General features: G+C 41.0%; 3 protein-coding genes across 7 annotated transcripts in view; all 3 read left to right on the forward strand.

Moving 5' to 3' along the window:
- Positions 1–255: 255 nt before the first annotated feature.
- Positions 256–84485, forward strand: si:zfos-2326c3.2 (mitogen-activated protein kinase kinase kinase kinase 4). Its single transcript, XM_042340822.1, has 31 exons — positions 256–351; positions 1190–1255; positions 24319–24375; positions 32466–32591; positions 35301–35411; positions 36161–36251; positions 37380–37510; positions 41060–41114; positions 41853–41931; positions 44368–44543; positions 45439–45511; positions 47044–47251; positions 50689–50865; positions 51751–51831; positions 54772–54930; positions 58120–58254; positions 59573–59649; positions 62898–63016; positions 65156–65250; positions 65884–66026; positions 68185–68284; positions 70447–70620; positions 71421–71547; positions 71671–71826; positions 73584–73727; positions 75211–75345; positions 75781–75881; positions 78715–78864; positions 80943–81102; positions 83384–83523; positions 84174–84485. The coding sequence occupies exons 1-31, from the start codon at positions 295–297 to the stop codon at positions 84255–84257; spliced, it is 3687 nt and encodes a 1228-aa protein (XP_042196756.1). The 5' UTR covers positions 256–294; the 3' UTR covers positions 84258–84485.
- Positions 84486–92122: 7637 nt separating this feature from the next.
- On the forward strand, positions 92123–108994 carry radx (RPA1 related single stranded DNA binding protein). Of its 5 annotated transcripts, none has more exons than XM_042340793.1 (17): positions 92123–92136; positions 93031–93689; positions 95203–95345; positions 95730–95922; positions 96303–96411; positions 97344–97435; positions 97552–97674; positions 98544–98651; positions 99030–99197; positions 100066–100223; positions 100719–100912; positions 101271–101336; positions 101439–101528; positions 103308–103405; positions 106062–106352; positions 107876–108058; positions 108642–108994. In XM_042340793.1, exons 2-17 carry the CDS (start codon positions 93035–93037, stop codon positions 108773–108775), a joined length of 2805 nt encoding a protein of 934 aa, XP_042196727.1. In that variant the 5' UTR covers positions 92123–92136; positions 93031–93034; the 3' UTR covers positions 108776–108994. The 5 variants fall into 5 exon arrangements, with proteins under 5 accessions (XP_042196727.1, XP_042196724.1, XP_042196726.1 ...); XM_042340790.1 differs by lacking the exon at positions 92123–92136 and adding an exon at positions 92202–92269 and having other exon boundaries at positions 92940–93689; XM_042340792.1 differs by lacking the exon at positions 92123–92136 and adding an exon at positions 92207–92269.
- A 6385-nt stretch (positions 108995–115379) lies between these two features.
- Positions 115380–144179, forward strand: part of LOC103178330 (ring finger protein 128) — a 32111-nt gene continuing 3311 nt past the window's right edge. The window contains exons 1-5 of the mRNA XM_007893014.2: positions 115380–115969; positions 124822–125148; positions 134703–134950; positions 142183–142254; positions 143621–143703. Of these exons, the coding sequence (XP_007891205.1) occupies positions 115558–115969; positions 124822–125148; positions 134703–134950; positions 142183–142254; positions 143621–143703 (1142 nt within the window). The 5' untranslated portion in view covers positions 115380–115557. The remainder of the gene's footprint in view (positions 115970–124821; positions 125149–134702; positions 134951–142182; positions 142255–143620; positions 143704–144179) is intronic.

Genomic DNA, 144179 nt, shown 5'->3' on the forward strand with positions numbered 1-144179 from the left:
TTACTCACAGACTCCCTCTCCTTCTCCTCCTCCTCCCTCTCTCCCTCTCCCTCTCTCTCTCTCTCTCCCTCTCCCCTGATGACAGCACCAGCCATGATCCCAAATCTCTTTAACTAGTTTTTTTTTAAGGAGAAAAAAAGAAAGAAGATTTTCAAGTCGTTTGGAATTTGAAGCCACATTTCTTTTATACATAATCATCATAGAAAAAAAAAGTGGCTTCACTCACTCACTCACTCACTCTCTCTCACTCACTCACTCACTCAGACTCACACAACACAACACAAACACTAAAAGATGGCAAAAGACTTTCCGACTAAAAGTTTGGACAAGATTGATCTTTCTTGTTTGCGGGTGAGTTGTCTTTTTTTTTCTTTGACCCAGACGAGCATTTCTAGTTTGCACAGTGCAGTCAGTATATACTGTTGGACAGTTATTTTTAGGGTAGTCTGGAAACTCGATGCTGACTGGTTTTGTGTCTCGAATTCGTAAAAGTTTCTGGTGGTGGTTTTTTTTTCTCTCTCTCTCTCTCTCTCTGTCTCTCTCTTACAGTGAAATCTTAGCAGCTGCAGTGGCTGAACAGTTGTGAATGGGTCAGGATTTTGAGCCAGTGAATGGTAGAGAGAGAGAGAGAGAGAGTTGGTCTATCTACAATAAAGTACAGGCACAGGATGGCAATAGCCTTGTCCAGAGAGAGCAGACCAGAAGTTTACTTAACTTACTTACTTACTTACTTACTACTTACTTCTCTACAATGTACACTCTCAAACTCTTTCCCAAGCGAGATGCATTTTTAAGCCGGTAGAGGGTCTAATCTCAGCCTTAATTCTTAAGGGTCAAGTGGTCAAATTATTAAACGCTTCACAATATTTAGCCAACCAAAAAAACAATTCGAGCGAAAGTTGCCGCAAGGAAGAAATAGTTAGGTTAATGTTTTTAGAGGCGCAGTTGTAATGAGGTCAAGGACGCCAATATTTGCAGCTAAGGTTCAACCACATGGCATTAGGAAGTGTATTAACACTGAATTTAAAGGGACTTGTTTGCTTTTGATGTATGTTTGTGGGGCGGGTGGGGGGTGGGTTGTTTACCATATGGGGATGTGTGTGTGTGGGGGGGGGCGGGGGGTCTTTGTTATGAAATGTGAATTAACACATTGTTTCATTATTTCTTAATGGCAATTTCCTATCTTCAGGATCCCGCTGGTATTTTCGATTTAGTTGAAGTGGTCGGTAATGGAACGTACGGTCAAGTCTATAAGGTTAGATCTTGTTTACCTTTCCTGGATCAAGCGGGCACTGATAAATACTTATCACCGCGTCGTATTGATTTAACCCGGGCAACTGTGCTAAAATCAATATTCATAAGCTATCGTCCATTTCTTTTAATTCGGGTTTAACTTGCAGTATTTCTTAACTATAGTCCTTAATAATGAACCGATGCACATAAATGTGTGTGTGTGTGGGGGGTATTTTCCTGTAACTGGAAATGCATCTCACCTATAGTGAAAATTCTGTTTGCAATGATGTATTTCTGGAGCAAAGTTGGGTTGATGGAAATTCTAGCAGGATTCCTTAAATAGCACAAATTTCACCCTAACAATGCTTTCATTTAGTTCTATATGTAATGTTCGGCTTTTAATAAGTGTAAAGGTTGAAATTGCACGAGAGGACTGGATAGTTGGTCAATGTTTTCTGGGACCTGAAGTTTACAGATCTTCTCCTCGGTCTGTCAGTGATCACTATTATATATGGAACAAGTCTGGGCATATTCAGGTTACTTCCTAGTTGGTATAGGCCCACAATACAGAATTGCTCCTGATTGGTAATCTCACTCAGTGACACCTCACAGATTGTCTGAAATGGAATTTGTCACCATGATACAGTGGGGATGTTCTTCGGAGTTTGATTCAATCAAAGGTTCAAGTGGGTCATTCTGTCCTGTGTGATTCAGAAAGCGAATTTGTCGATTCTCACTAACTGCTATCTTACCACCACTGATAAGGTTTGCAAATTTGTCCCAGTGTGCTTCGAAATGGCTGCAGGATAATTTTAACTTTCATTATGAATGTGGAATTAAAAGCTACATGTAAAACCATGGTTAATTTCACTGCAGGTATTTCTTAGTGCACAGGGAGAAGTTAAAAAAAAGGAACAAACTGAGCAGAGTAGCAAGTGGCCTACCTCAACTAATTCTCTGTGTTAAGCACCCAGAATAGAGGGTGCTTTACTCTGGTCATGACCTGGTGGTGCTCATTGCTGATATCATTGGTGTTTGTGTCCATTACCTTGATGAGCACAGAGGTTAAGTGCTCTGAGATGCTGGCTCGCATGAAGGGTGCTGTATAAATGCAAGTTGTTGTTATTGTTGTTCACCAAAGAGACTGAAAATATGCTGAGATTACAGTAAGGATATTTCTTTCTAGTTTCATCCACAAAAATATACACACGTGGTCTCACAGAAACTTCAAAAGTGTCATTTTTGCTTACATTATTTTCATTTATAAAACAAGTCACTTATTACAAAATCATAAATTCGCCAAATTATGTTGCTACATAATCCATACACTGTCTGGACAATGTGATTAAATAAATATTTAATAATGGTGCAGTGCGAATAGTGTGAGACTGCATGTTCAATATTTTTATGCCGTATGATTGTATTAATGGATGTTTGTGCTGTGATGCAAAGCTACAGCAAGAGTTTGATGAAGCTGTGTTTTATTCAGTGTTTTGAAACTATTTGGTAGTTTATTAAACCTGAAAACTGAATGCTGTGACCAGGAGAGAAGCATGAATTCAATTCAAAGTGAGACTTTACCCATTAATTTCGGAGAATCAGAAATTCTCCAGTTTAAATTAATTGGGCTTCAGGTTCCTTGTTCTTCACTCAAGCAATGTTTTATTTTATTCATTTTAATTTTATTTATTTTCACCCACAATATATACAGTGAATTAACTTGATAATAATAATAATAATAATCCTTGCATTTGATATAGCGCTTTTCACGTCGGGAGGACGTCCCAAAGCGCTTCACAGAACACACTGTAAAGTGAATTGACTGTATATTTGTGGGCGAACGCGGCAGCCAATTGCGCACAGCAATGTCCCACAAACAGTCATAGATTGAAAATGACCAATTTATTATTGTTTTGGGTTTTGGAGGGATTATTATTAGGCGTGTGGAGTAAGGAAACTTGCCCAAGGTTTCGCCCTGCCTGGAATTGAACTCAGGTCTCTAACTTGCAAAGCGAATGCTCTAACCACTGAGCTGCAGGACTCTGTACCACTAAGCTACAGGACTTCTGTCAGTTTAAACTGATGGAATTGTGGCTCAGTACATTAGACATATAGAAATTACTTAGAAAAGCAAATTCCAATCTATTTACATATGTGTGTGTGAGTGTATATTGATATTCTGTGAAGCGCTTTGAGATGCCTCGAAGATGTGATGAGACGCTATATCAAATGCAAGGATTATTGATATTATTATTATTGAACGTTCTGATCATCCACAGCACAATTTAGGCTTTCAACCTATTGGAAATAAATGGCCAGGAAGGAGAAAACCAGACTTTCTGCTCCTCAACACTGTATAGAAACAATGCGGGAAAGTGTGCATGTGTGGATGTGAGATAAGAACAGGATTAAGCTCTGGTTTACCCCTCGCCCCCAGTCAAACAGCCTGCTGACACTTACTGTCAATGCTCACACATGAACAATGACAGTAGTGAGGTCCTGGAGGGGATGTGGCGGCTGTGGAACTGTACCTCAACATGACTCACATCCTTCAGAAGAGGGGAAAAGGGGGAAAACCAAGACTGAAATCTTGTGAATTGTCATACAAAAATCCAAATGTATTATATCAATTCAATATCCCTGTTACCAAATGTAGTCACCACCTTGGAGAATTTCAGCAGATTTTTGTAGCATGACCTATTGCTATTAAAATCATGTTGATTTTCCCTGACTGTATCCTTTAAGTCATGTTGAGCATTCTTCATATTACGGATATCAGGCAAATTGATGTTTAAATCCCCGTCTCTTTTAAAAGAAAACCTACATTAAATACCTGGATTATACAAGCCATGTGCAGAACTCTGACACAAACACTGTATTGATGGGGGCGGAGTGGGGTGTTGACAATTTTAGCCACTGCTTCGACTTTTTACACAATGATTCTTATCAAACATTCTGCCATGTTTAATGCAACAGAGTTTATGTTGGGTGATGTGATGATTTGTATTGGCACGTGTGCTGGTGTCCTCACCAATTCATTCTGCGTAAAGGTAGCGCTGATCTCCTTTGAAAAGGCCCATTCTCCCTATTTCAGCATGCTTGGCAAAGTTCGCAGTGATCGTAAAGCAGGAAATAAGAGGTTAAACGTTGGTCACCAGAGTGGTTGCTGAAACAGAAGGGTGTGAAACCTGATTGTAGCCAGATGTTTGGGAGGCAGGTCATGAGATGGTTAGATGAGTTTTACAACATCTTATTCTAATTTGATCTTGCGGACAATGTTGTTGACCTTGCAGTACACTGAATGCAAATAGAGTTTGTTAACAGAATCAGCCAACCTCATGTTGGATACACTGGCTCTTGGATGTGTACTCAGTTGTACTTCAGAGGCCAAAGTAACACCAATGCTAGTGAGTTGAGCGAACAGAGTAGTTATACTCAATATCGCACAGCACTGAGCAGGTATTTTGCTAAAACTCATGATACAGTGTGTGATACATTGTGTGGAAGATTCCAATGCCTCACTTGTAGTTATTGTTGAAGCAGAAGCTCTGTGCAACCTCAGCAGCACATCTTGTTCCATTGCTTGTCCTTAAGCTGGTAAATCGCATTGGGTTGATGTAATATCTGCAGCGTGATGAGCTCTTTAAATATGAATAATTAGTATATATTAATCCTTAAATCCGATGTTGCGCCTTTAACATTCAAAACATCTCCCCAAGTTTCACGTGGAATTCCTGGCCTTTTTGTAGCAAACATACAGCCAAATGTGCACAGAATAGAGACCCACAACAGCCACAAAGTGAACAGCCAATATATCTGGAGGCTTGTTGGCCGGGATACCAAGAGAAACTCCCTTCTCAGTATTCAAACAGTATATTATATAACAAAACATTATTCCTTTTCAGTAATCAAGGAACTTAAACATTTTTAAACAAAAGCGTTATTTATTTGAGACAATATCTGGCAGGAGTAGACTGTTAACTTGCCCACGGAGTCGAGAGCAGTTGCGGCCATGGTTTAAATGGTCTTTCTGGATTCGCTGGCCACTTGCGGGTAGAACTATCGGTTCCATCTGCCAAGGCCAGTAATGCGCTTTTGGCATCGCTGCCCTCTATCAACCTTCCCCCAGAGAGAGGTGAAGGTCTGAGAGCAGAAAAGTCAAGTCACGATTCATAATTTGTAAAGTACTGTGAATGGACGCGTTTACGAGTGCGCAGTTGTTTTATGTCACAGCGATACTTTGGATTCCGCTCTACAGACTAAGCCATCAGCCTTGGGGAACTTCAGCGATGCTTCTATTTGAAGCTCTCTCTCCTTGGCTACTGTTCCATTTCTCTAAGTGAGAGATCATTGTCGTGACGATGCCCTTTCACTCAAGTGGTACAACTGTTTTTTAAAAAAATATTCCTTTGGAATTGAAAACCAAGCTCGTAAAACACTGTTTGCAGGTGTTAACATGGTGTGTGGGTCACTGCAAGAGAGAGACCTGGGTTCGATTCTCGGCAGGGTGAAATGTTGGACAAGTTTCCTTACTCCACACGCCTCTGTTTACCTGGCAGGAAGTAGGAACCCGGTTGTTAGTTGATTGGCGGATCGCTTTTCCGGGGGTAATAATTCCTTCACAAAAAATAATAATAATAAATAATAATAAAAATGACTCAATCCACGACTGTTTGCGGGATACTGCTGTGCACAATTGGCTGTTGCGTTTCACCACAAAATTTACAGTCAATTCACTTTACGGTATATTCTAGGAAGCGCTTTGGAAGACGCGATAAGGTGCTATATGAAATGTAAGGATTATTTTTATTATTATTGGTCCAAATAATGAGATACTAGAGTAGGTTTTGGAGCAGGCTAGTCTCTAGTTGCATGCACATTAGGGATTTGCTAATTGCATCTCTACTCATGTAAGCATGAGCAATAGGGTGTGTACTCCTGAGAGGACCCGACACTGGTTACGAGAAGCGATATCTTTCGATTCTACATACTCAAAATAACTTTGGGTGGGGCTGACTGAGCAAGCCACAAAGTGGCAGAATAGACGTTCAGAATTGCAGCAATTGAAACTGTTGGGTATTGCTCAGCATTACTTGGCCTTTAGGTAAATCTTTTGTTTGTTTAGTATTCATTACACAAATGCTTACTACCAGGTGTATAAAATGAAGGGATTAATGGAGAGAAATTCCTCCCAGCTTTAGAGAATCCAGAAGTTGGCAAATCATCTTATATAAACCTTTTTAAGACCGACAGAAGACCAATTTCAGAGTTAAGATTGAATTGGACAATCTTCCAAGTTCTGGATGCTCTGAAATGCTACATGAATAGTTAATATCTACTCCCAAGTGGCATTTCTCCCTATAAACATTTAACAAGAAGACTATTCGCTCAGCTCACTAGCTCGGCTATTCTGATCTATATGCAAAACCCACTTACAACAGTTTTACTTCCCTCTTTTTTTTCACCAAGCCAGTATCTGTTGTATATTATTGATTATGCATGCCTTTGTTACATGTTTTAACGCGGAACAAGTTTCCATTCACTCAGTGGCAGTCTTTTCCCACAATTTAATGCTAATAGAGTATTCATTACATTGGTATTCAATTTATGCATAATTCCTTAAATTACACTTAACTTGTGGGATTGTTTTTAAGATTGCCTCGTTCCAATCTACTTCAGTCCAACTCTACCAACCCTTCATAGCATTAAAATCGGAACCATGACGGTTTCCTTAACTTTCTTTGTTTTACAATGAGGGAAGTATTAACTCCCTAAACCAAATGTTAGCGCTCACTGAACCAAGACTTAGTGCCACTCCCTGTTGCCCAGCTTTTAACCCCTCCCCTTTTCACTTTTTTTTTGCTATGAGGAAAACTGGATATAGTAGTAATACTTGTTAGCCTGACATGGTTGCCTCCAAGTCAGAAGGCTGTTGGTTCAAGCCCCATATCAGGACTGTGAACTCCCTTAGAAATGTGAACTCCTCTGTGAAATGCGAAAGTCGCTAAGTCAAAAGCAAGAACTATTATTCTTAATTTTGTAAGGTATTAGCGTTGTTCATGCTTTTATTCTGTATGGGAGCAAATGCACCACAACACGCTAAATAGTATTTGTTTTGCATTTGGTGTTATGTAATATAACAACAGATACATAATTCGGTCAATGGGGAGACCCCTGTACATTTGAGCAGTTCAGGAATTAAAATGTTTTCAATCAATTCCTTTGTTTTTTTTTGTTCCATGGAATAATTTATGAATGTGTATCTTTTGTGTTTCTGGTTTCAGCCATTGCTTTCTGTAATTGAAACTGTCTTTGATGGTGAAATTATTTTAATTTTTTCCAGTTCCCCAATTTTATTTGTACAAAGGCAACTTCACACGGACTCTGTAATTTCAAAGAGGTGGATCATGTTCGTTTGCAGCATTTCATTGTTGTGCCTCCACACTGGCAAATGCTTCCCATACAATTTAGTTTCTATAGAATAGTTCAGCATCATGTTCTATTGCTGTTAGTCCATTGCAGCTACTTTGTTGTCTACAACAACAACAACAACAAGATTACATTTGTATAGTGCCTTTCACGTCGGGAGGACGTCCCAAGGATGTTTAAGTGTGAGACCACAAGGTTTGGATAAAGACAGTCTCTTCTGCCCATTTGGTCTCAGATTTCCAGAATACCCCATGGTACTGTTTACTCAGTGCAGTCATCCAGCTGTTTCTTAACTGTGTCCCAAGTCCTGGCCTCAACTATCCTTCCTAATAACCTTTTCCAGCTGTTAATTATCCTTTGTGCAAAGAAGTACTTCCTGGTATCTGTCTTAAAAAAATTGCCCTTCATAGCCCCGAACATGTGTTCTCCTGTCCTGCTGCCTTGGCATATCTGAAACTTTTGAAAGTTTCTCATTCCCACCATTTAGCATCTGCTGCACAACACTATGTTAGCTGAGAGTGTGTTTGTGTGGTCTGTGTTTGTAAAATATGTGGCTTCAGAACACAGTCAGTCGGTAGGCGGATAAGCAGATGAGACCAACTATTCTCAGTGACTTCATCTCTAGCAAAACTGCCTCAGGTTCAGTGCTACTTTAAAAACTAAAAGGAAACCAAAATGATTTTCCACCCCTGCCAAATGCTGCCTAAACGTTACACAGGTTAGATCTGAGAATGTAAAAGCTCTGCATGGAAAATAATAGCAATACTGATGGCTCGATAAAAATGTATTGTGCACCTGTTACTAATTTCTTGGAAGTGTCTGTCTGCTTCTGTCCGACTGGGAAATGATTCCTATGGACTGCTTGATTTACACTTCATAGGGGGAGCTATTGAGTCTGTCTGAGGAAAATGCTTCACACTGAGGCAAAGCAATGCAGTGTTCCACTTCTATGTAATAAAAGGCAGGCTTCTGCATATTTGTTGCTCTCTGGATTCAATTTATTCCAAGGAAGGGGTCTGAGTGCTACAAGGTGGGAAACATGTCGAATGAAGGCCTCTCTTATGTTAAAGAAAAACGCTGTTACAAATCTTCTTTTCGCAAAGTGATGGACGGAGCCATCTGCAACTGTTGTCTTTAATGTATAAATACTATATATAAATTTTTAAAGTAATATTTTTGTTGGTTTGCTGATATCACTTAGGCAAAGGGATACCAGTCCTTGAGAATTGAACTTGTTTTCTTGTTCTTTCCTATTCTTAGCAGATACTTTTTCAAGCACCGGCAAATCTAGAGTATACGTCTCTCTCTGTCCCTTCTGCCCAACAGTGCACCATATAATAATAATCCTTGCATTTGATATAACGCCTCATCACGCCTTAAAGTTGTTCCAAAGCGCTTCACAGAATATACTGTGAACTGAATTGACTGTATATTTTGTGGGTGAAACACGGCAGCCAATTGCATGCAGCAGTGTCCCACAAACCGTTGTGGATTGAAGTGACCAATTTATTGTTTGAAATCTTACCTCCAATTTTTCAGAGAGCGCAGCTCTAAGCCATTTTGGCTGAATTGCTGGCAGTTTCCTGCTTTGGACCTATGACACTGTGAGAAATTGGGTGGAAATCATGCAAACTCAACTCACTGAAAGCTAGTAGAAAGAGGAAGTTTTCAGTCTGGGCTGTATTGTAGCTCAGGCCGCTGCATTTTAAGGGCTCTGTGCTTACTTACTGCACCACACACACACACTCTGAGTTACATTTTATGCCCGTAGCACTGGTGTAGAACACTGTTAGCACCTTGTACACATTGCTGCAGCTATTTTGGTGAGGAGTGAAATGCCGCCGTGTTTTTGTCGCTCACGTAAGAGTTGGCACAGACTGTACTGTTCTTGAATGTTGAGTAGCGATGGAGAAAACACTCTCTGATGTGGTGATGTGAACCTTGCCAATTTAACATTTTTTCCAGCAACAATTTTGACATGAAAGGTAATAGAGCATCATTGAATGGTCAATTTAAAAACATTGCACTTCCTTGCTGAGTTGGCTGATCTTAGCCAAGGCAGCAGTTGGGGACCCTAGAAACTGGCCTCAATCAATGTCCCTTGGGATAGGGGAGGGGGAAATTAGCGATAGTTTCTATTACAGAGGCCCCAAACCCACTCCGTCTTAGCCATTTTCTCTTAAAGTTTTAGCTTGCTTGGAAATGTGCGAACTCCCAACAATTGTAGGGATTAATTTAGTATTCATTTAGGAAGACAGTTTTAGTTAGCTGCAGTTTGAAACAGAACCAGCTTCCAAATGAATATTGAATTTAAAAGGTTTCAGTAATTCAACAACTTATTTATATAGGCATGTAAGGCAGCATCTTGGAACACTAATTTTGCACGATTTTAAATCTTTTACACAAACTTGCCTAGCAGGCTAAGACTAGGAGATCTTACCAGCCTCTAAATTCTGTCCGGTGACAACCTTATCGGAAAGTACACATATAATACTAATAATTCTTACATTTGATATAGCACCTTACGAATTATTCAGTCGTCTCAAGGATTTTATTGTGAAGTGCAGAGACTGAACACTGGTAGGCAAACATAGCAGCCAATTTACACATGGCAGAGTCCCGCAAAGCAGCCACAAAGTAAAGTAGATGTCAGTGAGAAGGTTTGGCTTTGATGACTTTCACGGTTGATCAAAGTAGGGGCACATACTGTGTGGCCTGGAGTGAAAAAATGAAGAATTGCACAAGACAGCAGAGGACATCTGGCACCCATGGAACCATCCAACAGCGTGGGAGAGGAGAGGTTTTAGAGGAAGGGTCTGTTAAAATTAAACTGGTTTAAAAAAAGAAAAGAAAATTACATTTTCTGACAAAGGATCTGATTTCCCGATAACCTTCAGGCTGTCTGACGAACAATTTGCTTTTTGAACAATTTTCAAAGTGTCTGTCAGTGTGATCGGCTGTTCCAGCCAGCAGCTTTGTTTGTGGCACAGTGTGTCATCGATATAACAGGCAGAAGTGAATTTGAGTCTGTTTTTGACTATTCAGTCAGTATCAGTCCCACTGCTTCACATCACTAACTAAGTATTTTTATAGCATCCTGGTGTTCTGAATGGGGCTTAGTGACAGAAGCAGCTCTGAGGTACATTATGGAAATAAAATCTTGGCTTGTATGGCATGTTATTAAGTTTGAAATTGATGAGCAATAATGAGCCTGTGTAATTTCGAAAATCTAACTGAAGAAGACCATCATTGCCTTATATACAAAGAGCGTGGGAATGGTGATTGTTGCTAATCAGTGTAAGGTTATTTATTATCATTGTTTTCTCTCTCAGTTAACTCGCAAGTAATAATACTTGCATTTGATATAGCGCCTTATCACGCAGTCGAGACATCTCAAAGCGCTTCACAGGACATGCTGTGAAGCAGTGTGACTGTGTATGGTTTTTGTGAGCAAATGCGACAGCCAATTTGCGCAATGTCCCACAGGCAACCATGGAATGAATATCTAATTTTATTTGCAAGATTGTTTGCCAGGACACTGGGATAAGCTCCCTTCTCTTTTCAAATAGTACCATGGGATTGTTTTTAGAACAGGCAGGCGGGACCTTGGTAATAATGTTTCATCTGAAGAACGGCTCCTCTGTCAATGCAGCACACCCCACCGGAACTGCGTTGGAGTATATACTGCATCGTCTATGTGGGTTCCAATTCCTGAGCATGTGTTTACCAGTCTATTATATCGCTATAAATCACGGGAGAAAATAGTCAGAGCACTTATTACCATTGTAGTGGTGTTTGCCTGTTGAATCCCTTTGGTTAGAAATGGTTGAGAGCTTCTCGTTTGAGCACAAGTCTGCTGGTTATTTTTATCCATGTGTGTCCATTTGAAGGGGAATATTAATGAGAGGAAACAGACTTGTTGTTTGTCTAAAGCGGGTTTCATCCTGCAATGCTAGGAAATAACTCAATTGAAGTGAATTGATGTCTAATCCAGTCTGGGAGCCAGAATTGCAGTAACTTTGCTGTATATCATTTTGTCTTGTGTATAATGTTGGTGAATTCTAAAGCGGCAGTTCTGGGAATTAATTTTTTCTCACGAAGCTAATGAAGTCAGCCTTTCGTCACAGAGCATGCCTTACCTCATCTGGTTTAAAGTTTATGTTTCTGAAGCAGAAGTGAATCTCAGCAGTGCTTGGTTGCTACGCTCTTGTCAGTGATTTCTACACTCTTTGCCCTTAATTCCTGCTAATAAGAGTTTGGGAGTAAAAGAAGGTAAAACAGCCAAGTGCTTGCCATTGATGTCAATTATCACCCCACAAATTTCCTTTTAAACAATGGGCATCATTTCATTCTAGAGCGAGTGTGAGGTACAATCTATATTTCTGAGCTGTGTTCTAATTATTACTGTATTCAATGCTCACAACTTCAGAAGCCAAGGCATGCTGTGACTGAAATACAGTTAGTCTGTCAGGCAGCCAAATATACTTTGATGTGAAGCAGCCTATGGGGAGTGCCAGCTCATAGATCAGCATTGAGGCAATTTTTGTAGTGAAAGCCACAGCGTGCATTTTGTGGTAAATATACAAAATACAATATCTGCGCACACATGCGCGCACATACACATACATATATATACAGACACAGGATCATTGTTTAGGTTGGAATAATAATGGCATTGAAGTCAGAGGAGCATGCAATGTGTTTTGCTCAAAATGCCCAGCATTAAACAGAATTTATGGTGCTTATATTTCTGTTTTAATAGATTGTTAGGGATAAACATTGCAGTGTGAGAAATGTGTGTTTACTGTGGAGCACTCAATCTAGTTTCCAGGAGCCTTCTGGTTTGAATTTTCAACATCACACCACAGGAATTCCTCAAGAACTGAGGGAGGCCAACCCTTGATCCAAAATAAAACCATAAATCTAACTGGAATTGTTTAAGGAGTCAACTTGGCTGTCGAACATGGGATCCGTGGGTATAATTTACTTGGATTTTCAGATGCCATTTGATAAGGTTCCACATTTGAGAATTTAAACACAGGGTTAACCGTTTAATTTGTGGTAAATGAGTTACTTGGGTTGAAATCAAGTCTGTGGTTACAAAGCAAGTGTCAGCACTCGTCAGACATACTGACACCTGCTGACATGATCGATAGATGGAGAGAAAGAGAGAGCTGGGATAATGATTTATCTGAGGGGGAAGACGAGCAGAGTTATGAGGGAGATGGTTCTCACTGTTCCCACTATTATTTAATGAAGTGCTGGAACTCGCTTATAATATAAACTTTGATGATGTTGATATTAAACATATTAACACGTGCCTAGTTTAAGGAAGATCAATGGCGTTCAACATGTTCTGGACCAAACGTATGGGCTAAGAAGTGACAGATGGACTTTTTAAAGCAGATAGGTGTAAGCTGAAGCTTATGAATGAATCAGAATGAGTGAACAGAATAGCAGAACTGGAGAAGGTAAAGGATTTGGGTTTGGCGAGTGGCCCTTCACTGAAGGGTTCATGTCCGAAGCTGTTATCGAAACAAATGTTACTCAATTTCTAGGTTGCATCTCGGGAGTATTTGAACATAAATCAACAGAAGTTGTTCTGACTTTGCATAGGTGACTGACTTGTGAGGGCACGTTCAGAATAGTTGTACAGATTTGGGCACCATACTTTAAAAAAGACATTGATACTTTGGAGAAGATTCAGAAAATGGAGATCCAAATGATGTAGAGACACGTTATGAGCAGAGGTTTGCAGAACCGAATTCAGACTCAGTTGTGGGCGAGCCTGATCTCCCTGTGCTCCTCACTACTTTCTTGACGCTCAGTTGGCTGGACTAAATGACTTGGCATGAACATTGAATGGGAGACTTTCGTACTGGGATGTGACTTGCTGGAGTAACAAGTACATCCAGTGGGGGTTTCTTTTATGCAAGTACAGACATTTCCTTTTTGTTCTCCCTTCTTTTTGCCACACAAACTATACACCCAACTAAAAGGCAGTCCTCCGTAGTCCATTATTTGCTCATTGATTTTGTGTCTGAAAGTGAGACACTTACTCTTGCGTGACTTGTGTTCTTCCCACGGCCAATGTAAGCGCCTGCTCATTTGCAGTGAATTTCAGAGAGAGGTGATGTGCACGGTTGATGCAGGTGAAATGGCAACGCTATTGATTTTTTTGGATAATCTATTCTTGATATAAAATAAGAGTGGTAGGATTGCACCACTGAATTGAACTTCAGAATCACCAGAAAGCCCCTTGTAACAAGAAATGAAAACTCAAAAATTTGATTGGTCTTGAGTGCAGAGCATATGATCAACCTTCCTGTGCCTTGAGCTCTAACTCTCGATGAACAGAGCTGCTTGTGTTGCACATTAAAAGTGCTTTGCATTCTCTGGACTTTCAGGAAAAATGATGGTGCATGACACTCAATGAGCACTTAAGCTATCCTAGAAAATGCCTTTATTGTTAGTCACTGGCAGGACTGCAAACATTGATCATGTGAAAGTTAATCATGAACGATTGCTTCTTGAACAAACCCCCCTCTCGTTTGTGACCTAACTTTGAAATCATTGTTGAGTAAAATTGTTCAATTCTTGCTTGCTTTAAATACATTAGGGTTTGTCAATGCTCTGCTTAAGAACAAGCTATTTGATGATCACTTACATGTATCGCTCAGTATGTAGTTCTCATCACTGAGTGCTCTGTTTTGTTTATAGGCTAGGCACAGAAAAATCAGGCCACTATGCATATCAGTAAGGGAATGAGTGAACAAGCCTCAAGTAACCCTTTTCAGGACTAATTGACTCTGATTTCAAAAGCTGTGTCTTTTGCTTCATTCAACATTCCTAGCGTTGATGCATATCAGTACATTCTAAAGGTAAAATGTGCAAAGCCAAAAAGCATCCATTCACTCATAGTAAGGTTGAATTAAAAAGACACATACTGGATGTATTTTTGATGCAGACTGCAAGTGCATTCCTCAACAGAATGATGTTAACCCGTCCTAACCTTTCTGAAAACTTGTGAGCTGGATGCACACTGCTTTTCGTTTTCATAGAAATTAAGGATATTTTCTGTTAAAAGACAAAAACACACACACTAACTCACACACAACATAGCCAGCGCCACAATCCAACAGAGTGATGCTGCAGTTCCACCATGTTTAAAAATAAGGCAAAGCTGACCCAAGTCTGAACTGTGCAAAATTGAGTTTCACGTTGTGGTGGGCCAAAGTAATCTGTACATTTTCGAGGTTTTAGAATCAACTGGCTAAAGGGTTGCTTTTCAAAATCTCTTGAGTTTCAAACTGTGTCACTGATTCGTTGATTTCAGATTCATTTTTACATCACATATTATAACAATCACAGTCTAAAGGAATACACTCCCAGGCATCGATTGTCCATCGATACCTATTGTTTTGCCGTCTTGATTTGTAAAATATATTCAGGGTTTAGTTTCTTTGAGTAAACCTACCAATGGCTTCATTAGGAAGGCCACAATATTACAACATGCATAATTTAAAGTGCCTACACGCACATGAACAATTACACTTGCAGCTGTAATCATTTTGCAATCAATTAAAAAGGGAGGCTGAAGATGCACCGAAATGTTTCTACTGCAGACTATGGGCCGAAATTTGCTCCATGTTTAAGAGCAGATGAGGCTTTTTGTATCGAATCAAAGGACATCAGTTCTCACTAATGGCTAATGTTGTGCTGACGCATTGCATTGCACATGTACTGCACATCACTCAAACATCTGTTTGAATGAGGCAATGAACTTCTCACCAGACCATGAATGTGACCATGGAATTTCTGCCCCTTTCTTTGACCAGATTTGCTAAAAGGACTGGAAAACCTCACTGAACGTTGGGAATGGTTGATTGAATCAACAACAACAACAACAACAAGATTCCATTTATTGAGCGCCTTTCACGTCGGGAGGACGTCCCAAGGCGCTGTACAGTTGGGTCAGGACCCAAGCAAGGGGGAAATGGTCAGGGTGAGGGGAGGGAAGGGAGGGAGCGAGGAGGGGGTAGAGAGTCGAGAGGGGAGCTGAAGGCACGGTCAAAGAGAAAGGTCTTGAGACCGGCCTTGAAGAGGAAAGGGAGGAGGCAAGGCGAAGGCACTGGGGGATGGAGTTCCAGAGCCTAGGGGCTGAGAGGCTGAAGGCCCGGCCACCGATGGTAGGGCGGTTGGGGCGGGGATGTGGAGCAGACCGGAGCCAGAGGAACGGAGGGTACGGGTAGGTAGGTAGGGGGATAGTAGGTCGGAGAGGTAGGAGGGAGCAAGGCCGTGAATGGCCTTGTAGGTGAGGGTGAGGATCTTGAATTTGAGAATTGAATCGTTAACATTGCTGGTTTAGCCAAATCTAACCTTGTTTTTGTGGCATCGTAACACTATTGAGCAGTGCTGAGATATGTTCAGATCCTGAAACAGCCTGGTCTGTACTCTGTATTTAAGCAACACATTGGCTAATGAGAAAATGTGTCCAGCTGCAGATGCAGCTTTTGCAATGCAATATTTGCAAGGTTATGTCAGTGTTTTCTTCATGGACAGAAACTTTTTTTTTGAAACAGGCATCCTGATGAATCCCGATGAGTGTGATATCCATGCCTTTCCTTTAAAGTTTTTTTTAAAAAAAAGGCCTTAGAGCAGAATACCTCTCTTGTTATTCCCATAGGGTTGGTGTTCTGAACCCAAGCAGACTGAGTTTCTCTCATCCACTTGCAGACTGAGTTTCTCTCATCCACTTGCAGACTGAGTTTCTCTCATCCACTTGCGGACTGAGTTTCGCTCATCCACTTGCAGACTTACCCTTTCTTCCAGCCAACGTGTGGTAGAATGGTAACAGGACAATCATGTCGAGAAGGATGTTGTAGGGCTTGATCATTGATAACTAGATAATCCAGCCTACTCAGGTCAACAGGAGTAAACCAAGGATATCGCACAGAGTACAATCAAATCTGATTATTCTGAGCTCTAAGTTGAAAGGCTGTTCCTCCCAACATGTGAATCAAACATTTGCTTTAACAATTATGTGCAATTAAAATGTTGTTATGTTTCAGCATTGAGGAGAGATTAGCTCAGAGTACTGTACACATACCAGGGCAATGATAAAGTCTTGGAATTAAAGTTCTGTTTGCTGGTGGTTTGTTTCCCATCCAGCCCTCATTCCACTTCTCAGTGTCGTGGCTCAGTGTTACCCCAGCTCACCTCTCTGGTCCCGGATTCTTGTTGTGACTTTAATGGATTTCTACAGAGTGGCTGAAACATCTTTGCCAAAACTCCAGCTTTTTTACATCAATAGTAAGTCTCTTAAGAGACACAGTCGTATGCTTTCAAGCTCATGAAACAAAGGGAGCTGTGGGCAGGGCAGTGGTGGGGGGGGTTGGTTGGGAGAAGACAAAAATGCCTCATCGGCAATTTGACATCGGATTGGAGTATGGAGAATGCAATAAAAGGGTCAAAATTCAAACATCGCACATTGCAACTCTTGCTCTCTCTCACGAACTTCTGCCTATGACCATCTGCTAATGTACGGCAGCTTTCCCTTGAGTTACATTTTTACTGCATCAAAAATTTACTGCAGTCTATTTTTCAGCATTGGGTAAATGTGTAGCCCTCTCTACTCTACTCTCTCGTGAACTAATGTTCCCAACGCATTATAGGGCAGCATGATAGTGACTTCCCCAAAAAACATCTTATTGATAGGGATCATCAGACATAAAGCTTTGTTCCTCGTGGTTCCTTAAATCAGTGGGTATTTAGTCTCATAGTTCCACACAAGGACCAACATTCTTATTATGGAAGGAAATCGCATATTTAGCAGATTTCCTGGTTCTCTGTTAGATTGTATTCAAATGATGGGATGTTTCCTCACTCTTACTCTGTTTCAGTGCTTTCTGAATGGAAAATATGNTTTTTTTTCTTTTCAGATGTAAAAGGTCTTTTTTTCTTTGAAAAAAAATGTGATTTAAGCAATACATAGGAGGGGAACTATGGAAGGAAATTATACCTTTGACCCTTTTATGTCGTGGTTGTTGCCACGGATATTTTAATCTGCTTTGTATTTCAATTTTTTCCTTATTCTATTTCGGGACATTTCACTCACTGTGTGCAGGAAAGAAGCACGAATGAAAAGCCTACATCTACATGATATATTGTTGTTATCTTAGATTGATAGCCCGTTGGATTCATTGTTTATCTGCCCTGTAGGCATTTAGCAGTATGTCACTGCATCTGAAATAACTTCACATATCTTGTGCATTAACTACAAGATTAAGTTCAAACTTACCGCTGAGTGGGTTGTGTTTACAATTTCAACTTGATTTTCGGGGCTCAAGAGACATATCTCAGTGCTTGTGACAGAAAGTAAATGTTTCAATCAATGAAAAATAATCTTGTTGCATTTTGTGTGACAAGATAAAGCTGCCTGGGTGGGGAATACTTTGCAGGGAAGGTAACAACAGAGATGTATTTGTTTTTGGTGATCTTACCCCAAGGGCAGAAGATTTTTAAAAATCCTTACATTTGATACAGTGCCTTTCACTTCAGCGAGATTCTCAAAGCACTTCACAGGATGTGTTGTGCTGTAAAGTATAGTGGCCACATATTTTGTAGGAGGACGCAGCAGCCAAGCTTTTTTTGAACAAATTCTCTTTATAGTACAACCATCTTAACCAAAAGATGTTTGCGCATTATAAGAAAGTTTGTGCTATAAGGCATGCCCTATTAAGAGTCAGGTGATAAGATTCAATACACTGATGAAGAAGCATGTGCTGTAATGATGTTTTATTAATAGTACTCACTGAGTTGTCTTTAGAATTTTATACACCGGTATCTATGTGCTGTCGCAATGGCTCATTGAGTTGATTCAATGAAGAGCTGAATCCTACAAAGCTGGACTGCACTGAATTAGCTGATTTCAGCTAGAATGGAGTCAGAGCCATTACCTTTAGCTGTGGCTCAACATCTGAGCCAGCATTCCAGATTCTGGTTGCCTTCCAGTAACCCCTGCTGGAGGTGCGGATGTCTAGATACAGGATGAGCACAGGATCAGGCTCGGCTATAATGCCTCCAAAGTTGAATTGCCTGCTGACTAGAAGCAGCCATGGCTCGTGCATGAATAATGGCAACTTGGATGAGGCTTGAGAAGGAAATTGAAGTCTATGTAATGGCTTCTCAGTAGGAGAAAGTAACCTGCAGTTACACATGTGGAGTGTGAGAAAAAAGTAATTGTTTTAGGTCTTGTTGGGCTCTTGAGTTTCTTGCACTTCCCTAAACACCAGACTAAAAGATTGAATTGGTGAAAGTCCAAAAAGCAGGTCTCCAAACTTCTTGTGCTGGTCAGAGATCAGGATGTAGCATGGAGAGGAGAGGGCTCTACATGGTGAAAAGTAAGTGGAAGAAAAAAAAAGTAAATCACAGAAAAAACTAGATTTTGAAAGCAACAAAAACATGCATAATAATAACAGTGAAAATGTGCTGCGCTATTCCTAATTTTCCCCTTATCATTCATGTCCTTTTAATGAGCATCTCTCTTCTGATTCATTTCCTCCCCCCCACTACCCTTAACACATTTCCTTTATGGAACAAGATGGGTGTGAGTCCTGCAGATTAACCCTGGACAAGATCAGAGAGCCACCCGAAACATATTGAGGGTCTAACATATGGCAATTTTCACAAGTTGAGAAATCCCATAGAATTTCTAGCAGCCCACTGGAGCTTTGGGAGTAGATTGTTTTGGCGTAGATTTCCCATTTGGCAGTGTGCCCTACTTCTGGTTACCAGCAGGAAATCCATTCCCCTTTAAGAAATCTCATTGCAGACCATGCATTTAGAACCAAAAATAAATACTCTGGAAAAATAAACAATGAAAGTAATTACTGTAAACTGTGGTTTCATCATGTTCAGAGGACCAAGAAGCTTGCTACAGACATGACTTGTGCACACAGGGGTTTACACTACAAAGCTCATATATATATATATTATATATGTAGTGTTGTGCTCTTTGGGCTACAGAGTTTGATCTAAATTCAAAAGTAGATGGATCAAATGCAGCTGTAACGCAAAAACAGTTTTATTCTTGCGCATGTACGTTGTACTGTTCTTGATTTGAAGCAACCCATTGGATTCCTGTTGCCTCCTATTGTTAATTACCAACAATGGTCCATACGCAACCTCATGCCCATCGATTCATCAGTAAGTCTCCATGCACAGAAATTAGCTTGGTTTGGTGCATTTGACCATCTGTGATCTACCACACCACAGATTAATAATTGATCCTAGAACGATAATAATAATAATAATCCTTGCATTTGATATAGCGCTTTTCACATTGGGAGGACGTCCCAAAGCACTTCACAGAACACACTGTAAAGTGAATTGACTGTATATTTGTGGGCAAACGCAGCAACCAATTGCGCACAGCAATGTCCCACAAACAGTCGTAGATTGAAAATGACCAATTTATTATTGTTTGGGGTTTTTGGAGGGATTATTATTAGGCTCTGTGTGGAGTAAGGAAACTTGCCCAAGGTTTCGCCCTCTGCCGGGAATTGAACTCAGGTCTCTCGCTTGCAAAGCGAGTGCTCTAACCATTGAGCTACAGGACTCCACTGTATAAGACCTTCCTGAATCATGATCCCAACAGTGGGATTCTTCTCTCTACTGGGACCCTTGCATTGCCCATTCATGCCTCCAATGGGCTTCAGCCTCCAATGCTGGTCTATGGTTTCACAGGGTTGGCTGATTCGCTGGCCTCCGAATATCAAGAAAAAGCTCTCGGTTACTTTCACAGCTGCCATTTCAACATCTATTTTACTGATCATTTTTGCTGAAGTCAGCATGCCTTGCTGACAGAATTATCCACTTTCGGACACTGATATTGAGTTATCAACCTGCCCACCCCAACACTTTCCCCACTGATCCTAAAGAAAGTGATCTTTAAAGATTAGAAGGAAAGTCTCCAGGTTGCCCGGGACATCTTGACCCTTCTGTCACTATACTGATATATATTGACAATATAACCCCCTTTGTTTGCTGTGTGTGTTTCCATACTTAGAGGCTGAGATCAGCAAAATTAACCAAGCTCTGTGCACTGCAGTCTCCAACATGTTGCACTTCCCTCTAATTACCTTTGAATTATTTAATTTTTCCAAATGTTCTTTATTCTAGGGAACGTTTCCAAAAGGAAATGCAAAATTGTGGGAACATGCCGTTTTAATACTGATTGATTCCCTCAGGAATTGCAAGTAAGAATGTATTAAATACGAAGATTAGCACTGAAGTTCCCCAGCAAACCATTGAATTAAATATTATTTATCGCAATGCCTTAGTACTGATTATTCTAAAATCTGTCACAATAATGAGCTAAAAAGGATTGTAGCTCACATCAATTATCCTGTTGAGTGATTCTGAGGTGTTTGGAGATGTGTTGAGATGTTTATCATGATATACCTAGCAATCAGTGGTGTTTATCAATGACAAAGATTTACTCAGACTATATTTGAACTTTGTTGAGTCAGAACCCAAAGCAGGACATGGGTTTTGACTGAGGAGAGGCTGGATAGACTCACACGAATGCCTTTAAACTCAGTTATCTCTTTCCGTGCTCACACACCCAGGAGAACACCTGGTTCGCTGGGGAACTTCAGTGCTAATCTTTGTATGACTGGATTGCACGTGAATTTGCTCTAATCCTCTCAAGACCACCTAGAAACGTGCGTCCAGACCCACACACTAGACTTATCACGGAGTTGACAGCAAACATAAAAATGTTCCAAAAACAGATTTGTTTTGATTGACTTCCCCAAGACAGTATAATCCTAGTGCGATCCTTCAAAGCAAATGCAAAAGCAACAGTGGAATCTATTCAAAAAATTGGGGGAAGCTTGAGCCTTTTTTCAAGAAAAAAACCCAAGCGCTGATGTCAGGATTGATCAGAGGTCTCAGTTGCAAGTTACTGTCTGCCTTCGGGAATGCTGATTTAGAGACTTTTGGGGGGGGAAATTGTACAGGATTGGCAGGTTGTAAATAAGGAAATGCTGGCACATTGGGATGCTGCAACATAAATATTTTGTAAAGTGAAGATGGCACTTGGTGTTTCAGAAGTGCCGTTGGAAACACTTTTATTTTTGATCATATCATCTTTTCCTGAACTGAAGCTGCCTGAGAAATCTGTCATGACATTCATTAAGAACAGACTTGATACGCGATTGCTCTCTGCATTAGTTGACATGTTGATCAAAAGATAGCAATTGAACAGTCACTGGCATGCAGTCATTATTCTTGTGCAAGTATTTTTGTACACAAATCATCTCATGATCACAATCGGAAGAAAAGAGAACTGTTAAGTGTCCAGTGGTAACTGGATTCCTTTACGTGATTGCTGTAGCAGAGTGTATTTTTTTTAAAATGTGGTGCATTTTTGTGCTTTAAATAGTAAATGAGGCAGTTTGTGAGGACTGCACCTTTTCATCTGTGAAGAACTACTTCCTCTGGTGATTTTTATTTCCACTGTATTTATTGCTGTTTGTGAAAAAAATCTTAAATATTTGCTATAGACCGCCTGCCAACTTGTCATTTGGAGGATTGGCTTACCAACCAGTGAGGCACAAGTTCAGATTCCTCTTTTGGCTGATGTTGAGATTTGGCTACCTTCATTGACACATTTCATCATTTTTTTTTGTAGGGGCAGATTCCAGGGTGGAACATATTTCCTGGCTTGAATGGGTTGGGAAGAGGGAAACAGAGACTATCCGTTATTAGTATATCTTCAGTTAGCCAGCTATGGAGAATGTGCAATGGATCTTCAAGTTAAATGAGAAAATGCAGAGTGGATAGCATTACAGTGGTCAACATCAGAATAGAAAAAAATCAGTGAGAAGTGTTTCGAAATAGCATTTATTATAGCTACTTTATATAGCTTGCAAATGTTCTTGTCGGGACAATTGTACTTTAAGGAAAATTAAAAGTGCTTTCAGAATTTTTCATGGACCATAATATTAAAATAAATAATTAATTGTGTCTAACTGTTCAACTGTGGCAGTCAATTTCTAAACATTTGTGGCTTGTTATCCTATGCTTTAATTCAGATGCTAAGTGTAACTTCTTTGTTGTTTTCAATAGAATTTAGCTCTGAAATTGAGTTATACGTGTCTATAGGACCATAGGATTGTACATGACTGGAAAAGCTCTTTGCAGCCCATTCAGCCAGTCCCAAAGAAGATGAACGACCTTCCACCAAAATACAATCAATGTGCCTTATATTCAGATATTAAACAATGTCACACCTTAATGTCTCAACTCACATGGTCACACTTCAGTTTGAGCTGCGCAATGCACAGAACTGACCATGTGAGTTGAGACATTTTGGTGGAGAATGTGAACATCTGTGAACACTAAACATTTTAAAATAAAATTAATTAAATACCCACTGAGTTCTAGTATTTCCTAGAATAAGTGTTTTTACTTCTGTATTTTAAAGAATTCAAGATAGGTAACCTGTTCTAGGGTTCAGGTAATAAACTGTACAACTGTCTTAAGGTTCTCGAGCTTCCAAAACACACTAACACTTATCTTTTGGCTTCTATGTAGACATAATGTGCAATTGATAATAGAGCTTGCTGTAAAAAAAATAGTGAAGGCAACAACATAAGTTTTGAACATTTGACTATCAAGCTGAGAATCACAAATTCAGGTCGCAAAGTTCTCAAATCATCTACAGTCTCTGGTCAGGGTTAAATTACAAAGTGAGAAATCCCATTATAAACTCAGACCCTGATGATCCGTAAACATACAGTTGGGTTGAGCTTGTGTGCCCTTCTCCCCGAGGTCTGTAACTTTACAAGCAGAGTGTTACACCCAATGTGTGAGGCAGTACAGCACAACACTACGATTCCTTTCTGTTCTGGTTGATTATTTTTTCAACTCGCTCTTTGAACCTATCCATTAAAAAAAGTGTTTGTTTGCTTAATCAGTAATGCCTGGGACCCTCTCCCACATTTGTACCATTTGGTTGATTTGTGTGCGGGCTTCATTCCGTTCGCCACAAGCTGCCACATTGGGATGCAAAATGGGAGGTCAGAATTATGCAGTCTAACATTTGAGCAGTTGTTACATAGCCTGTTCGGCTCTGTGCATGGGACAGTCGCGATCAATTGGGTCTTCGTGAGCTGCTTGAAGAGAGGAAGTAACCAAAGGAAACTTTTGCATACAACGCTTTGCCCGAGAACAAACAAATCTAGAAACAATATGAAACTCTCAGAATAATTCCACCCCGAAATTGTCTTGATAGTCACACATCTTTTTATTAATACAATAGTATCCAATTTAATGTGGCTTTTTTTGTGACACTATCACTGAAAGATAAATATAATAATAATAATAATCCTTGCATTTTGATACAGCGTCTTATCACGTTATTGAAACATCTCAAAGCACCTCACGGAATATATTATAATGTGATTTGACTGTATATTTTGTGAGCAAGTATCACAAAGTTCTGTTAGCTTTGTAAAAAAAAATTGATTAAAAATGTATTTCGAAGCCTTGTTTTGCACAAAATCATTTTGATTTATGTGAAATGTATTATTCAGCTCCAGCGAGAATTCTGACTGTAATATTACAGAAATTGCTGTCTTGTTTCAGGGTCGACATGTCAAGACTGGGCAGCTGGCAGCCATTAAGGTCATGGATGTCACAGAGGTGAGCTGAACTAATCTTTTTTTTCACATTACTGGCTTACCATTTTGCATGTTTGTATTGTTTTCAAAGCAAAATGCCTAGTGCCATTGCAATGCATTCATTTCATATTCCTATTCTTTAGGACGGGAAGGGACACAGCACAAAGTATGGAATATGCATAGAAATCTTCGCTGTTTAATAAGTAATAAATAACGCTTTTCTAGCCCTGAAGCCAGTGTGCGTCCTGGTGTATGGGTATGGGAGGAAGAGTGCAGGACAAGCTGAAGAGTAGGATGAGTAGCAGAAGTATTGGTGGAGGAAGATCCACAAACATTCTGACAGATTCTTCTGTTGAAACCTGTAGTTCCTCAATTGGAAAATAGCTTTACTTTGCAGTTTTAGTTACAGGGGATTTCCTAACCCATTATTCTGTAGATGAAGAAGCCTTAAGGCTACGCTCTCAACAGACTTAACACTCTGTCTGACCAACTGTTGCTCAGAAAACCTTTTCAAGGAATTATGAATGAAAGTGCAAGCTCTTTGCTTTTTTACCAATGTCTCTGTGTTTCTATGTAACAATGAATAGGTGAGTGCACATCTAATGCATATTGCATTTCTCAGCAGTTGGAGAAATTGCATTATCAGCTGTATTATTATCAATTATGTCCCTGGCCATATTACATAGAATGATACACCATGGAAACAGACTGTTCGACCCAAGTATTATTAAGAGATGCCACCTTACAGCTGCTAAACTGCATGACGACACTGTCTGGAATGCAAAAGGTGCCAGAGAGTAATGAGTTACAGGGTTACACCTGTACTCTCCTCAGGGTAACATAGATAGATCTCAGGGCTTCTGTCAAAGAGGGGTGCGAAGGCCAGGAGCTTCTCCCCAGGGAGGTGATTTATACTGGACTGTTCTTTGGCACCTCCTAGCGGAGTGTTCGCGATCAATATCAGTAAGGCTGGGTAATAGGTTGGCCGAAACTGATGGATGAAGCAGGGAAAAGGGGAGGAAATATAAAGTAAAATAGAGCGAGAGAGAGAAACAATAAAAACAAAAGCTTATTTGCACTACAGATTAGTGATGTTTCAAAAAAAAAAAATTCCTTTTTCCTGCTTGGTTCTACTTCAGAATTTGTTTGCAGATAAAAGTGACTCATAAGACTTCCTGCTGGCACCAGGCTGCTCCTGCTAGGTCACATCATTTCCTCATCACTGAATGCAAACTGCATTGCCTCGATCCTCTTTCTCACACACATCCTTCCTCTCCTTCACAGGAAATATGTATCTGGGTCATTTTTCTCTCGATGTTAAGTAGGAAAGTGGTTGCAGTCTCATGCGATGCTTTGCTTGCAATCACAGCATTAGGAATCAATATGTTTTTTTAAAAAAATAAATCAAACAGAAATGTATTTGCTACGGTGCATTGCTAGGCATCCCAGTGTTCTCCATAATTAGTTTTTTTGAGCTGTTGTCAAGTATGGAAAAATGGCAATTAATTGGCCCCAGTAAAGTTCCCACAAAATAGCAATGCACAAGTAATTCATCTGTTTTTTTGTTGAGGAATTCAGATAAGGAAAGAATATTGGCTAGAATACCCTTCTCTAATAGAAGCCATAGAAATCACAGCGCAGAAGGTGTTCGACCCATTGAGTCTTTGCTGGTGCCAACTCCTACACTAAACTAAATACAGTAATCCCAATTCCCTGCTCCCTTCCTATTACATTTATATCGGCACAGACTGGTTGGGCCAAATGGCCTGTTCCCATGCTGTATCATTCCATCACTCTATACTGTTCCTCTTCAAATGGTAATCCGATCCCCTTTCAAATATTCCTAGGATCTTAGCAACAGTAGCTGCTTATGGCAAAGATACTGTGATCTAACAACCCTCTTCATGATAAAAAAAATTTCCAACCTATTCCAGTACAAATCTGAGTTCAATATTCACCAATTCACTAACAAGAAGTAATCTTTCACTATTTATCCAACAACAACAAATTACATTTGTATTGGCGCCTTTCACGTCAGGAGGATGTTCTAAGGCGCTGGACAGTCAGAGATCTGTGCCCAAGCTGGTGTTTGGGATCAGGGCGGGGAGGGTAGAGGTAGGAGGGTGACCAAAGGCATGGTCGAAAATCTTATATGAATTTTGAAAATCTCAATCAAATCCCCCTACTAGTGATGTTTGCTCCCATGAAACAGCCCCAATTATAAAGAATGAAACAGAAACAAAAGTGCATGGCAGCCGCAGTCTGAGTCTGATATCATCCTGATAACTATCAGCATTTGAGCTGTGCTTCTGCATCTCCTCAATGACAAGAATCATACCTGTGCAAACCTCGCTTCCTATTATTCTTTTACATTGCTTCCTGTTTTGGGTAAAGCAAAGATAAAAAAAAATGAAGCTTATTTGAACCCCATCTCTCCTCCTCCCCCTCCCTCCTTCCATGAAAACAATTGTCACAAAAAATGATGTTGGAAACAACACAATGCAGGCAAATTGCTGGCAGTCTAATGTAATCCCTGTGGGTTTGCCACAGCACATAACTGCCTGTAATTGGACACGAGTAGGCTGATTGTCTCCACTTAGACAGGCAATAACAATGTCTTGTGTGGGAAATAAAAATGCCATGTTGGTGCACTGGGACAAGAATCCACAAAGAAATATAATGGGTTCCACTGGTCACAGGGAATATCTATCCAGGTCAACAGCTGTATTAAACATGTGCCTTTTACTAAGTAGCTTGAACACAATTGCGATGGAAAGACATTTTTTAGAAGGAATGTATACTCTGTGTGCTGTGCAGAGTCTCGAATGTGTGAATAATGAATCCCACATGGTCAATATTCACCTAGTGACCGTGCATCTTTTCCCTAAGTCATTGGAAAAAGGCAAACTGAACCCAAGTAACACATTGTGTGGCAGCGAATAAGCAAATCTCCCCTGTGGTCACAACTGACAACACCAGATACTTTCTTATATCTACAAAGATCACACGATTCTTTCACAGGTCGACACTGGTCACGGAGCTCTGTCACCTCGATTCTGTAGCTTATGAACTATAGTCACTCTCTCTCTCTACAGGGACTGCCACGAGGTTAGCAAATTATCCCACCTGTCTGTTCAGTTCAAAAAATGTTACTAATAAGGTGCTGACCTAAAAAAAGCAGACAAAGCCTCAATATTCAATGCCTTCCTGTTAATATTGTCACTAACATATCACAGTCTTTCATATCATCTTGCCCATGTTCATAGAAAAAAAACCTCTGGAAAAAAATGTTCTGTTGCATCTCCTTTGATATAACAGACTTATATTAAGGTTGCCAATAGAACCATCCTAGAGCTATGATTTGGTCACTCAATCCATGACTTTTTGTGGGACACTGCTACATGCAATTGGCTACTACATTTCGCCAATAAAATATACAGTCAACTCACTTTACAGTATATTCTGTGAAGCGCTTTGAGACGTCTCGAAAGCCTGATAAGGCACTGTATGAAATGCAAGGATTATTATTATTATTTTATGAACGGCACAAAGGCACTGATTATCATGCAAGATTGTGTCTTATCTACATCTGCGGATAACAAAGAATTAGAGAAATTTGATAACTATTAGCGTACCAGGACAGTGTTTCATTTCTGTGCTGACATGTTGTAACATTGTGTTGTCACTGATTTTCCGGATTCTGGTATCCTTACTCTCCACTGTGCAATCCTCAGTGTGCAATAGGCATTGCTTTTTCATCAGCTGTTCAGTGCCCATCTTTTGCAATGTGAATGTGAAATGCACGTGAACTAGACGCGTTTTGCAATCTGCCCAACAGGAAGTACGCTATGTAATGACGACTGTCAATTTATATGCATCCAGTGACACCTCAAATGTGTCACTTTCCTAAAAAAAAATCCTTTCCTCATTGCGCCACTGGCCATTGTAACAACATATTCTGAATAAAATGTTCCATTTCCAGTAAAAGGGAAAAGAAACCCAAGTCTGATAATCCTGTTTAAATGCTCTTGGCCTTCATTGAGTGTAGTGCCCAGAGATCTCCTTGTGTGCTTTGGAAGTGTATAATCTCAAGACCAGACTTGTCGTAAATCACATCTGTGACACAGTTAAGTGGGTTAATGTGTCATGTGGCGCAGTACTGAGATACACACACACACACACACCAGAATGGTCCCATGTTCAATCGGTGGGCTCTGAGGACATAACTGATCTGAGCCAAGACAGTGGTGTTGGAGGTACTTCATTTTGATTCAGTTGGTTCTCAGGCTGGGGAGAAGAACGATCTCCAGGGCTCCTTTTACTACTGGCCATTTAGTGACCCCTACTGCAAAGTGCATGTGCACTGACAGCCTGCACAAAACCCACTCACTGAAGTACAGAAATGAACTCCTAAGATGTCTTGCACAATAACATGCATGACTGCAGCTCCCCTGTGCTGTGGAATCATGTAATGTTCTTTATGTACGTATGCTGTGTACATAACAATGAATCGATAACATAATTCTCACCAGGGAATCAGTGGCGTTTCCTTGTGTCTGAGAAGACTAAATGAGACTCCAACCTTCCCAATTTTACAGCAGAATATATAAATTGGTAGAAATATCTTTTTCTGCTTGTCTTTGCTCCTGTGTTTTCCCTCCTCCTCCTCCCATTTTTCTTTTTTGTTCCTTGGATAACTCTTGAGATTTGCTGTTGCAATGTCGACAGCAACAATAGGGCTATCTATCCCGGTACTTGTGAGTGGGTGTGAAGGGACGTTATTAAATCCTCTTATCAAGTATGTTTAATAGGGTTCCTGCCATTTGTCCCACTGTTGGTGCAATAGCCTTGCCACAGTGGAGGGTTCTCATTTTCTTTTAGTGGAGAGTAAGAGAAGCAAGAGATACAAAAGAAGTAAGAGATACAACGCCTCACATCAAGAGGACGTCTCTAAGCATTCCATTGGATTTACTGTAGTGACTGTGTAAACTTTTGGCGTAGGCTATTCAGTCAGTCTCACTTGTGGGGTTGGTTAGCATATGTTCTAACAGCCACGACATGCTCTCTGTTTTTAACGCAACCCTGCAAAGGGCAGGAAGTCAGGAGTCTTGTGTGATTTTCTCATTTGCATTCACACTCCATTGCTTCAAAATGGGGAAGGAAATAAATGTTTAATCTCTCACTCCTGGCCTAAAGATGAAACCGTTCTCTCATTTCCTTAGCTGTCTTGTCCACTTTTTCTGCACCTAATTTTTTTAAATCTACACGTTCATTTATGCACAAGTGAATCAAGGTATGTTCTGGAAATAGAATCCCTCTGCACTGTTCATGTACTTCCCACGTGTGATTTACAGACAGACACAGATAAATGTTACATCTGCAGCAATCAATTAACACGGACTGCTTTGCCAAGTGAAAATGGAACTGAAAAAATTGAGCTTCATCCTGAATCTGAGTAATACGTAAGAAAGAGAAGTGGAACACAAGTGTAGCAGGGTTTTTTTTTCTCTCTGGGTGTTATCTATAATGTATTTGAAGATTCCTTTCAGTTGAATTGTCGTTGGAGTAGCTCAGTTCAGCTGAAAGGACCTCAGAGCCACTCAATCGATACAGACTAGGTTCACATAGAGGCTGCAATGGAAGGGTTATAGTTATGAGAATACGCTTGAAAAGTTGGATCTGTTTTTAACTGAAACAGAGAAGCTTAACAGGGGTCTAAATTGAAGTCTTCGGCATGCTGAAAGGCTTTGCCAGGATAGATGGTGAAACTTATTCCTGTTGCTTGATCAACTCATAAGAAAGACAGTGGGTGGGGGAGGGAAGGGAGGTATGAACTCAGGACAGTTATTGGAACAGTCGAGGGAGAGAGTGTTGCAGAACTTTTTTTGGAAGAGAGTTATTATAAAACGGAATGCTTTGTCATAAGTAGCTATTGAAGCTGAGGACATCACAGCATTTAAAAAATAAATTGGTTAAGTATTTGAAAAGAAACACTGTGAAAAGCTATGGGAGAGAGAGAGTAAAGAATTGGAATTGTGGTAGTCTGCCCCAGTAGAGGAACTAGCACCACAAATAGCTCGTGAACTGAACAACCTCCTTCTGTGCTATAATTTCGATGATTCTATGATCAGTGTTTCACCTTGTAGCACTTTAGGTAGGACAATGTTTCAGCAGTTGCTCACAGGAAGCCTGTAAGTGCTGTAGCCACTGGAACCCACTTTAGAAGTTGCTCACATATGTTGCACAATTTGTCACAATGAGAAATCAATAAAATAATCTACCTTTCTGTTTCTTCATGATTTCCACACTTACTTGACATTTAAGCATGGATTGCGAATCTTGCTTGAAATGCAATATTAACAAAACATTGCGAGGATGCTTTATCTTCCATCTTCTTAAATTAAAAACCTTGCATTTGATATAGCACCTTATCACATGTTTGAGATGCCTCTCAAGATACTTCACAGAGTTTTCTGTAAAGTGTCGGGACTGTATTTCCAGGTGAATGCAGTAGCCACTTTCTGCATTAGCAGTGTCGCACAAAAAGCCATGAAGTTAATGACCATGTTTATCCAGGACACTGGGAGGAACTCCCTTCTATTTTTGAATAGTGCTACGGAATCCTTAACATTCTGCTCAATAGGCAGACGAGATCTCAGTTTAACGTCCCATCCAAAGGACGACACCTCTGATGCTGCAGGGCTCCCCCAGCATTACATTAGAGTCTCAGGGTAGACTATGAGGTTAAAGTGCTGATTTGGGGCTAGAAGCCACAACTCTCCGAATCATAAGTGAGAGAGCTACAAACTCAGCCAGGCTGAAACCAAAATAGTGAAAGATAGAAGATTATTTCTTTCACTTATCATCTTGACCGGAACGATGCAACTCCTCTGGTAGAATGTAATTTTGCAACAGCAGAGGTGTGGGGTACACACCCCAACATCTAAACCAAAGGTGTTTTTCAACCAAACTTTTAGACAGATACAATCTGTCAGTTGTGTCTGTTTATTTTTCCTCTGTTTGATGTTATCACATATATCTTTGCAGTGCAGACACTTGCAGAACCTAACCCAAAGTACCTAAATTACACAATGTTGTGCATTTTTTTCGGGAACCTGAAATTCACCCAATGCAGATTTGGCAATCGTTGTATACTTGGGATAGTTATCACATCAAATGCATTCTGGAGTGGTGTTCATTTCACCCCTTAGTCTATTTTGTACTGAGACACAAAACTTATCTCCTGTCTATGTGTGTCAGCATTTGGTGTACGCCGCTGTTAAAAGTAGGATTCATAGGAAGTGGAGCAAACAAAAATCTTCACTGCCAACAAAATCTTGATTATAATGCTTGTAACAAGGCTAAAGAATATACCAGTGTGATAACAGGCATTTATGATAGTTTAGTTCAAGTGGAGAATGAGTAGGTACTGGCAGTTCAATTTGTTCCTAAGCATTTCTGTGCCTGTAACCTTCCAGCAAAGCAATGTTACGTGAATGGTTCAGACTTCCTGTACTCCCAATAATATGGTTCCAATTTTAAAAATGTAACCAGTTAACCTCTGTGCAGCTGACTGCCATTTCAATATATCCGATAGCCCCACTTTGGGACTTTCAGCTTACAGTTTAAGCTGACATCCCCAGTGCAACCCTGGGGCTATGCTGCATTGTTTTGAGTTCCGCCCTTCAGATGAGATGTTAAGACAAGGTCCTGGCTGCCTATTCAGGTGGTTGTTAAAGATCCCATAGCACCACCAGAAAAGAAAAGGGAATTTCTCCCAGTGTCTTGGCCACCAAACCCCAGATAAAATTGATCATACACTTCATGGCCAAGTATGAGACTTTGCTATGTTCAAATTGGCTGCTGTGTTCACTTACAAAATACACAGTCATTGCCCTTAAGAGAACAGCACTTTGAGACATCCTCCTGACCTGAACGTTGCTATATCATATTCAAAGATTATTACTTACTGTATTTTTAAGGATTATTATAATTATTATCTTGTTATGTTATCAGATTTGTAATGGGTTTTGGAGGCATAAAATGCATTTGAGATGAACATTGTGGTTAAAGAGCTAATGCAGTTAACACTGAACGACTCATTTGTAACAGGAGGAAGAGGAAGAAATCAAGCTGGAAATTAATATGTTAAAGAAGTACTCTCATCACAGAAATATAGCAACGTATTACGGTGCTTTCATAAGGAAAAAACCATCAAGTCACGAAGATCAGCTCTGGGTAAGCACTTGAGATATTGTAGTTATAAACATATTTTTTGTGTGTCATACAAATTGCAAGAACACAACTTCAGGGCATTAGCTTGCAACACACTCTGATAAATTGCGGTTGATTATGTTTTGAATAAATTACCCTAGGTTTTGGATTGAGAAACTTGTAACTCACAAATGCAAAAAAAAAATTTCAATCAGTCGATAAACTGCTGAGAGAGGGAAAAAAAATAACCAAGCTGGTGGTAAAGATGCTTTTCATTCATTATATATATGTGTATAAAACCACCGATTTTGATAGACTTGTATTTGACAGAGGAACTGGAGCAGAACCTTTTGCTGCCAGAGCCATCAGGACTTGACTGTTGCTGTATAGCAGGAGTGCTTTATGGCAACAGATGGCTGATTTACAGAATTCGATTCTGAACTTTAGCAGCAGATTTCCTGAGGCTGTGAATTCCACATTAATGAAAACCCAGTAAAGTTATTTGATGTCGCAGGCCTGGTCCTTTGTGGCCTAAAACATTTCACACAAACATGTTTGTTCTTTCGAGCTTGAGCTTTATGTCTCATTGGCTCGGAACTTACTGCCATGCAGGTACAAATCGGCCATGGCTTCCATGTATGACTTATAAAGTCACGTGTCCAAACCGAATACTCAGGGAATTCAAGTCATTCTGCTCATGAAGCAAGAGTAGCAAACCTGTGGGCACCTGAAGCAACATAGCAATTCACTTCCTGTAGGAGAGTGGACATGGAAGAAACAGAAACATGGGTGTGATGCAGGCAGATGCAACATGACAGGAACCATATTAGCTTTTATTAGAGAAGTAGATAGATACCTAAGGAGGAATAATCTGCAGGGGCATGGGGAAAAGACTGGTAAATGGTACTAAATGGATTGCTGCAAATTTTGATGGTTTGAGTTGTGATGTCCCTGGGGTCGAATAACCTTCTGAACCTCATTGTCGAGGCTTGCACTTGACTCATTGCCACTTGAGCGATAAATCAAAGGGAGACCAGCACACGTGGAACAGTATTCCCCAAGAGCAGGAGAGGGGAATGGAACAGCTTCAGGAAAAGAGGAAAGAAAAATTGACGAAGGAAAAAAAACAAATCGTTCCTCCATTAACTCTGTGACACTAGTACATCGACTGATAGTAATTCTGGCACTAACATGTGTGGCCCCTGCCAGAACTTAACCAGCGACTCATGTTAGCAGCTCAAAATAATTTTTTTTCTCTACTCTACAATTTTCTCCTCTGTGCTTATTGCAATTTCAGCTGAGATTGCTTAATGGAGCATCGACATTGGACCAAATCTGGGACCTTTTTGTGGCTCAGTTTCACTTCAATTTGTGGTTTTATCAACTTAGCAAGGGGGGAAATTCTTGTTGAGTTGAACTATGTCTCCGGCTGGAATTTCCCCTCATCTATGGCCATTTTTAGACTCTGCAGGTTTGTTGTCCTAGGTTGTGGGGAACTGTAACTGCATGAGGTCAGCCAGAGGAACCAAATTTTGACATTACAATACAATTTACTATACATTTCACATTTACGTGGCCTGCTTTCATGTCGGGAGGTCGTGAAAAAAGTGTGTTATTTATTCCCTTAATAAATCCAAATCTCAATGTTGGTCTTTCAAAGTGTGGACAGAAAACCATTTGGTGTAATCTTCTGAGATCCAAATTAGAGGAAATAGTTTGCAGATCAGATATATGGCCAATTTCTCTGTGAAGTTCCTCTGTCCCAAGTTAACAATACAACCAATAGAGAAGTGAGCAATCAGGAATACGTCAAATGTTATCTGTTTGGAGTGTGCCAAGGAAACCAACTTTGCTGACTTCCTGGTGATTTCTACCGAGGTGCCTGAAAACCTATTGGCTTTAATAGCATTTGTACTGCTATTAAATTGTGTTTAATTGATAAATAAATTAAAATCATTTTAAAATTATTTTAAATGCTTTAACTCATCTCGGGAAGTTGATGACGCATTTATTGTCCATCGTTGGTTTCCCTGGTTGCATTAGGGTGGTGGAGGGGACTTTCTCTTCAACCTGGGAGTCCTTGTGGTGATGGTGCTCACACGACAGTGTTGGGTGGGGGAGTTCCAGGATTTTGACCCAGAGGTGATGATGGAACAACAGTATAGGTCGAAGTTACGGAAATGACTTGGAGGTGAACTTAAAGATGGTGGTTTTTCCATAATATCACTCTTTGTGTCCATCTTCTAAACAACAGCAACTTACATTTTGAAGCGAGAGGAACCTGGGTTTGATTCCCGGACAGGGCAAAACCTCAGGCAGGTTTCCTTACTCCACAAGCCTCTGTTTACCTAGCAGTAAGTCGGAACCCTTTGGTTTTGTCGATTGGCAGATGGCTTTCCGGGGATTATAATCCGTTCCAAAACAAATAATAATTTGGTCACTCAATCCAGGACTGTTTATTGGACACTGCTGTGTGCAATTGGCTGCCATGTTTTGCTCACAAAATGTTTACAGTCAATTCACTTTACAGTATATTGTGTGAAGCGCTTTGAGATGTTTCAATGACGTGGTAAGGCGCTATATCAAAATGCAAGGATGATTATTATTTTCCTTAGCTTGATAATTGGTGATGAAGGATGACAAGCTGTGCAGGTAATGGTGGAGGCTGACATCTGAACTAATATTAAAATTCACTACATTCTCTTATTTGTTTCTCTCAATCTCTGACTGCAGCTTGTGATGGAGTTCTGTGGAGCAGGCTCTGTAACTGATCTGGTCAAGAAAAGCAAAGGAAATTGTTTGAAGGAAGATTGGATCGCCTACATCTGTAGAGAGGTTCTTCGGGTAAGTGGGATCTGTAGTTACCAGGCAATCAAAGGGCCATAATTACTGTGAAAGCTTGAAAACAAAATGATGAATAAAATATATTTCTGCAGCTGCGCTTTAGCAGCTGAGGTTCTCCTGTCGTTATCGAAAGCTTTTCAAGGATCGTTTTTGAGCGGACGCCGAATTGATTCACACTGCCTTAATTTATGCTGTAACAGTGCAGATCTTTATGCAGCCGAAACCACCTCCTTAAGCCAGACTTCAGCACAAACCACCGCACTGTTGCACGACTGGAATCGGTGCAGGTTGTTTCTTTGCAGCCATTCAATGCAGCCCATTTTCACTGTGATTCGCCCCAAGAAACAGAATGGAGTCTGGAATAAAAGAACCTTTACTGTAACTTTCCTGTGGTTTCCTTGTGATTTCGGTCACGTGTCCAAGTAAAATGGAAGGGGCACATTTCAAAGATTTCTTAACGTAATGAATGTTTAACACATTCTTTTTTACTTGCAAAAACACTGTAAATCCTGTGATGTGCTTTAAGAAATTTTGACAATGTGATAAGGTGCTACATCAAGGATCATTACTATTCGCACTGCAGTGGTTGCTGGCTGTATTGTTTAGCATTAGTGAATCAATGTTCAAAGATTAACAAGCACTGGCATTACAGTTTCATAGATTTGCACATAAATATTGACCAGAGAGTTCTTAACTATTCCTGCTCCAGTGATCAAGGCAATGAACCAGTTCTTAAATTATATTTGCAGGGATTGACACATCTTCACGCACAGCATGTTATTCACCGTGATATCAAGGGACAGAATGTACTTCTTACAGAGAATGCAGAAGTAAAGCTCGGTAAGTATTTCATTAGATTTGTATATCAACTCATCTTAAGCTCGCTAACATAATCAACTGACTAATATGGTTTTGTTGCAGTTTTTCATTTCAATATTATATTATTGTATACAAATTCATGAGTGAGGCCAACCCCCTAATAAGCTTTAAATTCCTCATTCCGTTTGCTGACCTTATTAGTGAACATCCACTGTACAACATTTAACACTAGATTTGGTTAAAGCTCTATTTCCAACAAACCTTTATTAGAGTTTCTCATGTTACTGTGTGACCAAAATAGCCAGATCAATAGAGAAAGCAGATACTGTGCACAGAGCCTTTATTCAACCTTTGTAGTGCATGTGCAGAACGCACAAAAATCCCATTCTTTCCAATTGTTTTTGAAGCTTCCTGTGGATGAATGGACCTGCTGATGAGGCACTGAAACTAGGAAGGTGTCTGGTCCAGGGGAGGGAGCCACAGTTAAACCGTCTAGAGACAATATAGCAACAGTATGGAGATAGTATGGAGATAGCTCTTCATTAGCATCCAATTCTCTCTGTTGGAAAGACACACAAACCCTGCCCTATCATGGTTCTCACCCCATCCACTGTTGGAGGTAGCTCTCAATAGTTGCTCTCTGAACTCCAAATTCATTGGTAAGTAGATCCTGCAGAATATTCTTCCACTTACAACATCTCCACTGTTGAAACCTCACCTCCTTCCCTCCATAGATAGCACCTCCCTACTTGAGCATTACAGAAATCGATAAGTTCTGTAGAGAATTTGTTTGGCTCAAATACCAGCCATCCTACATGAGTCAATACTGCTCCCAAGCAAATACTGCAAGATCATGGAATGGGTTAACCAATACAGCATCATACAGTTGCACATGTGTACTGATCTATGGGGACTAAAAATATGCATTTTAAAAGGTTAGCATTCGTCAGTTCTCACAGTACGTTTCAGATATATTACACTGATCTGAAATGACATGGGAACATTTGTGTTGTGATTTTAAATGTTTCGAAAAGGCAGAGATCTAAAAGCCTCGGGATCAGCTTGTGTCCTTTCAAGAGAAAATCCATGTTGTGAAGAGATGGATTGACTTGATATTGAGTCATCATTTCTCTAATGGTCACTTCACAGTTGATTTTGGTGTCAGCGCTCAGTTGGACAGGACGATGGAGAAGAGGAACACGTTCATTGGAACACCGTATTGGATGGCACCCGAAGTCATAGCATGTGATGAAAACATGGATTCCACGTATGATTACAGAGTAAGCGTGCACAAAAACCAGCACACTTCATGCATACAAATATTGCTAAGTACCATGAATCTCGCCCACAAAATATACAGTCGATTCACTTTACAGTATATTCTGTGAAGTGCTTTGAAACATCTCGAAGACGTGATAAAGCGCTATATCAGGTGCAAGCATTATTATTATGAAAGTAACCATGGTAAAAATCTACAAAATACACAGTCACTACACTTTACAATAAATCCTGTGAGGTACCCTTCTGATGTGAGAGGCTGTATATGAAATGGAAGAATTATTATTTATTGTTATCAAAGAAGGGTCAATGTTGGGAGGGATAGGAAATGGTTCCAATGAGATGAACGCCAGTAAAATATTCTTCACAGATTTTTTTTGGTCGGGGTACCACGCTTTGAATTAAATCTGATCTTTACAGCCATTGGGAAGAAGATAATAGATTAAATAATTCTTTCCGTTGAGGTCTTTGATTAAATCTGAGAGGAAAAATGATGTTGGGCACAGACTTAGTTATGACTCGGGGAAAGATTGACCCAAATTTATTGTTGTGATCTGTTCCATTGCATTCCTCACCAGGATTTATTGTTACAGTTCTGGTACCTTGCCATTAAAGGTTATTATAAAACTGTGATATAGTAAAGGCGTTAGAGCCTTTAGATCATGACAGTCAAGGCTCTATGACAGGTATGTGAAGTCCTGTAGCTCAGTGGTTAGAGCATTCGCCTTGCAAAGGAAGAGAGACCTGGGTTTGATTACCGGCAGGGCAAAACCTTGGGCAAGTTTCCTTACTCCACACACCTGATAATAATCCCTCAAGAAAAAAATAATAAATTGGTCACTTCAATCCACGACTGTTTGTGGGACGCTGCTGTGCGCAATTGGCTATCGCATTTCGCCCACAAATGTACAGTCAATTCACTTTACAGTATATTCTCTGAAGCGCTTTGAGACATCTAGAAGACATGAAAAGCACTATATCAAATGCAAGGATTATTATTATTATTATGTGGTTGTATTGTGCATTGCTTTGGCACTTGGCACCATAATAATAAAAATAATGCTTGCATTCGATATAGCATCTTATCACATATTTGAGACGTCTCAAAGCGCTTCACAGAATATACTGTGAAGTGAATTGACTATATTTTGTGGGCAAAACTATTATCAGTCAGGCCTTCAGCTTTTTTGCCTCCACTCTCTGGAACTCCATCCTAGAAATTTGACAAAGTCTACTTATCTTTCAAGTCCAAATTCTCCTCTTGTCTGCCCCATAGTATCCGAGCCCTCAATCTTCCATATGCTATTTTATTGTGTATTGATGGAATGGTTTGAAAGGTTCAGAGGTTTAATGAGGGGGAGTGGACAGTGTGTTAAGTTTGAGAAATCTGTAACTTGCCTTTGGGGCCACAGAACAATACTCAAACTTATCTCAGTTGTTAACAATGCTGCTGATTTTACAGAAAATAAGGAGTGATTGCAAGAGGCGTTCTTGTTTTCATGCTGGTTGTAAGAGCACTTCAGTGGCCAGAGGATTTAACACACGTGCAAATCATGTGTAATTCCTGTTTGAACTTCGCACTAAAGAATTTGAACGAGTCTGCACTTCCCAGCGCAGCCACCGTTACTTGTGGCGAAACGTTGCATAATAGAGGATACTTGAAGAGAATCAACTGAATATTGTAGTTTTATTCCATCAAGATGCAGCCAATAGCTCAGAATTCCACATAACTCTGGGTAAAAAAAATGCCCCGTTTGATGTGCTAAGGTACTGGAGGGCACGACCCCTTACCCCAACATGAGTCAGAATGAAAATTGGCAAATAAAAAAGGATAGAGCTTAGAATAGGTTGCAAACACTTTAAATAAAATAGGGGAGAATGAGAGAGAGAGAGAGAAAGCGAGAGAGGAGGGAGAAAGGGACAACAGATAGAGGTGACATGTTTAAATGTTTTGAATATACATTTTTTTTACTATTTATGTTAATTTATGGTTTGGAGTAATGAAGTCCTCCTGAGGCTTGAGTTCTTGTTATTACTGTGAAATTGTTGTCAGGGTCACTGTTAAAATGCACAGAACCAGTTGGCCCAGGAAGACTGGAGTTTCCAGTTACCTGTTAGCGCTCTAAGAATTAAGTATAGTACAGCTTTTTTTATATACACTACAATCCAGGGGTTATTTTTCCTTATGATAAACAATCACAACGAATAATTGTCCAGTGCTGCGATTGCATATCATGTTATTTTAACTCTTGATGCACTTACATTGTGGATCTATTTCCTTTGAAATACTGAAATGTGTTTATTGGCACGTGATTACATTTTTTGAAGTGCTTTTCACAACGGTGGGGTCCCTCGAGAATTGCTGCAACGCTGCATGTTAAATGGTACTTTTAAAGAGCAGCACCAAGGCTGCAAAGGAATCTAAGGAACCATATGACTGAAATGACCTGTAATTAGAAAAAACATTACAAACAGCAGTGTCATTGATAAAGTGATTCACGGAATCTAGCTCGCTTCCGTGTTTTGAATCAACGCATTAGAAACCTGATGGGTGTCAGTTTATACCATTATTTTTATTTAAATGCAGTATTGATTTTACACATTTGACTTGAGTTTGGTCGAGAAAGTTGCAGTTGCGTTCCAAACCACAGCCAGATTTGAACGACAGTTTAACTGTAATGAAGTCAGGTGTAACAATGAAACCCAGGTTGCAACTGCTACGTGTAAATGTCCGTTCCTTGTGGTTTTAGTCTGCAAGCAATGACTCAGCACATTTAATTAGTGGGTTAAGTCAGCATGAGTCAACAACAGCAGGGGCTCTACACAGACTCCAGACTCAATCTCTGATGTGAACTGATCTGATCTCAGGCAGGTGGGAGTCAGGGGGTGTATGATTGGCCTCAGGGCCCAAGATAAACAATTGTGCAGACGTCCATAGATTGGGCAGCTTCAACAACAACAACAACAAATTACATTTGTGTAGCGCCTTTCACGTCGACAAGGCATGACCAACCTGACTGAGGAAGATTCCGCGCAAAGTGTTAGCATGTCATTTCACCTGCCTGCCCTTTCATTCTGATACTTTGCCATTACTCTGCAGTCAATGGCTTCATCTCAGTTAGTAGCTCACTCACTTTTGCTCCTGGATCAGCATGTTGTGAGTTCAACTCCTACGTTCGGCCTTGATCTTATCTTTCAGCCTGTATCCGCGGTGCAGTGTTGGGGGTGGGAGCGTTGCATTTGAACGAAGGTGAATCTCTTCGGATGAGATGTTAAAACCGAGGTCCCGTCTGCCTATTCGGGTGGACGTTAAACATCCCATGACACTATTTAAAAAGAGAAGGGAATTTCTCCCGTTGATCTGACCAGCAAATCTCCGGAATCTGGATGTTTGCTATGCTGCTAAGTTTGCTTATATAAAAAAAAGTCACTACACATGACAGTAATTACCTGCAAAGCGCTTTGAGGAACTTGAATGTTATAGATCCTGCATCAATTCCAAAGATGATTAACAATTTCATTTCTGATTCATAATATTTATTTACTTGCAGAGTGACCTATGGTCATTGGGTATTACGGCTATTGAAATGGCAGAGGGAGCTCCTCGTAAGTAGTTTACTTAAATTTTGCCTGTGATTTACTGCTTTTGTTTATGTAGGATTTTTATGGGTTTATTATGCTTCATATCCACACAAGGGGTAATCTACATCCACAGCACATTAGACAGCATGGTATTTTTTTTCCCCATTGCATGGCATAGAGTTGATTTTTGCCTGTATTGAAAGCTCTTATAATAATTTGCATCCATGCATACGTTTGTCTTTGTCTGGCCCAGATGGTAGCAACTCGCCTCCGAGTCACAAGATTGTGGGTTCAAACCCCACATCGAGATGTTGAACTCATATAAATCTAAGCTGACACTCCAATGCAGTGCTGTGGGTGTGATGCATTATCTGAGGTGCTGTCCTTCAGATGAGGCATTAAAACCAAGGTCTTGTCTGCCTGTTCATTATGGCATTATTCAAAAAGAGAAGGGACTTTCTCCCAGTGCCCTGACCAACCATCTCCCAAATAAAAGTGTTCCTTTATTTGATTGCTGTTTGTGAGACATTGTAGTAAACAAGTTGGCTGCCACATTCGTCTACACAATACACAGTCATTGCACTTCACTTCAGGGAAACACTTTGAGACATCCTCGGGACATGAAAGGCAGTATAATCAAATGCAAGGATTATTATTTGCTGTACTCAGTGGGCATGTAAATTATTTATAACACTGGAACAACATTGTTCTTATGTGATGTTCCTTCGCTGATAAATCCCATCTGTATCTTGTCTCTTTCAGCTCTCTGTGACATGCATCCGATGAGGGCACTTTTTCTCATTCCACGTAATCCTCCCCCCAAGTTGAAATCAAAGAAATGGTGAGAACATTTGGTGTGAAATGGCTATTATTGTTCTGCAGATTTCTAGTTTCATAAGAGAACAGTTCAGTGCATTTATAATGACTTGCAGTTTGGCTGACTTCCTGCCCTAAACTATTGTTTGCCAGTAGAATCAGTTATTTACAGCCAACATGAGATTAGATCAACTTCTGGAAAGCATGTGAAGGTTGTGCCATCTATACACCTAATGTGCACAAGACAACATTTTACACAAATATTTGTCCACATTCGCCTTATTGGTAACAGATGTCAGTCTACCTCTAAGGAAGGAAAGCAGCAAAGAAATGGCAAGCCTGCTACTTTGGTCGAAGTAAACAAATCAAAACACACTCAGACCTAGATCAAACGGCCAATTATAACTTTGGGCATTACCTTTTAGTGGCTTGGCACAGAACTGTTTGTGATTTTGCTTCTTAATTGCGTGCATTCTGATCTGTTATGAAGGATCACTTCTCAAGTCACTTTGAAAAACTTTGGCTGCCGCTCAGATTGACGTTTCAGAAATATGTATTTCATTTTGGCAAAATGGTAAATTGTATTCTTAGATGTTTTCCATACTTTAAAGTACAGCCAATGCTACGAAACCTGAAGCAGGAAGTCCTTCATGAGCAAGCTATTTGTCTGTACTATTACAAACAGCTGAAACCAGTTACTCCTCTCAGTTGGAGCCAATGTATCAGCACCACATGGAAAATGCAGCTCATTTAGTTACTGCCCAATGTTTGTCATTAACATTTCCGTTACATTTTATTCTTACATCTGTCAACAACCCCACATTCACGAGAAGTAAGAAACTGATACCAAATGTATTTTAGCTAAAAGGCTGTTTCCTGAGCAAGGGGACTCAATACAGTGCAGCCAAATTATAACCCGTTTCACTCTAGTCAAAATTTGCTTAATACGCAGTAGCATAGTGGACCCGTTACTGCTAAACTGTCTGGCTTCCGGGTCAGTAGGTCAGCTCCTACTTCAAAATCTTCCTTCGCTGCATATGCACACAGCAGGAAGTGACATTGGAAAGGACCTAAGGACCTGGAAATTTGCTACTTTTTAGTTATCTGCACTAAATAAAGACTGGATTCCAGTTTGCTGACTCATCGACAGGCAGTGACCCGTACACTGGAAGTTGGGAGTGCAGGAACCAGCCAGCAAACAGGAAGTAAGGCTCGTTCCCACAGCCTCACTGTAGGGTTTGGGATTTGGGCGATTTGAAAACTAGGATTATGTGGATTTTACACCAGGTTGCCAGTGTATATAAGGCATGATGGCCAAAGTTTTATTTATTCAGTGAAGCCGACTACTGTATAAATGTACAAAGTGCATCACTGACAGAGAACTTATTCATTTGGTACTGGTTGTTTGACTTGGCACATCCCAACCAGGCTAATTAACCGTGCCCCTGCTCTATTTCGATTCATTATTCTGGTGGTTTGATTTCGTCATCGGGTGAGGACATAATCTGCACTACACACTTCTCTCTGACCGCTTTTAAACCAGTTGTACACATGCCAGCAGGATGTGTAACACAAATGAAGTCTCGCCCAAATTTTCCCTACTCGGTCGGTATATTTCATTTTGTTCGTGATGGGTGACTGCTGGAAGGATGCTTCATTAAAGACTGGGAGACGTTTCTGAATTGGCAAATGTATAATTATTGCATTGTAATTTCAGGGAGAGCTTGCCTGCGGGGGAATTTTTATGCCTGAACTTTCTCTTAATGATATATTTTTAATTACTGTAGCATTTTTACAGTTATGAATAATACACTTTAAAGGCAGAGCAATCTAAATTTAGCATCGTAATATGATTTGCGTATTTCTGATATTAATTATGTATTACTGTAGGTCGAGGGTGAACCCAAATTATTGGTTTCACTTCTCTGATGTGATTTACACTTACACTTTCAAATGGACTAAACTTTTGAAAGTGTAAATCCATAAAGGTTAGGCCATAAAGTGTCCAACCTATACGGTCAGCCAACAGAATAAATGTTCTTGATTGAATATTTCTTGATTTGTGCCATAAATGAAGCTTGTAATCTGCACAACCAATCTCAGTTTGACCATTTAGAAGCAGGTGCCAAGGTTTTACCACCTTGGGCTCTGGTCACGGAACCAAGGATGTGGTTCAGTGCAAGGTCTTAGTTAGACCTGTGGGAGGTCCACCTGACCAAAGTACGGTATGTATTTCATTCAGCGACTGTGATTTCTCTTGTGCCCTTGGAGTCTTTCAAAGAATGTGAAAGACAATACCTGTGGAGTTCCTTGATTCACAACTTCAATAGATTTCCTTAAGAAATGACTGAAGCCACTTCAGGAACTCATTAGTAGTTGGCCTACACAGTGCCTACACAGTGCTATGTTAGTAGCCAATAGCATTGACGGTTGTCATCATAACTTGCTTATTTCGTTTTAGGTCAAAGAAATTTATTAATTTTGTAGAAAGTTGCTTGGTCAAGAATTATTTGCACCGACCTTCAACCGAAATGCTGCTGAAACATTCATTCATCCGTGATCAGCAAAATGACCGTCAAGTTCGCATTATGCTCCGAGATCACATCGATAGAACCAGGAAGAAAAAAGCCGAGAAAGGTATTCAGACCCACTTTATGCCCTTCTCTCTGTTATTTCTGATAGAATATTGTGGACATCGCTGAAGCTGCTTAGTCCTTTCTGCCGAAATTTGCTATTGTGTTCATCCCGGTGAAAGTGGAATTCAATCATCAGTTACACGATGACTGCAATTTTATATTCTACAGTAGGGTAGATATGTAAAAACTGTTACGATTTTTGTTTTAAACCAAATCATTTTTGTAGCAACTGTGTTATTAAGCACCTCTGGAAGTGCAAACGGCTGCCATGTTTTTTCATTGCAGACCTACTGGCAACGCAGTTTTTATAAAAATGTTTGGATTCATGTGTATGTCCATTTATTCAGTGAAATCTCTGCGGTTTGACAGCTGTTTTTTTTTTTGGCAAGGACTGCTTCTTTTCAGTTCTATTTTCTTTTCCTTTTTATTTTTAATGTTCTGTTTTGTGGTTTGGTCTGAGCAAAGCAAAAAGTAGGCAGAGGCAGATGGTGATCTAAAGGGACTGAATGCAGAATGGAGCAGGCTGAACTCTGCAGGGATGATCCACCTCAGAAAACCAGCTTTAACTATTAAAGCATTCAAGCAAATTTGAAACACTCGTCATTCCTTTTGATATAGCGGCATTTATATTGCAACTGCAGAGGTGCAGTCTGGTCGTTTAACTCTGGATATAAAATGTGCCCTGAAAAATCTAATTGTTTCTAGAGGTGCAAGCGTTAGGCCCCCCAAAAACCCGTTTATAGCGGAGTAAGATTAGATGTAGGTCCGCTCATCTGAATATAATTTAAAATAAGAAATTGTCCTCGGTCCATTTCCTTGGCTGCAGGGACAGCAGGAGCTTCTGCGAGGAATCTCTCGTGTGATGAGCTTTGCGTCTCTTCCTTCTTTTCTTCTAGAGGAAACAGAGTACGAATACAGCGGAAGTGAGGAAGATGAAGATGGACTGAATGAAGATGAGGGCGAGCCGAGGTAAGCTCTTTTCCTTGGGTTGCGTTCGGGTTTGTAGCTGTCGATTGGAAGCTTAAAATCGATTTTGTGAGTAAATTCACATTGTGCGCTTCCTAGCTGGCTCAGCACAAAAGGCACTGCTTTTTTTTAATAAAAACATGCCGGTGGCATTAATCGTGTCATTGGAGATTGGTGCATTAACAACCTACATTTTCCTGCTGCTGGTTTGTGTGTGGGTACGGAGCAGGATAATGGAATAGAGGGAATAACACTAAATTTGTAATTGGGGATTGTGGAGGGAGAAGCTAGAATTATACTGCTCACTCCGGATTACTTTCAATCAGACTTGGGGTGGGGCTGGGGGAAAAAAAGGTCTCATTTTGTCATTTCATGTCCACTCAGGGAAATAAACCTGAATTTCTTTTTAATGGTAGATTGACACTTCAGTATGCTGAAGAACACTGTGCTGTATTCAAAGTTTCTGTATTCAGAGCTTTAGAAGGAGAACAGTTGAGCTGAGGCAGCTGGGTGGAGTTCAGCTGCCGTGCTCACACCTCCTGGGTGTGAAATCGGCATCTGGCTCCGCCACTTGTTAAACGTTCCAAGATGCCGTCTGGCGAGAAGGGAGCTCTATAAATGCAAGATGTTGCCGTTGTTGATGTCACACGGTTCTTTTTGACCACCTCCGCCAGGTGGGGTCAGGAGATTGTTGCTTCAAATGTCTCAAACGTTACATAAATAGAATAAATCTAGATCCAGTTGGAAATTCTCCCCAATTGTAGGAAGCTTTTGAGTGCAAATGGTAATTATTTGCAAGAACACAGAGCATTTCATCCTGACACCCGGTGACAAAGGCAGAAATGATTCCATTTGTCCATCCCTGAATTCCTTCCCGTGATGCGTACAGAAATCCAACCACAGTATTATTGAAGACAGAGGGTACTGGAACCTGACCAGGGGTAGAGCTGGTAAAGTGAGAGAACTTTACAGTTGATACCATTGTACCCAATATGGTGGCTCGGAGGAGGCAACAAGGGACCTCATTTGGAGAGGAGCAGAGAAGAAAAGTGGAGTTAAAAATTCAAAGGTCCTGATTTCATTCACAACTAAATCTTTCGCTCCAGTGATAAATTAATTCATCTGAATAGTTTCTGTATAGAAATTCTGAGTGCAACCTTTCACTTCCAGTTTAGCCTGAAGTGTGTGTGTCCTAGATTATCACTGGATAAAGTAAAAGCCCTATCCATCTGCCACAAAATTACATTCATCTCCTGTTCATTGTTGGTGTGAAGCACTTCTAATTTTTAAGTAAAGAGGGCTTCAATTCTCAATATGTAGGCTGCAAAAATACTTCACAGTATTTCCTGAATTGTTAGATCTTCTGTGGGGATGGAACCAGCTTCAGTGATGTTTTAGCTTCTCTATCTCTCTTACCGTACCCTCCCCCCACCACCGACACCCACAACCTCCCCTGAGGTCTTCATTACGTCTCTAACATTTAGAGATTGTGCTCCAACGCCATCTGTGCAATGTGTCCTCTGCTCTTCCCCCAGCTCCATTGTTAATCAACCTGGAGAGTCGACTCTTAGACGGGAGTTTTTGCGGCTGCAACAAGAGAATAAAAACCGCTCAGAGTCCCAGCGACAACAACAGATGCTTCAGCAACAGCTGAGAGAGCAGGAAAAGTATAAAAAGCAACTGCTGGCGGAACGGCAGAAGCGTATTGACCAGCAGAAGGAGCAGCGGAAATGGCTGGAAGATGTAAGAATTTCAGGTTTACCGATAACTTTCTATCTGTAAGTAGCGCTGCTGGGGAAGAGACTACAAAATTCCAAGCAGGCGTGGATGAGTGTAGAATTTTGCGTTATTATGGTGGCCAGCCATACATGTCAATGTTAGCTTTAACCCTCCTTACCTTTCAACCTTGGCTCCTGTGCAGTTCAGTCAGATCGTGGAGTCATTTAGCTCAGTGGTTAGAGCACTCGAATCGCAAGCGAGAGACGTCTCGAAGATGTGATAAGGCGCTATATCAAAAATAAGAATTATTATTATTCTCAATTTGACACTGATCAGTTCCTCTCTCGGATTTGTGTGCAGTGGCTGTAAACCGTTTCTACACGCGTGGTTTGATGTCTTTGGTTTCTTTACAGCTGAGTCAGATGAATTAGCACTGAAAAACATCTTTCTCTGTTATCTGTACAATTACTCTCAGCTGTCTCCTTGCGTGTATAATATCTGAAAGAAGACAAATTGTTCTGATTAATTCTTCATCCACAATTGTGAAGAAAATATGTTTGGGCTTATTTACGTGGGATGATCGTTTACTAGGAACAGGAACAACGACAAAGGATTCATTCAGGCGCATCTGTGTTTTATCTGCTCATAAAGTGGAATGATCCTGGTAGAAGGGGATTTGCCTGTGTTTACCTATCACCTGGTGATCTCAGTTGAATCTGAATCCTTGTAATGAAAGAACTCAGCATGAAAATACTCATGCACGATCGCTCCTACAGCTGATCTGAATAAAACTGTAATGAAGGACCATCCCTTTTTTGAACTCGTATAGTTTTGCCTGATACTCCAATGCAGTGCTGGGGGTGTGCTGCATTGTTGAAGGTGCCGTGCTTTGGACACGTCGTTAAACCGAGGTCCGGTTGGCCTGTTCGGTGGCCATTAAAGATCCCCTGGCACTATTCAAAAGAGAAGGGGGGTTTCCCCTAGTGTCTTGTCCAACAAACCCCAGATAAAATTAGCCATTCACTTCATGGCTGGATGACACTGCTGTTTGCAAATTGGCTACTACACTCACCCATGAAATAGGCAGTCAATACGCTTTAAGTGTATCCTGCATAGCACTTCCGTCCTCCCGATGTGAAAAGTGCAATATCAAATGTAAGTATTACTATCACAATAATCATGTTGGTTTGCTCTACCTTGGCTGTTAGACGAAGGAGATGAATAAACAGCTGTAATTGCATAGCTCTTTTCTGGTAAGGTTAATCAGGGAGCAATTAAGTGATTTGATAACTTGATTTGATGCAATGCCAACCAATGCAGCAACCCTCAATGATTCCCTACAATCTGTTGATGGCTCGGGGGCAGATTTCTCATGTGGATGGGCTTGATGCAGTTGAAGTAGGACATATGCTCTCAGGCTATTTTATTATAAAGTGTAGCATAGAATAAACACAAGCAGATAAAGGATGGTTGGTATTGAAATGGACCCGGAATTGTAACAGTGGCACATTTTACTTGTGCTTGAAAAGGATATATAATAATAATCCTTGCATTTGATAAAGCACCTTATCACGTCTTCGTGATGTCTCAAAGTGCGTCACAGAATGCACTGTAAAGTGAATTGATTGTATATTTTGTGGACGAAACGTGACAGACAATTGCGCACAGCAGTGTCCCGCATTGCAAAGCTTGTCCACAGCATCAACCCACAGCTTCATGTTACAGGTCAGTGGGTCAGAAGAATCAAATGACCTTTTCTGACCCCTGATGTATTTATGTTTCTTTTTTGATGGTCAAAATAAATATCCAGTGCCATAAGCTTAATTCGAGAACCACCGCACTGTCGTCATAAATAATGTGTGTTAAAGCATTCTGCATCAAAAGCTTTTGCGTTCTCCTGCCATGGTGTGTAAAAAGGAACCACACAAAACATGTGTTCCAACATGTGTGCAGTGCCAGTTCTCCCCACACCTCCGCTCAAATAAAAAGCATCAAACATCCCTACACATGGTATTTAAGGTGTCAGCCTGGTTCAGTTGTTAGCACTCTCGCCTAAGTCAGAAAAGTGGGCATTCAAGGCCCAAATCAGGGCTTTGAATTCACATAGCCCAGGCTGACACTCCAGCACAGTGCTGGCGATGCATTTCATTGCCAGAGGTGCTGGAGTTCAGAGGGTACATTAACCCGAGGTCCCATTTGCCTGTTCAGGTGGGACGTTGAAGATCCCATGGCAGTATTTGTGAGACTCCAACCTGGGCAAAGTACTATGCAAAACAGCTCAGCCAAGAAAATCATGAACTCCTCCAGGGCTGATCAGGACGAATGTTTTCGCATGTAACCTCATTTCACTAGTATTTTAGCATTTTAGGAGTGTTCGTAACTTGGCAATTTGTGGAATTCAGTCTTAACTTCAAAGTAAGTTTCCTGGGCTTTCTTTAAAGAATCTACAGAAACCAGCTTAAAAATTAAGGCTATATTTAAGAATTTTCCAAATTCTGGATATTCTGAAATGCTATAGAATATTTCAATCTAGACCCAGGTGGAATTTCTTCCCAGTAATGTGTAATGTTTGTCACTTTGCTATAACAACCACAAGATTACATTTGTATAGCGCCTTTCACACAGGGAGGACGTCCCAAGGCGCTGGACAGTGTACAGCATTTCAGACCCGAGAAGGGAAGGGAGGGGAAGGGGGGTGACCAATGTCATGATCGAAGAGGAGGGTTTTGAGGCAGGACTTGAAGGAGGCTAGGTTCCTGACTGACTAACAGAAGCAATTAAAGAAAATAATATCAATAATGCTAATCTTTGCATTTGATCTCATGACTTTCATGTTCAGAGGAAGTCTCAAAGCAATTCACAGGATTTTATTGTGACTTTGTATTAGTCACTAGGCAAATGAGTCTTGTAGAGGAAGGGATAAAAGATATAGTATATATCTTGTGTGTATATATAGCTCATAACTGTATATTATGTGCTTTGGGGTTGTATTTAAGCACTTTGAGATGTCCTCCCAATGTGAAACGTGCTATATAAATGTAAATTGTATTTTATTGTAATATATGTATACGTGTTCATGAGTATGATTACCATTTCATGATGACCATTTCCTAGGCTATTAACATAGCTTACGTGGATATCCAAGAAGAGAGCACGTCTACTTTATACAGACTATTTGCTGAGCAACCACCATCAACATGCCATATGCTTCATTACCTTATTTGCTAACACTCCAGTTACTCTGCATAATTGTTCCAGCAACCTATTTCAAGTGAATTGCTCTCCTCCCCCGCCCACCCCCCCTTACAAGCATACCCCACGAGTAAATGTACTGATTTACAGACACGCCATTATTGCCTAGACTTTATTTTTCTTTAAAGGCTTGTGCCTGACCTGTTAAGTAATTTGAATTGGTGCCCTGCTTCCTGGCACCTATCATCTCTGTGGTATCTCGCACACAGCAGCACAAAAGGGAACAGGAGCTACGGAAACAGCAGGGATGTGGGCAGAAGAAGTCAGAGCTGAAGGAGAAAGACAGGAAGGAGCAGAAGGGTAGAGAGGAGGAAGAAGAAAGGAAATGGGCAGAGGAGGAAAGGTGGAAGATAGTGGAAGGGAACAAGAAAGTTGAAAACAAGCAGGTATTTATTTTCTTTTGTATTAAATGTCAAATGGGACAATTAACATTTGTGCAAATTGGGATGAATAGAAATGACTTAATTGAAGTTCTTCTGTTGCATTCTAGTATTCCTACGTGTGTGTGTGTGTGTGTATGTTTTTGCATTAGCTCAACTGAAATCACATGGCACTGTTCAGTTTGGTGTTGGTTACTTTTTATTATCCTTGTATTTAACTTCGACTCCAGTTGACCGTATGACCACGACAGGGGCGAGAGCAGGAAACCCACTCCCAGGCAGGACAGTGGTCTGTGCTGGTAATGAAGTAGCTGTTGAAAGCTGCAGGTTGGCTTTTGCTGGGGATAAATCATGTCTCCTTCACGCTCAGTCATGTGTGGCCTCTCTGATGACATGCCTGAGACCAAGAGCGCCCTCTGTGGAGATACTGGATACACTACGCTCAGTCACACTGCAGTATAATACATTGATGCTCTGCTTTCTGCGTGACTTGAGGAATGAACCTTGAGCATTCAAAAATATGGGGTGCTTTACGATTAAGCAAACTGAAATCATAAACACAGTACACTTTTTACTGTGTTTCCTTCATGGTTTACTCCAATTTACTTTTAACTTAGATAAGGGCGCTTCCACTGAAACACACAAAACATAAAGATTGCAATAAAAATGGCAAACTTTCTTGAGTACATAATCCCTCAACACTCCATCAACTCCATTCAAAGGTTCGACGGTGTATTCTCCAAGGTGTTATTGCATATTCTGTCAGCAGAATGTGTCAAAAATTGTACAGCCGTATTTTCTTCGGTGTAAGTTCTAAAGAGACCAATGTGTTTCTTGATCCGCCTATTCCGTTTGAGGTGATATTAATTACATTGTTGTTTTTATTAACAGACTGAAGAATTAGTGGATTGCAGGATGAATGAAAATCCTACACCAATGGATACATCCCAGCAACAAGCACTCCAGAAACAGGTACAGTCTGCACTATTTTATTGTTAATAATAATAATATCAATAATCCTTGCATCTGATATAGTGCCTATATTGTCAAGAAAATTAGTTTCAAAGCACTTTTTCCAATTTACAAACGGCATCCAATTTATGCATAGTGTCCCACAAACAGTCATGAAGTGAATGACCGTTTTTTAAAAATCCTTGGGACTGCTGCCCAGTACACCCAGTGAAACTCCCTTATCTTTTCCAGCAATACAGTGCATGATCTTTTACCGTCCACCTCAACAGGAAAATGGGACCTTGGTTGAATGTCTCTTGAGCCTTGTTGATGCTTTGGAAGTCCCTGATAACGAAATCTAAATGGTTGATTCATGGAATCACACACAGCTTCCATGTACAGCTGTGGCCATTTAAAACTCTGCCGTTTCTAAACTTTTTCTCTGTGCAAAGTGAAACCCTCGTATTTGAACTTACAAGTTTACAAGAGAGATACGGATGTAAAAGTTCCTTTGGCTCATTCAGTCACATTCTTCTGTCATATCAACCCTATCATCTTCCCAGTACACCATCAAGTGGTTTCTTAAATGAGTATAGTGTCCTGGCCCTGACCATGCTTTGCTGTTGATCAATCTCTGTACTTACTAGAATCTGTTCAGCCATTCACAAGGCTGAACCTATGATCCAATGTTCTACTGCTTTGTTGTACCTGAAAGCAACGTTCTAGGTTTTCTTTCTCAATACCATTTAGCATTTTACTGATATCTCTAAGACTCTCTTTAGATGTGTCGTTTCATGAAAGTTTATATAGTAATTTTTCATTCTTCTGACATTGAGGACCAGACTTGTCACTCTCCTCAGCAGTGCCTCTAGACCCTGGGAAACCCATTCCCCCCCTCCCCACCCTTCATATATTGCAGAAACCTACATCTGGACACAGTACTCCAGATGTGACCTGCCTAGAGCACTATGCAGCTTGAGCAGGTCTCTTGGGATCTGAATTCAACTAACTCCTGATGTGCAGCAAGTTCTAGGTCCTTTGCACTTCTGACAGAATTTGAATGTGTTGCCAGGGGTGCAATATCTCTTGTACAGAGAACAGAGGATAAGCAGGGACACGACTTAGTAAGTAGTAACAGGCCCAAGAGTAGTAAAGTCGGTAGAGGAGGGGGAGGGAGGGTCAAACTGGGGACTGATCAATGAACAGTGAATTACGCAGAGGCTATGAGATAAAAGGAGGAGACCTACACACAGATAATCAGAGAGAAGCAGAGAGAGAGAGAGACAAACACCGTTATATGAGGGGAAAACAGGAAAGAAGCAGATTAAGAAGAAACAAACAGCAATTTATATCTGTCTACAAAACTCTGCGTTTCTTTTCTTGTAAGTATGAATAGATGAAACAGGATCTTTAAACGACAAATTAATCTTTCAAAAAAAAGAGTTGGGAGACAGGAACCTAGAAGTATCACTGGAATAAAATACGAGACCCTCAGTGACACCAGCGGCAGACGGGATTCATTTTCCTCGGCCTCTCCAGGTAGACATAATGTTGCTTCACAGCGCCTGTGTTATTTTTCACAGAGCAGCAATACCCAATAAGAGGAAGCCAGGGAATAGGGAACAGTCTCCACTCAGTTCTAAGGGAATCCATTTCCATTCATTCCTTTTGAAAACCCATCGTATAGTAAAGGTTTTGCTTGCTGGAGTGGATTATAGACCTTGCATTCGATATAGAGCCTTATCACGTCTTCGAGACGTCTCAAAGTGCTTCACAGAATATACTGTAAAGTGAATTAACTGTATATTTTGTGGGTGAAATGTGGGTTATTATCCTGTTTACTTGCTGGAATGGATTATAATACTAGTCACGCTTTATCGTGTGAGTATCCACGATAGGAAAAGGGATGGAGTGGCCTGGGTATTCCACTATGGTCAACTTCAACAAGAGTTGTATGCACAGTGAGAGAAAGAACTGTTTGTTGTGTCAGTGCATCGAAACTCTTCACTCTCCACATCCAGAACACTTTTTCCCCACCTATCAGAATACACATACACACTGGAACAGGTTGCCAGAATAGGTGGTATAAGCCAGGACACTAGGACTCGTTTAAAAAGCAGCTTGATGCAGTGGTAGGGCACAGCAGGGTGGGTGTTCAGGACGGATGAGATTGGATGAGCCGAAGGGCCTTCTTCATCCATAGCAATCTTGGGATACTGCGATGACTGAAGATGCTTTCTAACTAAGCGTGACTCAAAAGCAACGAAACCCAGAATGTATCGGGAACAATCTTGCAGCAAATTACACGAGCAATGAGAAGTAAAGATGAAATGCAGCTGGTAAATCTTGAAATCTTCACCAATTTCATCATCGATGCCTTCCTTACTGCGATAACACCGCTGTCATTTCAAATACCTGATTGAATCTAGATAGTGCCGTTCTTGCCTGCCTTCTTAAGAGCGATTCTTGTAACTTGAATAACATGAGGTTGTCTGTTCCACTGCAGCAGTGGAGTTTACTTTCTTCATAATTCTTGCCTAATGTAAGGTGTCAGACGAGTATGAAGGTTGTGAGTTCAAGACCCATAATTGGCACTTTGAGCTCATACTCCACTCGGCTGACACTCTAATAACAGTGCCAGAAGGCCAGAGGTGTCAGAAACGACATTTTGGATGAGACTTTATAAACGAGGTCCCATGGCACTATTCAAAAAGGAAAAGCAGTTTCTCTGTCTCTGATTGTTGGTCCCCTGGCCAACAATCCTCCAGATAAAATAGTTTTTTCACTTCAAGGCTCATTGGTGTGCTCAAATTGGCCTCCGCATTTGACGACAAATACGCAGTCACTACACTTTCCAGTAGAATCCTCTGATGCGCTTTCAGATATTTCTGCAATGTGATTAAAGCATTGCATCAAATTCAAGGATTTATACATGAGTCTGTTTTTCCATCTTGCATTTAGGTGGAAGACAAACGGAAGAAAAGTGGTGACAGCCTTGTGGTAGCACATTCTAAACCAAACAGGAGAGACCCGGGACCTCCAATACCTCCGCATTCTGATCCCAAAAGAGAAGGTAGCACGAGCCACTGCCCAGCTTTACAAAGATCTGCCGGCTCACAGGTAATTCAATGCAGTTTACAATACAGTTTACAATGAAACAGTCCCTGTCACATCAGGAGGATGCCTCAAAAGGATAACTTTAGGGATAACTGTGCTTTAGGGATAACTGTACAATCGTAAGATTAGATGACATTAGAAGTTTGGAGTAGATTGTTTTTTTCTTTCAGTCCCTGCTAAAGGCTTGCACCTAATTCTGATTTGTGGCTGGTAAGTGTTAATTTTCAAAGAAGGAAAGAAGAATGCTATCATGAAAGCAGACCTTCGCTGGTTATCTTATTCCACTGAGACTTCTAATAAGGTACCATATCAGCATTCTGTTAACTACCCTCATTAGTAAAATGGCCCTCACTGAAATTATGGCCTTTTTTCTGATGGAGGAAGTCCCCTGGTGAAGACTGAGAAATGAACAAATAGAGATGAATGAGCGGCCTTGATGTAGAGGCAACTAAACTGAGCCAAGGTCATTGAATTTGGAGTAATTCCAAGCAAATAGTCATTATCTCAACCTCCTGCGGGCTCATCTGAAACATCTAAAATATCAGTTCTCAAACTTGAATTGAATTTTTACGCATATCAAGTACTGGCATTACAATACGTTTATATGCTTAAAAAATCAACGTAAGTTCAAGAACTGCTATTTTAGTCGTACAACCCTGTTAAAATGCACTTTGTTATAACGTGGGTCTGTTTTATTAGCACAATTGGGGTTTGGACCCCAGCATTTACTGTCTATTCCACCCCCATGTTTCAAAACATCAGCTAGCCTGCGAGGAAGCAAAATGGCCGGCTACTGGGTGATCAGGTCAGCCCTGATGTTGCTTCCTGCAACGATGCCAACAACCTGACAACCTGTAAGTCGGCCATTTGGGTTTCCCAGACTCAACCAGCTGACGTTCTGAAGCCCTGATTGAGCTGGCACGTGTGCAAGTGAACGTGAAGGCGATTGCGCCCCATTATAACAATGGCTGGGGTTTTAATGGAATGACTGCAAAACACCATGTTAAAAGGGAGCTCTGTATACGATAAAAAAAACAATTGTAATGTAAATTGTTTTGGCGGGACTGATGGCATGGGTGTTATTGGGATTCTAAAGGGATCTTGTTATTTTTGCCCATTTGTTTTACAAGAAGGGGGAGAATATAAAGGGAAACTTGTGGTACCAGGCAATGTAATCCTGTCAGGTTTGGCTTCAGCATGTAAATAATCCTTTGAGGACTAAATAACCTTTGCAGCTGTCCCAGAGTTCTAACGTGTGTGTGTGTGTGTGTGTGTATGCAATTATTTGTTGTCTTCTGACTGTTATTTTATTTTTCACCTCTTCACAGTAACCCTCACTTTCAACCCTGTGCTGCTCATATTTCCTGGCTGAGAGAACGAGCATGTGAGCTGCTTCCTCTCTTCTGTCTCGAGCGGGCAGCTGGAAGGAAGCATGAGAAGGATTCATTGCCAATTTAGTTCCTTCTCTCTGTGTGTCTCTCTCTCTCTCTCTCTCGCTCACTCATGCTTCTTCTAAGATAGCAACAAGTGCACATCAAAGCTTAATCATAAATTTGCTACGTGTAGAAGCCTAACACCATATCTGTTTAATGCATCAGAGTGTCAAACCCTGAACCAATCTACTATGCTATTCTACTTCACCCCTTCTTATCCTGACACGATGGGCCAGCCAATTCTGTTGATTTTTGGAAGCATCCACCACGGATTCTTCCACCTGTTGTTCATATTTTATCTCTCTTGTGTAAAAGAAATCCTTCCCGGTGCCTGCCCTCAGTCTGCCCTTCACGAGCCAGAACCTGTGCCCTCTCGTCCCGCTTTTGCTCTTCTGAGCGCATGTTGCAATAACTGTGCAAATGGGTAAGAGCAGTGATTGCAACATGGAAATGTTTTATTGCAGTTACTTTGTGGAGTCACAATACACGAAGAATTAGCTCTGAGCGGGATTCCTTTCAGAAGGGACAGTTTCTCTAAGGTCTCCGGGTTGGTGATACGTTAAACCCTTATAAAAGTGAATGCCCACAAGGAGATGCCTCTGTCCCACATGTGTCAGGAAAGCTTATTTCCCATATTAAATGCAGTGGTTACAAGACACATTGTGCCTGGGGTATGATTTTGGCAGCTCTGCTGTACAGACAGCACTGTTAGTTGCATAAATAATGATCTGGATATTTCAGATCTGATTAACATCTGCCTGTGCAGTGGCCCTTCTGGCTTCCACGCTGGCTACATGCGATAGTTTCCCTCAGCAGACAATTTAATGAAACTTGTTTCTGGAGCGCTATCGTGTCATTCCGCGGCATTCCGAATCATGTAAGTGAAAGTTTCTATCAGCGGTTGTCAGTGTCTGTGACTGGGTAAGAAAGCTACGTTTTTAGGTCGGGGCTGAAGAGGTCAATGCAGATAGCTCAAGGACAAGGATGCAGCACTTCACACAAAAAAATAGCAGCAGTCTGCCTCTTTAAGTTATTTCCTTAAGGTCCAGAACCAACTGTGGGAGTCTGTACTCTCTCTGGGGGTAGTACCCTGAGAGCATTCGGATTTTGGTGGTTTGAATCTGAAGTCCGTCACGAACTCCCCCTCCCTCAGTGGTCTCGTGGATAAAAAGTGAAGTGCGGAAAGGATTCACAACAGAAGCTTGCAGGTTCGAATCCCAGCTCATGCCGAGTTCGTTGGTGTCAAAGGGTGGGGGCAGGAGGTGGGACGCTGCAATTTGCTCTCAGGTTCCATGGATTTTGATCAGTAACAGGTGGACCACCCCCTCCCACCCACCCCTTCACTTTGCTGACTTTGATTGATGACTGGACCCGGCTTGAAAATGATTTCTTCCCCCTCTCCCTCAAGACACTGCTTATCAAGGCTCACCCTTGACGAGCAATCTCTTGATTGAGGTACTAGAGGGTGCTACTACCTGTGGATCTGAATCACCAGCAAGAGTCAATGCCTTCAGGATAAGAGGGGAAATTGGAAAAACTTCCAACAGTGAGGCAGGTAAAAAGGGGCAAAATACCTTCCCTGAAGTTTCACCCTAATGTTTGTGAGTTCGAAGCGCCAATGTGGTGCTTGAACTCAACATTTTCTGAGTCGGAGTTGAGAGTGCTACGAGCTGAGCCAGGCTAACAGCTGTAATATCAGTTTATTTGGTGTAAAGGTTAAAATCTTTGCTTCCACTTACGATCGGTCTTGATTCCACAGGATTTGAACCTCAAGCTGTATCGAGCTGCTCATCCCAGTTCCATTTCCTTATCTGACATGGTCCTCATTCCAATCACACCTGGACAGGATGAAGTATTTTGGGACTCACTAGAGAATGACAATCCACCTCCCAAGGTACAGTACATATATATTATACACAAGTCCATCATTGCACAGTGCCTTGATTTGTAATTTATAGAGATTTGAAATTCAACAGCATTCTCCAACCAGGTGTGAATTTATTTACTTTTGCATCCATGCAGAGCAGTTCAAGGCAACTAACTCATTTTATGCTCAGTTGAAGTCCCTCATTTCATCTGTTAGATGGTGCAGAAAATCAAGCTTATTGAATGGTTCCATATGCAATGCGTGAAAGTTCCAACTTCAGCATAATAAATCTCTACCTTGAGAGATGGATGGAGATCTAATGAAGCAGACATTTTGTAAGTTAACTAATTGTGCACCCATGACAGGGGACAAGGTGGCTTGCAATACTCCCTTGTTTACCCAGTGTTAAATTGAAGGAATAATGCCACAATTGGGTGCTACCAGTTCAGCGATCTCCATCTAGTTAATTAAGATGCGTTCTGTTCAACTGCAATTATTCTGCGATAATTCCTTCACTGGTTCAGTTCAGTAACTGGGTCAGGAGAAGTCATTATATAGATAAGTTGGAATCAGCATTTTGAATCTTTCAGCATGTCCAGGGATTTTCACTGAACGTATAATCGGTGAGGCAGATGAAGTTGCCCAACAAGCTGATAATCTCACCCGATATACAATGGCTTATTGAACCTCACCTCATTGACAATTCATTGCTACAATGATTGTTATGTCTGAAGTTTTGATATCTCCCTAATACGCTAACCCAGATCACTGACTAAAATGGAACCCGCTACAGCTCCAGTTTAGAGTTAACACAAAGCTGCGTTCCTAATGCAGAAGTTCTTCAAAGATTATTTCAGTCTTTTCCCATCCAATTACAGGGTTAAGTAAATCAGAGCCTGGCGTATTTCCCTGGTAGATTACCGTGAGCAGTTGTCAGCGTTCCCTAGGATCCGACTGGCCATTATTTCTACACAAGAGCAGATGGAAAGCTGTGTCCCAGACCTTCTCAGGCATTTAAAGCGCATCCCCCACATTATGGTCATATTATTTGTAAACTGGCTGAATCACAAGCGTTTATGAAGTGTGAAAATTGGCCCATACTTTTCCTTGAGCCTTGAACTGAGCAAAAAATAATTTCATGCTTTTTGTAGTGACAATTGGGAGTTGTTTATCGATTTCATTTATTAGCAAAGACTCTATAATAATTAAACTCTACCGTTATTACATGGCTTATCCAGAGTGTTGGTCAGTGAACTTGAAGTAGTTTTAAGGTGCATTTTATTCATTGACGTAATAAATGTTTTTTTTAATTAAATGGCACGTTATATTTATTTTCGCTCCCAAGGTTCCACAGAGGACCGTTTCTAAATCACATGGCAAAGACCAAATAAGCAGCCAAACTCCAACGAAAAGTACCTCCAGGTTAGTGTCCACTGTGTAAAACATCATTTTCTGTGCCTACTGCAATAACAGACAGGTTAGTTAATAACAACCATTGTTCAGTAAAAGGAAGGAGCCATTAGACAATCTTAAACAGAGGAGAACAGGTGAGGGGGAGAAAAATTGGCATGAACAAAATAACACAGCATAATAATAAGCAATCCTTGCATTTGATTTAATACTTTTCACGTCGGGATTTACTGTAAAGTGACTTTGTATCTTATAGATTAACATGACAGCCAGTTTGCACACAGTTGTGTCCCACAAACAGCTAGTGAAGTGAACAACCATTGTTATGTGGCAGATTTGTCAGTCAGAGATTCCAAGAGAAGCTCCTTCCGCTGAATATAAACATTGCATAAGACTTAAATTGAACAGAAATAAAATAGCATACTTTTGTGAATCACAGAAATAATAATAATAAGCCTTGCATTTGATATAGCGCCTTATCATGTCTTCGAGACATTTCAAAGTATTTCGCAGAATACACTGTACAGTGAATTGACTGTATATTTTGCGGGCGAAATGCCCACAAGACAGCAGTTACAAATAACTTTCCAAATCAAGTTAGATCTGGTAGATCTGTTTTAAAACATGGTGACGGATAGTCTCAAATGCCTTGTGATAAGAGAAAGGCAGCGGGCTGCAAACAACTTGCTTGAAGTTTGTCAGATCGTTGCCTGGTCATAACGGGAAGTGAACATTTTCCCAGAATCAAGTGATGTGCAACAAGTGATGATGATTTGACATTTTAGCAGTGATTCTAGTTGACATAAGAAAATAACAGTTCAATAAAAAAGTAGACTTTGATGGTGGGAAGCGATTTATTACATTCGCCGCTGACTGATTGACTGACTGAATAATTTCAAAGCCTCATGGTCACCAGTAATGTTGTTTTGTTTGGAAGTTGTGTAAAATGTGGTGATCTTTGGCAAATCTTTTTTGAAGTTTTAGTATAATCGCAGGAAATTCCCAGTCATATTTACCAGAAAGGAAAACTTATCAGTTGTTCAGTTCCGCGCGTTGTTAATGAAATTCGGAGTAAAGTGCTCTTGAAGTATAAATTGGTAAAGCGATCAGTTCAATAATAATAATAATAATAATCATTGCATTTGATAAAGCATCTTTCACGTCAGAAGGATGTTCTGAATGCTTATATTTTGTTGCCCAATCTTGATTTATTAAAAAATTTTAAATTGATTAAAAAAGGCCTCTCATCATATGACACATGGTTTCCGTGCTCATTGTATTAAGGTGATTTTCTTAAAATGTATATTTATAAAAATAGGCTTGATAACACTTTCTCCCACCGCCCCCTCTCCTTTTTGTTAACAGGCGACGTTTTTTTCCGTCGCTGTGTCCTCAGTATAAAAGGCTGCACTGTTAGTGATTTTTTTTTAGCCTGGCCTGCTACCTCGTAATTTTCTCATCAACCACCTATTAACAGCTACACTGTGTGAGTAAGCTGCGAGCTTCAATCTGGTGCAAGGGGATTTCAGGCTGATTAAACCGCTCAACTATCACCTCGTTGTTTTCAGCAACTTTGTCCCCAGTTTCATTGTCGAGTCTGTTCAATCATACGCCGTAGGTTTAACAGAACATTTTGAGACAACGCACAACAGGGATGGTGCCTATGGCGGTGTCATTACCGGCTCAGTGAGGGCTTGTTAACATACAGATGATTACTTTGTTGAGGGACATGCTATAAACCGAGGACAGCCTTTTTTCTGCCGTTGATATTGAATCCTCGCCTTTGAATAGCGAGGGTGACATCTAGTGTACAGTGCTGGTTTTAAATGTTTCCTTGTTTTTTTGTTTGTGGGCATTTTAATAATAAGTTGGGTGAAAACCCGATGTTTCGGAACAGATTTGATGTGATAGTTACAGCAGCCTGCATGCTAGGATTGGTGAGAACATTGATGTGTGCACAGAATTGCTAGTTTTCTAAGTTGCCTCTTTATGATCATTTCCATTTTCCAATTTTTTCCCTGTTCCTTCGATATTTTTATCGCTCCGGTGCTTAACACAGAATACAAACCCACAGCTATACAAAGCCTCCCTTACCACTTCAACACATCGATTGGTACCCAGATGTATGTGAGAACTGCTTTATAGGCAGATCCGTGCTCAGCCAGGCACCATTCAACGTGTTAAATATCCCATAAGGTGGCTAAATGGACCATTAGTGTAAACTAGTACTTGGATCTTAGCGAACACATGACAACATCGCAAAAAAATTACCCCTTCATCTATCCCATTGCCTTTTATCATTTTTCTCTCTCCTCTCTCCTCTGCTTCTTCACTGGAGTGAAAACTACAATATTTTACAATGGTCCAATTTGATATGACACATCCAGGCTGTTACATAACGACCCCCATTTCGTTCTGTTGTGGTCGGGAACACAGCTGCGCTCATGTGTTTCTCCACTTCCGCCTCGTCCCGACACACCACACACGGGACATCGTCTTGCAAACGACTCAGCACATGAAGTATCACAAGACTTTCCTCAGACAGGAAGAAGCTATGTGCCTTGTGGCACATGGTCTCCCTACAATACACTCTGAAATAACACAGGCCTTTGCTGCTCTCTTCTCCTTTGTTCATCACAGATTGTAATAAAGAATTCTCCTCCGGCAAGGACCATTTTGGATCAAGTTTAAACTCCTTTGTAACTCTGACGTTAACAGCCGTGAATACAGGGTTGATTATTCCATTCCAGTGCTGGGGATGTGCTGCATTGTCATTGCTGCCATCCTTCGGATGAGACATCAAACTGAGGTGACTGTCCGGGTAGATATTAAGGATCCCATGGCACTACTCGAAAAGAGAAAGGAGTTTCTCCCATTGCCCTGGTTACCAATCCCACCCGCCAAAATAAAAATAGTCATTCACTCCGTGGCCGTTTGTGGAACATTGCTGCATGCAAACGGGCTGCTGTACTCACATGCAAAACACAGAGTCACTCCACTTCCCAGTAAATAAATGATTATATTGTAGAGAACATTGGTGAGCAGATCCGTTTCCTCCATGAATCAGACTGAGCTCAAATATTTCATGATTATAGTTCTCAACAATAAAAAGCCTGTGTGCTTTTTTCCAAGTGAGTTTACAACTGGACAAAATAGCTCCCTTTTTATATCGAAGCCTCCCTGACCACGTTTGAAGTTTCTCTGGTTGTGATTTACTGACTCTAAACCATTTGTGTGTTTTCTTATCTCTCTCTCTGTAGTTTTGAGCTGCAGCCCCTATGGGAGAGGGTGGAGAGTCCTGTCGGCAAACAAGTGAAAGGCAATTCCCCCCGCAACAGCTCACCCACTTCTGGGCAAAGTTCTCCTCAGACTGCATCAGGTGAGCCCCGGGGACTATGGCTGCCCATTTCTTTTGAGAAGAAATCAATCAGACATTTCAGTTGTCATGTAGTTTGAAGCCAAGGATGGGAGAGGTTTGTGGTGCTCGGGAAACAGAAAAAAAAATTGCACTCTCAGGCTGGGATTGTTAATTACTGCCTTGGGGATTGTGGTCATGCATCCAAAGAACATGTTTACTTTCGATCTAACAAATTCTCAAGATTACTTTCATCAAACACAATAACTCAGTCATAACCTGTGAGAAAATTAAAACACTCCCAATGCATAGCTGATGACAGACTAGCCGGTCTGGCTCATCGACGGGACTTCAAAGGAGCGTACTGATCACTTGGGGGCAAATAGATACATGGAACTCCCTTGAGTTTGGATACTCTTAAGCATGGTGATGGGTTTCTGCATGTGTCAGACACCCAGCTGTTGCCAACCTGTGCCTAAATACTTTTCGGGCTTTAGGTAAGCAGGGTGGGCAGGGTTCTGCTTAAAAAAAACTCATACCAGAAAAACCTTATGTTTACGCAAAGGACAGAGGAAAAAAAACAAGAAAAGGGGTACATAAAATATAGACAACACTTCAAATTGATTTTATTTCTATTTAAATTGGGGAATTATTTCAGTGGTGTGGGCGTGATGGTCCAGTGTTTCATGCCACTTTAACAATTGAATAGTTTTATAGTTGCAATTTCAGTGCCAGAGGACACAAGAGGCAAATGCACAGAAACAGTCAACCCACAGAGACGGGAGTTTGTATAGAGCTGACAGCTGATTCAGGGGTTTAGCTCAGGACATGTCGGTGAAAAACCACTGTGGGTCTTAATTCTGAAAAGGGGGAAAGAGGAGGAAAGTGGCAATAGCGAAGCCAAAAGATATCATGGCCATGTATTTGCTCTCTGGTCTTTCTTTACACTCCAGTGGCTTCTAAAAATCAGTGACCCACCAATCCTACCTCTTGTGCCATCTAGGGAGGCTCAGGTTATGCTTCCAAGACATGGATTCACTCAATGACGAAAACAGCAACTTGCATTTGCATAGTGTCCTTCACGCAGGATAGCGTCTCGGAGCGCTGCTCAGTGGCGGAGATGGACGTTGAGCGAGGGGGAAAGGGAGGGGGCGGTAACCAATGATGCGGTCGAAGGAGCCACCTCTTAAGGTGGGATTTAAAGATAGCTAAAGAGTTAAACTCTCGCCCAACAAAATTGTAAGCAGTCTAAACTGATTCATTTTCCCTTAAATTCTGGCCACATAAAAGCTGCCTGGACAGGAACTTTGCAATAACTATTATTAATGTTACTGAACTGCCGGTGACACAGCTGGTTCTTTATAAGGCACACAATTACCTGGCATCTGGAGTTTGCTGCCAGAGCTCTGCCCAGGCAATTGATTGCACATGGACAAAACAGCTCACTTAACCTCTGACGAGAACGATCCAGAGCAGGAAATATGAATCATTTCCAGGTCACAAGTAGCCATACAACAGGAAATGAGGTCGCCCCTTCTTTCCACAGTATCAGTCAGTCCTTATTATCCTTTAAAACTGCTACTTCCATCAATCTACCTTTCATAAATTGCATCTTTGCAAATTAGGGACATCTCAATACCGAATATCATGCGGCTCACTGTTCCTTGGCGGCGTGAGAGATTCACACTGGAGTTACCTATCGTGATCTCATTTCGCTGATGTTGCCCTTGTGAAACTTTTAATACCTTCAAATTTTCTAAGGGCAGAAATGTCATCACATGTAGCGACTATGAGGATGCTGTAATGACTGTAGAGAAAATACTGTGAGTGCCCGACATTGTCAACACATTTACCCATTAACGTCGACTGCGATTTCAGCCCACACGTGCCTTTCTACTTTCAGCCTACTTTGTTTGAGTGTGGCAGCTATTGACTTTGTGTATCATTAAATATTCAGACACATTTAATCATGGTCAGATGTATGAACATCCACTTCATATAAAATCAACTGGACCAAAGCATGTGTTCGCACCACGTTAACACGGTATTGTTTAAGTCGGCTTTGATCTTTCCGTTGAAAGGAATGGATTTCGCCTCTTCCCCCTGCTGTCTTGAGAGGTGAAAGCTCGCACGGACGGAAGCTCATCTGTTTTTCCCTTGCAGCTCCTTTTTCCAGTGCACCCATCCAAAATCACAAGCAACTCAGCTCAAAGGCCTTTGAAGAGAAAAGGAATGTGCATTCACCTCGGAGTCACACTGTAAGTCGCTTTGTAGAGCACTTTTAACTCTTGCGTGCATTTGTGTTTAATCTCAACCCACGCAAACCGTTTAATGCAGAGTATTATTTGTGAGATAATCGTATCATTCCTTCNAAAAAGAACAAATAATAAATTGGCCACTCAATCCACGACTGTTTGTGGGACACTGCTGGGCGCAATTGGCCCACAAAATATAGTCAATTCACTTTACAGTATATCCTGTGAAGCTGTATCAAATGCAAGGATTTATTATTATATTCTTGATTTTTAGATATTCTGAGTCTTTATGCAGCTCAAATATGTATCAACGTGGCAGCTGTATCCAAGAGTCAGATAAGAATAGTCCACCCCAATTCCTTTTCTGAATTAGTCGAGACAGAAGCTCTCACATCTTGACCAGCAGGGTTCTCTGCGTCACATTCAGCCAATTGTTGATTGCAGGATGAGCAGAATAAATATTCCCAGTCTTGATATGGACACCAGGAAGTATTTGTTTCAAGGGCATATAGGGTTAATAAGATGCCCCCCCAGCTGAAGGCTAAAGTGTAAGGCTATGGGATGCTACCCATGCGAAGAGTGCTGTATAATTGCATGTTGTTGTTGCTGATGGTGCTTTTCGTTCCACTTATTCAGAATGTGGCTACGTCAACCAAAGGAAAAGTTAGCAACAGTCCTTTTGTCAAGTCGACAGAGTACTCTTCCTCCAGTGACGAAGTTGGGAGTACGGATGAAGACGATGACTCGAGCTCTGATGTCGCGGAGCCTCTACAAGCCAGGTCAGCCCAGTAACTAAGCTAAACTTATATAATGAAACTACAGCAACTTTCTCCCCGCTCTCTACTCCTTTACTGTTAACAAGCTTCTGGCATCTGTCACTGTCACAATGTACAAAATGTACAGCTCTTGAGTTATTCACCCTTCAGAAGGGATGAACGTTGAATGATTTTTGTCACGTATTTTTCTGCACTAATAATTCCCTTTCATGCAGTCAATTTCCAGTTTTTTTTGGACAATGTACTGCATTGTCGGCCCTTCCAGGAACCTCGTTATTACTATTTCTATTTATTTTCTCCTTTTCATTCCTTGAATTTTTCCCTGATGTTTCTCTTTCCCCCACCACACACATACAGAACTCCTTCATGCTGTCTTCCCTATCTGTTTGCTGTTCCATCCAGCAGTCTCCTTTCTCCATGTGCTATTCAAATCGAGCATTCTCTTACCTCAATATGTTTCTCCTTCTGTGCACTGTTTAACGCAACAGTGTGTAAATCCACAGTGCCCAAGTGAGCAACTCTACAGAGACTCTTGCACAAATGGTGCTTGGCTCAGTTGGAAGCATTCTTGCCTTTGAGTCACATAGGGTTATAAATTCAAGACTCCAGTTTGTGCTCACAGTAATGGATCCCTAATACTAAATGCAAGGATTATTTAATATAATTCCCCAGGAGCTCAGTGCTACGTACACTGGTACGCACAGCCAAATTGGCTCATGTTGCTATGCTGGTGAAAGATGTCACTTGTTTTTTTTTTACCGCTGTCATCTACAGTGGATTCCATAGTTTATGCCCATTAGCAAGAGCTTTAGTGACCTTTTAACAGTAAAACATTAAAGTTCCCATTTGTCTCGATTTTTACATCAGAATTTGTTTTCCTCTTGTAAGGGTAATGACATGGATCTAATATTTTTATGATAGGTTATATTTGTGGTTTTCATAAATATTTTATAAAATCCCCTCAGCCCAGAGATTTATTGAGTCCCTGAGGAGTCACTAATGGTGCGCTGGACTCTTTAGTATTAAAACTTAAAACAAATCCTTTAAGCGTGAGCTTCTTATACACTAGTATACAAATTTCACTTCTAATTTACCTTTTGCAGCCACAGCAGCAGCGGGAAATGTTAAGATAGCAAACTGCTGATGTCAAAATTACTGAAGCAAAACATGACATTTTGCCCTCAGCTTTGATATAATATACAGCATAAAAAAAGGAATAAAAAAATATTGGAGCCTCGCTGAATACCTAGTGCGTAAAAGCAGCAGGGACAAATTCTCCCTTGATTAAGACTTAAACCTTTCCAACAGCATTACAGAGCTTGAACAATTTTGAACAATTCTAAAGTTAGCTCTTGATTTTGAAGTCTTTTTTTCCAAGGGCTTTTTTGAGGAGAAAATTGGCTTTAAAAATTAGGAATGAATTGAAGCGTATGCCGCTGTTCTGCACAATCTTATATTTTAAGGTAAAATGGCCTTACACGCTAAGACCAGGTGGATTTTCTGGCCTCAGACATGCAGACTGCATAGCTGCAGTTCGACGATCTGAGCGGGGGCCTCATTGCGATTGTACAATTGGCCTGAGCTGCCCTGATTTGGGGAGAGGGTAATCAAACAAGGTTTCCCCACTCCCACCACCCCTTCCTGGCCGGAGATGCAATGCAAAATGTTGCAAGATATAGAGGACCCTAATAAAGGCAGTTGCCCAAAAGGTAGAAGATATAAAATACACACAGTCATACCTCGTTACAGTATGTCCCATGGCTTTGCGACGCCTTGATGAAATGATAAGGTGCGATATCAAACGCAAGCATTATTATAAACACCACCTGGTGGGATCTTCGGTAGTTAGCAATAAGCTTCTGAGGGTCTGTGATTGCAGGGGTTCTACATTCCTCCTGGTAAAGAGAAGGCAGCTCAACCCAGGACTGTTCTAAAGGAAGCAACAATTCAGCACTCTCACTCAAGAGAGGTCACAGGCCGCTCCGTTCTGAATTCCATTCATTGCATCTTGTGCACTACAACATAAACAAATCTTAACAAAGAGCTCGAACCATTGTATTCCCTAACTCTTTATCAGTGTTTCACCAAGGGAAACACCGACTTCCTCCAGTTTATTTTCACAGTACTGTACTTTGCTTTTTCTTTCTTCCTTCCCCAACAGGCAGCCAGCCAAGCTGAGCAGTGGAGAGACAGACTGTGACGGCACCATTGTTCCTGATGGCATCGAACTTCAGCCGCACAGCACTTTTAACGAACAAAAGGTATTAACTTATCTTGCTGTGTCGAGTAAAGAAAAAAAACGAGAGGAAATTTTGGTCACGGGTTCATTCAAACATCTCTTGTGATTTCTTTATTTCTTTACCCAGAGAGTAGTTAACAACTGGAACAAGTTGCCAAGAAGGGTAGTTGAGGCTGGGACACTGGATTTGTTTTTGAAATAAAAAAGAAAACAGCTTGATGCTGTGAGGGGAAGACGATAGAGTGGGATTCTGGAGGGATGAGGTCAAAAGGCCTTCATTCATCCGAACCGATCTTGTGAACTCGTGAAACAACATCAGATAAATTGTAACTGTAATATGGCCAGTGTCACTAGATGGCATTGTAAGTGAAAGAAGCGCAATGGTTTCCATACCCAGACACAAAGTAACAGTCAGCTCGTATCGGCTTTCTGCTGTATTATATTATTAAAATACTTATTATACTATACTTATATTATTATAAGTATTATACCTCTTTCTTTCTCTCTCTCCCTCTCTCTCTTTCGTACACAGTTTATCATTTTTGAGAAGGAACGCCTGTTGTTTCTACGTGATCCAAAACCCAACTAAAGAGTTGTTTTTCACCTGTTCCTCACAGAACTATTGAAGGCAGCAGTGAGCCTCGCTGAGCAGATTAGCTCAGTCAGACGGCAGCGTCTAATGTCTTTGCGCTCACTAGCGTGTACCTACCTTGACCACATAGTGACCCACGAGGGAATCACAAGTTTCTAAAAAAAAACAGATGTGAAATCTTGTCAAAGTATTCCTACATTGTTGATTATAGTGAAAAGGTCCTTCTTGCTTCAGCAGCTTTCCCTAATATCAATCATACTGGGAAGAATGCCTTTACTGGGCTTGTGCATGTTTTTTTCCTTTTCCCACACCAGTCTTGCTTGTGTGCCGTGAGCAAGGGTGCCACACTGTGGCTGTATTGTGGTGATGGTTTCGCCCACAAAACACACAGTCAATTCACTTTACAGCATATTCCGTGAAGGCCTTTGAGACGTCTAGAAGACCTGATAAGGCGCTCTATCAATGCAAGGATTATTATTGTGGTCTCAGACCAAAGCTCATTCCAGTAAGGATCCTTAAGTGCTGGCACATAGGAAACTGCCATCTTCCTTTGTGTGTGGTGGATTCATATCTAGACGCCAGAGATAAAAAGAATGTGTGGTAATCCATTGTACCACCCAGATTCTTTATCCCCATGCCCTCCCTTGCTTTCCCCTCCCCTGCAATTCCCTTCCTTCCCCAGTCAAATGTTTTAAATGTGAAACCATTTCGTTCATCCAGTTACCGAACATGTTGCCACAGCAACACATCCTCAGGCTGAATAGTTTTGACCTTTTACTACAATCGGAGTCTCGCTATCAGTGGATCTTTGATTATCTTTGGTTGCCAACACATACAAAGCATTACGATTACATTTTTTTTGTTCGTTTCTGTCAATTTTGTTTGAATGTTTCTTTTTTTAGCATTGAGCATTGGTGTCATTATCAGAGGCTCGAGCTTCAGTGTCAGGAAACTGAAATAATATGCGCAGGTTATTAAGACAGACTGCAGCCATTTAATAATTCAGCCAGTTACTGTCAGACTAATGACTAGTTCCAGCCAGACCCCACCCAACGCCTCCTCGCTTCCATCACTCGGCTGCAAAAATAAAACCAAACCAGAAATAAAGATAATGACATCAATCTTACTTGGAATTTTTGATAATTGGTTGTTTTAATGGGGCTCTGGCGATGGAGTCGACCATTTTCAAATCCAAAGTCCATTCAAACACAATACTACAATAACTTAGGAGAACTCTGCCCTGTTTAGAATTATGTTCACTCTTATTTAAGTGTTTATGCTTTATATTAATTTAGCCTTGCGATTCAAGTGGACATAAAGGGACTTGTCTGCTGTTGCTATTTCAAAGGAAAGGTTTTCTCTTGGTTTATGTTTGATGCTAAACTAAAGCTGGAGTACGCATGGTTATTCCATTGGTGCTTTTTGCAAATAAAATTTGCTCTTTTTTGGAAAAGATATAGCTTGTTCCCCATCATTCCTCCATATTGCCAGCCATAACTCTGCTTCTCGCTTGGTGGTTAACTAACGGAATAGATTTGGAAGTCAACCGGCACTGATATTTCGGCCTAACGATATGTATTGTTTCCGAACAGAACATAGCAGGGCCAAATTGTAGCAGACAGCAAGGAAATGCTGGTGTCACCAGTTGCATCCATCTCCTGCCAGACCTCATTCAGCAGAGCCATGCTGCTAACCCTTCAGTCAATCAGCAGGGATCTGGGCAGACCCCTGAGTCACCACACAACGAGACTACAACTACTAACCAGGCATGTTTTTTTACGAAAGCAAGATATACTTACAACGCTCAGCAAGTGGTTTCTTGCGTTTGCAACACTGCAGAATAACAAGCCCCCTTCCCCAACCATTGTGTACCAGCTTTGTGTGGAAAGGCCTCAGAGATCTGAGAATTACTATCTGTGTAATGTTTACCTGTCAGCACCAGGTTTAAGAGAGAAACCGAAGGTCAGATGTTCCGGTGTGATAGATAGTGAAAGTTCCACTGGCCAGTTGCAGGGAAGTTATTACAGCAGCTTTTATTCTCTGATTGTCACTCATGTCCAACAATGCTACCTGTTTTGTATTAACAATAGCGTTGCTCTTTTCATAACACTCCCTTTGCTTTTATTACTCCACAACATGCTTACGGATCACCGGGGCAATCCAGTGCATGACAACCCGCGTCCCACCTCCCTTGCCTTAAAAAAAAGGTTGTAAAAAGAAAATTACTTTCTTGAGATTCGCTCACAAAATACACAGTCAATTCACTTTGCTGTACATTCTGTGACGTCTCAATGGTGTGATAACTCGCTATATCAAATGCAAGGATTATTATTGATATTATTATTATTATTTGGGGACATTTACCACTGTCAGTCAGAATCAATCAAAGGGATATTCAGAGCAAGCTGCCTTCTGATTCTGGCTGAGCTTACAACTGCCCAGTGACATTACAAGTGTATTGATTCTGTGTGACCGTGGATGTGTGGAGTATCAGAGTACAAATAGAATTGTCCTTGTTCATTTTGCAAGAACATTCCTTTCAAATGTCACTTGCTCTTGTTTTCAGAGCATCTCAGCTGAAAACCCACATCTTAAATCCAGTTCCTCATCTTCCTCTTCTTCTTTCACACCATTCATCGATCCCAGGCTCCTGCAAATCTCCCCTTCAAGTCCTTCCGCGGGATCTAGTTCTCGTAAGTAACTTAGAAATGAACGGTCGAATCCCCTTGGGGGTGGGGGGGTTGTGAGAGGTTTGATTGTCATCGAAGCAATCTTTTGCTGTAACGTTTTCTTTTTATTCATTTCTCCACGTTCAGCGGGCAGTAAATCCGAGCCTTTTAGGAGAGAGAGCGCAAGAAAAGGATCCGTCGTAAATGTCAATCCAACAAATATACGACCGCAAAGCGATACTCCAGAAATCCGCAAGTACAAGAAGAAATTCAATTCCGAGATACTTTGTGCAGCTCTATGGGGTAAGGAAAACGTTCTTCGGGTTTTTCGTACCTGTGGGCAGATTATTTCCCACATTATGAATGCCATTGTGTGCACTGATATCCGCTGGTGTTCCAGTTGTATTCTCTCCGTAATGAATGGGTGAATGTTTCCCTCTCTTTTCCGTAGTGTAAGCACTGCCTCGGTCAAGTGGGATTCTCATGTTGTTTCCGTACATGATGGTGAAACGTCAACAGAATTTTTATTGTGCAAGAAATTTTGATGGGACGAGAGCCGATGTAACATTCACACCCCTTCACAGGGACATGGTCAAAAGTTTGTGGTCACTAGCCCTCACGTATAAAATAACTCACTTGGATTCTGCATTGATCTTGCAGGATGGGGTTCTCCAATCTGTAGAAATTGGCCCACATAGGTGTTTCAAGTTCACGTGGGAGAGAGAGGGGGGGATTGTTCTCCCTTGTCTAAATTAACTGATCTTCAGCAGCAAGCACACGTTAATCTCCTTCTCCAATTTACCGAACGTCCACAATTGCTCCCAATGTTGTCTACGTGGGTGTTGGCTAGAGGAGTCAGAGAAAATTGTCCTTCGCTGGCCTGTACGATGGGCCTGAGTACTTGAACCCAACCCCACCCCCAAATATTTGATCATCTCAGCCTCTGCAGCAAATGCATCATGTTACAGACAGAGACATCACTGCCAGTAAAGACACTGACGAGCACTGTCTCTTCTGGTGCAAATCCAATAACACAGCACTGTCTCATTTACTTTCCCACTGAGCTGAGGACTGCTGCCAGCAATAAAGCTAAGTGTGGTGTAAATGTACCACTTATAAGGCAATAGTCCAAGGGGAAAAAATAAGTGCCAATGACTAAGAGAATTCCACAGTCTATGGCTGTGTAGTCATGCATAATTGCCTTCATGTCTGTTGAGCTTTAATCAAAACATCCATGATAATGCTTCTCAGTACTTCGCAAAGACAAAGCTACATCACCATTTACATTCAGTAGTATTACAATATCTTAAACCCGTACCCAACCAGACAGCATACGTTGTATCAAGGAGGACACAATTCTTAAACATGTGTATCTCAGTTACTTTGTGCAAGATTTTCTATAAGATGTGAGCACAATGCAACATTCTCAGTACTTCCAGGCCTGCTCAGTGCCTCCACAAGCTGGCCAATTCTATGTCACTGCAAATGTACACTGTGGAGGCAAATCACTTTTGTCTGACGAATGCTATTTTAATACCAATTGAACATCCCGAATGCCAAAGTTAATTAAGCAACAGACCAGGCATATTTGTGTGTATGTGTTATGACTGCTTCAGGCAACTGACGTTTAAACAGCAGCTTGACGCTGTGATAGGGTGGTGGCTGGGAATGATAGGGTGGGTGTACTGGAAGAATGAGATCAGTTGGGCAGAAGGGCCTTCTTCATCCAAACCAATCATAGAATCATAGAATATTACAGCACAGAAGGAGGCCATTCGGCCCATCGTGCCTGTTCCGGCTCTTTGGAAGAGCTACCCAATTAGTCCCACTCCTGTCTAGACAAGTACCTGTCTAATTCCCGTCTTGATATCACAATCGTATGGTAACCTGTGACAAACGCGTTGTTCTTAAGCACCTAGAATGGAAGGATCAACAATTACGTAGATTGAATCTGATTATTCTGTCCCTGCGCAAGCTTGCACAATTATTACTCTTTCAAATGTATAGGAAAATATGGTGTCATCTTCAGCCATTACCATTGATTCATTTCATACCTCCAGGTGTCAATCTGCTGGTGGGTACAGAGAATGGGCTGTGGTTACTGGACAGGAGTGGACAAGGCAAAGTGTATTCCCTGATCAGTCGAAGACGTTTCCAACAAATGGATGTGCTGGAGGGACTGAATGTACTGATCACCATATCAGGTTGGAAAATATTTGAAACGTGCGGCAAGGCAGGAAATATAACTCTTATAATTGTTCTGGCAGAGTTTATGTCCAGACATTATGGCAAAACCTAGTGTGGTTTTCAACACATCTGCTGTTGTTACATTCTGACCAGTTGGTGGTGCTGTAAACCCACAGCAACAGCATTGCATTCACTGTACGTGCAGGTTAAAATGGTACGATGAAACCATCCTTCAGAAAGAATCATCACCTTCAGGAGAGAAGTGGGACTTCCTTGTTTTTTGCACCAATAGTCCAAGACAAGGCTATTTTTAGGATTCATTCTGAAGCAGTGCTAATGGATGCTTTGTTCCATGAATCCATGAGTAGTCTATGCCTTTTTGCTCTGCGTAAAGCATTGCCAATATTAAGGTCATCTTTTGCTGATTATTAACAATAGCATTATATTTATTACTTTGATAATGTTGATGGCAATTTCCAATTCTATCCACCACCAATACAACAACTTGCACTTATGTAGCACCTTCCACGCCAGGTAGCATCTCAGAGCGCTTAAACCACACATCTCAAAGTGTTCCTTTCCTTGGATCTCAACACTGTGATTGTTAGCTACTTCACTTTGATACAGTGGCTCTGCTTTGCATGAATATGCCAGTGAGTGACTAATCTATCAGTCTCTCTGCTAATGTTCCTAGAGTAGCATCTAAATCACGAGGCTTACTGTGTGGTTGCACAGAGAAGGTGGGGAGGAGGGGGCATTCATTTCATCTAGTGATGATTTCTGGAAAATTTGATAACAGCACCTAGTATTAGAATTAAAAGTGAGCAATGGAATTAACCAACACAAAGTAGGTAAACCTAAAGGCATTCCTGACAAATGGTGGGACTTATTTGGCTGGATTGATTGTTGTCATTTGAAGCTTTGTATCTGATTTTAGACAACTGGGCTTCTCTTTGCTATTGTGTTCTCATTAAGAGATCAGATGCCAATTTGCAAGTAAATAGTGATAAACTAAAGAGAGTTTCTCCCGGTATCTTGACCAACAATCCCTCAGATACGATTGATCATTCACTTCATAGCTGCTTGTGGGACATGGCTGTGCTAAAATTGGCTGCCGTGTTCATTAACAACAATCTACTAATAACACTTTGCAATCGATCCAGTGAAATACTTTGACATATCCTTCTGAGATCGAATGCAAGGATCGCTATTTATTATAAACTGCAGGACATGTACATGAGATAAGTTAGTAAAGAGCTCACATTAACCAACTGAACACCATCCTATATTGATCTCCGCGTGAATAAACCAAATGATTCAGGCAAGTGTTTCAGTAATGAACTCAACTGGCAGCTGCTCAGTGTCATCTTATTACTCTCTGTATTAAGTGTGACCGTTTTGCAGTCTCCATGTAAGCAGCATGTAATGCAAGGTGAAAGCTCTAGCTGTATAGAAGTCTCAGCATGCCAGTATTAATGATCCTACTGTGCTGTCCCACAGGAAAGAAGAATAAGTTGAGAGTTTACTATTTGTCATGGCTTAGAAACAAGGTCTTGCACAACGACCCCGAAGTAGAGAAAAAGCAAGGATGGGTTTCAGTCGGAGAACTTGAAGGTTGTGTTCACTACAAAGTTGGTAAGTTCTACTTGCTCTGTGTAACATAGCTTTAGCATTGGTGTCTTGCCTATTCTTGAAGCAGGTTTCAGCTTGCTTCACCCTGTTCACCCACATGGGTAATGGGGTGTCTAAAATGCGATATTTGCAACCCAGAATCTCTTTCCATTGATTATGATCAGGTATACGATTGTGGGCTTTGCTTTGGGCCATTGATCAGCCATGGAAAAGGCCTGAAAAGTTGGATAAAATGCCGCAAAGCAAATTGTTGGTTTGTTTTCTGCCGATCCACAGAAAACCCAGACTCTAAGTGAGTCTGCGCTCAGCCAGGGTGTGTTGTAAAAAAAATTGTCCTGCCGGTTGATTGAATTCCACGTGGCGTTTTGATATCAGATAAATATTGAAGTTCTACGTAGAAATGCTGCAGTAACTTGATCTTTTGTTGTTCTTCAACAGTCAAGTATGAGAGAATAAAATTCTTAGTGACTGCTCTGAAGTCCTCTGTCGAAGTCTATGCTTGGGCGCCAAAGCCGTACCACAAGTTTATGGCATTTAAGGTAAGATCATCAGTGGGCGAATCGCACGCAAGTCAACTGTGAGGAATTGAACGTTTACCTTTTCAGAGGATTGAAAGACTAGTCGGCTGAAAGTTAACAACGCTTCACTAGGACACTGTGTGTCCTGGCCAATGATTATTAAATTGATTTATGTGGCATTGTGTTCACAATTTGTCTGCCCCACTTCCCTGCAGGTAAACATTCACTTATATTTTACAACAATTACCTATGAAAAGCTTTGAGACGTTATACCGATATAGGCAATAATATAGAAACACAGGATTGTTATGGTTGTAATAATGTAATAGTAATCCTTGCATTTTGGTATTGTACCTTATGACATCAACGAGATGTCTCAAAGCTGTTCACAGGATTTTACTGTGAACGTGTAGTGACTGTGTATTTTGTAGGCGATCATCATTATGATGTCCATTCCATCTTTGCATATTTCTTTGGCCTGACGTGTGTTTGTGACCTATTTCTTCAGCACTCAGTGCCTCTCTGTCCCTCTGTGTTACAGTTTTAGTTCCCAGGGATGGTGGAAAATAACAGCTTTGAAGCGTTCCATTTTCAAGGTCTATTAATTGCCTGCTTTTTTAGGTTAACACTGATGCATGCTGTCCAAAAAAGTGGAGCAGACCATGAAGACAAAGAAGTCACCTTGAACTCTTTAAAACAATAGTCATGTTATAGCAAAGTAAATTTAAAATGGTACAAATTAAATCAATAGGAACATGCACACGAGAAGCAGAGAGTTCTGTTTACCAAGTCATTGCTTGCAATTGAACACAATAGAAGTATTAGTATTTTATACTTTTTATTACTGTTCTTTAAATGGAAATGTTTTATTTCCATTTCCTTTTAGATACCATTCTTGCGGGTAGATGTGCATTGGGAACCTAACGTGGTGTTAGGAAGATGTATAATTGAAAGCTCTGTCTGGATTGCAAGGCATTTGTTCAGCAGTTTGTACATATGCAGCACACCCTCACTTGACACTGTGGATTGACTTTGTAAAGAATTGTAAAAGGATTATATATCAAATGCAAGGATTATTAGGATTATTATTATTACTTTGCAAAAAGTCTTGTAACATCTTCATCTCATGAGTGGAAAGGATATTTCCAAATGATCAGGGACCAGAACACAAGGACGCTGAAAACCCTCAGAACCTCGGCTGTTTCTGAGATGAGCAAGTGGTTCACATCTTAAGTTTAGAAGTAACTTACACCCATAAATTATTTGTTTTGAGAAACGGGTACAGCTCTGCCTAATATGCCTGTATCATTAATCTCAACACAGAGTGAAAAGTATCCTAAAACTAAGGGCTGCAGCTTAGTAGTCACCGTTTGGAGGTTTACTTGTCAGCCTTCTTCACTGAGAAATAATTCACCAGAGGGCCGAGCTTAGATGAATCAAGAATGGTTCACCGGATGATGAAATTGTTGGAGCAAACTGCAGGGCATACGCATTTAAAGGCGTTACCATTGAAATATTAATGCATCTGTTTGAATCATTTAGAACCAAGCATGCCTTTTGGATATTTGTTTAGCAATTTCTACTTTTTGCTTTAAAACTTGCTCCAAAAGTCATTGAAAAGCAAAATGGGTCAAGAAGGAATTCTCACGTGGTTTGAGAATTATTTGCTTTGCTTGTACGTATGGCTTTTATGCTGTACGGGACCCAAATTTTCTGTTCAGAGTTGTTTTTTATTGACACTGTGCCTGTATTCAGCATAATGCCTTATTGTATCAAAAAACATCTTAAAGTGCTTCACGCTGAGTCAGAAGTGTCAGACCTATACATAAATACTACAACTGATCTGCATCAGTAACATCCACAATAGGCAAAGAGAAGAATGAGCAAATATGATCTGTATTTGAAAAGCGCTATATCAAATGCAAGGATATTATTATTGGTGTGTTTGGAGAGGGAGGAAAGCATGGGAGAACACTTTTTCGAGATAATGCCTTGGGATCTTTAACATCCATCTAAACTACACAAATCATCTCTTCGGTTTAATGTCTCATCTAAAGGGCGGTTCCTTTCAGAGAGCAGAGCTTCTCAGTACTGCACTGGAGTGTCATTCTAATCTCCAGGATTCAAATTGGACGAGGTGCGCAATGGCGAAACCTTGGGCAAGTTTCCTTACTCCACACATCTAATAATAATCCCTCCAAAAAAACAAAAACAATAATAAATTTGGCATTTTCAATCCACGACTGTTTGTGGGACACTGCTATGTGCAATTGGCTGCCGCGTTTCGCCCACAAATATACAGTCAATTCCCTTTACAGGGAAGCTCTTTGAAACGTCTAGAAGATATGAAAAGCACGATATCAAATGCAAGGATTATTATAATTACTATTATTAATGCTATACCAAAGCTCTGTATTATACAGTGGTAGTCTGTGGATTCACTCCCAGCAATATTCTGTCAATCGTTTGAGGGAGGCTCTGAATAGACATGAAGTGCTCCAAGATGAGGAGAAAGGAAATGCCAGAAACTGAGTCAACCCCAATCGACCATCTTTGCATCCTTCCTCTCAGCCATGACAGAGGAGCGGAGGATGTGGGCCAGCTCGGATTGTTGGTCTCCCTACGGCCTGGAGTGACCCATAAAAGAAGAGAAGATTATTTTGGTTGTTCGGGTGGAGGAAACAATTAAGAATGAAACTGCCTTATTTCTCAGAGAAAGTTTGAGGCCTTTTAAATAATCCCCTCACAATTCTCAGATGCCAAAATGTGCTACAATCTTTTAGATGTTATTGGTTCTTAGAATCTCAAGATATTACCGTGGTGCTTACTCATCCTATTCTTTTTTTTCTTGCAGTCTTTTTCATGTCTATCAAATAAACCACTGTCAGTGGACCTGACTGTTGAAGAGGGTCAGAGGCTGAAAGTGATCTATGGATCTGTTTCTGGTTTCCATGCAATCGATGTTGATTCTGGAACAGTTTATGACATCTACCTGCCAACTCATGTAAGCATTGACCCCATTTCCATTGTTCTGACCTGGCAGTGGGGCTTGAAGTGACAGAGGTGTGCTGGTTCTTTACTCCTTGCAGCATAGTGATGGTACTCCACATGGGTTATTCAGTGAACGGAGGTCATGTAGAATTCTGAAGCATTTTGCAATAAGATGTTACGCATTCTATTCTGTACTATTTAAAGTGTCTTTACAACCAAGGTCTGCGTGCAGAGCACAAGATTGAAGGTTTAATTTCTAGATGTGCTAAGATAATTGATCTCAGAGGGAGCAGTGGTTAAAGCCCTACAATTGGGGCTCAGTGACCCATGGTAAGGAGGAGAACACCAGCATGGTACTGTTCCTGAGTGATTTCCTGGAAATCACGCCTGAATGGGCATTGGGATTGAGCAGGATAGGGCTTGACTGCCGACAGCTTTCACACCTGAATAGCCAACTGATGTGTAGAAAATGAAGTGGTGCCATTTAGTAGAAGGTGTTGAAACGATGTGGGCTTCCTGCTCACAAAGCTAATACTAGTTTGCATCCTGCCAGGATTACGAATGCTAATCTGTGTGAAGAGGCTACTGTAAATCTTAATATTGAGTTGGCTGCCTTGGGATGTCCTTCTCATGTCAAAGACGTTTCAAAGAGCTTCACAATTTGTTGTTGTTGAATGAAAGAAGTTAGAAGTTGAAAGAAGTTACAAAAACATTACCGCTAAGGCTATGTCTGGCCTATTATGTGCAGTTTGAGTGCCCTGCCTTTGAAACAAACAAGCCCATTATTCAGTTTAAAAAGGTCTCCTGATTGCTTATATAACAATGTAAATCTAAAATATTTGTACTTTATTTAGCTACTTTGAACCTGTTGCGTTAAAGTGTCTTCAGTAAAATAAGTGCCATGCGTTCACTCAAGTACAGCAAAGAGCAATTGTTTTTTCACACTGAAAAATAACTCAACAGTTTGCAGTTTAGGTATTGACATTAAATAGTATTGCGATTGGGAAGCTATTGACATTGGATTGAATTTGCCGAAAAATACGTTGATACAGAGAGGCAATAAAATATTCATTTGTAGAGTAAGCCTTCACATGAGAGCAAAATGCTGTAGGAATTCTTCGTAAGGGAAGAGTTCAGTCATGTTATTGAACTCAATGTGCTGTAGCTTTAGCGCACTTTAGCGATATATGTAGTTAATGGGATTTCCCCACTCGAACCTGCACATCATCAGTGTGCACAAAATGTAAAGGGACACTGTGCCAGGTTGAACATGTCGCCTTTGTCACAAAAAGCAGCTGTGAGAGAAATGTGCTCTGATGTCTGAGTGAATGGCTGGCGTATGTTGCCAGACTGAAGAAGGAAACCCTTTTAAGTTCCATGAAATGGTTAACATTTTCTAAGTGCATCAGGCACACACACACACGCGCACACACATGTTCACCAGCACAGAGAGCTAAGGAAGAGTGATGAGTTGCTCCACCCTCCCCAGTCCCCAGCTTTGTGAGCTGGTCGCTGCACAAGGCACGGAAAGCTAAAAATAAAGAACCCCCTCGGTGTCTTGGATGTTAAATAGCATGCTGCTGGAGTGGGCTGTTCCAGCGAGAGGCTATTTTATTTTGGGGATCACCTGAAGGGAAACAAGCCCTTATGAAGCTGGCTTCCCGTTGGTGCTCAGTCTAGTTTGCAGCTCACAGATTGAAAGTCAGACACTCTCCTGTCTACGTTACAACTACCTCATGAGAATAACAAGGCAGCGCATGAAAATTGCTCTCCGCCTCTGGATGCCTGTGCTGGTGTTACGGATTGTAGTTGCAGAGAAATGGGCTTCAGTCGTCAGCCTGAATATGCATAGCCTGGCAAGTAGAAATATCGAGGCTTTCCTACGGTCTGATTCACTGTGAGATTGTGTTTTGTAATTCAAGTAAGAGATTGCAAGTCGTGCTAATACTGATGCCTAAAATGATGTGATACTGTTATGTTCTATGTGAGGGATAAGTATAGCACGAGAGACATCACGCATGTTTGGTGCAAAGTAATTCCTGACTTGAATGCTCATTTTTAGTAATGCTTTCACATTGAACTTTTGTTCAGATTCACAGCAACGTTCACCCCCATGCCATTATCATCCTTCCCAACACAAACGGCATGGAGCTGCTCATCTGCTATGAGGATGAAGGAGTCTATATAAACACCTATGGTCGGATCACAAAGGAGACGGTATTGCAGTGGGGAGAGATGCCCACGTCTATTGGTATGTACATTGGTTCTGACATGTTCACAATGATGAAGGTGCAATCATTTGTCTTGTTTATGAACTCCATGGGTGACTCATCCAGAAACTGACATTTTCCCAAAGTATAACGAGAGCTGTATAAACCCATGCTAAAGGTGTCTCGTCAACGGGGTCCTAGAATGTTAAGAACATTTATCAAAAATTCTTTGGAACATGTGCTTCCATCTTCTGAGGCAAAATAATAATAAATGTGTTAATAATCCCGAATTTGTATGGCAATCCCACTTGTTGGTCAGAATAGGGTTTTCCATGTTTGGTAACACAAGTAAGGCATGTATTGAGGATTGGTATCCACAGTATCATGGTTAAAGAACCCTGACTTTGCTTGTTCATCACGTATTAATTAACTAATATTACTTTAATTAATTTGCTTATTTACTCTTTTGTGTAAGTGTCGAGTCAGCTGTTTTATTCGTCTGTTATTCGTGGAATCTCTGTAGCTCAGTGGTTAGAGCACTTGCCTCACAAGTGAGAGACCTGGGTTCGATTCCCAGCAGGGCGAAACCTTGGGCAAGTTTCCTTACTCCGCACGTCTGATAATAATCCGTCAAGAAAAAAAACAATAATAAAAAATTGTTCACTTCAATCCACGACTGTTTGTGGGATGCTGCTGTGCGCAATTGGCTGCCTCGTTTCGCCCACAAAATATATAGTCAATTCACTTTACAGTATATTCTGTGAAGTGCTTTGAGACGTCTAGAAGACGTGAAAAGCGCTATATCAAATGCAAGGATTATTATTATCTGCCTTTTTTTTTAGCTCTTACCTTATACTCCTCAGGAAAGATGTAAATGCTCCATTATAAATATAAAGTCAGCTTCGCCTACACCAAGGAGCTAGAACTGGCACCATTTTGCATCTTGTGAGCTTAAGTGTAGGCGAAAGGCTTTGTTGCTCATTTCCCCCTCTTCTCGGTTGATGGCTTATATGGGCCAGCCAGCCCTCTGACACCTTTCCCAAATGGCCATTCTTAATATGTGACCCAGTTACTAAGCGTCACCAGGGTGCGGAGGGAATAGACCTGAATCCGTTGTGCGTGCATCCTTTTCCAGCAGGACTCGATAAAATATCAGAAGCGGAAATACTGACTGATCTGTTGCCCCATCCTATCTCTCAGTGATGCTGTAAAAGGTCCTGTGGCAGCACCCCAGCTATTGTCCTGGTTGAAATAAATTAATTCCGTACAGACCACATATTGAATCTTCTTGTCAGTACATGCACTGATGAACAAGGCAGTGCTTTTACCACTTTAGTTGATAAAAGCAATTTCTACTTCCTAAAAAGTAATGTTGCTCAATTATGTTATACGGCGCTCAATCAAATGCAAGGATTATTATGTTGATTTGAAATCATGAACTAGATACACACTGACATGTACAATTTCCATCTGTTTGCTAATTATGGCCCACTACTGTATCTCGTTATTGGAAGATAGTAAATCAGTGTGAGATAGATTCACAGAGAGATATAATTTTCATTGTTATTGATCCTGGCCAACTCTAAATATAGTGAGAATCACTGGTACGAAAGTGAGCTCTTTGAACCTTTCTACAAACAGAGATTTGAGGATTGACAGATCTGGGCCATATAATGACCCAAAATATAATAATACAATGTCACATTAATTTTTCTTTAGTTACGCCTTTGTGACTTGCTCATTAATCGGTATTGAGAGTGAAAAGCAAAGACTCCAGGGAAATTAAAATAGGCATTGAAACCACAAAGAGTACATCTGCTGCATTTCACTGTGAAATTCATCCATTATTGCACCATCATTTAGAATAATAATAATCCTTGCATTCAACGTAGCACTTTAACACTTTCTCGAGACGTGTCATTGTATAGTAAAGGTTTTGCTTGCTGGAGTGGATTATAGTCCTTGCATTTGATATAGAGTCTTATCACGTCTTTGAGATGTCTCAAAGCGCTTCACCGAATATACTGTAAAGTGAATTGACTGTATATTTTTATATTTATCACCTAACATGAAATAATTATCCCAGCTCTGCATCACAATGTTGCTTTATGAAGTGCCTTCTTCAGTTAAGCTATAGTAGTCGATGTGGAAGCGTGGGTTTGTTGCAGTCAGATGACACGAAGGCAGCAGCAATCATTGAATCGCAAACCATATTCACTGAAGCACAATCTCTGAGCTTATCTGTTCAACTAAGAACTCTGTGGAACCTGCCATATGCTATAAACTATAATTTTGCCAATTCCCTTTTTTTTGATTTTCTAGCATACATCCAATCAAATCAAATAATGGGCTGGGGAGAGAAGGCAATTGAGTTACGCTCTGTGGAAACTGGACATCTCGACGGTGTGTTTATGCACAAGAAGGCACAACGGCTGAAATTCTTGTGTGAAAGAAATGACAAGGTAAATTTCCCCCAAATCAAGGTGTGTTGATAACGATCAAAGACACTGGGGCTTGCTTATGCTTTTAATAAGACCTTAGCATTTTACTGGAGGTGCCCTAAGGGTCTCCAGTGTAGACTCAAAATGTTCTCTTCTATTTCTGCTTTATCTTAACAGGAGACAGGGTAACTTTATATTATAAATATTCTGGACGTTTTACCTCAAAGTAATTGGTTGAGCAGTCTGTGACTTTGTGTTTAATTTTGACAATTCAATTAATTCTGTAAAAATTGGGATTATATTCTAACGAACAGATGTAAGCACAGCAGAACCCTATTCAATATGTTTACGAAAAGGGAATAGAGATGTATAGTGGAGCAGCATAGGCTCAATTGAGTATAATCACCTGCACGGACTAGATGGCCAAATGGCCTGTTTGTATGCTGTAACGCTCTATGTAATCCTGTGTGACTCAATGTACTAAATATAATAATAATCCTTGCATTTGATATAGCGCCTTATCAGGTCTTCGAGACATGTCAAAGCGCTTTACAGTATACACTGTAAAGTGAATTGACTGTATGTATTGTGGATGATATATACAGCGTTGATGAATGTTTGTTGGCAGTTTTCCCAATTTTATTTCCAATACGTTTCCCCTTCTGTTGCAGGTGTTTTTTGCTTCATCCCAGTCTGGCGGGAGCAACCAGATTTATTTCATGACACTCGGCCGTCCCTGTCTCCTTAACTGGTAGACGTGCAGGCTCCTCGTGTCGGAGCAATGAATTCTTGAAAACACTCGCCAGACGTGGAGTTACAATGACGCGATCATCTCCAGATACAAAAATAATTCCATCCCATAGCTATAAACTCTTCACGGAAATTCATGGCAATGTCAGACAATGGCTGAACTTCTGAATACAGCAGATGGCACAGTTGGACAGAGCACTTTCTGTCAAAACTAAAACTGGTTACTGTATTTCTACCTTTATATATAATATATATATTAACTAAAGTTGTTGTAGCATATAGAAAAATCTAACTGTACTGTTAAGTAAAACAGTAGCTCTCTAATGCCAGCTGTTTGCACAAATGTATGTGGTCAATGTTTTTTTGCACAGTCAATACTTTACAGGTTATAAATGCTCTAAAATTGACGATTTACAAAAAAAACTCTTCCCCATTTTTGTATATTTTAAAGAGGGGTTCATGTCCGTAGCACTATTACTATAAGTATAATGTACTGTATTTTGAGTGGATGTCAATCTTTTTTTTCGCATAGCTCTCCACAGATTCTTGCCACCGCGACTAGCTGGCCACCGGGTGATCTTGAAGGTCTGTCGGTCGTTCTCAACGGATCGTTTTTCTCTCCTTTCCGAATGTCGGAATTTCCGTTCGAATTTAGCTTCTTTGAAAACTCCCCTGTATTAAAGGTGCTCAACGTCACAGAGGACAGTCAGACAGGTGGAAAGGGTTTAACCGTGGTGCTTCTGAAAATCTTTTTTTTTAGGAGACAGTGCGAAAATTCGCCATCGACACAAATAAATCTTAAAAAAAATTCGCTCCCCTTTTAGTATTCTTCAAAAGGCGTCAACTTCAGAGGAAACTAACGAGAATTGGCTTTTTGGTGAAATGTTGTCACCACTGGTTGACGTTTTAGACAAATTATTCCCGAGAAACCTACACAATATCTCTTGACATTTTATTTTGTTTAATGTTGACAAGTGTGTGGGTGCAGGGAAGGGTTGGTGCTGTGTTGGTCTCCGAGCAACCAGGCTGTTTGATTTTGCAAGGGAAAGTTTTAAAAGAAATTCAGATGCCTGTTAGAAAGATTCTGCTGTAAATTTGCTGCATCCCTTTTGGGGTTTAGATGTAGCCACACTCTGAGTGAGGATACGTTTATATACTTAAGAGCTCCTAGGAGCCAACCCGTGTAGAAGGCGCTACATAAATGCAAGTTGTTGTATGCACACTGCAGAATTTCCCTCTCCATTATAACCAAAGTGTTTTGAATCCTGTTGTTTTTGTTTTGATTTGGGGGCCCTTTGTGCCGTACTCCCAGAACCCCAGGGATTACATATTTAACAGGAAAGTAAGATCCACAAATTTCTACAAGCAAGTTTTAAATCACCGATTCTGTCTGCTAAATTGCAAAGCAGATGATAAGTCTAAGTCAAGAGCAAAACACCTTGCGTTTACATAGTGCCCTTCACACCGGATAGTGTCTCAGAGTGCTGTACAGTGGCAAAGTTTGATGTCGTGCAAGAGAGGAGGGGGAGGACGAGGAGGAGGTGACTGTAGGTGCGGTTGAGATTAGATTTAAAGATGGATAAAGCAAGGGACGAGGCAGAGGGATTAAGGCAGGATGTTCCATAGGTTAGGGGCGTAGTGGCTGAAAGCACCGTCACCGATAGTGGAGAGGAGAGATCGAGGGACACACAGCAGGTCTGTGCCAGTGAGGTCAATAGGGATGTAGATGATGAGTCAATACTGATCTTTTTTTTTGCTGCTTCTAGAAAAAATATTTTATTCAGCCCCAAAAGTTCCCCTTGTAAGAATGTTTAATTTATTTTAAATAGTTATGTCTGATTCATGCAGTAGGCTCCACTGGGCACAGTGGATATTTCATTCCCCTAGACACTTGACATTTTGCCGACTGAAACTTCAAGGGGTCTCACTCTGCTGTGCCTGAGCTTTTTTTCTGGTTTGCAAGGCAATGACTCCTAGCATTGGAGTTTGCTATTCAAAGGTATTTTTCATGTTTTCTGCTTTTTGTTTCCCTCCTATTTCTTTGTGCACCAAGAAATACTATAGCACTTACTCGCCCTCATGATCACAGGATTTTAATAAAAAGTGGCGCAATCTCCTGTGTAAAATGAAAGAAAATCCTGGTGTTGGTACACTCTAATGGATTCTACTGAAGAGTAATGTCACTTCTTGATATACCCTCAAAAAAGGCTTTTTTAAAAGCACTTTAAAATAAGAATCAAAAGAGTTTTCTCATTCCGATTGAGAACCAGCCAGTATTGCAAGTTCGAAACTTAAGGGCAGATTTCAATCAGTATCAGACTTTATTCAGTGTCTATTGTTGGATATCTTAAACCTCTGGGTCAGTTGTGGTCATTAATTGATAAGAGTACTGGCACTAAACATCAGAGCAATTGCCCTGTGAGCAATTTCATTCCTTCTTTGTCCCAGTGTTTGAAAAATAATTGACCTTAGGCTAGAAAAAGCTTCTCCATTTGTTGCTTTTTCCCTTCACTTCAAACTCTTCTCAGCTGTTCCTTATTCCTCTTGTTTGTTTGTTCTACGCTCACGCACTTAGTCCACCAAACTTGATATTTTTCCTGATGAATTACTGCACTCAGTCAATTGATTTACCAAGCACATTGTACGAAACCAGTTTGACCGGTTCTCGGAGAGTGGTATTTTCAGAGAAATCGACCTTTGAGCCTGTAATCTGAGGAAGAAAACGTTATTTCAAATGGGCTAAATAGGTCGTGGTGTTGTAGTTTGACCATGGGAATTAGAAATAGATGAGAAAGATTCACAGTATAGAATAGAAGGAAGGATGAGCAATGTATTGTACAGGCAACAACATTATAATTGGATCTTTCAGTAGGTGTAAATTGATTATACTTTATTATGTATCACATAAGGGATATTTGATTGAAGCTGCCAAGCATCAAATCTTCCTTATGTATCATTTCAAAGTTTAATAAAGGCATTTTTATAATCTCATTGAACAGACAGCTTTAATATTGCAAAAACATTTGGAGCCTTGCAAGTGCTGGCATATATTTGTTGCTGTTCTCTGTCACACCGCTGTCAACGTCTCGATTTAAATTAACCTGAATTGGCTAAAACGTTATCAGAAAGCTGTGATGTTTCTAAGAAAGTTGTTGGCATGTGAATCTTTAGTTATAAAGTAATCGCCCATCTGCTCAGGGTTTCAGAACTCAAATTCAGCAACAATCTCCTGGATCGGGAATCCAGGTTTATTTACGACTGTTACTGTGGTCATTTTATTACAAGCGGATCACGAGTGGTGTTGAGATGAAAATGGCCCTTTGACCCATTTGATCTCATCCTTCCAGAATACCTACCATACCGTCAACTCATCTCAGCATCAAGCTATATTTTTATATAAAAAATTATATCAGAGTCCCCGCCTCAGCCACCCTTTCCTGTTACAGTCGTCAATTACCCTGTGAGTAAAGAAATTTTTTGTGGTGTCTAACCTGCAATTGCCCTTGGCAACTCTAAACATTTAATCTCTCTTTTGCTGTCTAGGAGCATCCAAAATTAAAATATGCTGGGAAATGATGAGATCGTAAGCAGGGATAGGATTGTGGAAAACGGTGAAATTGCTTGTTTATGAATTTTGGTTATTATACCAACACCTACATTCCTTTAGATGTCTTTCAACGAGTCGGGGATCTCCTCGAAGTTCAGATTGTCTTCTGTGATTGTAAAGCAGCAAAGCAGAGCTTTGGAAATTGTCATAAGATCCCCAGGGAATCAATAACACAGAGCTGTGGTTTGAGAGACAGGTATCCAGTCATTGATTGGCTTTTGAGAGATAACCTGTAGCACATCAAACATAATGCCTCGATATTGTTGTCTCTGCGTGTTCATTTTTCTGGTCGGCCTGAGGGGATGGTTGTCTCAGGTTCAGATCTTACCCCACAACCAAGGCCGGTGGTGATGGGGATGTTTATTGCTTTTATTTTTTTAAAAAAAAGTCATTCCTGATTTCTGGATTGAAGGCTCAGCCATTCTGTAAGGTGTGAAATTAATTGTAATACTGGGGCAGTTCCATAAAATCACCAACTGACTGGGTGTGTAGAGAAGTGAAGCATATTCAAAAGGTGATAGTACAAATGTAATTGCTGAGCTAGTAACTTACTTAAATTAGTAGATAATTTAAGGTAATTTGTCTGAGCTTTTCTAATAAAGCCAGTGACTATTACTTAAATTAATAGATAATCTATTTGCACTGATGCTTAAGGAACATTGCCCCTTTTGCCTGCTCTTCTATAGTCGGATTTGTCAACAGTAACTCTTGCTTTTGTGGGCAATCTTCGTTTGGTGTGTTTGAGTTCACACAAACCCCTATGTAGTGTGTGCACTGTGAGACACATCTCTATTTAATGTCCATCAGAAAAAAGCTTTTGTTTATGTACACAAACAGCACTTGTTATTCAATCAAGTCTTTTGCATACAGGATACTGGGGAGTACAGCTATGTATTTTAAAGAATATTGCTTTAATTTTAAGTATAATTTTGACTTGAATATGAGCCACACTTATCAAATATCTGTTTGAGGCGAATAGGGTTTGCTGAATTAAACAAGTACAGACTTTATGTGGTTTGGGCAAACAAAACTAATTTAAAAAAAAGGATTGCATGAAGTCTCAGGAGGATTATGAGATTTAATTTATTTCACATGCTTATAAAAATATTTTTTACAATTGAAGTGAGGCAGAGAGCTACGTGCAAACATGACAACGTCTGTTGCTGAGAGCTTAGTATTGTATTACCAGAAAGCAGTAAATGGTAATCCCCATCACAGGCTGTTGTGGTTAGTTGTTTGACTTGCATCTAACCACTGATACTCAATCCACAGAGTCAACCTGAATGTAATGATTGCAATTGCTTGTGATACTGTAACACTCCAGCAATATCAGACGAGACCACTGGCATTCGAGGGTGAGTTGAACAACTTGCCAAGTCTTTTGAAACTGCTATGAAAATCTTCAAGATTGAATAATACAGCTATCCGCCAACAAACTGCCTTGTCTATCCAACATAGGCTGGTTATAGGTTGAAGAACATGGTGGGCTTAAAGCCAGTCTCCCTTCCAATTTGAAAAAAACATTGAACTTGGGAATCTGTTACTCCTTAGTTAAGTCTTTATTGAATGCACATGTTTACCATCGCAAGTTCAGAACAGATTTATCGTGGCTTCATCCCTTAGTCAGTGGGAATAGTCTGTCTCAAATCTGCTGCAATGTGCCCTCAAGTATATTATTGCTATTCAATCCTACACAATGTCAAAGAACAGATGCCTCTGAGAATGAAATAGGCCATATGTTTTTTTTATTTTTAAATTGTCTATTCCTGTTAACAAAGAAACACCCCACAAAAGTTCTGGATTGTAATACGTATTCTCAGTTGAGTTTGAAAGTATTGCTAAGATAGTTACTACAACTATGAACAAGTTTCCCCACTCCCCTGGAAATAAAAGCTTTGAATACAATCATAATGGTTCTCTGGTACATTTGATAAGTTCTAAAATGATTGTTGAATCCAGTACAGTACTGTACATTTTGCTGTATTTCCTGTTTCTATGGTGTATCACGAGACAGCAAGAAGAGCCAATACTTTATTGGAAATTGCTTTTACGTGTAGCCACTGATTGTCCCATCATGTGAATGTATTTACAATTTACTTTTTTTTAAAAAAACAAAAAGTTTGATATTCCCATGCCTTGTGTTCCATCTTTGTTCAGCACAAAAAAAAGTATTGAAGTTTGTTTGCTGTGTATCGGTCGAGTTTGTAATCTTTTTGTAATGTTTTGTACATAATAATTCAGTGTTTAACTACTGTTGCTACCGAAATTGACAGTTCTAAGAAGAAATGGTTGCAATAGAAATGCATAACACTAAGTTCTTAGTGATGTGAGCATTTTTGCAAGTTTCTGAGAGTAAATAAAATATGCATTTATTCAGAATTTTAATGACCTGATTGGCTTTATTGTACAAAACTCGCCTTCTCAGCCCTGTTCATAACAGCATTTATGAGTGAGTGTGTGTACTGCTTTTATGCATTTCTGGTAATATTTTCACTGGGTGTTTGCCTAATGTTACCCAACAAGTCATCTGCACACAATATTCAACTGGATTAATACTGAAAATGTTCTATTGCAAATACACCGTTATTTTCTGCACTAATGGGAGGCAAATAGAATCACCGATGGTGAGAACACAAGTCATGTGGGCCGAGATGAAACTATAATAATAATAATAATCCTTGCATTTAATAAAGCGCCTTATCATGTCAACAACAACAAAACTTGTATTTATATCGTGCCCTCCACCCCGGACGGTGTCTCAGAGCGCTTCACAGTAATGGATCCCGGGGCCGAGCCAGGGGGAGGAGGGTAGGAGAAGGTGACTAAAGGCGCGGTCGAAAAGAAAGGGCTTCAGCCAAGTCCTGAAAATAAGAAGAGAGGGGGCGAGGCGAAGGGAGTGAGGAAGGGAGTTCCAGAGCCTCGGGGCATAGTGGCTGAAGGCACGGCCGCTGAGGGTGGAGCGGAGGATTCGGGGGACAAGGAGGAGGCTAGACATCGTCGAAACATCTCAAAGAACTTCACAGAATATATTATTAAGTGGATTGACTTATTTTGTGAGCGAAACGTGGCAGCCAATTGTGCACAGCAGTGTCCCACAAAACATCGTGGATTGAGTGAACACATTTTTTTTTGGAGGGATTATAACCCCTGGAAAGCGATCTTCCAATTGACTAACAATCGGGTTTCTACTTTCTGAAAGGTAGACAGAGGAGTGTGGAGTAAGGAAACTTGCCTAAGGTTTCGTCCCGTCCGGGAATCGAACCTGGGTCCTCTTGCTGGCGAGGCGAGTGCGCTAACTACCGCCCTATAAGACTCCTCGACATTTGATATTTGCAAAGCAATGAAAACAGAAGAAAAGAACGTCGCATTCTGTGTGCGATTTTCTGTTACCTGGTTACATCGGATCCCCTTTGCGTGCATCACACAATTCAATTCAAGTTACATTATTAGGTCACCTCCCAGCCCCCACCCACCACCCCCACACTCCACCCCACACGGCAGCTCGGCGTCAAGCACTCCACTGTTAAGCGCTCCGAGGCGCTATTCCTTGCCCCCAGCAGATATAAAAGAGCATCAGCAACAAACAAACCAAAAAATAATAAAAGGGTCATTTCAATCCACGACTGTTTGTGGGGACGCTGCCGTGCGCGATCGATTGGCTGCCGCGTTTCGCCCACAAAACATACAGTCGAGTCGCTGCACGGTACAACCTGTGAAGCGCTTCGAGACGTCTCGAAGACGTGATAAGGCACTGTATCAAACGCAAGGAACATTATTATTAACGACAACGAGAAAATCACATTTGTAATAAGCGCCTTTCACGGCGGGAGGATTTCTCAGACCTGAGCTGGGGGGGGGGGGGGGTGGGCGCGGCGGGGGCGGGGGCGCGGGGGTGGGGTGCGGTTGGCGGTGGTGGGTGTTGGGATCAGGATTGGGTGGGGGGGGTGGAAGGGGGGGAGAGAGGATGGAAGACAGGAGTGGGGCTGGAGAGAGAAAGAGAGAGAGAGAGAAGGGGGGGAGTGGGTGGTGGTGGTGGGGGGGGGTGGTGGGTGGGGGGGGGGGGGGGGGAGTCATTTACATTCGGCCAACAAATAAATAAAGACTTTCAGTTTGGTGGGGGGGGGGGGGATGAATTAGTGAATGAAAGGGGGCAGTGCCTTTAATGTGGGAGTTGAGCTGAGCTCAGGGCAGATGGAATCTCTGAGCCATTTGAAACCTGCTGAGCAGTGCTGGAGCCTCAGCTATTGGGTGACTGGGGCTGGAAGGGGTTTTATTTAGTGAGTGATATCTGTGGCTATTGGTTCCTGTGTCATTTTCTTCTTCTTCTTTTCAAAGGAGGTGGAGGAAAAAAACACACACACACACACACACACAAACGTCTGGTTTCAGAGGCCTGTGACTGACATGGCTGTGAGTGTGGTGGGGGGGGGGGGGCAATCTTTTTAAGGAGATTAATTAATTAGAATTATTATTTTTTTTTGGGGGGGGGGTTGGGGGGGGAATTTCTTTTCTCTTCTTCTACTTCTACTTCTCTCACCCCAACACCCAAATCGTTCTGGATCTGGGAGAATAAATGAATTATTTGGGGTGAGTGGGGGGGGGGTAAAATGTGTTTTTACCCCCCCCCCCCCCCATCCCCTTCCCCCCCTCTCCATCCCCCCCCCCCCCCCCCCCCCCCCACACACACACACACACAACCTGTTTCTGCTTTTAACGTACTTCTCCTTTTCCCCCAAACCCTTCTCAATCGTTTTGTTTTTGTTTTAATTTTTTTTGGGGGGGGTCACAAATAATAATTCTGTGTAATATCATTGTTGTTATTTAGAATCAGGTCATTTTTTTAATCCGGTGAGGGGGGGTTGTTGTTTTTATTTCAATTTCGTTGAATTTATTATTTTTTTGGGGGGGGGGAGGGGCGGGCAACGTTTTGTAACGTTTTTTGTGGCCTTATTTCATTGACGATTATTGAACAGGGCAATTGGGGGGGGGTTTTCGGAGACGAATCCCGACCGGCTAATCCGCTTTGGTTACATTTACGAACAGGACCGGGATCCCACAGTCTCTTTTATTTTGTTTACAGAGCGTGTTACAGTAATGTTGCCATCGCTGGCTACTGCACAAAGGGTTACAGTAACACTGCCATCGTTTTGTTTTTAAACACCGCCAATCAGGGAGATGTCGGCCGGGAGATGTGACAGACCCGCCCCGGGCACCAGTGCCGAGGGCGTTGGCGCCCGTCACCGGGGAGATGCCTCAGTCCTTTCGGATCTTTTTCATCAGTTGGTCACTGGCGCGACCTGCAGGTCCGTGGTCCCAGACCCCTCTGAGCCCTTGGTGGTTTGGGCCGTGGAGAGGTACTTGGGAGAGACGGCCGTCAGGGAGAGCAGCGGCCCCGAACCGCAGCCCTCTTACCTTTACGACGTGACTCTGACCGATGGGGCCTGTCAGGCCAAGGCTCACCTGGCTCCTGACCTGAACTGCTTGGTGTACAGGAACGCCCTGAGAGCCGGCTCCCACATCCGCATTACCCGCTGCAGTCTGGTGTACGAAGAGATGAGGTTGAGCCATTGCTTCCTGCAGGTCGAGGCACTGGAGTTGGGAGGCGGTGAAGATTCTCTTTCCGTGTTGAGAAACATCTCCAACCAGACCAGGGCCTCTCCTTACAATCTCACTGCAACTCAGAGGGGAAGGGACATCCTGAACACATTGCAGTTGGAAACCCCATTGAAAGGTGGAAGGACTCATTATTTACCCCTGTGGAATAACAATGACCCCCACGGTGGAAAGTGGAATGCAAACAGACCTCTTGCCCCAGATGTTCAAGTTAACGGTAAGGTCTTTCTTTAGAGCCCTGTGAGGTTCCGCTCTTTACACATTCAAGAGAATGTTATTCTTTGCAATCGTGTTGCTGTGCACAATTGCCCGTTGCGCTGCGCCCACTATATACAGAGTCAAACCCACTTTACTGTATATATTGTAAAGTGAATTGCGTGAAACATCTCGATGACATGATACAGCTCTATATTAATATATAATAATAATAATCCTTGCATTTGATATAGCGTTTTTCATGTCAGGAGGACATCCCAAAGCGCTTCACAGAACACACTGTAAAGTGAATTGACTGTATATTTGTGGGCGAACGCGGCAGCCAATTGCGCACAGCAATGTCCCACAAACAGTCGTGGACTGAAAATGATCAATTTATTATTGTTTTGTTTTGGAGGGATTATTATTAAATGCAAGGATTATTATTATTCTGCTAAAGTTTCACTTGAACTCCAGGCTCTAAAGGTGGACCAAGAGACTGGAGAAGAAGTGATGTTAATGTTTATTCTCCTTGCTGATACAGTGACTTGGAATTGGCTTCATGAGCTGAATTACCTTCGCTTGTTCAGGCTCCGCCAACGTTTAGCGTTCTGAGATGCTGCCCTGCGTGGAGGGCACTATATAAGTGCAAGTTGTTGTTGTTCTATGTTCCTTGTAGCTTACATCTCTGTACAACCACATTTAATAATAGTCTGTGCTTTTCATAAAGTGCCTTTCGCGTCAGGAGGGCATATCAAACACTTCACAGGATATACTGAGAAGTGTAGTGATTGTGCATTTTGTGGATGAACGTGGCAGCCAAATTGCGCCAAAGCAATATCCAAAATAATTAAGATCAGGTTTACTTTGGATCGACAGAATATTGGGGGGTTAACCAGGAGGTCTTTATAAAGGGGATCTTTTTTCCACCTCCATTATAGACTGAATTGGGAGTCTGCCAGAAAATGTATTCGCAATATGAAAACTTAACATTTTGCTCCACAAATGAACTGGGTGGAAATATCTCCAGTAGCTCAGTAGTTAGAGAACTCGCTTCGCAAGCGAGAGACCTGGGTTCGATTCCCGTCAGAGTGAAACGTTAGGCAAGTTTGCTTACTCCACATGCCTCTGCTTACCTTGCAGTAAGTAGCAACTCAGTCATTAGTCGATTGGCGAATTGCTTTTCTGAGGGTAATAATCCTTTTTTAAAAAAAAATTTAAAAATTGGTTACTCAATCCACAACTATTTGTGGGACACTGCTGTGCGCAATTGGCTGCTGCGTTACGCCCACAAAATATACAGTGAATTCATTTTACAGTATATTCTGTGAAGCGCTATTGAGACGTCTCGAAGATGTGATAAGGCGCTATATCCAATGCAAGGATTATTAATTATTATCTTGTGTCACCTCTTTGATCTGTTGAAGCTTTGAATCTAATTGGAAGATTTAAAAAATATATATTCTGTGGGACCATACTGTAATCACATTTGTTGTGGGAACAGTCAATATTTTCCGCTGATTCCTTCCTGATAGTTTCTGGACTCATTACCCTACAAGGGTTGATGATGACCTGGAGAAATAACTTGGATTTCCCGCGTCTTCTGGTACGGATAATGCACAAGTCCAGGTTACGATATTATGGAAGAATCACCACGAAGATTAATTGCCCAATTCAGGTCAGTGACTGCGGAACTACCCCATAGTTTGTTTCAAGGGAGTTTCTCCCAAACAAGATTGGTCATTCGCTTCGGGATAGACGCTTCTCAGCGGAGAATCCTTCACGGTTCCTCAGCAAATGAAAACATCTGGTGCGCGAACTTTTTTTGCAAGTTCTGACAAAAAAAAGGTGTCTGAAAAAATTCAATTATTTTCATTTATTGCCAGTCAGTCCTTCTGCAGAAGAAGGTCTTTGTTTCGAGCTGTGCTTTTCCTAGGAAGTCGTTAGTGATTGTTTGTAAATTTTTAGTGATTCAGAGTAATAAGCTGGAACTGCAGAGTACTGCGCTGTGTGCCCTGTGCACTTTACCGTGAGTGAGGGCCTATTTTGGCTTGTATTGTAGGCCTATTTTGAAGTAGCAGACAAGTCCGGTATGATGCCTATGGTCCTGTGGAACTCCCTGTGCCCTGAATGGTACCAGTCCCTAAACATTGGCACAGTGCTTCTGCTTCATCGCTACGCTGTAAAGCCGAGTTACCAGAAGAGGACGTGGGCAACTCCATTTGACCCACAGATGAAGAGTTTCAGGACAATAGGTGAGAATCCTGTTCCGGTACTTCCATACAGTTAGTGTTGGCTGAGGCTTCTGATGTGCCATTGAGATGACGTTATAAGGAGTGAGAGTAAAACAGAAGGCATTAATGCCTGCAAGATATGCAGTCAATTCTCTTTACAGTGTATTATTCTGTGAAGCGCTTTGAGATGTCTCGAAGCTGTGCTAAAACTCTATATCAAATGCAAGGATTATTATTATTATAATGATACTTGTACCTCAGCTGAGGTAATTAGATAAAGAACAGATTTGAGCCATCACTGGTGATGGGGAATACAGATTTTGTGGAAATATGCCTGTTTTATGGGGGGGGCTTTGCTGTATTGTATATGTTAATATTCTGCTGAGCATTGTGTGTTACAGAGATTTCCCTGAACCCTCAGCATCTCTGCACTGTACTTCAGATTGTGCCAGCGGAGCAAATCAAACCAGAGTGGGAATTGCCTGAAGTCAAATATAACTTCATTTCGAGGTACAATCCCAGGCCTAGAGTCTTGTTAGTTCAATGTCCCAAAACAATGCTTTTCTAGTTCTGCTAACTTTTGTGCTGTGCTGTGTGGTCTGTGCTATCTTTATTCTCTTATAAAAACATACGCTTATTTTGGAATAATATTGCATCATTAGCTAGCAGGCAAAATAGGGGAAGCATTAGAAGTGGAAATCTATATTGTAACACAATAACCCTTTCAACCAAAGGGTATCAGTCAGTCTCACTAAGGAGTATTTATCATCCTCGCACACCTGACTGTGATATAGCTATTTGTTTAGTCAATATGTTATCCCTGGTCAGGATGTTGTTCTGTTTACAATTCGTACTTTCCTCTTGTATTTTCATTGTAATGTCCTGATTTTTACTGTTAATTCCAGATTTGTCCTTTAGTAAATGATGATTCTAACCGGTAGTAAAAAAAATTCTTGTACACTTTTGATTCCTACACATTGTACAGTCACATAGGAATTTTATATGTCAATGATTTTATAATATAAAATATTTATAATATAAAATTTTATAATATAAAATCACACATATAGATATACCTCAGCTGTCTGTGAATAGCAGTAATAATAATAGTGATCCTTGGATTTGCTAATAACACCTTTCATATCGGGAGGATGTCTCAAAGCGGTTCACAGGATTTACTATAAAGTGTAGTGACCATGTGTTTTGTCGATGAACCAGAGTAGAGGAGCTTTACTCTGCGTCTTCCTAAATTATTTCTGACAAGGAACAGCCCAAAACTGATATTCAGTTACTGGTAGCATTTCATAACCTTCATGAACACAAATTTGATCAGCCCCACTCCCCAAAAAAATGCTGTTATTTTTTTTTTAACCTGTGATCATTTTACGTTTTTTTTATTCAGCTAATGTTAATTTGTTAATCCTATTAATCTGTCCCATTAGACTGGAGTTGGAAAAACTCCCCCACGCTTACACATGTGATATCATCGGGCTTGTCACATTTGTGGGACGCTGTGAGCGACTTAGGAAAAAAGGTAATCTTTCAAAATGTTTGTGGACAGAGAGCTGTCAGTTCAGCGTTGGTGAATGTTGCATGTTGCCTTGCACTTGTATTTTAGTTGTAATTTCTTTCCCCTTTTCTGTGCTGCAGCCGACAGCGAAGATTTCTTTCTGTACCGTTGGGTTCACGTGGTGGATGGCAGCAGTGATCAACCTTTCATCCTCGAGCTCTTCTCAACTTCCCAGCCAGAAACCTTCGAACACATCCATCCAAGTAAATGGCGTCTTTCCCTTCGAGTATTGACAGATCAGAATAGAGTGCACGATGTACATTACACATATAAGTCATTTAAAGCATCAAACATGATGAATTTCAACCTTAATAAATTTATTTTAGAGGCGCTAACCCCTCAAATTCCTTCCTTGTTCTCTTGATTTTGAATCGTAGCAGGTTTAACCGCATAGGGTGAGTGGTTGGGCTTGCAAGGTGGCTTTTAACCTTCGGCAATGCTGGTCTGAGATGGCCACCAGAGCGCGTGCAAGAGCAGCCTGAGCAGAACCATGTTTAGCTTCCGCCCATCACTAAGATGGAACCATGTGGAGTATGGTGCCTCAGGGTCTTATGTCACAGAGACTCCTCTTTAATTTCTATTGTAATGAGGCCAATGTAACTACATTTGTTTCTTGGTTTTGTGGGGATTTTGTATCACACCTAATAATAATCAGCCGTCATTACAGTGTTGTCTTCGTAACGTTTGCTGTACTTTCACCCTCTCGAAACATATTGGAACAAACTAAAACTTTTTTAAAATTAAACTGGAGAATACGTGACATAGTGTTTTGCGAGCGATACAAGTAAATAATCTCTAAAGATTTTTGTCCACTTTACACGGTCACGTGTTGTAATCTGGATTGCTCGTTCCTTACAATCACTCCCGCCACGGTTTTACACAGTGTGAATGCGCAGTGTGAATGTGTGGATAGTTCCTGCTGCATAAATGGTGATGGCTAAACTCCATTGCCCGATGACATAATCACTTAAAGATTAAAATCCTGTGATCAGCAAGATCTAGTGGTCAGTACAAAATGCAATCTGGAATGGTAACCGCTCCTTCCGTGCTTGCAAATGCTTCTTCCTCGCAGTGACCTATCTGGTGTGCACGCAGATGAGAGTCGTTCGAGAAAACCTTTCCAGCAGAACCAACAGCCCCTATCTCACAACCTCCAACGAAAGTCAAATATTCATCACAGGTGAGATTGCAGAGCGCTTCATACAGCGCTGGTCGAATCATTGCGAGGTCCTTGGCTGCTCGATTAATGTTTTTCAAACGCTGGGTTAGAAATGAGTCAAGGACCCAGAAAACCTGTAACAATTCTGCAAAGGGTTTTTCTTCCGCGCGACCATGTATTATTTGAAGATCGCAGGGTTGATACTTGAAATTCAAATGATTCTAAGAATGTCCTGCAGTATCGCACGTTATTTTCGAGTCTCACAAAAAACATCCATTTGGCTGAGGAAAAACTTTGTGCCTCCGTTCACGGTGACTTTAATCATTGTTCTTCAGAGGTCAGCGCTGGAGTTGCACTGAGGTCCACTCAGCCTTTATTGTATCTCTTGATAATCCTCAGGGTGTCACAAAGGCCAGCCATACACGTGGAACCCACAGGTGAAGCATTTTATTCAGTGGATTAAAGGGCAGCGAGAGAAGGAGATGCTGAGCAAGTGCAAAGTTGGCGGATACTTCTCATTCCCACCAGTCCCTGCTACCTTTTCTGAATACTGTAAAAACGCTGCAGGTAAGAACTCCACTGATCCTCCCTCGTGAGTCTTGCTTGTCATATAAATTCAGCCACGGAGCGATCACAGATTTCCATCAGAATCTTACAAAGCCCAAAAGAGATGTGTGTAACCTGGGTACAAGACATACAAGAGTTAGCTTCCCCTGAGTGCTTGCAGGGTGAGTGAGTTAAGTCAAAAGAATGAGACTCAGCACTTAATAATAATCCTTGCATGTGATACTTGTTTTGAGACGTCCTCCTGGCATGAATTGCGCTGTGTCAAATCGAGTCTGCACTGTATATACTCTCATATTTGTCCCTCGCACCAATTTATTCAGGCTATCTCATAAACATGTTGCTGCCAGCAGATAGTTCCTTGGTCTGCAGTGGTGACATTGGAAGTTCAAGTGAATGTCATCAGTGAGTGACATGAGCAAATGTAGCTGCCTGGACTCCAGAGTAAATCAGAATGGTGCTATCAAGTGGTGAGGAAAGCCAGATCAGATAGAATAATAATTCTTGCCTTTGGTATAGCGCCTTTCACGTCAGGAGGACGAACATCTCAAAGCAATTCACATGATTTACTGCACAGTGGAGTGACATATTGTATAGGGTAAACAACAGGAAGGATTCATTTACACAAAAGATAATCGACAGCAAGATTAAAGGTGGTTGAAGGCACAACATTGAACTCATTTAAGATACAGCTTGATGTTGTAGTGGATAGTTGGTTGGGTTGGTATTCTGGACAGATGAAATCAGACGGGTCAAACCTCGTGAGATCTGCAGAATAATCCTTGTACCTTATTAAGTACTTGGCTTACATTTATGTTTCATGCTTTATTTGTCGTGGACAATGCATTTTTTTAAAAATATCTTTCCACAGCTGAGACTTTCCTGACCTCCACAAATGAGCTGAAGAAAGAGATCGAGAAACTGCACTATCGAGAGCACAAACGGATCTTAATCCAGGGAGTCATTGGTGCTGTTCAATACGTCAGTCACTCAGACTCAACTCAGAGTTTGAGTGCAGAACCAGTGCAGGTACTTAGTCGACAGTAATATGTACAGCACTGTAAATGCACACTCATCTGAGAGTTGGTGCATGCCTCAAGATATAACCCACATAATACATTTATAGATAATCCTTCCGATTTACTCACTCTGTCTCGCTCGCTCTTTTAAGTTTAAAGCCCCTCAAGACTTCCCTTTTAGTTATCTTTCCCCTCCCCGTCCTCATTAGCTCCCACTCCCCAGCTCGATAGGTCTGCCCAGCAGCGTGAAACCCTTTGAAATGTCCTCCCAATGTGAAAGGCGCTGTATAATTGTAAATTGTATTGTATTTGCTTCTTCATGTATCCCTGTAATTATCCATGTTGTGCACAAACTGGGATGATGGAGAGTGCAGCACTCAATATGCTCTCAGTCTGTTAGTGGTAACTGGATCACAGATAAAATGCCCAACGTGTACGCAAACAAATAACCTCTCCATGCTTTGAGTAACTTTTTAACATCTTGTAATCTACTTGTCATGACCAGAGATCGGAAGGCAGGCCTGACCAGGGGGTCAATCTACTGCCTCCGAAAGACAGAGCTTTGCCAGGATTATTGTCCGAGCCTGCTGGACCGAAGGAACAAATTGTTTGTAGCCAGTCGACAGAGGAACTTGAACCGAGACCAGTGAAGAAGACGACAAATCCATCCTGTCCAGTTCTGAGCTCCTATGTGTTAAGGTATTACACTGGGGTCAAACAGCCGTTTAGGGATGTAATATTGGAGTCATGTACTTGGCATTGAGTGTGCTTCAGTTAGTGACACCAGCTAGTGGATTAAATCATTCCCATTTTAACATCGACCCAGAATACATTAGCGCAAAGTGATGTCAGTTTTTTCTTAACACAAAAACTATTCGGAAAAAAGAGTGTGATTCACATTCTGGTCTTAACACAATTTAGTGGGATTCCCGCTGTTAACTTTTGATAAATGGTGTGAAAGTGATGGGACCTGTGGCTTTCTACCAGTCAATAAAAATAAAACAGTATTTCCATTTGTTTTCTTTTCATCTTCATTCTCGCATCTTCTCGTTTTCAGGCGAAGATACTCTTTGAGGAATTTGAAAAGGGTTAATTATAATTTACCTGCACGCAGGCAGGTCAGGTAAGTGTCCATTGTAATCATCGTAGGGTTTGAATTGATCACGGCTTATTTGCAGATTTACTCCTTGCTGACAGAAAGTGCTTTGCTGCCCAATGTTTAAAGACAGGAGTTACCTGATCCGAAGAAGCTGGAATCACAGAAGAAGAAATCGAAGAAGAACAGGAACCAAAAGAAGACACCGCTGGCGATCAGGTTTGTCAGATTAAATTTAGTATATCGGGCCCGAAATTCCAGCTGGTCTTAGCCGGCAAGACCATTTCGTCTTAAAGTTCTGTCCTTAATTTGGAGTCCAAGTTGTTTTCTGAACTACATTGTTTTAAAAACGGCTTCCAGATTAAGACGGACTGTGAGATCAGACGCACACAGAGGACAGATACTCGTTGCTGGTTGTATTATTGTTTCGAAATTTGTATGAATTTTTGTGTTGGCTGTTTGCGTGCGCAATATTTTTATTGAGAATTATTATTTATTGAGAAACGTGGACATCATGTAGCCAAAACCCTGGCTTAAGAGTATCTAAACCAGATAGCGTTCCACCTATGTATGTCATATGGAAATTTCCTTCCTTGTGTCTGGAATGGCATGTGCGGAGACAATCAGTTTGCTGAAACCTGGGGAAGATTATTTGTGGAATGCAGCCAGTCCTGTTCCTGATCAATCCAGGACTGTAGGAAATGGGCTGGTGTCTGAACACGACTGTTGCCGTACAGTAAACCTGATCATTACAGTGGCTGAGAATAAGATCATGATTCTGCCTCTCAACAAGTGTGCCTTCAAACTATGTTGTGTTGCTATTTCCCCACCGCCCCCCCAACCATGCATATAGTTATTCAGTCTCATTTAAGATTAATTTAAACATTTGAGTTCTAAGATAACCCCGGTATAATCCTGATCAGATACAGCGCAGACAACAACCACAACAAATTACATTTGCATAGCACCTTTCACATCGAGAGAACATTGTTGCATATAGATTAGAGCGAGCAAATTGCCCTAAATGTCTGAAATTTGGGCATTCTAAACCTAACACCATCTACACTGAAGGCTGCAGTCATCACTGCATGTTTCAGTGCTGTTCAGAGCAAAACCAGATGATGTGCCCATGGGGTCTGTAAATGTACATCGTCCATAAGGATTACACAATTTCTCTCTTATGTATTTCTTCATCTGTGTACTGTTTCACCATCAATGAATGTAGTGTACAGAGGAGCCACTCCTATGTTTTTGAAATTCACTCACTGCGGGTGAACCAGGGACATGATGTTTAAAGCACCGATTCCCGAAGGTGTTGGTGTTTCGTAAATCTGACAAAAGTGCCTCTTATGGAAACTTGCCAACCGAAGCTCCTGTGTTTTTTTTTATTCAGGGAGCTGCGGAAATTTTCCGGGCTTGAGGGAAATGAATATGCCACAACTATATTGGAGTTGTTACACTGCAGTCAGTCTTTTTATTTCCTTCCCACCCGGCAAATCAAATCTGGTTTAACTGCTGAAGTGCGTACAGCAAAAGCTGACAGTTTAGAAAGCGTGCACAATCTAGAAAGCAACGCCGCAATCTCATGAAATTGCGAGCACGACACATGCAGCAAGCGTCAAATTCTCAAATACAGACTTTTAATATTGACAATATTTTCTTCAGTTAATAATAGTCCTTACATTTGATATTATGCCTTATCACGTGGTCCAGACATCTCAAAGCGCTTCATAGGATATACTGCTGTAAAGTGGGTTGACTGTGAATTTTGCAGGCAAACCCGGCAGTCAGTTTGCGCACAGCAGTGTCCCAACAACAGCCATGGAGTGAGTAACCAATTTTATTTGGGGGATTGTTGGCCACGACACCGGGAGAGAGAAACGCCCTTCTCTTTTCGAATAGCGCCATGGGATATTTAACATCCACCTGAACTGGCAGATGGGACCACATGGTTTAACGTCTTATATACATCTTAATCATAACCTATTTTGTTGGCAGGTTAAAGGCAACACGTGAACATTCGCAAGAGGCTGAAGTTCCAACGGACACCACAAGATTCATAGAGCAGTCAGAAGAACTGGTTGCAGACAATGCAGGTATAACATGAGCTCTTTAAACCACTCCGAGGACACAGAGTATTCTCTCAGCAGATGGATTCTTGTGTCGTGTCTCAGAGACCTTTCGTATTGTGTTGTTATTATTGGCAACATGCAGTTTGTGCCTCTCTTCAGTGATGCGTGGTTAAGATGGGTTGTATCTTCTGCTCTGCCTCAAGCTGCTGTGTTTGCCATTCGGTTGATTTCACCGGGGAAAAGAGAACACTTTAGGGAAACTGTCATTGTGTTATAAGACCGGGGTGGGGGTGGGGGAGGGGTTGCTGGGTGAAGACCCATATGTGTGAGTGTCGGGAGAGTTAGTGCACTTTCCTTTGCCAGAGAAAGAGGGTTTGTTTGATGCTGTTTTCAGGAACAGCAAAGTTAGCCACTCGGGTGTGCTGTTGTCTCGTTGCTGTCTCGATACACCCAGCAGGACTCAAGAGTGCAGTGTGAGGAGATAGTGACCATTGCATACTATTGTCGCACATTGCAGCAGAAAGAATTTACAGCCTTTGTTGCAGCTCAGGAACTATGAGAAGATTTTTTTTCCCTCTGTTATATTTCCCTTCCCTGCCCCTCTCTTGAATGTGTTTTTGACTCCTTTTTTTTGTGTGGGTGTACAGTTTCATAAGCACGGAACACCCTTCTGGTAGCTCACCTAAGTGCCTATTATACAACTACAACAAAATTACATTTGTATAGCGCCTTTCACGTCGGGAGGATGTCCCAAGGCGCTGGACAGAAAGAGTTTTGGACTCGAGCTGAGGGTCAGGGTGGGGGATGCAGGGAGATTGAAAGCACGGTCGAAGAGGAGGGTCTTGAGGTGGGTCTTGAAGGTGGCGAGGGAGGAGGCAAAATGGAGGGACTGCAGGATGGAGTTCCAGAGGGTGGGTGTAGAGTGGCGGAAGGTCTGCCCACCGATAGTGGGGTGAGCAAAGCGGGGGACGTGAAGCAGGCCAGAGCCCACTGAGCGGAGGGAGCGAACAGGATGGTAGGGGTTTAGGAGGTCGGAGAGGTTGGCCATGGAGGCTTTGAAGGTGAGGACCAGGATCTTGAACTGTATCCTCTGTGTGATGAGAAGCCAGTGGAGTTGGGCAAGGATGGGGGTGATAGGGTCACAGAGCCTAGTGCGGGAGAGGACACCCTGCAAACATGTGTGAGTCTTGAGGGGTGTGTTAACCCCAAAAGTGGCTGATCACAGTTTACTGTCACTGTGAATCTTTGGCTAGTTTAAACGTAATACAAAGTTTTATTGGTGGACACGATTCTGCTTTGTCATGCAAAAAAAGGGTTTATCGTATTTGTTATTCCAGAAGACATTGATTGATTGATTGATTGATTGATTGATTGATTGATTCAAATCAATAAAAGAAATACAAAAGAACAAACGTTGTCACAGAACCTTGTCACATCCAGTAAATGTCTCAAAGACAATTGGCCTATCAAACTGATGAGCTGTTGGCCACGATACCAAATAAAACTCCATTCTTTCTTTTCAAATAGTGTCATGGGATCTTTAGGGTCTGTCTATCTGAATGCCAGACAGATGGGGCCTCAGTTTAATGGTTCATATCAGTTTAATGTTCTTCTGGCAATGCAGCTCTCTTCTCCAGTATTGCAGCTGAGTTTCAGCTTAGACTGATTAAACCATGAAGTGGAGGAAATCTGTGGAGTTACAGTTTTGAGTAAAGTTTCAATGCATTTGAGTTTTCTGAAAAGACATTCGAAATAACCAATGTAATTCTGCTTGTGACTAGTAAAGAAATGCCTACTATTGAGAAGAAAACAAGTGTAGCATTGGCAAAGTGGGGATCTTACCAGCAATCATGTCAGTTAATAATGTAATAGCAATAATAATCCTTGCAGTTGATTCTAAGCTTGGTCATTTGCATTGACTCCAATGTTTTATGTCAGTGACGGATACAGGACAACGATACTGAACATTCCTGTGGTTGTAATTGATTTAATGACGTATCGTGTTGCAACATGACAAGTTGATAAATATGAGATGACCATGTGAGAAATATTTAGCAACATGTCACATTCCCGCTGCAATTACGTACATCACTTCATTTCCACTTCCTGCTTGAGATTTCAAGGAAGTGAGATTGCAATGGTCCTTCACCCCCATTCACATGCCCAGCCTGATTACCGCAATTATAACGGGGTGTAAGGGGGTGGGGGGAGTGGAAGAGTTAATAATGATTTAGTGCATACGGATTAGAAGGCTGGGAATCAAATGATATGGTTGTGCAGCTTCGATAAGAACAGATCCCATTGGGGCACTAACAGTTGAGAAACTCCTCCAAGTTTCAACTCTGCCATGCAATTGTTCTTTGCAACGTATTGTTATTCTGAGGTTTTGCAGCAAGCGTGCAGGCAGCATGTGACGTAGATAAAAGGATTGAAGAAGACATGGGAGTTGAAAGCACAAAGCTTTTGTGTGATGCTACATAATGGTGTGATTCCAAGTGGTTTGGCAGCCAATTGCTGGGCCTGTAATTGACATCACATGTTATATGTTGTCATATCTTACTATTTTACTTTGATATGCAGATGAATGACATTTTGGATACTCACTGGGACACTTGGAGCAAATTAAGTCGGGATTCGTGCATCGTGCTTATCCTTAATAAATTATGTTTGAACTTAACAGGGCCAAGTGACAGACAGGAGACGCAGGCGGCTGCTATTGACCTTTCCAGAGCCACGTGGAAAAGCCCTACGTGGCAAGAGATCACACAGCACTTGCCCGAGTACTTAAACTTTGGTCAGCTACTTCCCGAGAGCGTTCCACGTAAATTCGACTACAAAGATAGAGACTTCCTGATGCAGCAGTACAATCTGCAGCCTGAGGTCTATACGCCAGGCACAACAGAATGCAACAGAGACATTCAGAGCTTCAGCCCTGCCTACGACACTGGATACTACAGTGTGACCATTGTTGGTATGTAAAGGCAAACCTGTTAAAAATGTGCAACCCTGATTTAACACCTTGGCAATGGACACACAATTGCCATTATAGTATCTTGGCTTATAACCTTCACTTCGCTTGTAAGTCAGTATTGCTGTAAGTTTTGATATGACTCGTGTTCTGCACTTGTTCTGGTGGAAAAAGCCACATAAATGTGTGGTAATCTAGTAAATCCATGGTTCCGCTGAATAAATGGAATGGGGGTGGGGTGGAGAGAGAGGTAAAGACACAATAAGATAATACAGCTTCAATAATCACAAAATGGCTGGCACACGTGAATGCATGCCCAGAGGCTGATGAGGACGCAATATAAAATTACATTCGTATAGCCCGTTTCACGTCGGGAGGATGTCTCAGGGTGCTGATAGAATCTTCCTCCATTTACTTTGCAGCAAAATTCTACATTGAGGGGCAAGGGTGGGTCAGGATATCGTACAGTGTGTAGATCTACCATAAAGTCCACAGTCTCTTTTGGCAGCTATGCTGAAACCACAGGCTCCAGGTATATGGCAGTAACAATACAAGTCAGTAACTGTGCAATCGGGCAATGGTACAATCTAAGTGTGGGCTTTGAATAACATTGTTACCTAACCTCAGTCTATATACTGCTGTTCACATGTTAAATAAGCCTTCTAACATTAGATGTTAAAGTGCCATGTTTATCACAAGAGTACTGAATAGATTGGCATCATTTGATGAATGAGAACCATGTCGTGTGTGTTTAAAAAAAACATGGCGGGCCAGAGACTGAAAAAACGTCCTTCCGAGGCGAGTTTGCGCCACGGGAGCCGACAGAGCTACAAAGGGGACGTGGCGTTTTGTCGTTGGCTTTTAGGAGGTACTTAGAGTCTGAAAACAGCTGAGCAGCCCCATGCAAGTATTAATTGAATTTGAGCAGCAGTGCGTGAAGCTCTGCTCCGCTCAACAGCAATGTGAGCAGTCAGCAGAATCGTAGCTCCCAGTTGTACTGCTCTCGCAAAGTGGATTGCTGAAATAACTGGGCACAAAGCTGCTGTTGTGTCTGCTGCTTTCAGCCTAGTTTCTCCCTCTATATATTATATATTCTCCTATATATATATGTACAACACCTTCCTCCCAGAATCCCTCCTCTCTAAGACACTAGGTATCCTGTAAATATGGGATCATAGAGTTATTCACAGTCGGACACGATTGTATTTCAGAATGCTCTGAAGTACTTTTGGTTCCCATGTTCTTCAGAAATTCCTTAGCATATGTGAGGTGAGTGGCAAACAAACTAATTGCTGAGGGCGACCCAGGCTGTACAAATCACAACTTTTGATTTGCACTGTTGCATAATTGTCCTATTGTACGATTGAAGGAAGTGTGTATTCCTGTGGGAGATTATGCAAAGTGTTATGGAATAGCTTGGGGCAGAGCGGGCACAATGGAACAAATGGCCTTCCCCCCCTGTCCGTCACCCAAATTGCTACACAAAGAGAGCCCAGAATCAACATACAATTGCTTTTCTGATACAGGTGTCAATCAGCAGTTAGCAGTGGACGTCATGTTTCTTCCAGCCACGAAGAGCCACGAGGATCACCGGGTGTCAGGCTTAGCTGTGGATGTTCATGATAACACACTGGCTTCCATTATGGCCACCGGTTACATTTGCCAGCCCGCAGATGTCAATGGAGAAAATCAGACACCTCCAACTCCAGGTGAGACAGGCTGATCTCAGTACTGACCTACTCCGAAGGCCAGCCCCTGTTTTGGCCCGCGTGTCTGATATTGCAGTCCAACCCCAGATCTGAGAAAGAAACTAGTCTATGTTTGACCCCTATCCTATTCTTTACAGGAGTGCGTTTGGAATTAAATAAAAATAGGTGGGCCATTCATTTGGTGATGCACTTTAAACTTCTGCTTTTATATTGTACATTGTTACTCAAGCATTCCATTTCTATATCAACAATAATAATAATCCTTGCATTTCATATACCGCCTTATCACATCTTCGAGACCTCTCAAAGCACTTCACAGAATATACTGTGAAGTGAATTGACTGTATATTTTGTGGGCAATCCCCAACAATTCAGCACTCCTCCAGTACTGTAATAAGAGTGTCATCTTAGACTAGGAGTCTTCAAGTCCTGATGAGAGACTTGAACCAACAACCTTCAGACCCAGATACAAGAGTGCTACCAACTGAGCCAGGATGATATCTATTTGTGTGCGTTCAGACTTATTTATAAAGTACTGTTATGAAATACACGTACTAAGTCCATTTTGACTCTTTCTTTACAGGGGAGATTGTGAAATCAGCCAATGAACTAGACGGGCTGCATTTTATATGTGTCCTAGATATGTGTCATCACAGTGGGAACAGAGTTGAAGTATGTTTGAACAAAACATACAGAGTGTCAGATGGAAATCATTGAGGACCGACCACATTTTAACACATCACTTCAGTTTCTGAACTTTCTACGTTTATTTTGAGACTTTTATGCTTAATACCCTGTGTGATAGGGTAATGGGAATGAAAATATGTGTCTTGTGTAAAACATCTCCCTATATTTTACAAAAAAAATATATATTTAATACAAATTTGTGCCAGCAAATTTTGTCTGTAAATTTTTTTTAACGTTTGAAATAAAGTCTTTGGATTAAATCCAATATAAAACAGAAATGATTGTTTTTTTTCAGCACAATGACCAGCATTGGCAAAAGCATTTAAACACAATGGAGAGAGGTTCTTATTCCCTCGTGGCAGTTACAGACTGAGATGTTTCCTAGAGTGGAATGCCCCACAATGTAATCTCATGGCATGTTTCCCCTCCATAATTAGAAAGAAAGCCAGGAGTTCTCAGGCAAATGCCTTTTCTCCATAACCACCCTGGCTGTTGGATCGGTCTTGGCTGAGGGAGTTAGATGCTTATTTAAAACATTAATCAAAAGACGGCACATGTTCGCTATACATGTTTTTCAGTCTGTTTTCAGTTTTATCTATTTGCCTATTTCTGATATTAGACAGCACTATTTGGGAAATGCAGTTGTGTTTATGTGCAAATTCTGTTGAATCTTGACATCCTATGTAAAGCTGACCTGGTATAACATTGCCAGACTCCATAAATTTCAAGCTGATTAGCTCTGAAACAAATTGCTTTTTTTTATCATTTCCAGTGCACCTCTGTTTTAAGGTGACCTTGTTCTGCGCTATCAAAAGAACTGGCGTGTTCTCAATGAATGGATTATGGACCAAGAACAATTGTTAAACAAGGCTTACTAAGCACAATAATCTCTGTGAAGCCAAGCTGATGAACTGGGGAAAGAAACAGTTTCTCAAAGAATAAGGGATAGAATAGCTCCCCCCGCCTTACAATATATGATCTAATATACATTTGCACAATATTACACAATATACGCATAGCTTAATTGTTGCCATCAGACCAATATCGCAGCAGTGTCCTGCCTTGTACTCATGTACACAATGATGTGCTCGCTGTGACTGCCGCATTGCGAATGGAACGTACTGGAGGCAGAGGACAGTTTGCTCTCGTAGTTGTTAACAACTCTTAATGTATCATTTTTATTCCTATCAGTAAAGTTGGCGCAATGGGGCAGCATGCTACTAACTCAACACGGAGCCCGTTGACAGCATGTCATCTTCTCACCCAGCAATGGCAGCAGGACTCACTGTACAATGATAGGAAATGCTGACTGATTTTTTTTTCCCCCACTCTGTAATTTTAAATCCCGCGCCTCTGTATGGTTGGCAACAGGTAAGTTTCTTCACCCTACGAAAACTCTTTATGCAATAATACACTGGAGAAAAAAAAGGGTTTGGGTTCTTCCTACCTGAAATTTACTCAATATTTCAAGGACTATTTCACGAGGTTGAAAAGCTGTAGGTTGATGGTATGATCCTGGTTTATTTTATCTAGGTTTTTTTTATATAGTTTGTCTCCAAAACAGTCTTGTTCATACCAGGAATAGGCAAATAGGTTAAACATCCATCTTTATGAAGCTCTCCGAACTGTTATCCTACATGTGTTGGGCAGGTTGTTTTTGTTGTTGATGTAGTTGTCTGCCTTCTCTTAACCAACAGAAAGATGGGAGCTCATGGAGGAAAGTGGACATTGTGGATCTCTCGCCTTGTAATGTAATGTTTGACCTAACAACTGTGCAATTAAATATGTTATCTGCAGCCTGATTTTCGATAAATACCCATAAAGCTTGAGGTAAAAATTCTTACAGCAATGAACTGTTAGATATACAGTAACTTTGCAGTAAAGAGCTCATTCATTCTTATAAAAGCGGGATGCTGGTTGTTAATTTGCCTGCTGGCGTCAATGCGAGTAAATATACTTTGGCTTTTTAATAGTGTGCAATTGTTTTATTGTTGTAGGTGTTTCCCTCCCACCTCCAAAGAAAATCAGGTGTAGCGATTTGTGAGTGAGTTATGTAAAATTTGTCATTTATTTCACAGTCGTTTTCGATATAATGCCCATCTCTTTGTGTAGTTGGCGTGCTTGGAATTGTCTGTGTAAGTGGATGCTATTAAGCGGGATGATGGGTTTCTGTTTGGGTTGGACACCTGTCTGACCAAAAAAAAAGAGCAAAACACTGAAACAACTTTTCAAATTATGTAAATAGTTTACAGTCCACAACAAAATGGAATTAATGTAAAGCAGGATCTTAACTTTATCTCGGGAGTCCAGCAGCTCAGTGGTTAGAGCACTCGCTTTGCTAGTGAGAGACCTGAGTTCAATTCCAGGCAGAGGGCGAAACCTTGGGCAAGTTTCCTTACTCCACACTCTATGCATTCTGTGAAGCACTTTGATATGAGGCTTTGAGATGAGGATTATTATTATTATAATTGAAGAGTTTTGAGGTGTCTTGGCACATTATCACAGGCAAGGATTATTATTTTATTTTAGGTGATTGGCTCAAAGGTCCATGGTCCAAAGTGTGCAAAAGTTGTCACGCAGTTCGTTTTGTATTGATCCTTGTCCAGGAAACATCCACAGTGAATATAGGATGGTTCATCCACTCATCCCATTGTGTTCACCATTTAGAATTGAAGCCCTCGTTTTAATCAGGCCCAAGGAGTTAACTTCTGTTCACATAATTTCACCAGCATCTGAAAGTCACAGCCAAGAACAAACATTTGACCTCCTGATTTACATGTACCACCGCACTTTATTGTTTTATGGGGCAGCTTATAAATCTATATTACGTGTGGAACACTCATTCTGTATCCCAGTCTGCCTATCACAGTCTTGATTGAGTATTTCATGGAAACTTTGATGGCATTGAATCAAGATGACGACATTATGAAGGAGACTTCAAAGCTGAGGATTGGTGCATACATTTAGATAAGAGATAAAGGCAGATATGAACATTACAAGTGGATTTGCTTATATTGTGTTTATCAGATACAGTCAGTTCTTTTCCATTACTATAATGTTGTTGCCTTTTAAATCCCAGAGTGGGTTTGTTGAACTGAACCACGTGCTTCCCGGATTCAATGTGTCCCATGGCTTGTTATTCAAAGCCAAAGGCTAGAGCTTAATTTCTAATTAGAAGTATTTATTTTGAGATTCCAGATTTTTTTTGGTAGTGGGGAGGAGTGGGGGTCTAAATTTTTAATTTTCCCCCATCTGTCCTGAAGGGGGTGACCAATTAGCTCATGCTGACATATGGCTCTATGGGCACCCGGGTAAGTTTCATTCATTCTTCATGTCTCGGCTCTGATCAGGACTATTAGGAGGCGATTTAGGGGTCATCGCAGACAAGGCAGTCCTGTCCTCACCCTATCTCTATACACGTACACTTTTTAGTAGCGTCACGGGCTAATGATCCAGAAATGCGATCCCTCGACGATATTGCCCTTCATCGCCCTCAAACTGCAGAAGATAACTGCAGCAGCGCTTCTATTAAACTGGCTGAGATCAGCTGAGCATAAACAAAGATGGTGCCTCATGATCCGCTCAGAAATTCCCAGACTAGTTCTGACCAGCAGCAACCTAAAAGACAGTAACATGGGAGGGTGGGCGGGCAGAGAACGTATTGACTTGCAGAACATGGTGAATAAATGTTAACCTCTGGGAGATGCACAAAGCAAAGCTCCGCACCACTGCAGCCAGCATCAAGCCCAGGACAGCTCAATCTGCGTCAGAGCCAGTTTTCGAGTGTGCCTGTCATTCCAATTGTAACAATTGGGCTGGAGGATGCTTTTGACGAGATCAAGCAGGCACCAGGCCATGAAAACAAAGCTGTTGACCTATTTTTCTCTTTCAGATGTTAATCGCCCTGCATGTTGAATGTGCGGGCCGGGTAGGTCTGTATAGTTCGTTCTCCTTTGGTGGTGTAGCAACGATTGGGAAGATGGTACAGGCTATCTCCCTCACATCCCACAGGAGAGGCTGATTTAACACAGCATGTCCCACCTGTGTCCACACCTGCCTGTTCAGGTGCATGTGAAAGATCCCATGACGGGGTTCAAAGCAAGAAGGGATTTTTGTCTCGGTATCTTGACAAAAACAGTTGTACGACATTATAAGCACTCTCAAATGGAATCTTTGCTGTTATCTTTGCTGGTTCACTGTTGCGGGCTGACCTGTAATGGAAAAGATGAGCTATGTTCAGGTGTCTGTCTGCAACTGAACTCTTCCAGCCACTGGAAGCCTGCATTACCGATGTCATTTGCTAGTCAAGAGGAATAGACAGTACAATACAATACAAAATTACATTTGTTTAGCGCCTTTCACGTCAGGAGGATGTCCCAAGGCCCTAGAAACTGTACGTACCTCAGTTGAAGGTTAATTTAAGTGCCTTCAGGAGAGGAGGGGTAAGCAGCGGAGAAAGATTAATAGGAGGAGAAATTAGTCAGTTGTTTTATATAAAGAAGTAATAGGATTGTTCTTTCTTGTTAAGGTACTAGAGGACAGGTGTTCCCCATGAACTCTGGCCAACATTGACTGGATATAAGGAAACAAACAATAACTTCCTTGTAGCAGGGTTTCTGTGTTTATAAAGGGCTTGACTAAACAATCCTGTCTAATTGTCATGGTGCTTAATCAATATAGTTCTATTACAGGAGGACGTCACGATATTGATTATGCAATAAAAGTGCCTCAGTGGTGAATCAAGTTTTGTTTCAGTGAAACTGGCCTGTACCATATTATATTTGTTTTGCCATAATGGTCTTTCCGCCTTCTTCAAAAAAACTCTATTGTTCCTGTTTTGCCCCCTCTTTGATATCAAGTTATGATATCTATTTGCCTCCTCATTGTGGAGTCCTGTAGCTCAGTTGTTAGAGCACTCGCTTTGCAAGTGAGAGACCTGAGTTCAATTCCAGACAGGACGAAACCTTGGGCAAGTTTCCTTACGCCACACAGAGCCTAATAATAATCCCTCCAAAAACAAAACAATAATAAATTGGTCATTTTCAATCCATGACTGTTTGTGGGACACTGCTGTGCGCAATTGGCTGCCGCGTTCGCCCACAAATATACAGTCAATTCACTTTACAGTATATTCTGTGAAGCGCTTTGGGACGTCTAGAAGACGTGAAAAGCGCTATATCAAATGCAAGGATTATTATTATCTAAATTGTGCACATTTTCATTGCTATACGCAGACATCACACAACGTGTACTGTAATTGAGGCATAAACTTTTGCAATTTTTTAAAGTATAAAGAATATAAATAATAATCCTTACATGTGATTTAGCGCCTTATTGGTGCTCCCCCAGTACTGCACTGGTGTGTCATTCCAGACTACGAGCTCAAGTTCCAATTTAGGGCCCAAATCCACAACCTTGCGACTCAGAGGATAGAGGCTACCAACTGAAGCACCTTTTTTCTAGCAGATATGTACCTTCTTATGATTTTTTTTCTTGACCCAACCCCAAACCTCAATGTTTCTCATGCAAAGTCTCTGCATTCTTGGCAGGGAACTCTTTCTGCAAACAGGATATAGTTCCAGTACTTGGTACAAGGTTCCCGATGTGAAGGTTACACTGTGAAGAGGCAGCGAACCTTGGACGGCTCTGCATGCGGCAAATAAATCATTACGAGCTTGAGAAGAGAATCAGCCAGGTTCCAGCTTCTATCTGTCTGTCTGTTTGTTTGTCTGTCTGTCTGACCATCTATCCAACCTGCTTCCACTCCTTACCCAGTGAACTCTGACTTAGCAATTGCTTGTGTGGGAGTGTTTCATAAAAATAGGATCAGACTTAGCTGATGTCTCCCATTGTCTAGGGCTCACACAAGGTCACTTGGGCAAGGGAGAGTGGCTGATACCTGTTGAATTTCAACCCAGCAAGGTTCAATGGTTGAGAAACAGGAGCAAAAAAACACTTCAGAATTCATGTTCATTTTTATTTTGATTGCTGAGGTTCCCCATGAAAGCGCTATATCAAATGCAAGTATTATTATTATTATTATTATTATGAGTGTCCCAACAATTCAATTTTCCCAAGGATAAAAGTAACTGTATAACACATTGCAATTTTTGCAGCAAATTGCGATTGTGGTCTATTATTGAAATGCAATGCCACTTAATCTTCCTTTGAAGCTCCCAAAACAAAATATTGCCAAATGCGTCTGGGAAATGGGATGCCCAGAAGGGAGCAGTTTTAGATTACACTGAATGCTGCCCAGTTACAGCAGTGCATGAATTCTTCACATCTCATGGGGATACATCAATAAGATGTAGGCCTGCTTTTGAAATCATCTGTAGGTGCGCTCAGAGAACAAATCTACCAATGATAACAAGACTGACAAACCATCATTGTCATCCACCAATTTATATTGGACTGAAACTGAACTGAACCGAACTGTACCCCAACAAGAATATATATATAGATATTATCTATATATATATTTTTAAACAAACTCATTATAGATTAATCTGGATGCTGGTAGATCCTGGTTGGTCCTTTCAACCAGGATCAAAGTGCAGAGATAAGAAGAAATGGGAGGACTGTACTAAACAAATGTATCTGTTTGCTCAATGCATATAGATGGAAAATCTCAATAACCCTTCAGGCTGGCAAAACTCAGCACACAAGTTATTTCCTAGGTAGTGTCTGACCACCGCTGAACTCTTCCATTTTGTGTCGGTGCGTGCTTTCAACACTAAAAATATCTTCGATAGAAGAACTGAAGTCTGGTTTTGAAAGTCAATCGTGCTCTGATCTAGAAGAATATAACTATGAAGCTTTCGAGTTGCATTCAAGGCTCGGCATGGCTGTTCCTCACTGCTCTTGTGGTACATACAGCAGCCAGGAGGAATTTTCTGACAATAGCTAACATCAATGTGACGACCAATACCTCACCAGAAAGCAACAAAACAATGATGCAATACGAAGAAGGATTCTACGGTGAAGAATCTCCGCTGCGAGAGGCCAGCGGAATTGTTGGGATCCCAAAATCAAAGGATGCTTTCGCTTGTGAACCTGAAGTCAGTTTCAATTCAATGGGGTCGCCTTGGATTGCTCTGATAGAAAGGGGAAATTGCAATTTCTCATACAAGATTAATATTGCGAGGCGAAGAGGAGCTGCTGCTGTGGTGATCTTTAACAATGCAGGAACAGGCGACAAGCTTGAACCATTTCAGCATCCAGGTAAGAATAACTCTTAAATAAAGTTGCCTTCTGAATATTTAATGTTTGATACTATGCACCCTGCCAATAACAGATCAACTCCAGCTGACATTATGTTTGAAAATAGCTGGGAGTAATTCCAATGCAATAACACACATTAATATGAGTTTTACATGATATCTTAACCTTGATAGGTTATCATCACCTGAACCCCAAGATTAAATTAGTCCATGATTTCCATATAAATAGATTTCATATGGAGGTTGTATTCAGCTTTTGTTCTGTATTTTCCTGCAGGATGCACTTATAGGACAAAATTCTACCTGGATCGAGATTGACTGTGTTTGACAAATTCTTCAATGTAGCTTTAATTTTAAAGTCAGTTCTCTGTTAGAGTCTTTTAAAAACTGAATTCAACTATTTATCAAATTCTGGATTCTCTTCCCATTAGTTTTTTCGTAGAGTTTCCTTGCAATGGGCCTAGATAGTGTCAGAAATTCACAGATGCAAGCATTTGATTCAAAATTGTGAATTAAAATAATTTTATGATGAATAATTCTTTCCAGTAAAATATGTATCACTGTCATCGTAGCCATGAAGATATCGCACACAATAAACTTTGGAGAAGTTTTTGGATTGTCTACAATATCCTTGAAATCTACACAAAGATTTAGTATAATAATGTGTTTTTTTGAAGGCTTAAGGAATTCATATACTCTCTGGCACTCTGATGGCTAATCTCTAAAGTCATTGCACGGTGGGAAAGTGAAATGTAATGATTTAGGAGAGTCTTAGGTTACAATTCTCTCTGAGCTGAGTAACCTTACTTCACCAGGACAGCTGCAGTGGTGTTTATACTTGTGCATTGTGGATTGTGAGTGTGTGTGTATGAGGTGAGAGGTTGCAATTTATTTCAGTTATCTCCGGGTTAGGACTCGGGGGAAAAATTCACCACGTTTCTCATTGCTAATTACTATCCATCCAAAGGGAGAGTGAGTGTATTTGTCAGGTGAAGATAAAGCAACAACGACAAATTGCATTTATAAAGTGCCTTTCACATTGGAAGGATTTTCCAAGATGCTGGACAATCAAGAGTTTGATCCCGAGTTGAGGGTTGGATACCAGAGGATACAAATATAAATAAATATAAGGTTGGATACAAGATACAATTGATCTTGGTTGTGAGGCTCTCTGTAAAACTGTCTGCATTCACACTGAAGAATGGATGAATTAGTCAGGTAAAACTGTAGCCCAGCTCGAGTTGCCATTTTAATAATAATAATACTTGTAATTGATATAGCATCTTATCACAACACTAACACTTTTCAAAGTGCTTCACAAGATATACTGTAAAGTGTTTTAGACTGTGTCTTTTTTTGTGTGGGTGAAACACGGCAGTCATTTTGCAGGCAGCAACATCTCACAAACAACCATGAAATGAATGACCAATCTATTTGCCGGTTAAGTTAGCCGGGACACCAGGAGAGAGAAAGTTCCCTTCCCTTTTCAAATAGTGCCATGGGATTTTTAATGCCTACTTGAACAGGCAGACGGGACTTCAGTTTTAACACCTCATCCATAGGACGTCACCTCTGACAATGCAACACACCCCTAGCACTGCATTGGAGTGTCAGCTTAGACTATGTAATTCCAAGTCCCGACATAGGGCTTGAACCCACAACCTTCTGATTCAGAGGCGAGAGTGCTACCACTGTGCCAGGCAGTGAGAAAAGAAAAGAAAATTACTGAAAATGAAATAAAATTCCACACCTTCACCTTCATTCCCAAAATACAGTGGGAGTATAAAATGGACAGAGCTCCAGGAAGCATTCTGTATGCAGAACAATCACCTGTTTCCACTTCAACTCACCAAGCCAGTCAGGAATCTAGATGTCTTGTTCGACCCTCACCTGTCTTTTCTTCCCCACATCCAAGCCATGACCCGCTCTGCCTTCCCTCACCTCCATAAAATCACCCGACTCCACCACTACCTCACCCCTCAGGCCGCTGAAACTCGTGTTCATGCCTTCATCACCTCCAGGCTCGACTATGCAAACACCCTACTTGTCGGCCTTCCCAACTCCTCCCTCCACAGGCTGCAGATAATCCAGAACTCTGCAGCTCGTGTCCTCTCCTTCACCAAACTCTGTGACCCCATCTCCCCCATTCTCGCCCGACTCCATTGGCTCCCTGTCCTTCAGAGGATCCAGTTCAAAATCCTGGTCCTCACCAACAAAGCCCTCAAAGGTCTCGCCCCACCCTACCTCTGTGACCTCCTAACCCCCTACCAACCCGCCCACTCCCTCCGCTCAGCCGGCTCTGGCTGCTCCACATCCCCCGACCCACCCACCCCACCATTGGCGGGAGATCCTTCAGCCACTCTGCCCCCAACCTCTGGAACTCCATCCCCCAATCACTCTGCCTCGCCCCCTCCTTAGCCTCCTTCAAGTCCCGCCTCAAAACCCTCCTGTTCGACCATGCCATTTGTCACCCCCCTTCCCCTCCCCTCCCTTCTCCCCCCTGACCCCGGGGGGAGAAATGCTGTACACTGTCCAGCACCTTGGGATGTCCTCCCGACGTGAAAGGCGCTATACAATTGTAATCTTGTTGTTTCCACACATTGTAGCACTAACATGCAGCAGTGAAGTCAAGTATAAGGTCATATTATTTTTATTAATTTACTAATGTATATCCTATCTATTGAGCCAGTGAAAACTTTGGCTATTACTGAAGGTGTTGAACTCAATATATATTACAGAATTATCAAATTTCACAATGTAGCTTTTTTTTAATTTGTTTTTTGATCACTGCAGGCCACAGTTAAGGGAGAGCTGGTATTACGAACAGCATTAATTAATTTCTCGTGCTTTACAACTTTACTGTTTGTCTGCGTTGGGGTTTTGCACTCAAATTCAGCCACTCTGCCTCCAGCAAAACCCATACACGTAGCTGGCTCGATGCCGAACACGACTGTGCCAATTCCAGTGTAACAGCTGAATCCAACACTGTGCCCCACAAAGCTATTGAAACGGATTTATCTGTGTACAAGTGTGAGCCTGACCTTCCTTGGGTCAGTAGCCTTGCACTGATAATTTGACTCAGTGTGTGATTAGCTGTGTTAAATGGCCTGCACAAATGTGAATGTTTTGGTTGCTTCCAAATCTTGGAGCTCCATTGAGCATTGCTGCCTGAGTTATTTTGTGCATTTCACTTGCACCAAGCCCTTTCTCCCACCACACAGTACAATGGCATTAAAGCAGAGCTTAACATCGTGGGCATATCACTAAATTTATGGCCCCTAATCTTTTAAAAAATATCCTTTCTAAATGTCACACCGTGTCCGTTACAAGCTAAAGATTATTGAAAAATGGCTTTTCAAGCAAGTGAAGGGTTTAAAATAGCCTTGTGCTCAAAGGATGATTAACTGGAACTTGTTTATCTTTTTTCAAAAGAATAGAACACTTTACTTTGGTCTTCCTCTTTCTTGAATGTGCCTCACTCTGTAATTTAAATTCGAGGTATCAGCCTGGCTGAGTGGGTTGCACTCACGCCTGTAAGTCAGAAGGTTGTGGGTTCCAGCTCCATTCGGGACTTTTTTGAACTTATAGTCCAGGCTGACATTTCAATGCAGGCCCGGTGGGTGATAGCGGGGACTGCATTATCTGTCTATGCATTACCAAAGCTGCTGAACTTCGGCTGAGGTCCCATATGTCTGTTCATGCAGGCACTAAAGATCCCATGGCACTTTTCAAAAAGGTGAAGAGGATTTCCCCCAGTGTTCTGGTCATCCCGCAGATAAATTAGCCATTTGTTCACATGTGTTTGTGAGTCATTGAGGTATAATAATAGGCTGCTGCACTTACCTAAAAATGTGCAGTCATTACACATTGCAGGAAAACTCAGTGGAGTGCTTTGAGATGTCATGACATGATGGGGAGTATTATCAAAAATGAGGATTATTTTCACAAAATTAATAGACTCATGTAATTGGGAAGGAAACCAAAACACAAGCAATGAGTGTTTGTTCTGTTAACAATGTCATGCCATTCATAAACCATACCGTCTACACACCTCCTCACCAACGGATCTCGCTCTGCAAGCAAACCACATTCCTTTTCAAAGGCAGGAACAGCTGAGAGACGGACACGATAAGACAAAGAATTGAAATACACACAAAGAGGGTGTTTCATGCTTGTGCCAGGTCATCATAGAGAAACGAAAGGCATAGAAGGATTTAGCTTTGTATAATTTTCATCCAAGCTGAGATGGTCAGAGACCATTGCATTTGTGCCTTCACAAACCTAACACTGCCGTGGAGATCATTTATCCGTCTATGATAATGGACGAGCTACCAGTTCTCAAATAATACAACAACTTGCATTTATATAGCGCCCTTCACATGGGATAGCATCCCGGAGTGGTTCACAGTGGCGGAATCTGACAACGAGCCAAGGGGAGAGGCGACCGTAAGCACGATCAAAGGGGAAGGTCTTTAGGAGGGATAGGGGAGGGCGCAAGGTGGAGAGATTGAGGGAGAGAGTTCCAGAATTTCAGGGCGAAATACATTTTAGAACCTGTAGTTGGAATTCAGCCTGAGGATATTGGGCAAATGTCAATCATGGATATTGACCACGTTAAGTTTATGTCTGTTGCGATAGTCCTTAGAAAGAAGGTGAAGTCCATCATTATATGTTCTTTTCTGGGTATTTTGAATCAGTAACAATGGCAATCACCAGCCAGCTGAAAGAGTCTTTCAACCTCTTCCCCATTTTGCTGGAGGATAGCTCCAGGGAGCGAAGGAAAAAAGCATACAATTGACAGAACTAGAATAACCAGGCATGATTATATTTGCACTGTACTATAGGTCTTCACTTTTACTACTTGCCTAAGGGAATTGCCAGCATCTGAGTTTATTTATCCTATTCAAGGTCCTTTTGAAATGGAATATTTTTCCACAGGAGATAGCAAAAGAGAAAGATTAGCATGGCCAATACTGTACTAAAGTTAACAGGGTTATAGCCTGGAAAGATTGTAAATGTTACAAGGTGAATACTAGTGCATAAGACTTAAGGTTACGGCTACAAAAGAGTGATGCCAGGGAATGAGGTGTTAAATGTAATGTTTTGGATAACAGCCTGTTAATTGTGTTCAGTGTAGTCGACAGCTGCAACCTCAATTGTTTTCCCATTATCTTTGAGAACTCTTAAGTATGGGTGATGGGTTTCTGCGTGTGTTGGATACCCAGCTGACCAAAGGAAATTGAGAACTCTCAAACATTGCAATAAACTCTGAATTGCAGGGCCTTGGAAATGCTGATTTCTTTGCAAACGAGCAACAACAACAACAACTTGGATTTATATAGCGCCCTCTACGCCGGACAGCGTCTCAGAGCGCTTTACAGTTTCGGATCCCAGGACCGAGCCAGAGGGAGGGGGGTGCGAAGGTGACCAAAGGCGCGGTCGAAAAGAAAGGGTGATGGGTTTGAGCAAGCCCTCAACCGACTCCCTACCAACATGTGTAACAATTCTAACAAATTGAACATTATTTGTAATTCACCTAAATTGAGCTCTTATAGCTTTCCAGATAGCTGCATTGGAAATCCACTTATGTTATGGTCGAATATTAATGCCATGTGTTTTATAGGAATCTTACATTGAAATCTGGGAGCATAAAGACATATCTTAAAATAAGTCAAGGACCACTGCAGGCAAAATAAATGAAATTCATGAGTTACAGATCTTTCTGCAGCTACTGCAATTTACCCCCACGTGATCATAGGTGGTGCAGTAGTACTGTATATGATTCAGAGGCATCTGGCTCTTATAGGTAGCACAAAATCATAAAGTGCTATCTATTCTCTTACAACAACTTGCATTTATATAGCACTCCTCACACACAGGGTAACGTCCCAGAGCGCTTTCAAAATGTTTGATGGAAAGCAGAATTGACGTGATCTGTTATCATCTGCGCAAATGTGTGAACCATTTGTTTTGGTTATTGGAAACCAATGAAATCCTCTTTGAAATCCAAAATAATTACACTGCTCAATGTTTAGGTGAACTATGTAAACTGTTTGATGAGACTGTCCCGTGACCTTCCCACATTACTATACTGCTCGGGAATTTGCTGGTGGCAGCAAACTGATGTATCTTGTCAAAACAGACTCCCCGCTCACAACACGCTCAGGAATTTAGGTTTGTTTGGGTCGGGAGGGAGGTGGGGGAACGATTGCAGTCAGGCAATTTCCCTGGCTTGCACATATAATTTCATTATAAACACACAGCTATTTTTATTCTATTTTGAAGAACAAGAGGTTAGATTAATTTGTAGCTACCAACTAATTTTACTATATGCTCTTTTTTTTACTATTTACTATTTTATCTCTCGCTACCTATCTTTTGTCTCTTGTCAGATTACCAGTAGAGATAGATATCAAAAACATTTGGTGGAGATCCACAGTGATCCTCATATACTTAATAATAATACTAATAATACTTGCATTTGATATACCACCTCATTACATCATTGAGTCGTCTCAAAGCGCTTCCCAAAATATAATGGAAAGTTGATTGACTGTGTATTTTTTGGAGGGATTATTACCCCGGAAAGCAATCTACCAATCGACTAACAACTGGCTTCCTACTTTATCCTAGGTAATAATAATAATAATCCTTGCATTTGATATAGCGCTTTTCACATCTTCTAGACGTCCAAAGCGCTTCACAGAACATACTGTAAAGTGACTTGACTGTATATTGTGTGGGTGAAACACAGCAGCCAATTGCGCACAACAGTGTCCCACAAACAGCCGTTGACTGAGTGCCTAAATTATTCTTTTTTTCTTGAGGGATTATTATCAGGCATGCAGAGTAAAGAAACTTGCCTTAGGTTTCACCCAGCCAGAAATTGAAACCGAACATGTTGGTAAATGAGTTGGGTTTGTAGGCCAGACAGCAACATAATAACTAGATTTGTCGTCTCTTTTCTCAGGAAGTTATTATTACTGAATTAATTTGGTGTTTTAGGAAAATTAAAATCCTTTACAGTACATTGTACCTGGAACGAAAGAGATCTTACAGAGGATCTAAAAAATGAGGCAAAATAGAAGCCAAAGGCAATTTAAAATAAAGAGTTAGGAGACAAGCAAATGATTACAGAGCGGCTAAAGGTTACAGATGCAGAAAATCAGAAGATCAATAAGTGATCTTTGTCATTAAGGCTTACTATTTAAAATCAAGAGTTAGTTCAGGCGCTAACACTCCAGCTAGACATCTGTCCTTTACGTGGGTATTCACTTCTGTCTGCCTGTCTCTCTCTCCTCTTATCACCACAGCCAGAGACTGAGTTTCATGTTAATGGAGATTGAACTTGCCCATGTTGCTCAGCGAGAGGGAAAACACCCTGTGATTTAATATATACTTGTGCAGTTGCACTATGACAGAGGAGAATTGATAAACTCTTATTAGTCAAAATGCTGATCACTATACTTAAGAATATCCAAACCAATGTGAGATTTATTAACGGAGAAAGCACAGGAGACACAGATTATTCCAAAGAAAGCAAAGTTACGCGTCCCCCCCCACCCATCCCACCACCCCCTCCCCAAAGTAACAAAGCGCATGAAACATATTCATATAAAAGAAGAGGAAAATCAAGGATTTAATATATATGTAAATTGATGATAAGGCAATTATCAGAGAGACCAAAATGAAACTTTGAACTCTCGGAATAAAGAACAAAAGGGCACCAGGTGAAGAGCAAACATTTTCCAAGATTGTAAAGATATTGTGTCCCACACCCAATTTTTTTGATAAAAAAAATTCTACTTGAAGAATGAAATAAAGTCCATCCGAGTCAGAAGAGGGAAACACATTGCCATTTAAAAGTGCCTTCTTTTTTTAAAAAAAAATCCAAATGTACTTGAAACAAAGAGAGATGTCAGGAAGATAATAATAGTAGCCACCAAAGAGTATGTATTCGAGAGAGCAAAGTTTTGCAAAAGCAGTGTTTTGTAATATTTGCTGACCTACAGCAATAGAGAGTTGGGAAATTCCACCCTGTGAAATTGCCATGAGAAAACCAAGGGGGGGAGAGAGAGAGAGAGAGAGAGAAAAAAACAATTCCTGTTTGAGTTTCCTCTCTTTTAACCAGAGAGCAAGTTGTGACCTGTGTTTTTTTTAAAAAAAAAGACAATTTAACAGACTGGTTTGGAAAGAGCTAAGCAAAGCAGGAGGTTACATTGACATTGCCCTTTTAAACAGCTCACTGGAGAACACACAGAGAGAGAGAAAGAGGGGGAGGAGGGTGTTTGGTTAACATAATCCTAGACGTGTTAGAAAGGCAGCAGCAGCAGCAGGAGGAGGAGAAGAAGAAGAAGGAGGAGAGGAGAGGAGGAGGGAGGGAGGGAAGAGGTTGGGTCAAACTCAGATCACACCTGCTCAGGTTCAGAGCAACATACAAAGAAAAAGACCTTCAACTTTTTTTTTGGTGTGTGTGTGTGTGTGTGTGTGTGTTATTTTTTGTTGGTTGAAGAGGAAGAGGAGAAGAGAGAGAGAGAGAGAGAGACAGAGGAAACCACACAAGAGAAAGAACACAACAGTGGTGGAGTGGAAGTCATTTGGAACCACTGTTACTTTGGTGCTTGACAAGTCTTTTTTTCATATATATATATATATATAGATTGATAGATTATTTATACACATATATATATATATATTAAAAAAAGGTTTATTGCTTTCTGGCTGACCACAAAAGAGGAGAGGAGAGAATGCAGAGTTTATGGGGACCTGCCCTCTCCCAGCAGAGGCTGTTGTTATTGACTGTGATGCAGGTGTTGTCTCTGCATTGCTTGACCGCGCGGTGCTTCTGGACAGCCTACATCAACGTGAGCTTCACCGAGCCGGGCAGCAACCAGACGGGCTGGGAGAGGAGCGAGTGCGGGGTGTACGGTCAGAACTCGCCGCTGGAGAGTGTCAGAGGGCTGGTGGGGTATCCGGTGTCCACCCGACCCTGGGGCTGCGACACGGACGAGCAGTACCACAAGCCCCCGGACCATCAGGACTGGATCGCCCTGATGGAGAGAGGCAACGGCTGCACTTTCACCGAGAAGATCCAGAACGCAGCTTTCCAGGGAGCCAAGGCTGTGGTCATCTTCAACTACCCCACTCCCAACAACGAGGTAGTCCAGATGTCTCACCCCGGTGAGTTTCCCCCACACCCTGTACTGTAGGATAATAATAATAATAAAAATAATCCTTGCATTTGATACAGCGCCTTATCGCTTCTTCCGCGGGAAGCCTAAGCGACTGCGTGTTTTTTTTATCCCGCGGAGAAATGTGGCGGCGACCCACAAACCCGTCGCGGGTCGAAGTGACCGATTTGTTAGCGTTGGCGAAGGTTCAGGTAGTTTCCTCTCACGCTGTACTGTACAACGAAGAGATAAGGAGTATCTGTTTGTGATTTGCGAGCTGCACCTATTATTACTATTAATATTATTTTTTGTCTTTAACGCACATTCATAGGGTCACGTTAACGCAACCCATTTTGTTTTAACAGAAAAAAACAAATAATCCATTTGTAATCAATCATGCACTTTAATTAAGCGAATGATATTAGTGTAATATACAAGATAATATACTTTACAGTACATTCTGTGAAGCGCGTAATATCAAATGCAAGGATTATTATTGAGAGTCCTGTAGCTCAGTGGTTAGAGCACTCGTCTCGCAAGCGAGAGACCTGGGTTCGACACCCGGCAGGGCGAAACCCTGGGCAAGTTTCCTTACTCCTTATTTGTTTATCTAGCAGTAAGTAGGAACCCGGTTGTTAGTCGATTGGCAGATCGCTTTTCCGGGGGTAATAATCTCTTCCAAAAAAAAATGGTGGTCACTCAATCCACGACTGTTTGTGGGACACTATTGTGAGCAAATTGACTGCCGCATTTCGCCCACAAAATATGCAGTCATTTCAATTTACAGTATATTCTGTGAAGTGTTTTCAGATGTCTCGAAGACACGAAAAGTCACTGTATCAAATGCAATGAATATTATTATTATTATTATCACACACATGCCTGTTCAAAACATGTTTTTTATTTATTTTGTTTTCAAAACAAGTTTTGGCAATTAAAGTTAGCTTTTTGTATTGCCAACAATGTTTGGCAACTAACTAACGCATTGTTGGTTTTGGCAACCAGCACTATTAAATAAATAATAAATTAGTCTAATAAATAATAAATAATATACTTTAAAGTGTATTCTGTGAAGCGTGCTATACCAAATGCAAGGATTATTATTATTAACACACACATGCCTGTTCGAAACATGCTTTATATTTATTTTGTTTCCAAAATCATTTTTCACTTCCCGTATTAAGTGAGACCTTGACTTTTCCCTTTGGTACATGCACGCTGTTTAAAGGTATCTGTCTTGTCTTCTTGGTTCAAAACATTTGTATGAAGCAGACAGCTTTTACAGGCTCTCTTTTTGCTTGTGTCGTTGCTGCTTTTGTTCAGGAGTCGAGCTAATCACTTAGACTAGACAATCTTTTGCGACTTTTCTTCAACTTCCCCTATTGATTGTCTGTATCCTCCGAAACATTGCCAGACTCCGCCACTGCCTCACCCCTCGGGCTGCCGAGACTCTCACCCACCCACTCGTCCTCACTTTCAAGGCCATCCATGGCCTTGCCCCCTCCTACCTCTCTGACGGGCTGACTCCCTACCAACCTGCCCGCTCCTGCGTTCAGCGGGCTCCGGCCTGCTCCATGTCTCCCGCCCGACCCACCCTGCCATCGGTGGCCGGGCTTTCAGCCTCTCTGCCCCCACACTCTGGAACTCCATGCCACGGTTCCTTCGCCTCGCTTCCTCCCTTGCCTCCTTCAAGGCCGGTCTCAAGACCCTCCTCTTCGATCGTGCCTCCAGTCACCCTCTCACCTCTCTGCCTTCCCTCACCCCTACCCCACCCCACCCCCATGCTCGGGTCCTGACCCCTAACTGTCCAGCACCTTGGGATGTCCTCCCGATGCGAAAGGTGCTCTGTAAATGTAATGTTGTTGTTGTTGTTGTCTATCAGCCCAAGAGCCATGAAGACTGCTGTAGAATACCGAAATCTTGTGTTGTTTTATTTTTCTCTTCCCCCCACACACACACAAGGTTTGAGGTTTATTTTCCAGTGATTTCCAACCTTTAGTAATGAGATGGCCTAGATAAGCAAGATGATGAGTGACTTACATTAGCTAGACAGTTCTATTCAATATGCTGCTGTTTGGTTCCTATTTCTTGCACAGTCAGATTATCGAAGGCAACTAGAGTTTAACTGGAATTGAGCTCCCAGTGTTGGGTGCCTAAATGTCCAATGCCAATTACTGGAGTTCTACCAGTCTTTTTTGTGCCCCTCGCTGCTCTGCAGACACCCAGTGTTCATCCAGCTCAGACTTTTGTCCACTCTGTGTGTGTGTGTGTGTGTGTTCAATTATGTAGAATAATGCCGCTGAACATTCAGTTCAGACTAAAGTGTTTCTGGTTCATTATCAGAATTTATATTATTTGAAATTACGAGTGATTTTTCACATGGCAGAGCAATGAGTTTTGGTAATGGATTCCCTACAGTGAGGTCTAATGGAATGGGATTCCTCAATAAGTACATCATTGCCAACACACGGGAACTTCAGTCTGACACAAGCTGCCTTTGGAGCAGAAGTCCTGTGGGACGGTGGGAGGTGCAAGATGTAATTTTGGTGATCGGGGAGTGTCTCCATTAGTTTTCTTATTAAGAAGTCCCACTGGAAATTATCGCCTGTTAGACCCTAGTGTTTAATTATTGAATATGTTGTCGGGGTTACAATTCACCTCCGGGGAAAACGTTTCGAAGCTTTGATCACAGTGGTTGTGCTCTGTAGCAATAAGGCCAGAGGATTATGTATAAATAATAATAGTTTCTGGGACTTGGTCCTGCTAGTGTTGACGAGGAACATTTCTCACCTGCCGCTGACTGTTCCACTCAAACAGCTGAGAGCGAGTACCATCAATGGACCTTGTTGAGGAGGAGGGAAGGAGGGTGAGTGGGGTCTCTTTGGAGCTGGTTATATGGGTAGGTGCCTGACAATGGAATATCGAAATGGATTTAATATTTTGTGGTGGCCCTGGTAATAAGTTCCTGAGCCAGAGAAACAAGCAGTATTGATGACACATCAGCTTGGTTGATGAGCTAGACTCCGAGGGATGAAGAAAAGAGGCGTAATGTGTTGAGTCACTATTTCCAAGAGAGGTGGGAAAAGGGTGGGCAGCAGACTTATATATTTATACATACAATAGATATAATGTACATCTCTGACATATGTATTTTTAAACATAATAACAATAATAATAATTATTAAACCAAATACACTGCAATCAAATTGTTGGCTTATACTTGGACTTAAAAAAAAACTAAAACCCCAAGTGTAAAACCTCTTCTGTGTTAGCAAATAGTTCACAGAACAGACAATCAAATGTGCATTCATCCTTGTTGCTAATCAGCATCAATGGGAATTTGTGTACTTTCCTTTGATATTAAACTTTTGCAAACGCCTTGTTTATTGCTGAGTGATTGAAAGAAGTCGAGGCGTAAGACAGTCAACAAGGCCGCTCATTTAAGCAGGGAATATCTTCTCTGATCCTTGAATACAGAAAGACAGCGAGGCCCCAATACCGCTATATTCTGTACTCATACTAAACTTATTAATTGAGCCATCTGGCTATGATGCCCCTCCTGGAATTTTTTTTATTCTTGCCTGCAGTGGTTTCACTGCACTCTTCCTCTTTGCTCCAAATTCCTAGTATAACTTTTTGGGTTCCTCGAGATGAGGGTTAACAGTAAGAAGTACAAATTCCCAGAGTCGAACAACCTTTGATGTAAGCATGAACTTCCCCCACATGATCCCTAAAAGCGTGCTTCAGAATTTAAGGTCATGTAGAATTGTGGAGTGCTCTTAAATTCCGTCATAAATAATATACAAGCTGGTTCTTTCTTTGTTTTCGATGAAAACAAGCTTCTACGTTGACTGAATTTAAGAAGGTAGCATCTTAAACTTTAAGACAAAGTGGTCACACAGGCTGAGACTGGGTCAAACTTCAGGCCTTGGGGTCTCTTCTTTTAAACCTCTTAAATCTGTGGCGCAGAAGATGTTCGTTGTCAAGGCACGTGTGGTCTGTTAGGATGAGAATGCCTTGTTGAGGGAAATGTTGAACTCTACCAGTTAACAGTCTTAATCAGATCAAATATTGTGTTGTGTTTAGTTTCCAATGATGGCAGGTTCCACAGGTGAACAGGATATTCCAAAGAGAGGGTAATCATTCAGCAATCTATAGATAAAGGACAAGTGGGATCTCAATATTGAGCAATGTAAAGTATGCTATTAGTGCAACAATGAGCATTTTGGTGAAGAGAAGATTTAGTTGTGCTTTAGCTGTCTAGCATCACAGCTGACCGTGACTTTGCTGACAAACATGACAGCACTGAACAAGAGAATCCGTGGGATTGAGGGGTTATTTATGTAGAAAAAGTGGGTGCGACTAAATTTAGAAAATCATAAATATAATGTGAAGTCATGGTGAGTGAGCGACTTTTGTTGAACTGTAGAAAATGTGAACGGACAAGTTCTTTAATCAGTGGGGAGTGGAGCGACGCCCGGCTTGTGGTTAGGCAAGAAATACAGGCAGGAAAAAGAAAAGAGAGTTCTTACTGTAAGCCTTGTGTTTCCACTTTGGCTTGAATCCACAATCTTCTGACTCAGAGGCAACAGTCTACCAGCTGAACTGAGCCGGGCTGACATATTTGGAGAAGGAAAGAAGAAAAGAAAGACTATAGCAGCAGTAAACATTAAAAGATCTGGTTTTATTTTATTCTGTTAATGTGAAAGCAATTGGGTAATGCTACTTTAGCCCCTTTCTCTCTCTTCCCACCTCAATAGAATTTTTGAATGTGTCGCCTAGATAATTGTGTTCATATAAGAGGTCTCAGCCACCTTCCCTTTTCAATCTCACATTATTGATTTGTTTGCATTCAAGTCTGAACTCTCAGTATCAGGGGAAATGTTGACAGTGAGCTATAAGATCCAAATGAGGTGACTCAGATTGCAAACCTTTTTAAGTGTATGGAGGTGTGTTTTATTGCTATCTTATTCTTCCCACACAATATCCCAATTCCTCAGTTACAGTGAAATGTTTTGATTCCCAGTGTTTATGGAGTCCTGTAGCTCAGTGGTTAGAGCACTCACTTTGCAAGTGAGAGACCTGAGTTCAATTCCAGGCAGAGGGCGAAACCTTGGGCAAGTTTTCTTACTCCACACGCCTAATAATAATCCCTCCAAAACCAAAAACAATAATAAATTGGTCATTTTCAATCCACGACTGTTTGTGGGACATTGCTGTGCGCAATTGGCTGCCGCGTTCGCCCACAAATATACAGTCAATTCACTTTACAGTGTGTTCTGTGAAGCGCGATATCAAATGCAAGGATTATTATTATTATTTTAGCACTGATGGGATTCTAATGATGAGCTACAATTTTGAGATTCAAAAAAGTCCTGTAGCTCAGTGGTTAGAGCACTTGCCTCACAAGCGAGAGACCTGGGTTCAATTCCCGGCAGAGCGAAATGTTCGGCAAGTTTCCTTACTCCACACACCTCAGTTTACCTAGCAGTAAATAGGAACCCGGTTGCTAGTCGATTGGTGGAACGCTTTTCTGGGGGTAACAATTCCTTCAAAAAAATAATAGTAATAATAAATTGGTCACTTCAATCCATGACTCTTTGTGGGACACTGCTGTGCGCAATTGACTGCTACATTTCGCCCACAAAATATACAGTCAATTCACTTTACAGTATATTCTGTGAAGCGCTTTGAGATGTCTCGAACACATGATAATAATTATAATCCTTGCATCTCATATAGCGCCTTTCACGTCTTCTAGACATTTCAAAGCACTTCACAGAATATACTGTAAAGTGAATTTTATTATAAATAATATTTGATTTATTTTATTATAAATAAAATGTTTAGCCATTGTGATTTCAGTTTAACTTACTGAATTGGGGTGGTTTAAACACTTTTTTCTTCAGTTTTGAATTCCATTGCATTTGCCCATATATGTCCAGTTTTGAATCCTTGTTAACTTGTAATCGACCTGGTAGAAACAAACTATTGTGCGGTGGGCTGAGTTCACCAAGTCAAAGATTCATCTGTCAGTGTCGATCAGTGAGGCATTCTCATGGTGCCTATTGTTGGTAAATAGTTCTGTCGTAACTTAATATGTTCTAAATATTGTTTTACAATACAGTAAACCGATGCAACAGCTCCAGCCTCACAGGCATTGTTTGTGACTTTCCATTATTTCATGCTGGATTATTAGTTGTTCGTTGAGGTAGCTGGATTTTGTGATATAATTAGATGGGCTTGCAGTCCCATATTCCCAATAGAGTTCATGTCTTTAGAATTTGGCTAACAAAGCACCACATACCTAATCTCTCAACACGCCCAGTGTTCAAGTAGAGGTCTGAGAGCTGTTAAGCAGCACCAATGCTGTACATTATTAAACGGTACTTGTGTTCTACTTTAGTTGTCTCTCTGTTGCACGTTTCAGCTTGAACTCCTCTTTGGAGGTGGGTGAGGGAAATGATGGCACAGATGATTTGAGTGGAAGGCTGTCTTTAATTTTGGTTTGTTTCAATTAATGTTTTACATTCCTACTGTGTTCTCAACAGGAACACAAATTGTCCTAAGTTATTTGTCCATACCACTTTTGCACTGCTCTGTTCTCATTGTCTCGTGTTGCCCTGTGGCGTTGGTGTCTCTTGAACAGTCTTGACTCCGCTCTACTAGAATCAACAAGTCTAGTTGCGCTAAGAAGAGGGGTGATGGATTGCCCTAAGGTGTACACACTGGGAAGGGCTGTACTATTTTAAGGAACAAAAACTTCAGGTGATTTCTGTGTTCCTGAGCTGAATGTGTGGGCTTCAGAAGGGAGTCCAGTGGTTTGAGGTGGGTCTTGGCTGACTCAAATCTCTTGGTTTCGTGCCTGCATTCAGGCATTTCAGTACAAAGGGATATCCGCTCCTTCCAACTGAATCTTTTCTAAGTAAGAAGAGCCGTCTGACATTTGATGGATAATAGGGCAGTGTAATGTCCGTGGCTCTCAATCTTCTCAGGAAATAAACGTTTAGATTTCAAGGGTTTTCTGCAAAATTGCAGGTTCTCATGTGAAAATTGCAGGTTCCGCTCGTGTTTGTCGTTATTTTTTAATCAGTTTTATGCTCCTTCACATGATGTACCATTGGGAAACAACAAAGACTTGGGGAACAGCCAAGATTGGAGAAATTCCCCCTTGAGGCTGCCACTGTGATTTGTACTGTTGTGTTCGGGGATGAACGCGTGAGTGACTCGAGAGGGGAAAAAAACAACCTTTTTTTGTTGCCGGCTTCCACATGTTGATTCATTCTGGGGCGTGTCATTCCACAGGTGCTGGCAGCAATCCTGCAGCCACTTTTCATGTACGACCGTAGACATTGAGCGTTCTGTTCGCAGGCTACCAGAACAATCATTTTTCAAGTGTAATAAACAAGACAGCGCCGTGAAATCATTGCTGGACACTCATGCACTGTACCCCAACACTGGATTTCAGTCAAACAAAACCCCTTGAATCCAGTCAGATTCCCCAGGGAAAGTTTGAAAGTGGATTGCACTGACTGCTTTAGCTCGTACGCCCTCACATTGGTTTAAGCACGTTTCACCAGATTATATTTTGTACATGATGTGTCTAGTATATTGTATATAATGCGAACAGACCGGTTCAGCAATCCATTTTGACCCTCTGCGGTTTGTGTAGTTGGACACCCTCCCACATCTATTGACCCGAGGCCTTGTGTTTTCTAATGGAATCTGGCTCTAACTGGTTCGAGGTTGAAGATTCTCCAGATAAGCCCCGGTTCGACATTTCAATGTGCTGGTGCCAAAGTTGCAAATGGGATAACACTGAGCAAGACGGGTCCACAAATTATTGTATCACCATGTTGTCTGCCTGCAGTAAATATAAAACCCGAACTCGCAGTTGTGAACCATGCCAAAGTCTTGAGATTCTTGATGTAATGATAATCCTTGCATTTATATGGCGTCCTATCACATCATCAAGATGTGATAAGGCGCAAATTAAGGCCTTTTACAGAATTTTACTCACAAGTGTAGGACCAATTGTATCTGGGTGTGATTGTAGGTTGGTTGGTTGTCAAATGAGTAGCTCTTTAGGTATGTATGCTTAAACTCTAAGGGCCTATCATTCTTTTATTTCAGTGTTTCTGCAAGACCAACACTTCGCTGTTCTTAGATGATCTTTTTGCTACTTTCAGGCCTCTATATTGGTATAATATTCCTACTGGATACCAAGAGTGATTGGTCTTTGTGCTCTTTTGCAGTTTTGTAATGCCCTGGCAATGCACGGGGCCTTATTTTAGGTTGTACCTTTCTTGATTATTTTTTACCATTCCCCCAGTCACTGTGCCTCGCCCACTCCTTAGCCTCCTTCAAGTGCCGCCTAAGGACCCTCCTTTTCGACCATGCCATCGGCCACCTCCCTTTCCCTCCCCTCCCTTCTACCCCCATGACCCCAGCTCGGGTCTGAAATGCTGTACACTGTCTACCGCTTTGGGACGTCCTCACGACATGAAAGGCGCTACACAAATGTAATCTTGTTGTTGTTGTTTTCCTATGGTGTGATGGAGTTTTTCTTTCAAGTGATAATGAGGTGCATTTGAACATCACCACATACACTGAACAATAAAGCAACCACTGATGATTGCAGTGTAGCAGCTTTGCCCATAGTTATTGGCCATTGTGCTCCTTCACCAAAGAGAAATGTGGGATAGGGGGAGGAATAAACTTTTATTTTTCCAAAACTGTGCAACCCATTGTGATGCACGGACTATGTGAGCATACCTGCAGATTTCTTGTTTGCTTCCCACTATTCAGATTCTCCTGGAGGTGTTGATTGTTGCTAAGTATGATTTTAAGTTGCCAATGGCTTTCAGTGCAATAAACTCCTATTAACACGACCCTGGTAACTTGTCACTAATACTTAAGTCATCATGGTGTCAATATCCTGGCTGCATTTATTTATGTGTTTATTAATGTGCCTAACTCCCCACTCCAGATAGCTTGTCACTGAGCCCTTTCCCTTTGTGACAAGTTTTTGATTCTTGCCATTAATTGACATCAAATACAGGAGTTGAACTGAAGGCCATAATAGCCAAACCCAATCCTCTATACACTGTGCAAGATATGAGACAGCATTTGGGAATGGGAGCTTTGGCTTAATTTAGGCCTAAATGCTTGTTGTTCATCTCTGCTTCAGATCTGGTTTAACTTCAAAGTGTTATAACTAGACATGAATTGAATATTAAGCAAACGGTCGCCGTTCAGCCAACAAGACTGTGCTAGTCGGTGTTCATACTGCAAACATGTTATAAATACCATAGGTCAAGGCCATCAATGTAAGATGGCCTCAATTATTGAGGTAAACACAGGCCAAACATGCCATGGCCAAACATGTCATAAATTACTATTTATTTCTGTTTAATTGTATTTTAGCTTAATATTATTCCAGGACTATTTGTCATTGGGATCTTCCGATCTCCTTGGTGGAATACATGCGAAATCTCCTCAAGTTAAAGTTTGTGATATCTTGTAGAAATGGGCAGCATGCTCATTGTGCCTCTTATTTCACAGGGACTGAAAATATGATTGCTGTAATGATTGGCAACAACAAAGGCGCTGAAATTTTGAACCACGTAAGAGAGGGCATTTCGGTTTCCATGATGATTGAAGTTGGAAAGCAGCATGGACCATGGACGAACCAGTATTCGGTCTTCTTTGTCTCCATCTCCTTTTTCGTTGTCACAGCAGCTACTGTGGGCTATTTCATCTTTTATTCTGCCAGGAGATGGCGAGTTGCAAGGGCCCTGACCAGAAGACAGGTAGGTTCCTGGGTGAGAGACGGAATGTGGGGTATGTGTCTACAAGTGTCCGAGTACAGTCCTGTCTATATCCTCTAATGCTCCTTGTTGTTTTGCGATCTGCAAAGTTTTTTGTTAAAAAAAGAGGAGGGTGAGTCAATTTCATGGGCAGTATACAATGAAGAGATCCCACTTGTACCAAAATTAGGCCAAGGGGCTTAGAAATGTCCATGTACACAACGTATATACTTTCTTAAAAAAAAAGAAAATGAATCCGTTAAATTGACTACACTACAAATCTAGTGCAATAGAAGTTGGGTGAATGTACTCTTTAAATAAGAGCATTAAAGGAGATGGCCAAATCCTTAAATCTTGTAATCATTTGGATTTGATTTACCTGTTTAAATGCAGTACTGCAGTACACATCACAGCCTTAACTCCCAGGCCGTGCCTTTAGATCCTTCCTTAAGATTTGTGGTAATGTTCTTTCACTTGCATTATATTTGCTTTGGGGTGATCTGCTTGATGTTTCCGCATGCGCGCACACACACACACACAAACTTTTAAACTGTGTTTGCCTGCAGATTGACATAGACACACTGCACTGTTGGTGCATTGCATTAGTATTGTAGCTCAAGAGATGCTGCATACCTATTGGAAAATCTGCACTGGTGTCACATTTGTGCAGTGCTGGCTGTTTGTTTGCTGTGATGATTGACAAGCTATACATCTTAATTCACATTGATTTCCGGACAGTTATCTAAGGACCACAGAGTCAGCCAAATTCGCTAGTCCATCTCATCACTCAATCCTTTTGCAATGTGTCTGTCAGATAATATTTTCCTAAACCTCCTTTCTAAGCACTTGTTTTTGAAAGCAAAATCTAAACTCTGTGGAACAGAGAAAATTGACACCACAAAAAATTCACATTGTTCTGAGGATTAGGACAGTATGAGCACTGTAGTACTGATTTCAAAGCACTGTTGAGTTATTATTACTGGGTTTGACAGTATAACTGTGTAGTTGCATAATCTCGGAGCTGATTCTTTTTTTATAAACAAAAATCAACCTTAATGTAGGTAATCCAATTTCATTCAGCTCAACTGCTAAGTCTTTTAAAACTGTTTGCTATGATAAGACAATTTTAAAGAATGACTGAAATAATTGGGTAGCTGGTAAAATAATCTCTTCGTAATAGAGTTAATCTGTTATGTGAGTTGGTTGAAAAGTTTCACAGGGTCACATCAAGTACAGATCATTTGAATTAAAGAAAGTACTTTCCTCATACTGCAGATTTTAAAAAATTACATCATAATTTTAATCTCAAAATACCTCAGGCCATCACAAATCGCTAATAGTTGTAACTTCTGACTTGAGAAAGCCAAATAAGGCTTGCATTTTATTAATGTTCTAAGGCTAACTCATAATCTGACTTCCCACTTGGCTTTGACCTTATTCTCAGTATTATCTTAAAGTCTTTGCTGATACATTGATCCAATGTGTCTGCAGTTTTAGGGATTTAAAGCTGTTTTGAGTTGAAATGTTCCTTTTTGTATATGGCTTTTAAAAAATAAATCCAAAAATATAATTTCTGCAGAGAGAACCAAGCAATCTGGTTGACCTGAGAACAATTAGTGGCTTGGGTGCATATTGCTCAGAGTTTATTAGTAAGTAGTTACTCAGTTGGGGTTGCCACGGAAAATATTCAGCATCCTCATTGAATATTTCTTGAGAGGAAAAGAACAGAGAATTTTAAGCAATTTTACTGTTCTGAGTTCCATTATGGTCGTACATATATGCAATCTATTTGTGACAGAAGTACACTTGTACTGCGTCCAATCTGTTTGACGTAAATAGCACTGGAATAACCAGTCCTACATTACTACTTGCATGTGACTGAAACTCTATCTGGTCCAACCTAAATGAAACACTGTGGTGTCTTAGCACAGAATCGCAATTGAACTTGAAATCTGAACTTGCTCAAGCCGAAAAGCTTTGAACCAGTTCACACTGTAGCGGGTTCAAAATCAGTTTCTAATGCACTCACATCTCTGCGCTCACACCACTACACTCAATATTGCTTTCCTTTTTAAGATTTCTGAAATAGTCATTTCAAATAGTAGTCGGAATACAAAATCATATAATGCTATTCTCCCTGCCTGCTCATGAAAAAAACAAGTAAGGATGCAATTTTCATGTTAAATACCAGAACACATTGTGTGTTGTCACTATTTGTGTTGTATGACTGTTACTTCGCAATGAGATAATGTCCATTGTTAAATAAGATCATCACAACTGGGTTTAATATATTCGTACGATTTAGATAACACAATTTTAATTACGATTAAATTAACTGACTCAATTTCTGATGTGAAAATCATTTCCAGTGAATGGAAAAGTTTCATATGTAGCATTCTGCAAGTACTACCTAAGTTCGAAATTTGAGGAAGTCTTTCTAAAGTATTTTGTAAAATTATTCAAAGTGATGTATTAACACTGCAGAGGAACCATGGTATTCGGGTAATACCATGGTTTTGTGCATTTGTGCTCAAATATTCTGGTGTATTGGAAAACTGCATTGCTTTTTGTAGCCCAGGAATGTTTCCTGGGCTACAAAAGCCCAGGAATGTTTCCAAACCCTGCAGTAAAATGTCAATATTCTCCTTGTGATACTGATAAGAATGGAGACTGTTGTTTAGCCAGGAGGTACCTAAGGTACAGGTTTAAAGAGATCGAGTTGTTTCACAGTTTAACCCTCTGTGACTACTATAACTTGACAGCAGTCCATTTGCAGTAAATACTGTTGAGCTGTTGGAAATAAAATTTCCTCTGCTTGTTTAATTTCAAGGCATTTCACTTACAAATACACATATGCACGACGGTAAATCCTGCAACACATTTTGGGACGTCCTTCTGACGTGAAAGGCGCAATACCAATGCAAGCATGTACTGAGTAAAATCATAATGTAGTGCGTAAATTCCTAAAAATTGAAGTCAAACTGCATAGAATGATGAACCAGCAGTATCAGCCAGCGTCAACATACCAGCTAAGCATGGCTGTTCACAAACTTTGAATTTTACACGTTCCCTTTGTAGTTCTAATTCTTGATGCCTCCAACTGACTAGAATAAAGCAACACAGCTTTCAGAGTTAGCAGCAAACTATGTCCATCCCTGGAGAAGATTCTGCCTGAAAACTAGCAAAATAGCCAGGTATTGTCAGCACTAGCCATGATAACCCAATGCTGGTTATGGCCCTTAATTCTTCATTAAATGTTTTCACATAACTTGACAACTTTTGATTTCAGTAGTGACTAAACTAGTTTTATTATTTGCACCAGCATCCTGTACCAGGAGGTATTAAAGCAAATGGTTCTCATTCAGAAAATGAGAAATGAGGATCTTATTAACAAAGTGAATAATCTGCTTCCTCTTTACCTTAATAGCATATTGGACTTCTCTTGTTTCACGTTTCTATCAATACCTTTTGATATTCTATACTGACTGTCATTTGCATGACTGCATCACAGCAATGCTGACTGGGGTTTTGAGAAGTGTTCAGACAGTTACCAGCTAGGTTTTTTTTTCTATTTTGAGTCTCTTTTACTGTTAGCTGAGAGTGGTGGGTATCTTTCAAATCAATTGTTGCAGCAGATTAAAGCCCTGGCATTCACCTGTACATCCGTGAACTAAAAGCATCTGATGTAAAAATCATCTCTCCCCTTAACCTCCTTGACTTTAAGGTATAACATGTACCAACACTGGAATTGCAAAAGCAACATCAGCCTTTCGAAACCACTGCACTTGTACAAGCATCTATGAATTCTCTTCAAATGCCCTAAACCTAGATGGATCCCAGTACTAAGTGTGCCCCTCAGTAAAGAAAAGTGACCTTCTTATCTATGCGCTAAGTGCTTTTTGTTCTGATAGCTCGAGGGCTGAAACAATCGAGGATAATCGCTCCAAATCTCTGATGAACATTATGTTTTTTTATTTAAACTTCCTATTTTATAGATTCAGTACATTTTCCATAAGATAACTCCTCAATTTTGCTCATTGGCCTGTCCCCTTCTACCAGCCTGTGGCTCAGGATGTGGGTGCCCTGTCTAAATAAAAATTGTGTTATCGCTTTGGGAGAAATGTGTTCTAAGATCATCAATGCTCAATGAAAACCTGTGGAGTCCTGTAGCTTAGAGACTAGAACACTCGCCTAGCAAGCAAGAGGACCTGGGTTCGATTCCCAGGCAAGACAACATATCAGGGAAGTTTCCTTACTCCACATGCCTCCATTTACCTAGCAGCAAGTAGATGTTGTTAGTTGATTGGCGGATTGCTTTTTCAGGGGTAATAATCCCTTTGCCCACAAAATATACAATCAGTTCACTTTACAGTATATTCTGTGAAGCGCTTTGAAACGTCTCAAAGACACGATAAGGCGCTATATCAAATACAGGGAATATTATTATTATTAACCAAGGTTTTTTTTTAGCATTGGTGACTGATCTAGTTGTTTTGCAGCAATCTGATGTAATCCATGCTGGGTTCATCTGTGGTGCAACTACACGGATATTTACTAAAATTCCCCTACAAACGTATTCACTGAACTTCCTGCAGATTGTGCAGATTCATGTTTACTTTGCATTTCCCAATAGAAAACCAACCCAGTAGATGTAGAAGATATTTAGTAGCTTTCCTGGTCTGCACCTGAGCTGAATAACCAAATTATCTTCAAAACTACATTGTTAATGTAGAATTTCTGCACTTCCACAGTTTATCAAACCATGCTTGTATTTGACTAATAACATTAGTTAGGATGTTATTAAAGAATAAAGGAGACCATCTTCATCAAAGCGCTTTTTTTTGTTTATAAAGGCAAGATTTGAATCGTGTGTGTGATACATTGTGCCACGCATGCGTAATGTTCCAACCAAAATAGTCTGAGGCTCTTCTCTATGTAGGGTTCATTCACTTTTGATAGACAGCCACTACATTCTACGGTAAATCATGTGAAGCTCTTTGAGATGTTTTATGGATGTGAAAAGGTGTTCTATCAAATTCACGGATTAGTATTATCATTAGAAACTGAACTGGCTGAAAACTGTGCCTGGAATTGATCCTATTTGAAAACTCTTTTGCACAACTATTCACGACAGTGACCCTGTCAATAAAGTTGATTTATGCTTGAAGTAATCGAAAATCATAGAGAGGGAATTAATGCAGACTTTAAGTATATACTGTGTTGTCTTATTGCATCTGCAGCCCACAATACTATCAACGTACATTTATTTAACCCCACTTGTACTTTTTTTTCTTTGTGAAACCAACTGCCTCAGCCTGGCATTCACAGAAAGCCATCTTATCACCAAAACACGCACTTTTTAAAATGACCTAATCACCTTGAGTTTGAGCTTCATCTGATTATTTTGAGGTGTTAGTCCTAGCTTGTACTAAGGATATGTGTGCTGCTCTGCAACTTAACGAAAACAGAGTTCATCTTTCCTTTAAAAGAAAGTGTTTCAATTCAGCCAGGAAGCAAACATACATGTTTACTAAATCCATTTTCCAACAAAAATAAACATTTTAGATTAGCCAATTCTCATTTTCCTACGCTCCACAAGAACTTATAAAGTGGTGTATCAAAGTCGAACTTTTATCAGGGATTTATGACTTGCGTTACAGTAAATAGTTGGAGGGTGACTTGCAGAAATAACGCCTGATATCAGCCTGTGTTGTTAAGGAGGAGCCTTTTCTATACTGGACCGCTCTTTCTCTTGTGATCAGTGTTTTTCCAGAGACATTTTTTATTAACCTGAGATTGCATGAATGTCTAACACTTCTTCAGAGTTGAATACAATCTGCATTATTTCAATATTTTGAGTGTATAAGGCAAAAAGATATTTTTGTCGATTGCTGGCCTTGCCCAAGTTAAATCTCTAACTGAGGCTACTTACAAATTATTTGTTTTCATTCTGTTTTATTTGGGAACCTGACCTTTGAGGCAGTGTGTGAACTGTTGACTTTCCTCTAAATATTTTGACCGCTAAACTGTTCAACTGGGAAAAATGTCAAGAAATCCTTGATAATTATTGCAATAAAGGCGTTTTGGGCGTTTTTTTAAGGTTTCTCAGTTTATGGGGAACATAGGAATGATGTCTTGCTATGATGTGTTAATTTCACGGCAAAGCATAGTATAAATTGGGATTTGGCAATGCAATCTCAGTGCAGACCACAAACTTGAGGTGGCTTTCACCAAAACATTGATTCGTGCAGCATGACATTCAGTGCAGTGAATGCAAATCCATTTGAGCTCTTGTCTGAAATGATCACTTTAAGAGTACAGAGATAGTTCTTCTGCTCGGAAAGGAAGGTGCGGCATTGAGCCATGCAGACCAGAAGGTTGTAGATGCAAGTTCTTGATGTGTGCTGAGTGAGCTGATCTCACCCAGGTCCGCATTTGGGTTCCTGCAGTTGATCTCAATGCCCCTGAGGTTCATCTGAAGCATGTAGCATTTCACAGTATAAATTGGAAGACTGATCGAGACTGGTGAATTGTGTTTAAAAATTATAAAGGGGATCTGATGACGTGGGCATTAATATATTGCTTCCACTCGTTGGTAAGTCCAAACCAAGGGGGCATTAAAGGTAAGATTGGCAGCAACAGATATAAAAGGGTGATTAGAAGGAATTTCTTTCCACAGAGAATAGTAAGAATATGGAAGTTACAGCTGTGGTTGAAGCAGAAGTCATCAATGTATTTAAGAGGAATCTTCGTGCATACATGAGGAAGAAGGAAATAGAGAGTTGGTGGCTCATGTGGAGTATAAACACGAGCATGGACTAGACATCAGCACACACAGACATCTTTCTATGATTTTTTTCCCGTCCCAAATGTTAAACTCTGGATTTTTTTTGGTGTCCGTGAGGGAGAATTCAAACCAAATTCTGCATTAATATTGTTAAACTGAAGCGGTGTAAATTCCAAACTTAAGATATTCATCATGATTTTCTTACTAAGACTATTCTTTAGCCACCTCCTCTTCCTCCTCCTCCTCCGTATACACCCCAGTTTGTGGCTTGCTTACAATGAAGCTTCAGTATTCCTGTCTCTATTGATGCTAAGTAAGTGGGATTCAGTAATTAGTGTTGTAAATCTTCATATTGACCGCAGCTCTTTGTTTTAGGAGTGAAGTAAGTGGGGCTTTTGTTGAGGAACTTATGTGGATACAGTAATTGACTCTCTTTATCTATTCACAGAAACAGCTGAAAAATGAAGCCAAGAAAGTAATTAACAAGTTGGAAGTTCGTACTTTGAAGCAAGGAGACGAGGTATGTATCATCAGTGAAATGTCTAGCAAAGTATGAGTTATGCGAAATTGATATGTAAATAGTAGGAAATTGATTTATACGATTTAGGCAATTATACGACTTATACAGATCAGATTTATGCAGGTTTTACTGTAACTTTTAATTCTTCTGCTGTTTGTAGAACTTCAGGTAATCTTACTCTTGTATCACAAATTAGGCGAAGCTCAGTGATGAATATTTTGTTTACTTAATTTGCAAGTTTTTATTAAATTATGGTGGGGGTTATCACCAAACCTAAACCTGTCTTGATCTGGCAAATGGATATGGTTAACTTCTGTGGATCGTTGAGCAGGGACCTTTTGCAAGAACACTAGCTGTTTTATTTTTAAAAGATTCCCTGATCTAGGGACACTGATGCTAATTCTAGCACCACAAATCAGCTTGCTTAGCACAATTAAGGTGTTTGAGTTCAAGATCTTGACCTGAATGAACTCTCTTGGGTGATCCACACGTGTATTCTAGGCAACACTATTACGTGATCACATATTCTGTGTAGACCAGCCTGCATTAACCTTTAATCTATTCTTCCTGCATTTCCATAAAATATTTAACATGGAATAGTATCTCCTGGTGTACGTTAATGTTCAAAGAGCTTCAAGTTTATCAGCTGTTTTGTTGGAACTTCTTGTTGATGCTGAGAAGCAGATCTCCCCTGGAATGGCACTGAAGTTCCTCTTAGGACTCCTGAGTTAGTGGGAGTAAAAAACTTAACCAGGATTCCTGCTACTATTCACCAACCAGTGTTACCCCACTGGCACAAACTAGTTGGGATGAATGATCTGTTTTTGTGACATATCATTTCTATGAAAGTACCTTGGAATAACAAGAAGAGACTTAGCAGACTATTCTGCCGTTGAAGTACAGGTAACGCTCTCTGTCTTTGGCTTAGCAGAAGGGAATGAAAACTGGCGAAATAAATCTCAAATTAGCGGAATTTATTCAATTGTATAGAAGATCTGACTTGGGTGTCTTTCCTATTTAAAACTGATGTTGCTCACTTTTGCTTGCAAAAGACTATTTCAGGCGTTTTCTCTATGTAATGATTTGGGACGTGTGCTGATTTGGATTGGTAATGGATGCCAACCAACACAATGCAAATGCTTGTTCATTGCTCAGCTCTGTCCTCTGCTGGCTGAGTGATTGGTTGTGTGTGAGATCTCGTCAAATTAACCAAATTTTTAAAGACAGGTTTGGGTTTGGTGACTCCCCCCACACCATCCCCCCCCATCCCTATAATTTTGTGAAAACGTGCAGATTAAGTCAACAAAATATTAAGTTAGAAATTAAGAACTTTGCACTCAATTATGCCTTCTTTTTAATCGTTTAGGAGATTGAAGCAGATGCTGACACTTGTGCAGTGTGCATTGAACCCTATAAGCCTGGTGATGTTGTCCGGATTTTGACATGCAGGTAAATAACCAATCGTCAAGCATCTTCTTGTGTACTGTACACGTAGTTCAGAAATAATAGTGCAATATTCTGCAATAAGAATTTGTATCACCCGGTTTGTTTGGGGTAGAATTTTCCAATTTATAAAATGCTAAAGGGAAATTTTGTTTGCTTGATGTTTCTGTCAACTCTGCGACACACACGTTTCAAGTCCAACTTGCAGGTACCATTAATAAGTATATAACTCTTATTATATATATATAGTTCTGTATGTTTTCGGAGCACTATATTGTGAGGCTCAACAGGATCAAGACTAATTTGATATGGTCAGAGAGAATGTGAAAGCCTCAACATTCAGGTGTTTTGATTGACCTTCGGAAAGTATCCACGTTTGAGGTGGAAAGTTCGCTTGCAACTTCCTGCTTTCTTATCCTATTCTTTACTGAGAGGAGTCACTTATTTTCTTACAAATGGCAATTGAATCATAAGTTGTTATC

Source organism: Callorhinchus milii, unplaced genomic scaffold (genome assembly GCF_018977255.1).
Source record: "Callorhinchus milii isolate IMCB2004 unplaced genomic scaffold, IMCB_Cmil_1.0 Scaffold15, whole genome shotgun sequence".
Taxonomy (NCBI): Eukaryota; Metazoa; Chordata; class Chondrichthyes; order Chimaeriformes; family Callorhinchidae; genus Callorhinchus; species Callorhinchus milii.

Excerpts from the sequence above, each read along its gene's own strand:
- radx (XM_042340789.1), top strand. Across the intron at positions 96,412-97,343 it reads AAATATAACTTCATTTCGAG|ACTGGAGTTGGAAAAACTCC; the intron begins GTACAATCCCAG and ends CTGTCCCATTAG. Across the intron at positions 97,436-97,551 it reads TGAGCGACTTAGGAAAAAAG|CCGACAGCGAAGATTTCTTT; the intron begins GTAATCTTTCAA and ends TCTGTGCTGCAG.
- si:zfos-2326c3.2 (XM_042340822.1), top strand. The coding sequence starts at position 295 with ATGGCAAAAGACTTTCCGACTAAAAGTTTGGACAAGATTGATCTTTCT. Across the intron at positions 73,728-75,210 it reads TGTACTGATCACCATATCAG|GAAAGAAGAATAAGTTGAGA; the intron begins GTTGGAAAATAT and ends GCTGTCCCACAG. Across the intron at positions 75,882-78,714 it reads ACAAGTTTATGGCATTTAAG|TCTTTTTCATGTCTATCAAA; the intron begins GTAAGATCATCA and ends TTTTTCTTGCAG.